Source organism: Symphalangus syndactylus, chromosome 14 (assembly GCF_028878055.3).
Source record: "Symphalangus syndactylus isolate Jambi chromosome 14, NHGRI_mSymSyn1-v2.1_pri, whole genome shotgun sequence".
NCBI lineage: Eukaryota > Metazoa > Chordata > Mammalia > Primates > Hylobatidae > Symphalangus > Symphalangus syndactylus.
Window position 1 is genome coordinate 84,772,945 of NC_072436.2, and position 144,179 is coordinate 84,917,123.

General features: G+C 38.3%; 1 protein-coding gene across 1 annotated transcript; it reads left to right on the forward strand.

The window, feature by feature from the left end:
- Positions 1–36,244: 36,244 nt before the first annotated feature.
- Positions 36,245–93,828, forward strand: EFEMP1 (EGF containing fibulin extracellular matrix protein 1). Its single transcript, XM_055242401.2, has 11 exons — positions 36,245–36,401; positions 37,664–37,751; positions 41,879–41,927; positions 42,092–42,478; positions 78,083–78,205; positions 81,966–82,085; positions 83,091–83,210; positions 84,750–84,869; positions 88,687–88,810; positions 88,896–89,091; positions 92,566–93,828. Exons 2-11 carry the CDS (start codon positions 37,671–37,673, stop codon positions 92,725–92,727), a joined length of 1,482 nt encoding a protein of 493 aa, XP_055098376.1. The 5' UTR covers positions 36,245–36,401; positions 37,664–37,670; the 3' UTR covers positions 92,728–93,828.
- The last annotated feature ends 50,351 nt before the right edge of the window (positions 93,829–144,179 follow it).

The following is a 144,179-nucleotide window of genomic DNA, read 5'->3' on the forward strand; positions in this document are numbered from 1 at the left end:
AGGCCTAAAGAATGAGGAAGCATGCAGCAGGCAGATGAGTGGAGAAGGGTGTTCCTGGTATGTGGTTGTCAGGTTGCCAGACCAACACCCAAGTGTCAATTTAACCCCAACTGTAGCTCCGCCAGTGCTGCAGGCTTATGTCAGAAACAGAAATGGAATAGGTTTTTGTAGGCCAGCCTGGGAATACTTCTTTCTGTTGGGAGATTAGTTCTAAAACCCTCAATAAAAGAGAGTTGGCCCTGGGCTTATGCCAACACACATGTACCCACTGCCACTACCACCACTCATCCCCTTGGGCAAACAAGAAAAGCAGTTCAGTGTCAGGAGGAACAATTCTTGCACTTTCACTTTCTTTCACTAACTGATCTTGTGAATGCAAGGTCATGAGTAAGGCCTTTTGGGGACTGAACATACAAGACAGATCCACACTCCAAGGAGCTTAACAACAGGCTATGCTAGGCTGGGAGCCGTGGCTCATGCTTGTAATCCCAGCACTTTGGGAGGCCGAGGCAGGTGGACCACAAGATCAGGAGTTCGAGACCAGCTTGGCCAAAATAGTGAAACCCCGTCTCTACTAAAAATCAAAAAATTAGCCAGATGTGGTGGCACATGCCTGTAGTCCCAGCTACTCAGGAGGCTGAGGTGGGAGAACTGCTTGAACCCAGGAGGCAGAGGTTGCAGTGAGCTGAGATCATGCCATCGCACTCCAGCTTGGGTGACAGAGTGAGACTCTGTCAAAAAAAAAACAAAACAGGCAACAGGCTATGCAGGCAAGACCTGTGCATATAAAATAACTGAGAGTCCAAGGCAGTAGCTGCCAAAATAATGACGCATTCTATAAGCACTATAGTCCTAGCCATCACTGCTTTCTGGAGAGAATAATTCAATTTAGTTCAACAAGTGTTCCACATTAAATGCCCACTAAAGGTCTGTTGATTATGTAAGAATGCATTCTGAATTTCACAAGGCAGGACCCACCAAGTTCCATAAATGTAAATAAGTTTTCCTCCCAAAAGTAACAGGTTAAGTCAACTCTGGAAAGACTATGGGGAGTTTAATTAATAGGAATTCTGGTTTACTCAATACAAGAAACACATCAAACTGAATAGGTATGAAGAAGAATTTCCCACCAATTGAAGCTGTCTGAATTAAAATGAACCGCCTTGGGAGGTAATAAGTTTCCCGTCAAGCTAGATAATTACTTGGCAGTGATTTGGTAGGGGTGATGCAAGCATTCAATGACCAGTAGGCTGCCTTCCAGTCCTGTGATTGTGTGAATTTCTGGAGCTCCCCCTTGATAACACAATAAACAAACCTGGGAACCCACACTGCAAGGTTGTCAATGTTGAAGATTAGCCATGGGTTAGGCTTATTCAGGGTACCAGAGCCCATTCTGAATGGTGGTGAGGAAACAGAGAATGGGAAGATCGAACTTCTACCAAGAACCTAACCAAACTCCCAGGGTACTAGTCAGTATCTGGGGAGAGCATCAGAATGCCAAAACTCATTAGTGCTCAAAAAAGGTCATAGTTATTAGACAAGGGCACTCCAAGATGAAGACCTAACTAAAGAACCAAAAAAACAGCCCCTTGAAGACAAGATGTGTAGGATTCTAGAGTATTTTGAAAGGCTCTTCCGATGCTGAGCCCTGAGGGGCCCTCATGAATGTTAGCACATCCAGATTTTTGGGAAACTCCAAGCAAAGCTGTTGTCAAAGATGTGCCCAAGAAGAGTACCTCCAAAAGTAAACAAGCAGGGGGGAGACAAGACAGTTATACAGGTCTCCTGAGTAAAGTATACAGGACTGAGACGGTGAATGCAGAAGAGGAGTAACAGCCTGAGGGGTCCTGGACAATCAAGAAACAGGTTGTTTAAAATCCTGGCATCTTGTAAATTTGTTTGAGTTCATTGTAGATTCTGGATGTTAGCCCTTTGTCAGATGAGTAGATTGCAAAACTTTTCTCCCATTCTGTAGGTTGCCTGTTCACTCTGATGGTAGTTTCTTTTGCTGTGCAGAAGCTCTTTAGTTTAATTAGATCCCATTTGTCAATTTTGACTTTTGTTGCCATTGCTTTTGGTGTTTTAGACATGAAGTCCTTGCCCATGCCTATGTCCTGAATAGTATTGCCTAGAAAAAAACAAACAACCCCACCAAAAAGTGGGCAAAGGATATGAACAGACACTTCTCAAAAGAAGACATTTATGCAGCCAAAAGACACATGAAAAAATGCTCATCATCACTGGCCAACAGAGAAATGCAAATCAAAACCACAATGAGATACCATCTCACACCAGTTAGAATGGCGATCATTAAAAAGTCAGGAAACAAAGAGTGCTGGAGAGGATGTGGAGAAATAGGAACACTTTTACACTGTTGGTGGGACCATAAACTAGTTCAACCATTGTGGAAGTCAGTGTAGAGATTCCTCAAGGATCTAGAACTAGAAATACCATTTCACCCAGCCATCCCATTACTGGGTATATACCCGAAGGACTATAAATCATGCTGCTATAAAGACACATGCACACGTATGTTTAGTGCGGCACTATTCACAATAGCAAAGACTTGGAACCAACCCAAATGTCCAACAATGATAGACTGGATTAAGAAAATGTGGCACATATCCACCATGGAATACTATGCAGCCATAAAAAATGATGAGTTCACGTCCTTTGTAGGGACATGGATGAAGCTGGAAACCATCATTCTCAGCAAACTATCGCAAGGACAAAAAACCAAACACCGCATGTTCTCACTCATAGGTGGGAACTGAACAATGAGAACATGTGGACACAGGAAGGGGAACATCACACACTGGGGCCTGTTGTGGGGTTGGGGGAGTGGGGAGGGATAGCATTAGGAGATATACCTAATGTTAAATGACGAGTTAATGAGTGCAGCACACCAACATGGCACATGTATACATATGTAACAAACCTGCACATTGTGCACATGTATCCTAAAACTTAAAGTATAATAAAAAAAAAAAATCCCGGCATCACGCAGTACTTCAAAGCAAATTGCAAACAATGTCATTTGCTGAGCCCCGGGTATCCTGTCTCTGAAACAATGCCACTGTGTAAGAAAAACAGCCCATGTTTGGATCCCTATTCAACCAATTCTGGGCTCTGTAACTGATACAGGTTTTAAACTCCCATGGGCTTCAAAAATCAGGGGACTGAATTAAAAATTTTTCACAAAGTCCCTGTAAGTCCCTTATAGATCCAACTCTAGGATCTATAATCCCCATACCCAAAAGAGAACATCTTATAGGAGAAGAAAACAGTTACCAGCAGGTCATTCCAAAACATGCTGGAAGAAACTAAATAAAGCAAAAAATCTTGATTTTTGATTTTGTATCTATGACTTCTCATTTTTTTCCATTTTGGGACTAAATTGTGGTTTAAGTAGTTAAGCCAAACGAATAGAAGCGAAACCAATATACTACACACCAGCAGCATTCTTATTTTTGTGGAGAAAGAAAACAAATATGTGCTATTTGATCGTGTAAGAAAGATAAATCTACAAAGCTTCCACAGACAAAGCCCATTAAATCAATAGGGGTTCTGCCCAGTGCCCAGGGAAACCCATCAAGAGGAGCCAAATTATTTCGTTTTTTTAAAAAAAAGGCTATCAACTTAACATTACAAATCATTTGCTGTTCTCAAGAGAATTGCCTAGTATTGCAAAACTTGATAATTACTGATTCATGACTGATTTAGGAAAAACATCGGCTTAAGTAATCAGGCCAGAGTACTGCTGCTGACCGCAAGGCTGGCAGGAAACCTAGCTTTTCTTTCATGAATGTTTAACATTTTACAAAATTTAGCTTTTAGCATATCACCAGTGGTTTGATTTTTCAAACACCTGGGAATGCAGAATATACCAGTTATGTATTATCAAGCACCTGTCTTTTCTCTAACTTTTCTTCAAGTATCACTAACCAGAAACACAGTGAATTATGAGAAAGTGATTCAGAAATCAGACTTGACACGGACTGTTTGCTATAAAATGGTAGATCTTAGACTCTTTGAAAGAACTCTACAGACACTATGAACTGACAGTACATTCTGTATAAAATAGCAGGAAGAATTTAATTAATGTTCTGAGCCAATTCTACACACCACAGGCTACACATGCCTACATGAGGGCAATACACAAATCTCTCATGTAAGCTTTGCTAAAGAGTCACTTCGTGTGGCCAGCAGATAACAAGTATATCAGAAAATGTTCATCTGTACATGCCCCTGGGAAGATATTTTCTATAAGGATACGTGAATATCGTATCTGCATAAAGAAAACTATTCTCTCTCTGTTGGAATTGTTTTTCTGCTTAAAATTAAGAAATTAAGAATGTTTTCTTATTCTGCAGAGGAATTACAGAGAAATGCTATCCTACAGATTCAGAAACTGCCTCTAATACCATAACAAATTTTCTTTTTCTTTTCTTTTTTTTTTTTTTTTTGAGATGGAGTCTCGCTCTGTCGCCCAGGCTGGAGTGCAGTAGGGCGATCTTGGCTCACGGCAAGCTCCGCCTCCCGGGTTCACGCCATTCTCCTGCCTCAGCCTCTCTGAGTAGCTGGGACTACAGGCGCCCGCCACCACGCCCGGCTAATTTTTTGTATTTTTAGTACAGACAGGGTTTCACCGTGTTAGCCAGGATGGTCTCGATCTCCTGACCTCGTGATCCACCTGCCTTGGCCTCCCAAAGTGCTGGGATTACAGGCATGAGCCACCGCGCCCGGCCACAAATTTTCTTTTCAGATCTTTTCTTTTTTCTTTAAGATTCTGCTTTCAAGTAAACATGCTTTTATTAGTAAAAGCCAGATTCTTGTCGACTTAGTTTCTACTAACAGTCATCTCTTTCTCTCTCTCTCTCTCTCTATATATATATATATTTTATAATGTTATATATTTTGTAATATATAGAGAGATATACATTACAAAAATATCCAAATTGTAGGTCTCTTCACTAAGAAGACCTACATCATCAATGTTCTTGCAGTAAAAAGTCAAATATTTAAAGAACAGAAAATTTAAGTAAGCATTTAAGGGCAGTGGTAAAACAAGTACTTACAAACCGCTGATGTGCAATTTGGTATAGAACCCCATATAAGCAAATTGACAATATATATTAAGGTGTAAAATGGTTATACCCCATATCCAAAAATTCCACTTTGAAGGAGATATTATTTTAAATTCAACTACAATAAGAAAAATTTTGCGCACAAAGATATTTACTGCAGCATTATTTTTAGTAGAAAAACAGAGAAACAGCATTTGTGTTGAACAGCAGGGAAATGATTAAGGAAATAGTTATATAATCTCTCAACAGATTACTATGTAGCCATGAGAAATACCTATGAACATTGGTAATAACATAAAAATGCTTATAATATTAAAAAACAGAAAATAAGCCAATATTATAGATACACATACATATATAAAAATGCTTGCTTATAAAAATAAAAGAAAACCCTTCATGTAAAAAAAAAAAGATGAAAGGAAATATTGAATGCTTTTTTCTCCTCTTTCTTCCTCTGTATTTTCTAAATTTTCTTCAATAAGCTCCTTAAGGAAACATTTTGAATAAAACAAGAGGAATTCCAAGCAGACATGGATTAGAATTGATGCTTAATATTCCTGACCAAAATTATATTAGGTCTGAGAGACGGCAAATGTGAAGAAATTTTTTGTGGCATTACTGTTTACTGAATTAATTCATAATTAATTCATTCAATGAATAGTTACATAAATTGTCTGAGGGAGAGAGGGAGGGAATCAATCATAGAAGTCATTGTTAACACAAGAAAATCCTCTAGTCCACATTATGCAGCAGCAGGAAGAATGAACCCTAGGGGGACTGAAATGTAATTTAAGAATTGAAATAATATAGCAACAGAGAAGTCATATGAAGAGAAACTTCGGACAAGGCAGAGAAGATCGGAAATGTTAGTACTGCAGAGATGCACTGAGGTCAAGGAAAACAATGCGAAACAAAAAGCCACAGGAGTTAACAAGTTAAAGACTACTTGGGAAACTAAAGCTAGAAATCAAGTCCTAGAGGGTGAGTGGTGAGGAACTGGAGGCAGTGGGTGCAGAGTAGACCCAGGGTCATTTGCTTTGTCCTTTGCAGAATAGGGGAGACAGGCGTGACTTTGGAAGCAAGAGGAGGGAAGAGACAGAAGATTGGAGATGTGGAAACAGCCCGAACCATCCTGTCCCCTGCATGCCCCCGACCATCAGAGGCTGCCCATGTACCATATATGGCTGTTCCTGACATGGAAGTGCACCTCAGCTGGCTCTAAACATCTTTGAGACTTTATCTCTAAACCATGACTTACCACAAGTTGTCTCTCCTAATCAAGCCAGTCTTGTGCTACTCCCCTCCTGCACTCACATGGCCTTCTCCACCTCTGGGAATGTTCCTTCTCTGCCCCTTTCTCACATTCTCATTTCCTGCTAGCCTTCACTGTCAGGTTCCAGGGCTCATCCATGGTCCTGGTATTAATCTTCTAGGGCTGCCATAACAAAATACCACAACCTGGGTGGCTTAAAACAACAGACATATTCTCTCACAATTCTGGAGGCTAAAAGTCTAAAATCAAGGTGTTTGCAGAGTCATGCTGTCTCTGAAGGCCATAAGGAGGGTCCTTCCTTGTCTCCTCTTACCTTTTTGGAGGTCCTGGAAATCCTTTGTGTTCCTTAGTTTATACATGCATTACTCAAATCTCTGCCTCTGTCTTCACATGGCTTTCTCCATTGTGTGTCTGTGTCTCTGTTTTCTCTTCTCACAAGGACACTAGGCACTGGATTAGGGCCCACCCTAATCCAGTATGACCTGATTTTAACTTAACTAATTACAACTGCAGAGACCCAATTCCAAATAAGGTGACAGGATATGAGGGTGATATGGCTGCAACATCTGTCACCCCATTGATCACCAGGGTTGATTTGGCTGATCTGGCTGGCTAGGCAGGTGTCCTCTTCCTCCCTCACTGCTCCATGTGCATCCCTCCCGAAGCTGTGCACTCGGGGGAAGAAGACGACCATCTGGATAGAGGAGGACCAGTCTTTGGTCAAGGATATACAAGTAGCTGCACTCCCCTGCTAGAACCTCCAAACAATCCCAAATAAGGTAAGAATCTTAGGTTCTGGGTAGACATGAAATCCCGGGGCGGTGGGGGGAGGGGACTTTTCAACTCAGTACAGTCCTCATCCAGCCCCAGAGAGTGGCCATTCCACTGTGGTCTCATCTGCTCCCAGTCCATCTACTCTCTGCTTGTTACTGTGAAATCTGTATCCCTGGCCTTAAGCTCAATGCCACTCTTTAGAGCTATGCTTCCCACTGCCCGCTGGACAAATCCACAGGCCCTTTAAACAAAACAGCCACTTCCAAAAGAGAGTCCAAATCCCATCATAGCTCCTGTGTTTTCTATTTTAATTCATAACAAATCTATCTGGCCTCCCAAGTTAAGAAGCTTAGCTTTATCTTCAACTTTCTCTTCTTCCTAATCCCTTCCCACCACATCTGATCAGAAAAATAGTCCCTGTGGATTCTATCTCACAAACCTCACTCAAATTTGACCTCTTCTTTCCACTTCCATTGCTAAGGCCTTAGTTTGCTCTCAACCTTTCCTTAGACTATATAAGCAACACAAAGGCTCAATTCAGTAAAATATAGCACACCTATGTGCTAGGTGCTGGGCATACCAAGAGGAATTCAACACAATCTTGCCCTTGTGTAGCCCTCAGCCGCTTATCTGGTCTCCCTGCCACTAGGCTTAAATGCATTTTCTTGTTAAAAAACAAATCTTGTAATGTCATGTTGTAGCTTCCGATTCTCTTTTCACTCTTTTTTTCCTACAAGGTGAAATGCAAATCATCCTATAGTCATGGAAGACGTTTCAGAGTCTGCTTCCCCCTGTGCCACACCCTTGGCGTGCAGCACTTCATCTCTGCCATGGTGGGCTTCTCGTTCTTTCCAGATTTATTCCTGGGAGCAGTGTTTTCTTTTATCCAAAGAGCCTTTTCTCCCTTCTGTGCCCTGGGAAGCTCCTACCTACCTTTAAAGTGCCGCCCAAATGACCTGTCCTTTCTTACCTCTTATCAGAATCCAACAGGGTTCCTCCACACTCCATGCCCCTACAAGACTTTGTGCAAATCCCTGTATAATCACATTTGCCACATTGTTGAAAATTATCTTTTTCACTGTCTGTCTCCATCACTAGACCAGGAGCTCACAGAGGACCAGTACCAGGCAGCACTCCTGTATCCCAGTCTGAATGAATGGAATTGTGAATGCACCCTGCTCTCTTTGTCTTAATCATACCCAAGGTACCAGGCCTGGCTCAGTCCCGAGCCCCTTCCCTGGACTTTCTCAGCCACTCACTCCAGGCTATGAGTGTCTCCCTTCTCTGAAATGACCACAGTACTTACTCTCTGTATCACCAGCTTGGTGCTTATAACATGGTACTTTGTGCAATTGAATGTCCCAGTCTTCCCTTTTGATGCACTTCAAAGTTTCTTTTCCAAACTTAGTCCAATAATTTGCACCATAGTAGATGCTCTATAAATATTTGCTAATTGGTTATTCAGTTTGGGGATGAGGGGCTGGAGTCCTAAAGAAAATGAGAAAGGGTGAGTCCCAGGACAGGTGGTAGTTTTGGCTATAGAATAGGTAGAGTATATTTTTTCCCATGAAACTAAAAGGAGGGGAAGAAAAACATAGGAAAATTACAGAGGAGAATACAAAAATCCTAATTAGGACAGCCTTGGTCTTATTTTTTAAATGAGCATGGACAAATAATATGCTGATTTAAGTATGCCACATAAATCTTAAATACAGCCAAATAAAAACAAATCAACATTTACCATCTACAGCTAGAGAAAGAGAAGGCAAGAGTGCAGGTAGTTTATATAAAATGGAACACATCATGTACACACTTTATGTAAACTTGCCTCTACATGCTTATTGGAAAGGATGTGAGTAAAAGAACTGTAAAGTGTAGGCAGTTCTGCTTTCTATTCCATTGAAGGGGCATTCACTTCCCATGTGCCCCTGGTAGTCTAAGCAGCTCCTGATGCTGATAAGGCCAAGCCCACTTCTTTAGTGATCTGTGTCTACAGCAAAGGAAACACTAACTGTACAGCACTTGCTGAGAGAGAGAGTGTTACTATTTAATGTAGCACATATTTGTGATGGGCTATACTAAAATTTATGAGCAGTTTAATAGGCTTTCAAGGATATTGACTTTGCATAATTTTCATATTGTATATTGACTTTAGTACCAAACCCCTAAGTAAGATGTGACTCCACTGTGTAAGTCAACTGGCCTATACTGATAGATAACCCGCATTAGGAACTCCTATAGTATTTGCTATTTATACTACTCATTTTGGCATTTAGTTGTATGTTTAATTGCTGGAAGTTCAGGTGTAAATATGATCATGTTATCTAGACTGTAAGTTCACATTATCTAGACTGTAAGTTGGTGACTGTAACCACATCTTAAGCTGTTATACCCCACAGTGTGTACGGCACAATGCCAAGGACCAAACAAAAGTTCTTAATTACTGAAAGGCCATTTTATCAATGTCACTTTCTCTCTAATCAAACTCTAAATCTAAAAAAATAACTAAACATGTTATATTCTCTGTTATGCTTTCTAGGGTCCATTTTTAAGGAAGAGGCCCTTGTTTAACTCAAAGTTACTTCTTAAATATTAAATAATTGACTGTTAACATATTCAATTAGGAAGGCATGAAGAGGTTCAGTACAAAGGGTAATTTAAAAAGTTATTGTCATCAGCATTTTTCTAGAAAGATAATAAAAATCACTTGGGAAACAAGCCTGCCTTTATTGGTGGCCTGGGAAGAAACATCAAATCAAGCTAAGACCCACCCACTCCTTTAGAGAAAATATAAAACAAAAGAGTAAAATCTCCATGGAATAATTAACAAAATACAGATATTTGAGAAGATGAATCAGGATTTCTTCAAGTTTAAATAAATTATCATGTATCATCTCTAATTTAAAAACAACATTTTTAAAGTAAAATGAGCCTTTCATTGCTGATTCCTAGCATGCTATTTCCTTAAATCCTTTCATTTCATTAATATAACTCAGTTCACAGTGTAGCGGGGACCAGATGAAGATTGAGCAATTACTGAATGTCATGGGATTATAAAGATAAGCTATTTGGATAATTTAAGCTAAAAAATTAACCCTCCTTTATCTCCAGGGTGGGTTTGGGAACTTTGGTTATTCACTGAATTTGGCCAGCCTACATTTTATATTACCAGAGAAAACATTCTAAATGTGCTTCCAACATTAGAAAATTATTTCTATTTTCAACATGTTCTGTGATGAAGAGATGTAAGATTAAATATCATCCCAGTTAAAAGTAAGTTTGCTGCCATTTTTACTATATTGGTCAGCTAGCTCTTTTTAACTCTTAAGTCAAAGTTTGGGGCATTAAAACAAATAAATTCACTGTTTTTTCAAGCATAAATGCTATGCAGTAAGCCTCAGAGAACAGAGGTTACTCACTCTGGTTATGTTTTACTTTCTGGCAAACACATACTCATGCTCAATTGAACTGCTTCCAAGTGATTTTTAAGTATTAAAGGTGAACACAGCCCTCATTTTTCAGGGATATTTTGGGCAGCTGTTGTAAAAAAACAAAAACCTGATGTTAAATTAAAAAGCTAAAAAGCTGTCCTTTGTAGGGACATGGATGAAACTGGAAATCATCATTCTCAGTAAACTATCGCAAGGACAAAAAACCAAACACCGCATGTTCTCACTCATAGGTGGGGATTGAACAATGAGAACACATGGACACAGGAAGGGGAACATCACACTCCGAGGACTGTTGTGGGGTGGGGGGGAGGGGGGAGGGACAGCATTAGGAGATATACCTAATGCTAAATGAGGAGTTAATGGGTGCAGCACACCAACATGGCACATGGATACATATGTAACAAACCTGCACATTGTGCACATGTACCCTAAAACTTAAAGTACAATAATAAAAAAAAAGAAAGTTCACTATTCAAACGCAAAAAAAATAAAAAATAAAAAATAAAAATAAATAAAAAGCTAAAAAGCACTAATCAAGAAATTACCCAAAGTTTAAGCTCACATAAAAACAAACTAAAATGAATGATGGGTAACATTGAACAGGAAAAACATTTAGAACTCTTGACAACGGGTTCAAATTTCCTGACCTGCTGGACAAACTCCCCTTTCCACATCTTTCCTAGATTCCATCAGATCCTGTTTTTCTCTCTATAATAAATTGTCATTTATCTAGAATGCAATCAACCAGAAAGTTAAAATAAACAGGGTGGTGTTTTCATATGCTCCCTTTTCCGTTAGTTTGCAGGTGTTTATTGAATGCCTACTATGTTCCCAACACTGTGTTGGACACTGGACGTATGAAAGATGTTGCAACTGTTGCTTAGAATTCTAGGATTCTCAGAATTCTTAGAATTCTCTTTAATGAGGGAAGAATAACAAGCAAACAAGCTTTCAGAAACTTAGTCCATAAAGCAACTTCTAATATGTCTGTAAAAGCAATCCTGTTTCCATCCAACCTCTAACTGCCTTGTTCACCTATAATTACCAGGCTAAGCAATAACAGTCAAAGCTCTCTGACTGTAAGTGGAAAATACTATAAAATCCAGAAGTGCCAAAAAGGGTCAAGTCTCTTCCATACACTTTTAGTTTCAAATGTATTTCTATTTTTTGACCTTTTTTTATGTGATTAATCATTCATGTGTTCTATTAATAAAACTAACCTGTTCTCCCACATTATACATAAATGAGGATTGAAGTCTCTTCCTATTCAATGCAAGGCCCAGCATGGAGTTTCAAAGGATCAACAAATAATTGCTGAATGATAGAGACTATGTCCATAACGCAAAACCCGTGTTATTCTTACATGGATCTGTGGCAATGTAAGCTACAAGTTTCAATTGGAAGGTAAATTTTACTTCTCAGTACAGTGAATTTCCAGTTTGCATGGAAATAATCCCACGGGTAAAGGGAAACTTGACAAAAAAGCCCAAGTTTAATCTATGAGGAAAGGCATAATAATATTCCATAGGGGTTATCCATGCACCTCTGTCCCCATCTTCATAGCCCTCATTCCTGGGAAAATAAGAAAGTCCAATTTTCCCCATCCAAATTAATACATATCTGTTTCTAGTTCTCTACTAGACCACCAATAATTACGTCACAATGGGTAAATTCAATATATACAAGATTCTGATTTTAGAAAAACAAAAAACATGGAGTCAGCAAAAAATCTTTTGCTCTCCAGAGTCTCCTATTTTAATGCTCCATTTTATAGTATCCTGGACATTTTTTAGCAAAAAATTTCTGTTAGAGACACTGGTGAATAAACCAAGGAATTAAAAGTCCACCCTCTTTCAAAAAGTACAAAGGAAACCAACATACTTTTAAAAAACACAAAATCATTCATTTTCACAATTGGTTTTCCATATTATGCATCTAACAAGTATGCTTGTAACTTCGACTGAAACACAATCCTTTTTATTACTAGTTATACCTTTAGCCATTATTATTTTATATTTCTATTTTTTAACAAATTACCTAGAAATTGGGACAAGTTAACTATCTGAGAAAAAAATAAAATTAGATTCCTACTTTTCATGTTTCATCAAGATTAACTCCAAATGAAATAAATATTTAAACATTTAAAACATAAAAGCATGCAACTACAATAAGAAAATATATTTGAATATTTGGATATTCTTGAAGTGGAGCAGGACCTCCCAAGCTTAACATCGAAAACAAAATTCATAAAAGAAAATATTGATACACCTGACTACCTCAAAATTTTAAATTTCTAGGTTTATAATTCCAACAATATGGTGCATCCCAAGGAATTTTTCTGTACAGGATACCTAAAAATTCTGAACAAAACATTTTTAAAAACCCTTTTAGAAGCATAGCTTAGATGGCAAGAAAATAAAGGAATTTTCAGAAGCAAAAATGATTTAAAAGCTAGAATCCAAAAAGGTAACCAAGCACTCAACAGCACCGTTGCCTGGAGGCATTTGCAGAAATTTGCGATTTCTTAGTTTGGCGATTTCGATTTTAATGAGGAATGGGAAACAGGACCAACCTAAAACAGATATTAAGATCAAGACATTTCCACAAAGCTGAAACAATGAAAGGAGATATTCTCAATGGAAAAGGTAAAGTAAGCAAACAAACGAAATAAAACTATCCCAGTGACTCACAAAGCAAGGGCTCTGGATTCTGGTTTCTGCATAAAGGAAAAAAAGAAGAGAATTCCTAAGAACTCATAGTCTCAGGCAAAGTTTCATTTTGGTTTGGTAACAGGACTCACATTATCTATGCAGAGGAAAAAAAAAGACTTTACAGACTAAAGTAGCTCTTGATTTCATTCCCCAGTTGGCTTGCAGAAGCAAATTTAAATTCTCTCTATAGAAGGTAACTTTAACCCAGGCCTCAGATTTCCCACAGATACAGTTCCAATGATTATGAGCTCACAAATATAAATCACAAAACAAATAAGGAAACAAGCCACTATGAACAAGGGTCAGCAGAATAATTATGCAATTCAATCAGACTCACAAAAATTGCTGGTATTGGAATTATCAGATATTATATTTAAAAATACATGAATTTAATGTGTTTACAGAAAAAATACTGAAAATGATGAAGAAACAAGGGACTATAAAAACAGACAGTGGTGAAAAAGACAAAACGTTAAAGTGGAAACTATTGTAATATTTGAAACCTAATTGTCAAGCTAATCTTCAAGTTAGAGCTGAAGAGAGAACCCATGAGTTAGTAGATAGATCTGAGTACCCATATGCAGCAACAAGAATCAAAGATTGACATATAAAAGAGAGGTCAAGAGATTGGAGAACAGAGTCAGAAGAGAGAGACATTTAATAGGACAGTCAAAGATAACAAAGCAAATGAGGAGATGCAAGAGAGTTGCTAGAATTGTGGAAAGGCATAAATCTTCAGATTCAGAATAATAACAATTCCAAGAAGGAAAAATGAAAATAAATCCGCACCTAGAGACATCATGAGAAATTACAGCATACCTGAGTTCAAGAGATCTTAAAAGAAGCCAGAGAGAAAAAAGAGATTATCTACAAATGAACAATTATTAATATAATTATTGCTGACATCCATTAGCAACCATGAAAGCCAGAAGATTGTGGAATAACACCTTCAACATGCCAAATAACAATAACTCTCAATTTGGAATCTTATACCCAACAAAAGTATCTTTCAAGATAAGCATGATGAAGACATTTTCAGACAAGCAAAAATGGAGTTTACCACCCACGTATCCTTTCTAAAGGAACTTCTAATGGAAACACTATAGAACAAAGAAAGATATGAAACTCAGAAAGAAATACCAAGAGAAAATATACTAAACATGTGGATGAAGCCAATAAACATTAACTGCAATGATAACAATGTCTAAATTGTGGGATTTTAGAAAGATAGAACAAATATAAAACAATAGTAAAGGAGATGGTTATCAAAGTTGAAGTGTTCTAAGGTCCTGAAGATAGTGATGTCCTTTGAACATTTTTTTTTTTTTTTTTTTTTTTTTTTTTTTTCTTTTTTTTTTTTGAGACGGAGTCTCGCTCTGACGCCCAGGCTGGAGTGCAGTGGCACGATCTCGGCTCACTGCAAGCTCCGCCTCCCGGGTTCATGCCATTCTCCTGCCTCAGCCTCCTGAGTAGCTGGGACTACAGGCGCCCGCCAACACGCCCGGTTAATTTTTTGTATTTTTAGTAGAGACGGGGTTTCACCGTGTTAGCCAGGCTGGTCTCGATCTCCTGACCTCATGATCCGCCCGCCTCGGCCTCCCAAAGTGCTGGGATTACAGGCTTGAGCCACCGTGCCCGGCCCCTTTGAACATTTTTAAGCTAAGTATGCACAATAAAATATTTAAGATAACCACAAAATTAATAGAAACAGTAGGTACAACTAAAAACTAGAAGAGGAAAAAGTAGAATGGAAGAAACAGCATAATAACAAACCAGTCTGGAAGAAGGAAAAAAAATAAGACAAAGAGAAAATGAAAATTAAGATGGTAGCGATGAATTCAAAAGCAACAATAATCACTATAAATGAAAATGACTGAACACTCTCCTTCAAAGAACATACCAGACACGAGGGATAAAAGACTACAAATTGGCCAGGCGCAGTGGCTCACACCTGTAATCCCAGCACTTTGGGATGCCAAGGCGGGCAGATCACAAGGTCCGGAGATCGAGACAATCCTGGCTAACACAGTGAAACCCCGTCTCTACAAAAAAAATACAAAAAGTTGGCCAGGCGTGGTGGCGGGTACCTATAGTTTCAGCTACTTGGGAGGCTGAGGCAGGAGAATGGCGTGAACCCAGGAGGCAGAGCTTGCAGTGAGCTGAGATAGTGCCACTGCACTCCAGTCTGAGCAAGATTCCATCTCAAAAAAAAAAAAAAAAAAAAAAAAAAAAAAAAGGACTACAAATTGAGTTCAGTGTATACTGCTCAGGTGATGGGTGCACTAAAATCTCACAAATCACCACTAAAGAACTTACTCATGTAACCAAATACCACCTGTTCCCCCCAAAACCTATGGAAATAAAACATTTTTTGAAAAAAGAACATATCAGAAAAATACTAACCAAAAGAAAACCAAAAGACTCGAGTCATTGCTATATAATGATAAGAGAGACAATTGGTTTTTATACAGGAAAAAATGAAATTGGATCAATACCTGTATCAGTTAACTATTGTTACAGAACAAACCACCTCAAACTCAGTGGTTTAAAGCAGCAATGGTTTATTATCACAGAAAACTCTACAAGTGACCTAGTATTCAGTTGAAATCAACTGGGCTCAGCTTAGGCTGTGTGGCTGGTGTAGCTCACCTCTTGGGCCTAGTGGACTAGCTCAGACATGTTCTTCTCTGAGCAATGGAAGAAGCAGAAACACACTAGGCCTCTTAAGGCCTGGGCTCAGAACTCATGTCTTTCTTCTCTTTCTCTTGGCCAAAAAAAGCCATGTGACTAAAGCCAAGAGCTGGAGAAGTATCATCTAACTTTACAGGAGAAGATTGAAACCACATGCCAGAGGATATGGTTACAGGGAGGGGTGACAAATTGGGATCAATAATACAACTACCACAGCATGTGAAACCATGTACAAAAATTGCAGATGTGTAACTGCAATTAAATAATATGAAATAAATAAATGTGAAAGACAAAATTTTACATCTTTCAGGAGTAAATAGAAGAATATCTTTATATCCTCAGGGTGGAAAAAGGCTTTAAACAAGAAATCAAAAGCACAACTCATGAAGTAAAGCTTGATAAATTAAAGAATGACATCAAAAGATATCAAAGGAAATGGAAAAAATAAGTCATAAACTGAGAGATGGCATTTTCTGTGGCGGGGGAGCGGTGTGTGTGTGTGAGACAGAACGAGAGAGAGAGAGAGACAGAGAGTCTTGCTCTGTTGCCCAGTCTCAAGTGAAGTGGGAGTGATCACAGCTCATTGCCGCTTCAACATCCCAGGCTCAAATGATTCTCTGACTTCAGCCTCTCGAGTAGCAGGGACCACACCCAGCTAGTTTTTAAATTTTTTGTAGAGATATTTTTATGTTGCCCAGACTGGTCTAAATCTCCTAGGCTCAAGTGATCCTCCTACTTTGGTCTCCCAAAATGCTGGGATTACAGGTATGAGCCACCACGCCTGGCCAGATGGCATTTTCACACATAAAACTGACTTAGGATTAGTATCCAGAATTTATGAAGAATACCTTGGAATCAGAAAAGAAAAGGAAAAAACAAACAACCCAATAACAAAGGGGTGGGTCCAAAGACATGAAAAGGCATTTCTGAGAGGACCAATAAATAGATGAAAAAGATGCTTGCCTAATCAGTAATCAGAGGAATGCAAAGTAAAACCACCATGAGCTAGCATTTTACAGCCACCACTGATTTTAAAGTCTGAAAATATCAAACATTAACAATAACGCAAAACAAGAAGGACTCTTAAACACTGCTGGTGTGAGTATAAAATGATACAAGCCCTTTGGAAAACAATTTGGCTATTTTTAAAGAAGAAAATATGGATATCTTATGAGCCAGCAATTCTAATCCAGGAATACATCTTTTGCACATATGTATAAGAAAGTTTATTGTCGCATTTTTGTAATAGAAAAAAACTGGAAACAACAGAATGAATAGTGATATGACCATAGAGTATAATAACATGCATGCATTAAAAGGATGCATCAATGTGGATGATACTGAAAGGGTAATGAATTTCCCAAAACAAAGGAAGTCGCAAAAGAATTTGTAAGATATGATTCTAGTTATATATAGTTCAAAAATGAATAAAATTAAATAATACATTGTTTAGGAATTATCTATATGTGGTTTCTAAAACTACAAAGACAATAAGAACAAAATTCAAAACATCTATTATCTCTGGAGAGAACAGGAAATGTGATATAATAGGAGTTCATACAGGCTTCAATGTTTTGAAAATGTACTATTCCTAACCTGGGATGTGAGTATAGGGTTACTTGTTTTATTATTATTCAAAGAGTATATGTATGTTATTTATATAGTCCTTTGTATAATTGATATATTTAATTTTAAGGTAAATGTTAAAAGTTTAAGCTGTATATAAAAATATTACAAACATTAAGACAAATGAAAAACTGAAAAATTTTTATGTAATGTCTAATAAACAAAGAGTTGTTACTTTTTAAAATTCTGCAAATAGATTCAATAGGAAAATAGGCTAAACACTGAAAAAGATAATCCTTAAAAATTACAGCTATACAAGTAAATATATGAAAAGGCATTCAGCCTAGTAACTAATGAAATAGAAATCAGAGCAACCATGTATATGAGTGAGTATGAGCGATGAGTATGAGTGAAAATGGCTCTTGCCATTTTCAACTGTGAGAATATCTTAAAAAGAAGAGTATGGAATGAATGATCACTCATACTCAGGAGGAGGGATTATCCACTGGTGTAGTATTTCTGGGGAACAATTTAGGGAGATAGCAAAAGTCTTAATATGTGCTTAATAAACTAGTAATTATGCTTCTAGAAATTCATTCTACGAAAACAATCAGTTAAATGCATAAAATTCGTGTATAAGAACAGTGATTAGAAAACTCTCTAACAATATAAAGTTGGAAACGAATCTTCAGTAATTAGGGATTGGCTAAATAAATTATGGCAATCTATACATCACATCACACAACCATTAAATGATAGCAAAGATACGTAATTGTAGAGAGGAAAATTAATTGACAATAAAGAAAAGCAATTGCAATATAATAGGCACAGTGTGATGCCATTGTTTTTTGTTTGTTTATTTTGTAGAGACAGGGCTCTATGTTGCCCAGGCTGGTCTTGAACTCTGGGCCTCAAGCAAACCTCCTGTCTTGGCCTCCCAAAGTGCTGAGATTACAAACGTGAGCCACCATGCCTGGCCTCCACTTTAAAAATATATATATTTATATGGATAAATAGATATTAAAGGATGTGTTTCAGAATTTTCGCACTTGTTACCTCTGGATGGTGAGATTTGAGATGATTTTAACTTACATCTTTTGGCTTGTCATCATCTTCTGCAATAATCACATATAAAGAATAACTTTTGTGATGTTAATTATAGTACTTAGGAAAATAATATTGTGTGTAAAAAGCACCAGAAAATACAACTTTTTAAAACTTCACACTTGTCTTTATGGTGAATCTGGCACTTTTCAAAGGGAAAACCTTGAGGCCCAAGAAGGATTGTGGAATTTCAGAATAACTACAGAACATAATGAAGGTTACCAGTGAAATGATTTTTAAATGCCCTAGTATCATATGGCCACAAATTTAATATAAAGAAGCCAAGAAGTCATAAAAATTAAAGCTCACTATCAGGAAACAATTAGAAAATCTGCAGAAATTTAGCAAATTAAGAAAAAGTTATCCAGAGTTCAATGATGGCATGTATTAAATATGAGCACCCTAAATATAGAATGAGGAATTATTCTAAGTTATAAATTGGTTATACATTGTGCTTCCATAATGGGAGTTTGATGTATCCCTTGATAAGACACTGTTAATAGTGTAATGAGAAGAAAAACAGAAGGAACCTAAGAGGCTAGGGAGATTAGTAATAGGACCTATGGACTTTCACTACCAGTTTATTGTTGGAATTTAGCCTAGATCAACAATGACTTAGAATTATAGCCTGCACTTCATTCCCAGCAGTTGCATGGTCCCCTGCCCAGAGAAAAAATATTCAATCCAAAGAGCTCCCTACCAAGGTGGTTCTTCTACCAGTACCCCACAAACACTGTAGAAATAAAAAGGTCACTCCTGACTTTTGCTCATTCTCTAAATAACTACACATATGTGAAAAGAGGAAATGAGAACGTGAAAAATTTGGTGTGGGTAGCATAAATTCCAAGTAATACAATCATCCAGTTTTAACTTTTCACACAAGTGTTGGTAACTTTTCATAAAACCATTCAATGAAAATGAAACAATTTTCATCCTAAACCATGCTGTAATTGGAAGACAAACCTGGTCAGTTCAAATAACTTTTTTTAGAGGTCATTTCAAATTTGATGCCCTACCATAAAAAGTCCAAGCTTTCTACTGCATTTAAAGCATGGCATAAACTCCCCAATCATTACCTCCCAATAAGTATTCCCACTCACATATTTTATATTTCCATAGCAAACATTTTCCCAATTAAAAGTTTTTTTTAAATCAGATAATGAACAATCATACTGCAACTTGCTAACAAACATTCCTTAAAGACCCAATTAGTTGAGTCCATTTGACTCATGCTGGTTTTTTATTCAGAGACTGAATTTATGTGGTTGAGACCTGTTCTTTCCTACAGATATGACTTTGAACGGTGATTGAATAATGCAAAGTACACATGGCTAGGATCCCAAAATCTGACAAACTGAGATTATTGCTTGTAGAAATTTAAATTCTAGCTGAGAGCATCTCACAGTTCCCGAGGGCCATCACAAACTGTTATTTATCCATGACTAAGGCAAAATTAGAAGGTAGGGGGTTAGGGGGCAGGGGTGGGAGGTTATTGGAGGGATAAATCTGTCAGCCATTTAGGGTAAATATAATATTCAGAACCCATTCTTTCAGCTATAAAAAGATTTGGTAAATTTCTAACAGAAGACTTTTTTCTGGTTATTTACCAAATGCAAAGACCTAAAAAAGTATCATAGAATAACATTATAGAGTGCCCTCAAAAATTCACTGGTTTCAGGCCGGGCGCGGTGGCTCACGCTTGTAATCCCAGCACTTTGGGAGGCCGAGGCGGGCGGATCACGAGGTCAGGAGATCGAGACCACAGTGTAAACCCCGTCTCTACTAAAAATACAAAAAATTAGCCGGGCGTGGTGGCGGGAGCCTGTAGTCCCAGCTACTCGGAGAGGCTGAGGCAGGAGAATGGCGTGAACCCGGGAGGCGGAGCCTGCAGTGAGCCGAGACTGCGCCACTGCACTCCAGCCTGGGCGACACAGCGAGACTCCGTCTCAAGAAAAAAAAAAAAAAAAAAAAATTCACTGGTTTCAAACCCATATCCTCCCAAACTTCTCAAAAAAACTGTATAATCAGAAAAGAAAAGGAAAAAAGACAAAATCAACTAAACCTACTTAAAAGAAAGATGTTACTAAAACTAAGCAGATTTTGCCTGACCCCGGATGTTGACTTTTTATTTTTTTCTAAAATTCGGAGCTCAAATTTGAAATGTAAAAATGAACTATGCTTGGAGTATTGAGTGCTCTTTAAAAATAAAATATTGCTGGGAGAAATTGGGAGGGGGTAGTTTAACAGTCTGGAAAAGGCCTGTAACAAAAACAAACCCTTTCCAGGCTTCTAGAAAGCATTCTGAAGACCAGGGACCAGCCTGAAAATACAATCACCACACAAGGATTCAATTAAACATACCCTTGGTTCTATAGAATAACACGACTCCATTTTGGCAATATAAACGCTTTGATGGCTAGGCAAAAAATGGGATGAGCTGTTCTTCAGCTACTCATGGATGGCTTTAGAATAAATGAGATTCCTACGCTGGTTATGCCTACCACAAGCCCTCCTCACACTGAGTATTTCAGTGACAAAATCAATCTTAGGCTGTTTGTGTGACAACAGGTAGCTGGGTCATATAAAAAACTACTCAAGGGGATTTTTATTGAATGTTTTGTGTTTCTTTTTTCCATTACCATAGTTAATTTGGCCCCATTTCTTTCATTTTATTTTGTCTGGACCCTTCCTTTCTTAACAAGTTCATTTCTTGGTAATCATTCAAATCTACTAACGAGATTCTGATTATGGACAACCAGTGGATTTTTGGGTTGTCTGATGCCCTCTTGGGTGGAAAACAACAAAACCCTTCTGGTATAAAAAAGTAATCTAAAATGTGCCAAGGTAATAAATTGTCATTCATATATGCCACAGATGGCTCACTCTTAAAGAGAAGTATGCCTGGAGTCCCTTTTCCTGTGTGGTCATGGATGTGCCCTGAGCCAGCCATGGCCTCTAACAGTTCCCTCTGACCAGAGGTACTTGACTTTAGGTCCAATCTCTGTGAAGTTAAGTTTCTTCAGGTATCAAACAGACAACGCTGACCATTTTAACAGTGTATATTGACCATTTGAATAATACTGTACACAGCAAAGTTAAACACTTTCTTAACAGGCAGGCTCAGAGTCAGTCTACAGGCCTCAGCTTCCTTGCCTGCATAATGCAGATAGTAGAAGGTCCCACCTCATAGCATTGCTGTGATTAACTGATGCCTAGCAAATAGTGAGCCTCAAAAATTGTGGCCTCTTCCCAGATAAAAAGCTATGCAACAATAAAATAAATTAGTTGTAGGAATTTCTTCCTTTGCTGGTTTTCAAGAATATTCTCTACTGGTTAGCACCTGTTGAAAACTTAAATATGTTTCTTCTTTCAGCAGTCTACATCTGTTTTCTTAATAAAGTTCAAAGTAGAAGCATTAAATAATTACATGAGATTCTCTAGGCATTGTCTGTTATAAAGAAATCAGGGCAGACCTAGGTTTTTATGGGTTTGAAGCATATGCAATTTGGAGGCCCTCTTTTTTTTTTTGAGATGGAGTCTCGCTCTGTCGCCCAGGCTGGAGTGCAGTAGCGCAATCTCCGCTCACTGCAAGCTTTGCCTCCCGGGTTCACGCCATTCTCCTGCCTCAGCCTCCCGAGTAGCTGGGACTACAGGCGCCTGCTACCACGCCTGGCTAATATTTTGTATTTTTAGTAGAGATGGGGTTTCACCGTGTTAGCCAGGATGGTCTCAATCTCCTAACTTCGTGATCCGCCTGCCTCGGCCTTCCAAAGTGCTGGGATTACAGGCATGAGCCACCGCGCCCAGCCTGGAGGCCCTCTTTAAGAAAAAGAATAAGAGATTATAAATACAAAATTAGGTGCAAGGCCTTAGAAATTAGAATTACAAAATTAGGCACATACAAGTAAGGGGCCCTGAAGTTTCATTAACTTCATAGTAAATCTACCCCAACAGCAGTTTTCACATTAGAAGCATCATCTATTAGTTGCAATTTTTAATGCTTATAACCTGAAAAAACATAATTTGTATTGAAAGGTAGGCAACATAGAACCTGCAGCACAGGTAGGCTGCTCTGCATAATATTATGAAAGTGGAATTGTTGTTAATCAAATAATTTTACATGTATAAAAGAGCCAAAGAAATTCTACAGCCAGTATCTTTTATAATGTCAAAAATTCTTGCATGAAATGAGCAGTCTCCTTTCAACAATTAGATTTCTATGACTTGTTTTGTTTATTGCTGTGACTATAATCTAGTTTTAAGTTCTCTCAATTAGTCACTATGAGACAGACCTTCATGGAAACTTATTTAATCTCATATGCATTATAATTCTTAAATAAAAGACATTAGCCTTGATCATAAAAAGATACTTGATTTTGGAAGAAGCATTTTTATCACCTAATTTTTTAAATAATAGTCTTGGAAAATAAAAGTGGCATACATTAAGAGAGAGATTTACATCTTCAGAAGCGGTCCATAAACTCTGACTCTGAGCTTATTTATTTCAGGTCAGCATCCTCCATTCTCATGCAGTTACAAAAACGATTAAAATTAACAAATGACAAGAAACTAATACAAACTATCGTGTTATGATGGTAGACCTATCATTTGTTATTATAGTCAACCTATAGTTCCATACCTAATTCTGAACATTTCATGACATACAAACCTTAAATATTTCATAAATCAAACAACTTCTGGACTTGACAACAACTAGTCTTTACTCCATCATGTTTTATTCACTCTTCAACCTGCTACACAGTCTGGTTTCCACTCCTAGTCCTCCACACACACAAACTGTTCTCTTCAAGGTCAACAGTGACCACTGTTTCTAAATCTAGTCTATACTTTACAACTGAAAAAAAAAAAAAAAATCTCCTTGAAACCCACAAGATCACCCTTTCCTGGATCTTCAACTTCATCCTCCGCTATTCCCTCACCTTGCACCTATATTTAAACAAAACCCAATACAGCACCTATACAGAACCATGCAGGCCAGATTGCCTAGTTTAACAAACAAGGGCCTTCATGACCAACCCTAGTTTATTTCTCCGGCCTTAATTCCCATTTTCCCTTCCTTAATCTCTACTCCATTTATGAGGAACTGCTTATGGATCTCCTGAAGGGTCTCTGTGTCTTCCTGAAGCCATTTCCTCCCTTGGCCTGATTGATGGTTAATATTGAGAGTCAACTTGATTGGATTGAAGGATGCAAAATATTGTTCCTGGGTGTGTTGGTGAGGGTATTGCCAAAGGAGATTGACATTTGAGTCAGTGGACTAGGAGAGGCAGACCCACCCTCAATCAGCTGCCAGCACCATCTAATCAGCTGCCATTATGGCTAGGATAAAAGCAGGCAGAGGAACATGGAAGGACTAGACTGGCTAAGTCTTCTGGCCTCCATCTTTCTCCTGTTCTAGATGCTTCCTGCCCTCAAACATTGGACTCCATGTTCTTCAGGTTTTGGACTCTTGGACCTACATCAGTGGTTTGCCAGGGGCTCTTGGGCCTTCAGCCACAGACTGAAGGCTGCACTGTCAGCTTCCATACTTTTGAGGTTTTGAGACTTGGACTGGCTTCCTTGCTATTCAGCTTGCAGGAGGCCTATTGTGGGACTTCACCTTGTGATCATGTGAGTCAGTGCTTCTTAATGAACTCCCTATCATGTATAGATCTATCCTATTAGTCTTGTCCCTCTAGAGAACTCTGACTAATACACCTAGATAACTTGTCCCCTAGGACTCCTCTTAGATGTTCCTCCTTATGGGAAGCAAGCATGCCCTGGACTCCCAGCGTTGAGTTGATTGCCTCTTCCTTGCACTCTCTGTGTTTGCCCCATCAAATTGAGTTATAATTGCCTGCTCAGATGTTTGATAACCCCTCCAGACTGTAATATCACTAAGAACAAGGTGGTAAACCCTGTGTTTTCCAAATATCTGTAGGAAAACTAAAGGATCAATAAATTTTTAAAAAACAGACAATTGTAAGTATAAGTAAATAACACAAATCCACACACAGAAATCATCCAGATGATTTTACATAGACATTTGACTAAGTTTTAATTTCTACCCATAAAATTCAATTACGACAACCAAAATATATTTAACAATTTCAAATAAAATGCATTAGCAGTTAGCCAGCACATAATCACCTAATTAATTCTGATTATCAAATTAAAAGTGGTATCTCTGCATAGCAGTAAAACCAATAGTTTAATCTACATGACTGCCCATAAATAGTTTGACTATTAGGTTTTCTTTTTCACAAAATGTACTGACTTGATAAGCTACTTGAAAGTCATACAGTCACTGGCTTTATAATGATTTTATAATCTAGGAACAGTCTATTAATCAGTTTCAAATCTATGACTCAGAGCTTTCTCATATAAACCTTATTTCCACAAATTGGAGGCTAGTCAGACTTAATGCATTACTGGTTACAAATAATATCGGAAATACATGTTCATTTTAGTTTGCAAAGGACTTTTGCATATGGGCGTGTCTTAAACATTCCATGTGTTTTAAAATCTCACCATTGTCCAAATGAAATAGAGATTCAAAAGAATAAGACACATTTGGAAATGTGTACTTTAGGAAACCTAATTGAAAAGACTAGGCCAGGCATGGCATGGTGGCCCACACCTGTAATCCCAGTACTTTGGGAGGCCGAGGTGGACGAATCACCTGAGTTCAGGAGTTCGAGACCAGCCTGACCAACATGGTGAAACCCCATCTCTACTGAAAATTCAAAAGTTAGCCAGGCATGCTGGCAGGCGCCTGTAGTCCCAGCTACTTGGGAGGCTAAGGCAGGAGAATCACTTGAACCGGGGAGGCGGAGGTTGCAGTGAGCCAATATTGTGCCACTGACTCCAGCCTGGGCAACAAGAGTGAAACTCCAACTAAAAAAAAAATCTAATTGGAAAGACTAAAACATATACAAATTAACACTACCACACTTCCAACATCCATTAAGCAAGCAGTCTCCTCAGGTTTTTCAATATTTCAAAGAAAATGGTACCAAACTGGAGTCACAAAAGGAAGATGATAAGCATTTGTTGAAGTTAATTAACAAGGGAATTGGATAAAGGAAGCAGTTTTATTGACAATATCCTTGTGTTGTGTGTTCTGTGAGATTCTTCAATGAAACCACAGCTTCTTAGACAAACCTAACTAGTCATTCAATAATTCATCCAATAAATTTTTGTTGAGAACCTATTTCATGGCAATGACACAGAAGTAGACAGGACAGAAACAGCCCTTGCATTCACGGAGTTTAGATTTAGATGTAATGAATATCTGACAGCAGCTTATTACTGCAAAAATCAAACAATCTCTTGACTCTTAGTCCAATAATGTGCCTTTATCATTTTACTCTGTTATTATAAACAGTTCCTCAGGGCTGGATAACTATCTTTCAAATGTATATTATGTGTCTTTTTTTTTTTTTTTTTTTTTTTGAGACAGAGTGTCACTCTCTCACCCAAGCTGGAGTACAGTGGTGCAATCATGGCTCACTGCAGCCTTGACGCTCAAGCAATCCTCCTGCTTCAGCCTCCCTAGTAGCTGGGACTACAGATACACACCATCATGCTGGGCTATTTTTATTTTTATTTTTTATAGGGACAGAAACTCACTATGTTACCCAGGCTGATCTCAAACTCCTGAGTTCAAGTAATCCTCCCACCTCAGCCTCCCAAAGTGCTGGGATTACAGTTGTGAACCACCACACGCAGCCTATGTGTCTTAAAGCCAGTATTTTAGACCCATTTCCAATTGGGAGAATAAACAGTCCTCAGTGCTCATGAGACTTCAATGGCTTTTCTCTCTTTCTCTTTCATTCCCAACTCTTTTTCTTCTCTGGTTCTTCCTCTAGTCTAGTGGCTAATAACACCACCATCCACCTGTTCTCCTGAGAAAGAAACCCAAGAGTCATCTGAACTTTCTTCCTCTCACTATCTTCATGTCCTGAACAGACTGCTTCCTTAACATACCCCAGCTCTGACATCTTCTCTCCATCCGTTACCTGAAAATTTCAGATAGGTTTCCAACTGCCTCTAATTTCACACCTCTTCTCAAGAATTCACCCACCACTCCCTCTACCAGCAATGTAATATTTATAACATTTAAGTCTGAGTTATCAATACCCTTTCTAAACTCTTTAATGGTGTCCATCAACCACAGACAAAGTCCAAGCCATTCCTCAGGACCCACTAGTTCACCCTTTCCTGGATCTTCAACTTCATCTTCCACCACCCCCTCTACCTTACACCTACATTGAAACAAAACCCAAGTGTTCATGGTTCCCATAAGAATGTTACAATGTCTTTGTGCTTTTGCACATGCTGTTTCCTCTTTCTAAAACATCCAACCCTAGAGGGTTTGTGTGGTAAAACCCTATCTTCCTGTGAAATCTATTCCTGAACGTGTTTGAAAGAAGACTAAGTGAGAGAAACTCTGCATCAAGCATCACTTGCTCTACTAGCCTTTGACTCCTCAAATAGAATTAAGCATTGTCCATCTCCCCTTCCATATTAGGATGGGCCAGAGGCTGGGCCTTCTTTGTATCCATCACACTCAGCTGAGGGCCTGGAGCAATGCAGATGCTCAAAAAGCCCTCAAGAATGAAGGGAGGGATGAATATTATATGAGATAAGAAGCAAGAAAACGGGATTCCTGACCCAGCTCTGCTATTAAATGTGAGAGTAGGTATGTGTCTGTCTGTCTGCCTATGTTTCAGAAATTCGATAAAATGGAGGAGTGGTATTAGAGCCTTCAGCTCTGAAGTCAAATCATAAAAAGAACACTAATGGCGTAGGAGGACAAAAAATTAAAGATCTAGTGCCCGTTTAATGTGGCTGGGCCTTTGATAAAAATGAGAACACTGGAATAAGAGGGGTCTGAAAAATGATCACAATGATGAAAAATGATCAGGAAGAAGAAAGCTACAGAATGTTTAGAAACATAAGCGCATTTTTAAATGTTGGCAAACCACGGAAAATAAACTTTAATCAAGGTGGTCATTTTTAGGCCTATTGTTATACTTGCTTAATATACTTCAGAAGAAAAAGAAGTACTATTTTGTCTAAAATATAGCTTATTCAAACATTATTTTTAATTTGGTAGTTATTAGTTATTAATTAGCTCTAGCCCAGGACTTCTGGATGTGTTTGAAAGAAGACTAAGTGATAGAAATTTACCACGTATGTTTAGTATAACCTCATCTTCTTCACTGATTTAGATAATTCCTTGGAGAGAAAAGAAAATAACTCCTTAATATAGCATAAATTTATATTCAACTAAGTCTTCACAATACACAGAGGAGGAAAAAAACAGTTATTCATACCATTTTCCAGATATTTAAACCAGCTATCTGGAATTTTAAGACTCAGATTTTTATTTATGAATCTGAGTGTGACCAGTTGAACCATAAGCCATTTTATATCATACATGGTATGTAATATGGTCTCTCCTAGCTAAACATTTAATTAAAAAAAATGAGGAGGATGAGGACAAATATGACACCATGAAGTATCTTTATGATTTATTTTCACAAACATTTGTGGAGTATCCACCAACTACCAGGTCATATGCTTTTGCTCAGCAATACAAAGATAAGACTATCAATTTCAGCTCCCAGACAGGTGAGGCATGGGCATTAGTAAGGGCTGGGGCCAATGTCCTGGAAGTTTGCAGCAGAGGCAGACATAAGGTTCACTAGCCCAAGGTCTGCAGAGCAGAGAATTGAGCAACAATAATGTAAAAGGTCATCTCTAGGAGAGATGCCAGAATTAAAGCCAGGCTGGCCAGGTGAATTGTCTTACAGAGGGGGTATAAGATGAGAAGAAGACTCCTAGTAGGAAGCAATGGGACAGAAATCAAAACAGACAACAGGATTCATAGTAGAGGGTCAGGTGGAGAAATTTCCCAAGGCAAAGTGCATTCTGCACGAAGCTTTGTCGAGCATATACTGTAATATGGGCTGCTAAGGAGGTAGACATAGTCCCTGCCTTCCAAAAGATCACAGCCTAGCAGAAGAGAGAGATAACACCCATTTCATTCATGTCTGCTCCACTCAACAGCTCCCTAAGGGCTGGAAACATTCCTCAGTCAAATGTGAGTTGGATGGATGGATGATGATAATGAAGATGAATTATGTCAAATCAACAAAGGAGGCTGTAAATAAAGAGACAGGGCAGGGAAGTGGGGAAGTGGAATGTTCCAAAAATGAGGAGTTAAGACTTGTGGTCCTACTCTTGGTTCTGCCACTTACTAGTGTTAACTTGGATAAGTCATCTAAGCTTTAAATTTCATGAGGGAGTTGGAGAAAATGGCTGCTAAGATCTCCTTTTTGTTCTCTTTCCTTTTTACCATAAAATGAAATTCACCAATTTTAAAATCATATTGAAAAGTTATTTCTGATCCCAGCATTTTTCCAACTGAATTGAACAAATTCAAGTGTTTTATAACTCTTGGCCCTTTTAAAAATTAACTATAATTGAAGCATCTTCTTGAACAGAGTTCTTTACAAAACACACACACACACACACACACACACACACACACACTTAAATCCAAGCAATTTCCTTGCAATATCTCTCTGCGGATATATAAACTTTTAACCTCTTACCTTGAATAGAGTTTCTACATTTGCCCTATTTAGTCAACAATAAAAGTCAAATATGCCATTTTTTATAAATTATCTGCTAGCAGCATATTATAAATTTCAAGCAGAAAAGTTTGTGGGTTATTTTTTAAGCCTTTCCACATTCTACAGTGAGAGAAGTTAGAAGTTAATGCTAGTTTATCAAAATAATTTATGCTTTAAAGTTCCTTGAAGAGCAGAGAGAAAATAATAACATCCATTGCATTTTTAGGCTTTGGTCTCAGCAGTTCCACTGGTATAGGATATGACATGCTAAGAGAAAAAAAATAATCAGTCTTACTAATGCTATATATTTTTTAATTCTAAATGTCAGCAAATACAAAATATCTATGATTTTGTTTAAACCATTGTTCTCTAAAAATTAATTTAAATATTTTCAAAGATATTTTAAAATCTGTTTTGTTATCTGTAATCAGCATCAAGATATAAGATTAACTATTCACAAAAAGACAGATGAAGAGCATTTCTGTACTTTTCATCCACTCAGTGAAGGAAAAAATAATTCAAGTAAGGTAAAATAAAGTTGGAAAGTAGAACAAAGAAAATTCTAAAAATCGACAAAATATTATGAAAATGTTCCAAATTGACAAAAGTGGAGTAATGATCCAGTTCTTTAAGTTACATATTGAAATAAAATTACTAATTTTCATGGGTATTATTTCTAATTTCATGCTCCATAATACAATCATCCTGAAACCCCATCAGCCTGGATTAGCCAAATGAAGTTTCTGGAATATCTAAGTTTGAAAGGAGAGAGGGGGAAACTTGTAGCTGAAAACAACCATCAAAAAAAAAAAAACAGCTTCACATCTGTGTTCGCATCTGAAGTTGCTCTGTAAGAGCTGATAACTTGTTAGAAAGCAATCTTTTTTGCAAGGCAGTGGATTTACATCATACATTTTTCTCTCTCCAAGGAAATTCTAATTACTGGTTCCAATCACTTCTGATTGATTTCCTTTTTATTCTTCCAAGGTATTCTCTGCTTTGTGATGAAATCAAGCCTTCAATAAAATTCCAAAAATTTTAGAACAATTTACAAGCTCCAGATGACTGAAAGTTTTCTCATGTCCATTTGGCATTCAGAAAGAGAGTTTCACCAAATATATTCTGAAGAAGAATACATCTGGCACTCACTAAAACAAAGAACTCACCAGTGACATACTTGAGGCAAATTAATGTTGCATAAATGCAAATTTGCCAATATTCTTTGAGGCCAAAGCTGCAATCCAACCTCCATGTGTTTCAATGAGTCCTCTTCTAATGCGCAGGCCACCAGTCACATGAGTGAATGTTTGGGGCATATTTTAGCAATCAACTTAATAACTACACATTATCTTCTATGTACAAATTTAAAATTGCTCATGTGTAATGTGGATTTTTTAAAGAAAAGACTTAGCATCTGTTGAAAGCTCGCTTAAGTTCATTCCTTCTCTTGGCCTGATGCAAACTCCAAATCATTGACAAAAAGACAACATAGAAACAAAGAATTTTAGCCCTAGAAAGAAAATTAAAAATCATCTCTTTCAAAGACTTGTTTCAGTCATATAAAGTATATCAGAAATCCAAATGTGTATTCATCATGGGAATATTTTCATGGATAATGTAAATTCTGCTATTCAAAAATATTGAATTTTTATGCATCAATAAGAAAGCAGTCCAAGAAAATAAATAATTTAATCAATATTATTCTTGCAAGAGTCCATTACAGGGCTATCAGCAGTCAATGATCCATTTTTATCAATTCAGTAAGAATACTAGTGTTTTTAAATGAATTCTTTCTGTAAGAAGGAGAGGGTTTTTTCCACCAATTATGGTTCCAGCCTTGGCTTCTCCTTCAGCAGTTTCCTAGGAGAATATACTTTTACAAATCAAGTGGGCCCAAATGTTGCCTCGTTTGGATACATGGCCAGAAACTGTGGACTAATTCTGTGATTCATATCTTGGTCTCTAGCATGCCAGGGATGCCCACTGTGGGTCCCTGTTGAACACAGTTATTCTACACCTTGATTAAACACTCTTAAGACTCAGCCACACTGATAGTACATGCTTGATTCAGACACACATTCCAAAGGATACAGAGACATAGAGCATAGTGCTGTGTGTGATCATCAACATCTGTGAATCTCTTCTAAAATTATGACTTTTTGTCACCAAATACATCTTCAAATCTTTCTCTCTCTATTTTATTTTATTTTATTGAAACAGTCTTGCTCCATCACCCAGGCTGGAGTGCAGTGACGCAATCTTGGCTCACTGCAACCTCCTGAGTAGCTGGAATTACAGGCGCACACCACCATGCCCAGCTAATTTTTCTATTTTTAGTAGAGACGGGGTTTTGCTGTGTTGACCAGGCTGGTTTTGAACTCCTGGCCTTAAGTGAACCACCTGCCTCAGCCTCCCAAAATGCTGGGATTACAGGCGTGAGCCACCGTGTCCAGCCCAAATCTTTAAAATTTCAGATTCCTCTGAGCTCAGAGCAATTTAGGGAGGTGAATTGACTGCAATCTCCACTTGCATTCTGCTCAATCCATGCATCCAGTTTGAATCCATAAAGTTGGACTCCATTAAATAAATCATCCCGCAGGGTGTGGTGGCTCACGCCTGTAATCCCAGCACTTTGGGATGCCGAGGCAGGTGGATCACAAGTTCAGGAGATCAAGACCATCCTGGCCAACATGGTGAAACTCCATCTCTACTAAAAACACAAAAATTAGCTGGGCGTCGTGGTGTGTGCCTGTATTCCCAGCAATTCAGGAAGCTGAGGCAGGAGAATTGCTTGAGCCTGGGAGATGGAGGTTGCAGTGAGCCAAGATCACGCCACTGCACTCAAGCCTGAGCGACAGAGTGAGACTCTATCTCAAAAAAAAAAAAAAAAAAATTTATCAAAATTTAAAATGTTTGCTCTCAAGAGACAGCATTAACAAATTGGAAAGACAAGACAAAGACTAGAAAGAATGTTCAAAAAATATAAATCTGAAAAGGACTTGCAGGAAGACTATTTTTAAAAACTCTTACATCTAATAGGACCAAAAAAAAATAAAGAAATGAACAAAAATTTGAAATAAAATATATTGATGGACAATAAGCATGCGAAAAGCAAAATTCAACATCACTGGACATCAGAGAAATGTAAAATAAAACCACGATGAAATACCACTTACACACCCACCAGAATGGCTAACATTGTAAATTACTGACAATACCAGGAGTTGGCAAGGATTTCAGGCAAATTGAATCTCACATATTGCTGGTAAGAACATAAAATAACACACTCATTTTATAAAACAGTTTGACACTTTCTTATAATGTTAAACATACCCCTACCATATGACTTAGCAATTTCACTCCTAAGCGTTTATCTAAAAGAAAACATATCCCAACAAAGACTTATATGTGAATGTCCATAACAGATTTATTCATAAACAATCCAAGTATCTATTAAGATGTAAACAAACAAATCAGGGTATATACACACAACGGAATACTACTCAGCAATAAAAAGGAATGTGCTTCTGATACACCTAATAACAAGGATGCATCTCAAACAACATCCTGAGTGAAGCAAGTCAGACCCAAAAGAATATTCACTCTATGATTCCATTGATATGAACTCCCACTGCAAAAAGGCTGCAGGGGAATAAGGTTGTAAACAAGGAGACCAATTAGGAGGATGTTGCAATAATATAGGTGGAAAATGGTGGTGGCTTAGACCAGAGTGGTTGCAAAAGAGGTGATGAGAAGTGGTTCCATTCTGGATATATCCAGATGATGAAGGTGAAGCCAACAAAATTTCCTGAAGGATAGAATGCAGGATGTCTCAGAAAGAGAGAAATCAAGGATGACTCCATGGTCCTGAATCTGAGAAAATAGAAAGATGAAAATGCTTTAACTGAGATGGTGAAGGTGGGTAGAGTAGGTTGGGGGATGATAACAACAGTTGTGTTCAGTTTGAAACATCCATTAGATGTCCAAATGAAGATAGCAAGTTGGCAGTTGAATATATATAGGAAAGTTCCAGGCTGGAGATATAAATTTGAGAGTTTTCACCCCATTTTTCTGGAAAAGTGGCTGAGAACAGGTAGAAAGAGTTTAAGAGAAACAGGAAAAACCATGTGCACAGATCTTCTTACTGTACAAAAAGTAAAGATCCATTTAAAAAAAATCTGGAGGTCATTAATGACTTGGGGGAAAAATTTTGATAGTAAAAATATTTGATACAATTACCAAAACACTGTATACTCAAGTAAAGTTTAGGGAGGGTTGTACACCTCCCCTCTGATCTTGTCCAATACTGTGTGGCTTGCTACCAAACTGGCAATGTCTAGGTAACCCACACTGGATACCCCAGAGATAAAGAGAGCAGCTTCCACCTGATAACCTCCCTCTCCTGCAGTCACTACCACCCTCCCACCTTTGGTCAGCAGGAAAGGAAAGGAGCTGTTCCTCTCCTCCTAAGCTCTGCCTCCTGCTCAAGGACAGAGTCAAAGTCTTTAACCCCTTCAGTTTGTAAGTTGTCTCATTCATGAAATTGTATTTGACCATTTGCTTCCTAGAAGACAGCTGCCTTGGAAGCAAGCTATTACTATGACTTTAGAGTTGGAGCCTTCAGAGGTAACTGCAATTTGTGTGGTATGATTTGATAAAGACAGAAAAAAAGATTTTTCTCGCCAGATTCCTGAAATTCCACTGAGTATGAAAGGTGAAAGTGAAATGCCTAACTTTGAATGCGCAGTATTGGAGATTTCATTAAGTCAATAAGTGAAGAAAAAAGCAGCTATAGATGAAAAAAGAAATCCATAAAAAGGGAGACTTTTTATTATATATTGACAAATATAGTTGTATATATTAATGGGGTACAAGGTGTTATGATTTTTAATACAATGTGGAATAATTAAACCAAGCTAATTAACATATCCATCACCTCAAATATTTGACATTTTTTGTGATGAGAACATTTGAAATTTACTCTCTTAGTGATAATGAAATATACAGCACTTAATTATCGGCTTTATTCATGACACCATGCAATTGATCTTTAAAAAAAATCATACTTATCCTATCTTTTTTTTTTAGATGGAGCCTCACTCTGTCACCTAGAGGAGTGATCTCAGCTCACTTGCAACCTCTGCCTCCTGGGGTTCAAGCGATCATCCTGCCTCAGCCTCCCAAGTAGCTGGGATTACAGGCATGCGTCTAATTTTTGTATTTTTAGTAGAGATGGGTTTTCGCCATGTTGGCCAGGCTGGTCTTGAACTCCCGACCTTAGGTGATCTGCCCACCTTGGCCGCCCAAAGTGCTGGGATTACAGGCATGAGCCACCACACCCGGCCCTTATTCATCCTATATAATTGAGGCTTACACTCTTTGTTATCTCTCCATTCCCTGCAACCCTAGCTTCTGGTAACCACCATTCTACTCTCTGCTTCTATGAGTTCAATTGTTTTAAGTTACATTCAGATACTTGAGAACATGTGGTATTTGTGTTTCTGTATTTGGCTTATTTCACTGGGCATAATGTTCTCCACTTCCATCCATGTTGTCATAAATGACAGAATTTCTTTTTTAAGGCTAAATAGTATTCACGCACACAGACACACAAAATGTAATACTATTCTCTTTTAAATTTTGTATGCCTAATAATTCACGGTTAAAGGACAAGATAATAACTATTTTTGAGTACCCCGCTGTGGAGACACGATCTCCTTTGATCCTTGCAGCAATGCGTAAAGGTAAGTGGCATTGTCTTCCTTTTTCTAATAGAACTGAAGATCAAAGAGAGTGTCTGACTTGCTTAGGGCTACATAGCCAAGTGGTGAAGCTAAACTCAGTCTAGGCTTACTTAACAGTACACTGACATTAAATGTCTAGAAGTAAATATCTAAAACAAACTGCAAGTCTTCTCTATTTACCATACAAATTATCCAAGTGAACTGCCATTTTTGCCTGGCTTGAAAGATACTTTTCAGAAGAATGGGCTTATATACACATGCACCCGCACACACGCGCATGCACACACACACACACACACACAATGGAATACTATTTAGCCTTAAAAAGGCATATATATAATAAAATATATGTGTGTGTATATTGTATACACACACACACACATATGCCACATATATGTCTCTTCAACATACTGATTTCAAATCTTCAACATACTGATTTCAAATCTCTTCAACATAGTGATTTCAAATCTTCCCAGTAAATACCCAGAAATGAGATTGCTGGATCATATGATAATTCTACTTTCAGTTTTTTGAGAAACCTCCATACAATTTTCTATCATGTTTGTACTAATTTACATTCCACCAACAGCGTACAAGCGTTCCCTTTTCTCCATTCTCGCCAACACTTGTTATCATAAAGGGAGGTTTGAGAGACCATAAAACAAACCCTACCTCACAATTTTGTTAGTGCAAGTTCTATTTGGCCTGTTCCCAACAGTTAGCACACAGTAGGTGGCAAATATTTGTTGAATGGATGAATTCTCATTTTTCTCCATTTGTGGAAACAGACACCTCCTGAAAAAAAAATCTGAAAGAAAAGGTAAAGGAAACAGTTCTATGAATGGGGTTAATTTACTCTCCTAGCATTCACTTACTGGGAAAAAAAAGTAACAGCAATTTCTAGAACCCTCTGGTCTCTGAGGGAGATGCTGTGTTACCCTCCTCAGAGAACAAGAAAACGCACTAGAGAGTGGGAGCATCCCCAAGGCTGAAGCACACCCAGGACATCACATGTCAACGTGTTCTCTCTGGCCTGGGGTCCCCGCGAGTCTGGGAAACGAGGGGCTGGCAAGGGAGGGCAGGCGGGGGCGGCAGAGAGGGCCCCTGGAGCAGGAGGCGCGGACTTCGCTGCGCTGCGCGCTCTACCGCCGGGCTCGCAGCGCTTGGTTCAGCGCTTGCGCCTCCCTCAGCTCTCTCCTCCGCCCCCCTTCGCCCTCCCCCTTTCCCTCCCTTTCTCCTCCTCCTCCTGCCGCCGCGGCCGCTGCCAGACTTCGCCAGATCAGACCCACGGGGCTGCCCTCCCCTGCGCACTCCCCTCGCTGCCCGGGCCCGGAGCGCAGCGCGGCCGCGCAGGTAGGAGCCCCCGACTGGGGGTCGCCCCGAGCGAACCCAGTGCTCACGGGGCCGCGCGCGGGAGAGTAAGTGAGGTGGGGTGAGCTGAGGGGTGCTGAATACCCGAGAACTGCCCTGGACTGTGCAGGGTGTCTCTGGCAGAGAGGGAGGTGGAGGTGTGCAGCCTCAGAATGCGATCTGTCAGCAAGTGCGAGTACTCGGGTGACATCTGTTGGGATGGGCATGTGTGTGCGCGCCGACAACCAACCGGCAGGGCTTTGCCCGTAAACGTGGTTTTGAAAGTTTAGGGGACCAGTGTGCGAGATTTAAGCCGCACCTGGATTCCACAGGAGCTGGTTAAAAGCTGGGACGCTGAGCAGCAACAGGGGACCGCGGTGTTAGCTTGCTGTTAAGAAAGGGGACCTCATCTCCCTGCCGCGCCAGGCCGCCCGCCCGAAACTGGTACCTCGGGCTGCAGTGCGATCCCTGGTTCCGGTCCTAGGCAGCCTGAAACCGAAGGTAGCATGCCGGGGACCCAGAGACTGATAAGACAAAAGAGAATCAGTCGCTTTGGGCTGCCCCTCCACACAACCTGGGACTTTTAAACAAAGCTGTGCGCAGAGAAAGGCGTGGAAATGCCACTTTGAGAGTTTGTACTGGGGGATGTGAGAAGCTCTGAGACATGTGAGAAGGTCTAGTATTCTACTAGAACTAGGAGATTGCTCTCTGAGTTTTGTTTTGTTTGTTTAAAAAATAAAAAGCTTGAGGCCAAGGCAATTCATATTGGCTCGCAGGTATTTTTGCTGTGCTGTGCAAGAAACTTTGCTAGCTCAAGGTGAGCATACTGGGAAAGCCTTAAAGTTCTAGAGAATAGAGTTTTGCAGCCCCACCTCCATCCCCGGGGGTGTGGGATTGGGGGGCAGGAAATGCACCGTCCCCTTTGAAATGGATTACTGTTTTTTCCTTTCGACCCCCTCTTTCTGCAGCCTGCTTTGTAGGTGCAGTATAAAATGCACGCTGAATGTCTTTTGTGTGTAAACAGCGTAGCAGGATGGAGTAACGTGAAATGCAATTCTACAGCAGTTTTTACGTCTTTGCTGCCTCGTTCGTTGGCTACCCAGAAGGTTCAGGAGGGGGAGGGGAGATGAGAAAGCAGATTGGAAGTTGAGTATGGTGGAGCCTCAGCCTCTCCCACTCTCCCTTCCTCGCTTGTGCTCACTGCTAAAGTGCTACTTTCCCCGCAGCAGATACTAAACATCAGTTTGTCCTGTATTTTCTTTGAGATTCACAATGTTGAAAGCCCTTTTCCTAACTATGCTGACTCTGGCGCTGGTCAAGTCACAGGACACCGAAGAAACCATCACGTACACGGTAAGGGGTGATGGAATTTTAAATAAGTACGGTTCAGCGGGATTCTGTGACAAAAAAAAGACTTTGCACACCCCTGCCAGTGTATTTGGGCTATACTCTGCGGAGGGTGATAAATTAAACAACACTTCATTCATGCTTCATATCTAAGATTCGTTGTAAATTGCCCCCTTGATCCTTTCAAAAGTTCATTGGGCTCACCACCTAAGATAGCAACCAACATGTAATCATTTGTGCAAGGCTAAAAATGGGATCCGTTTAAAAACTAAAACCAAAGAAAGTTACATGTTTCCAAAACATTCAACAAATTAATGGGTGTGAGGAACTGGAAAACCTGGATTCCTACCACATGCAGATAAAACCAATACGTGCAGAGAAAGACTCAAGTCAAGTAAGAACGTTAAACACCATAAAGACACATGGCCTTCTTTGTGTACATGACATACATTCTCATGTAAGTGGCCTTTACTGAATTTATAAAGGCTATATATTCATTCTTTTTGTATAACTTGATAATTCTAATAAATAAAGGCAGACACACTTTATGTGTTACCAGGATGCATATTGGCTAAAGTGGTTTTAAAACGTAATGTGTGCAAGTCCGTTTTGCATTTTATTAGCATCTCTGATATTTCCAAGTAATATTTGATTAGTTAGTTGCATGAGTGTAACCAATGTTTAATAAAATATTAAAAAGATATCTGACCCCTCCCACTGCTACAAATAGCTGTGGTGAGAACAGAGAAGGACAGTACTGACTTCACTTCTGGTGAGTTTGTTTGCACCTCTGTTTTGTGTTTTCTTGTCTTTAATCAGTGTTAGGCAAATGACATTTGTCCTGGATTGGAATATGAAAAACACATTTTTCTACTGCTCCCAGTTTAAAATTAAGTAATCCTACTCGAAAGAATGTGAAAAATTTTTGAAAAGAAAACTCTTAAAAATGAACTAATGTCAATTACTGATAATAAACATTATCTCACTTTTTGGTACCACATTATCCCTAGAATGTTAGTATTCATCTGGCAAATGTTCCTTTCTGTTGTTCAGATCCACTATAAATAAAATAGCTTAATACAAATATTTTGTTAACTTCATGTTAAATGCAGTTGCTTCCTCTGCTGAAGATAAATAAAGCAAGAAAAATGAAGGCATGTGCTGTTTATCTTAAAATGAAAATGTTTTGTTATTCAGACTAAACTTACTGCCTTCTCAGGGAGCTAAATTTAAATTCACTACCCACTTTTATAATCATCTCATAAAAGATTTTACTTCTTTTCCAGTTGCTTATCTTCTATGCCCTTCCCTTTGCTAATCACCTAAATCTTACTCATTTTTACCAGAGAAGGCTCCCTGTGGCTTAAACATGATAGTTTTAAGACCGCTAACTAGGGTTCATTATTATTGTAACACATTTTCCAGATATGATACCGTTTTGTGCTAAGATTGGGCTTATTCTCCTTTAAATTTTGTATACCTAATGATTCATGGTTAAAGGACAAGATAATAACTATTTTTGAGTATCCTGCTGTGGAGACACGATCTGCTTTGATCCTTGCGGCAATGTGTAATGTAAGGTAAGTGGCATCGTCTTCCTTCTACTAATGGTAGAACTGAAGATCAGAGAGAGTGTCTAACTTGCTTAAGGCTGCATAGCCAAGTGGTGAAGCTAAACTCAGTCTAGGTTTACCTAATAGTACACTGACATTAAATGTCTAGAAGTAAATACCTAAAACAAACTGCAAGTCTTCTCTATTTACCATACAAATTATTCAAGTGAACTGCCATTTTTGCCTGGCTTGAAAGATACTTTTCAGAAGAATGGCTCGTATCCACAAAATAGCCTCATAGTCCTCTTCCATATTAATGATGGTGTCCATTCAGCTATTTACTCAACAAGTATCTGCATAAGCAATTCTCATCACTATTAAAAGAATTTATTTGTGTACTAAGAAAATTCAGCCCCCTCTTGGAGAATTTACCCTGGGAAGACAGTGTTGAAAACTACAAAGTTCCTAAGCAAGGACAAATGATACTATTATACAGATTATACAAATTGCCAAGGAAATAGAAAAGCAAGGAGGTGATTAATGTTGGTGCCGGCATATTAGAGGAGACAGAACTCTGCTGGTTCTTGAAGGAAGTGATGACCTTGGTTGGATTGATCTGGAAAGACTGAAGAGGCACCTGAGTCAGAGAGTGGCGTAATCAAAAGCTAGAGCTGAAAGCACCTGAGACCAATCCAGGTGGTGATAAGGTCAGATCAGCTGGAACTGGGTGGTGGAAAGAACCCAGAGATGGTGATGATGAGAGATCTGCAGGTCACTGTGAGGTCTCAAAGAGAGGAGCAACATAACCAAGAACACAAGAAAGATCACGGGGTCTGTATGCAGCATGTAGAGATGTGGGGCCTTGCCTACTCATGGGCCAGCAAAAGGCTTACGTCTACGTGGTAGACATGGTAGAAATGGACACAAAGTCAGCAGAGATGGAAGGAAAGTAAGTGGAGCATTCAGCACTGATGTTAAAGTTGGAATCCTGGGTTTCGAAAAAGGTAGTGGTACCTTGAACACTGTTTGGGAAACAAGAAAAAAATTAGTCTGAGAGACAAAGTGAATTTAGTTCTCACTCCAGTAAGTTTCAGACATCAGTAAAATATCTAAATGGGATCTCTGGGCTTCCATTCAGCTATTTCCTTGTCAAGCATCCATTGTGTACATAAGCAGCTCTCAGTTATATTAAAAGAATTTAAGTTTATTTGTTTGTTTACTCCACTTTTGCTCAATCCTTCCTTAGGTTTCTTCCTTACAGTGACTTTCTCAAATGAGCGTCTGATCAGATTGTCTTCTGAGCTTAAAAATTCTTCAGAGGCCTCTTATTGCCTATAGCAACATTTCTCAAGAAGCAGTTCCTAGACAACCTGTATGGGAATCGCCTGGGATACTTGCTAAGAATTTAGATTCCAGGCCCCCTACCCAGACCTACAGAATCAAATCCTTTGGGTGGGCCCAGGAATCTTCATTTAAACAAGCACCCTGAGTGATCCTTAGATACAATAAAGCTTGAGATTCACTGACCTTCAGGTTAGAATTCAGGCTTCCATTCCTAAAGAAAGGCTTTCTTGTTTTGGCCCTGCCTACCTCTGTAACCTCATCCTCCACCTACCCAGAACTCCTTGCAGCTCCTTCCCTTTTCAACAGTTTTATGCCTTTGTCACAATAGCCTCTCTTCCTAGAATTCCCACATTCACCTGGAAAAATCCTGCTCATCCTGTAAAGCCTGATTCACTGTCACCTCCTCTGTCAAGTCTTCCCTTCTGCCCTGCCATGCTCACTCGTGCTCCCGGGCAGAGTCCATCACTCCTTCCCACATACACTTGTAGAAGGCACCTGCCATCTTGCTGCAGCTTTTCTACCTATCTGTCTCCTCTTCTGGTCTTTGAGCTGCTTGAGGACAGGGACAAAGTCTGCACCATCTTTGCATCCCCAGGCCCTAAAACTGCCCAGTTTCAGAAGGTGATCCATAGGCTGTTTGTTCAGTAGGTGAACTAGAGAGGAGATTGAAGCTGGGAACTGCTAGGAGGAACACCTCTGTTCCTTAGGAGCTGAAGCTAGGGAGCAGGTCAGGGTGTGAGATGGAGGTAAGAATGATAACGAAAGCTAGGGGCTTGAATGCTGTAAGAGGATTTAGAGAGAGAGAGAAGAGTCCAGGGCTGGTTGGGGGCGGGGGCGGGGGAGAGGGTGAGGAAAGAGAGAGAATTTGGTCTTTTTTTTTTTTTTTTTAAACATTTACAATGTGGGAAAAAAGGCAGATTAATAAAGAGCAGTCAGAGAAGTTGGAGAAGATTAGTCTCAAAACAGAAAAGAAGATGGTACTGGGCAACTGTACCAAAAAGAACAGAAGAGTTTAGGCAGCTGATGATTGAGAATGGACCCCCGAAGCTGTCCAATGCACAGACTTGTCTTTTAAAAAAAAAAGCGATAGAATGTTAAACCACCCATCTCATCATATATCTAGGACTTTAGCACAAGGATTGTTGCCATAAGAATGAAGCTTTTAGAGTGATTTCTTAGGGAATGGACACACCAATTAACTGTCTCCTGGCCCCACCTTTGATGTTTTCTTCGCAGCAATGCACTGACGGATATGAGTGGGATCCTGTGAGACAGCAATGCAAAGGTGAGCCAGCTTCAAAGACTTCCCATGTGATCATTGCCTTCTGTCTCCATCTCTTGTGTCACTCTTCCTGTCCTGTGTTATACCAAAAAGGCATGAGCATTATATTTACATGTTCGATTTTTCCTTCTTAGAAGATTCCTGACTTATTTTATTACTGACCACAGATATTGATGAATGTGACATTGTCCCAGACGCTTGTAAAGGTGGAATGAAATGCGTCAACCACTATGGAGGATACCTCTGCCTTCCGAAAACAGCCCAGATTATTGTCAATAATGAACAGCCTCAGCAGGAAACACCACCAGCAGAAGGAACCTCAGGGGCAACCACCGGGGTTGTAGCTGCCAGCAGCATGGCAAGCAGTGGAGTGTTGCCCGGGGGTGGTTTTGTGGCCAGTGCTGCTGCAGTCGCAGGCCCTGAAGTGCAGACTGGCCGAAATAACTTTGTCATCCGGCGGAACCCAGCTGACCCTCAGCGCATTCCCTCCAACCCTTCCCACCGTATCCAGTGTGCAGCAGGCTACGAGCAAAGTGAACACAATGTGTGCCAAGGTAGGAATAACTTATTTTCCTAACCATTGAAAGCTTTTGCCCAAGTGCACCTCGTGGTGAGGATGATGATAATTCACATTTATTAAGGACTTCTTGCGTGCCAGACATCATGCTAAGTGCTTTGTCTGCATTATATTTAATCATCACAATATTCCTAAAGGGTAGTTGCTGTAGGTGTCATCATTGCTTTACAAATGGGAAACTGTGGCTTAGAAAGTTCATCAGTGCTTCCCAACCCTAGCTGCCCATATTTAGAGTCACTTGGGAACCTTTAAAACTTCTCCATGGCCAAGCTACACCCCATCCCAGTTAAATCACAGTCTCTGAGGTGGGTTCCAGGCATCGGCTTTTTTTTTTTTTTCAGTTCCTCATGTGCGGCCAAGTTTGAGAACCAGAGGTCACACAGGTGCTAAGCGCAGAGCTGACCTTCCAACCCAGGAAGGCGGGTGCCAGAGTCACAGCTGGCAAAAGTCGCCATCAGGTTATTCATTGGGGATTTGAAATTATGCTGTCAAGCTACTCTGCAGATGTACCCCTTTGGTTTCTCAAGTTTCTTTTCATCGAATTCGCCACAGACTTATTTTCCTCATTCAGAAATAAAGAAATGGGGCTCCTGCTTCTCATTACCTTGGAGGGACTCTTCCCCCACTCACGTTTATGTCTTTTAAGCTCTCATTTGACTCCATTTCACTTATATCACTTGCACCATGGCATCATCTGTCTAGGTTTTTCTGTTTATTTTCACAGAGCATACAGATCACTGTGTATTCTAGAAACAGCTGTAGGCTTATATTAGCAAAGTGATAAGAATCTGGGGCTTTGAAGTCATGTAGGATATTAGCTAACTGAACTGTGCTATGAGATTGTTTCCCTTTCTTTTTAGCAAACCGTTTCAGAGCAGCCTGGTGTGGAGATTTTGTTACTGAAGTGGGGCCATAGGAGCCTCCAGACTCCTTTCTCCCTGCCAGAGGCTGATTAGGTAGACCCCATAGTGCAGAGCTCCATGTCACCACCACATACGTGTATGGCACACATGGGCCAATGGAAAGGGTCCAGGAGTTCTTACTTTCTAACTGGTCATGTGTGAGGAAGAGAGCACCTTCCTCCCTTAACACCAAGGGTTTCAATAGAGACCACTGAGCTGCTACATTAAATGAAAGATGCATTTTTTTGTGCCCTGGGATGCTGCCCCTTATTCACTTGTGTTTAGTTTTATCTTCTATGTAAAAGATACTCAAATTTAAATGGCTTAAAAATGAAGCAAGGGGCTGGGCATGGTGGCTCACACCTGTAATCCCAGCATTTTGGGAAGTTGAGGCGGGCAGACCACCTGAGGTCAGGAGTTCAAGACCAGCCTGGCCAACATGGCAAAACCCCATCTCTACTAAAAATACAAAAATTCTCTATGAATGGTGGCACATGCCTGTAGTCTCAGCTACTAGAGAGACTGAAGCAGGAGAATTGCTTGAACCTGGGAGGTGAAGGTTGCAGTGAGCCGAGATCATGCTATGGCACTCCAGCCTGGGCAACAGAGTGAGACTCTGTCTCAAAAAAAAAAAAAAAAAAAAAAATGAAGTAAGGAAACTTGTCATGCTCTGACTCTTATGTATTTCATATTTTCTTTGTAAGTTTTAAGTACCCCACGTCAAGACCTAACCCATGTTGTGATGGTGTCACTTTTCAGAGGGTGCTTCGTATTAGCATCTGTTTTGTGTTACTGTCATGAGTCAGAATTCCGGTATTGATGATGAATGCTTCAGCATCTGCTTGATATTCTGATACTGAATTTAAGGATTATGTTAAGGAGATAAAATGATGAGGTTATTCTTATACATGTATTTGGGTTAATACTGATAAAAAAAAAAAACCTTGAGTTTATTTAAGATAGACCAACTTTTAATTGTGTTATTTAGTTATATAACTAGACTGGAAAGTTTGGTGGTATTTTTCCCAAAATCAAAACATTTTGCTGAAAAATTCTTAAGTATCAACTTTTATATACTGAATTATTTTGAATACTTTAGGTGTATACTGTAATAGTACTTGGGAGAAAAAAAACCAGATAAATGAATGAGTCATTTCCCAAAGTAGTTTGTAGACCGTCATTGACATTTATGGTTGAATTCAAGAACAATGCCCAGAACTAAATGAAGAGGTCCTAGAATAAAATATATTCAAGACTTACAACATGCATTGGTTACGGTAGAAACTGTACTGTGATGAATGAAAATAAAATCCTATTTAACTTTTGTCGAAAATATTTAGACTACCTAACAAAGTAAGTTACGTTTCACATAGTAAAACATTTATAATTCTTACTTCTTTGGGAATTTTTTTTAGTTATAAGCAGACTATTAAGTGCCTTGCTGATGGAATATGCTAAATACATACCTGTTGACTGTGTGCACACAGGTTATTTCCAACCCAAATTGTTCTGTGTAATTCAGCCAGTTTCTAAAATTTGGGATTGGTGTCTATACCATTGAAAGCAGGGTTAAAAGTTTTTTGGAAGGCTTAAGGCTTAAGTTGGATTTCTTCCCACCTCACAATTTTGCAAAGTGCCCATAAATGTGGATTTACTTAATTGTTGATAAAAGGGGGTTATTTCATATGATAACAACAGGATAATCTGTCTAGGGAATTTGACTAACATAAGTCAAGTCACACTTGTGCCCGTTTCTTATTGAGCTAATCAAACATGCAGTCCAGCTTCTTCTAATTGCCTGCAGATGTATGACATTCTCATTCCAGGCCAGCAGCACAAAATAATGTTTTATAACCAATGTGGAAGTATGGGGACCTCTGTTTAGAACAATAATGTGCTCTAAGGACCTATATTATTGACATCATCATGGAGTTCGAGGAGTCTTCTGTTTTAATAAAGATCTCCACTCCCTTTTAAATGTTGCATATTTATGCCCAGTAATCCAGACACATTTCCTATGGTCTAATGGATAGAATAAATGAATCTTACAGATGAGTCTTATTTGCACAAAAATTATTTCTTTTTTCTATGTATATTTTTTAGCAGGTATAGTTTATCATTATATAACCTAAAACTGAGAACATTTTAAATGTAAGAACTGAAATCTGTACTGTGTTTCAGTCTTCAAATCAATTGTGCCTTTGAATGTACCATACCAGTCACAGATGGCTTCTAAATAATTTAAATAATACCACTAGATATTTTAAATGCACACTATTTTATAAATATATCCTTTAAATAGCTGTCCATTTAACTGTTTAATGAAAACATGATATGTTTCTCCTCTTCATGTATTTTGGGGGGGGTTTCAGTTTTGTACAAAAACAAGGAGTTTGAAATGCAACATAACATTCAAAGATCAGGTCATAGTGAGCAGGTTTTTTTCAGGTAATTTTTTGCTAAATGAGGATCATGCTGTGGGAGCCAGTAACGCTGAGAGTTTCCCATGACTGACATTATTCTTGGCATCTATAAAATGAAGATCATTTCAGTGTTACATACCTGGAACCATGTATAGATAGAGTTTTCGAAATTAATTGTTTCCATTAGATATCATCTGCCTCAAAGACAACAGATACTCCTCTATACCAAAAAGAAGTTGAATGAATGGGGAATATATTATAATCTGTTGATGGCTCACCTTCAGTTTTCTACACCTTTATTGCATAGTCTCTATATAATCTTTCTCCTTTTTTTTGAGACAGAGTGTCACACTGTCACCCAGGCTGGAGTGCAGTGGTGCTATCTTGGCTCACTGCAACTTCCGCCTTCTGGGTTTAAGCAATTCTTGTGCCTCAGCCTCCCGAGTAGCTGTGACTACAGGCGCACAGCACCACACCCTGCTAATTTTTGTATTTTCAGTAGAGATAGGGTTTCACCATGTTGGCCAGGCTGGTCTCGAACTCCTGACCTCAGGTGATCTGCCCACCTCAGCCTCCCAAAGTGCTGGGGTTACAGGCCTGAGCCACTGTGCCTGGCAATAGTCTCTGTATAATCTTTCTAAAGGAGATGGAGTTAGAAATCACTAGATAAGGTTGAGAAAGGATTTTTTAAAATCATATGTAACTTTCTAAGATTTCCATTCTTGTATTAAAAAAAAAAAGTCATTTGGGAACTGACAAGAAAGAGAAAGCATTGATTGCCCTAATTGAAGAAACTTGTTTGTTTAATTGAACTTTAAAAAAATTAAAACACAGGGCATTTTGCATAGCTGGTAATTAAGCCACTATTAAACCCTGTCAGGACTTAGAGGCATGACTACTAACTTGGTAAAGAAACTGTGCCATGAAGAAATGAATTCAGTACGAATGCCCAATAAAGTTGATTGTAAAACTGAATCGAGTACAGTACCTGGCTTACATTGTATAAAGTATCATTGAGAAACACGGAAAAAACATACCCTAGGGTTTCTACCATCTCTGTCTACCAGGACTGTCCGGTTTCAAAACCAAAAGCTCCATGTTCCTGGAAATGCCTTTGTCCCAGGCAAATAGGATGGTTGAGCCCCTAGCATACCCACATAGCCAAATCGTCTGCACCTCACAGACAAGAGTGAAGAAGTCCTAACGTTAGAGCCATTTTTTCGGGTTGAGGCATTGCTTGTCCAGTGAGACTATTTTTACAATTTGTTTTGTACTTTCAAAACACAAACTGCATTGATTTTGAAGTAGTTGGACAGAGTCTTTCTTTGCAGTTGTCGGGATCCCATTTGCCAGTGTGCCAATGAGCAAGTTTCTACATTGTTTTAGATGTTTTATGTGTAGGATTCCTGGACATTAGAACCTGCACACTTAGTTATGTGTCATATGTGTCATACCATGGGAAAGTTAGCAATCTTTTCACATTCCCACCTAGAAAAAATTTCACCACACTGCCAAATTAAATACTATGTTTCACCTATAAATTTTTCAGTTTGCTCAAATTTTTATTTTTTCCAACTTCCAGCTATATTTTCAATCATTTTATTTTGTCATTATTACATGTGATACAGGAGTGATTAGAACACTAAAAAATACGTATTTGCCTCCTGTAAAGTCTAAAGGAACAAATTACAGTGTACATAGGGTTCAAATTTAAAAACCTCTATAGTCTCAGGCATCATCCATTTACATTCTACATATTTCTTTATACACATAAGAGTAACTAAACTACTCTTTCGAAAAGGGAATAAGTTATTATCTGTACATCTACCTTTGCAAAGAGGAATTGAAGTAACATATACAGCTTCTCAGATGCTAGGGATATCTTTCTTTGACTTCTTTCATTTTAAACTTAAATGATCTTATATCCAGAAGAGAATTAGAAAATCATAGTGTAACCAAGTGGCTTAGATACCTGGCATTGTCATTACCAAACAGCTTTCAAATACTGCCCTTTTGTTGATTCTCATTAGTGTCATTAGGGTCGCTGGCTGCATGGGTTAGTTTTGTGAGGAAATGCCTAATTTTTCTTCCATATAATTATACAGCCCAGTGAAGACCTGTGATCTCAGAAAATAGATATTTTGCAAGAGGAAGACTATAATTGAGTAAATTATGATGTTAACCTTAAAAAAAGTACTTTAAGCTGTAAGAAAAATGGGCATTTAGCCTGCTTACAGTTCTTCATTGTTTTTAGTTGTTAATTACCTCAAGCACCTGAAAATTCTCTAAAGTTATATAAATGGATAAGAGTTGAGTTTACAGGGGAGACAGTTATTTCTCAAATAAGCCGATGCAGTGTATAGAAGTAATTGATTTACTCCTAAAAAGAAATCTAGCATTGTTTCATAATTTACTTTTCAATATGCTGCAGCCATTGAATTTCTAGTCAATTTATGTCATTTTTAATATGCATTTGTGAACAGTATTTATAGGTATCTGATTCATACACAGTCAGAAAGTGTTCTTAAAATTGCTTCGTAAAAATTGAATGACAACCGTTAGAGGTGGAAGGATAGAAGAGGTCGGTATGATCACTCTCCTGCAGCAAGACTGTGCTACACACCTCTCTAATTCAGTGGTTCTCAATGTGTAGTCCCTAGACCAGATGCATCAAGCATCATCAGGTAACTTATTAGAAATGCAAATTTCCCACGTCCCACCCCAGACTGACTGAATCAGAAACTCTGGGGCCAGGACCAGCAATCTGGTTCTGGGATTATACTGTTATAACAATATATTATATAACATATATTGTTATAATAAGACAATTAAATATATTGTTATAACAATATAACTACATATAGTTATATAACATATAACTAAATATTATTTTAACAATCCCATAATATTGACGCCTCCTCAAGTCTGAGAACCAATGCCTTAACTTAATCTTAACTTCTGCTATATAAATCAGAGGGCGGGGTCAGAATACTTCACATGGGATATGGGAAGCAGTGAAAAGAAAACATCAAAAATATACATTCTGCCTCTAGGGTAAGTTGCTATTTCTATTTTACTTTTCTCACTCTTCTTACTGTCATCGCCAGTACTCCGATTCCTAAACATGGGTGGCCATGAGTAAGACTGTATCCCTGAACCAAGGACATGATGTATACAATCTAAAGGAAAAAGGGACATATTAACAAGAAAACATGATACACATGTCTATAAAACCTACAAATATGCAATCATATAACTATTCTTAAATTGTCAGTAGGTGAGACTCTAATTTTTGTTCTGGCTATGGCAATGACTGGTGCTAAGTGATACCTATATCTTCTATAGCGCTCCTCCTTAAGTTCATGGCACAAACTTGTGAGATGAGGCAATGCTGTTTGGCGGTTCGGTTTGTGTAGAACCACAAAAGAGAAGGAGATTGACTCTAACTTTGACTGTAAAGCATCCTTCAGTCACCAAAGTGATATGAGATCCTTTCAATATCAGATGCACAGCTAACCATCTCTTTCCATTTAGACTCTGTGAATATCAGATATTTGAAGAATATTCACATAAGCATCTTCTTTCAATTTAAACTTTATAAGAAATTTACTTCCCATCAAAGACGAGGAGGTTATTTTTAAGACTAGTTAACACTTAATCTGTGGAATGAATTTCCTCCTCCCCATTGAAGCAAGAAGAAGGAGATTAGAGTAGAATTGCAAGCCCGGGTAACTTCAGGAAAGTGCACTGGTACCGGCTTATTATTTATTTCTCCGGCAGGAAGTCTCAAGCTATATTCCCTGAAATCAACAAGTTGCCCCTTTTGTAAGGATTGTCTTTGCACTTGTTGAATTGCTGGCACAATTTTATTCTTTGAAACCAAAGAGTAAACAAAAATTTTCCCAATGTGTTTGATTTTACATGAATGTACAAATAAGTAATTCACACTGCATCTGAAATTCATTAGCATGTTGCTTTTTCCAGGAGGTAATTGCAAATTGCACATTCAAAATAAAACTGATCAAGAAAACTGCATTTCAAATATTGGCAAAAGAAAATGCTGTCATTGCAAAAATTTAAAAAGAATTGCAGGTTTGTAGTTTAAACTGAAATTATTTGTAAACATTTAATAAAAATGAAATGAACAAATGACATGAAAGGAAGGCTGAATGCCGAGCTATTAGCATAACTACAGATTAAAAGAAGAAACAGCTAATCAATGTATATAAATGTGTACTAAATAGACTAAAAACCTTGAGATTTGCACTAAGTCAAATTCTGAAACTTCAGCTACCTTTCAAATGATTGTACATCTATCCCAGTCCAGGGTAACTAGGCAGTATTGCAAGTGAAATTGATCAAATGGAACACAAAACCATTCCATTAGAGTTCAGTGAATTCAGTCAAATTTGAGAACCACTTTCTGTTGTAGCTTAATAGAGTCAAAGTAGAAGGAAGGAATGCTCATAGTCTTTAGGGAATTTGTAATAATTGTCCCATGAGTTATCAAATAATAAAAGAAACAAACAACAGTTCAATAAAGTAACATGGGATATCACTAGAAGTACATGATGAATTGCCAAAAGTAGATGTAAAACTAGTATGTGACACAGGTAGCACCACAATTTACTAAAATACATATTTGGACAGAAAAAGAAAACATGTTCTCAGAAATGTGGTTAAGGACAAAAGTCTGTTTCCTCCCTGGAATGGGGCATTTGGGAGAGAATGATGAGGGGACATTGGGAAATCTGACAAGGAAATTAGCATCCAAACATCAGAGGAAGTAATCATACTGTAACTGCACAGAACAAGTGAGAAGCATTGTATCATGTCCACACTCCATCTGTCCTAGAATGATTTCCCAGGAGAGGTCCCCAGAAACAGTGTGCTTCTAATTGGAATGCCAGCATGATAAGGTGGGGAAGAAAACCAAATCAGAAAGAACAATTGATGAACCACTTTGCAGAGCAAACATCTATGGCTGGTTCCATCCTCAGTAACTCCACCAAAATGCTAATGAATTCATCTAGCTCTGTCTAAACATATTCCAGAACTGCATTCTGTTTTTCTTATTATTGAATAGGCAATAAGTAAATGTTGTTTGTATAAATGAATAGATTTTAATCATAGGAGAACTAAGACTTAAACCATCCTTGAAAATAAGCTATCGAGTACCATGTGTGTATAAGGTATATTTCCCAACTATAAATGTTATACAATATTAGTGTGGTCCATGAGTAATTATTGAAAGAGACTGTTCTGTCCCTTTAACATGGAGGTCTCAGATACCTTGTCCCCGTTTTAAGCTTATGCTACTTGAAAGAAGGATTCATAAAACCTATTCTTTATATCCTGGATTACTAGGTTTTCTGTAAATATTAGTGACTAAACAGGTTGGTGTTATTCCTAGAGCAAGACTAGTAATTGGGAACACTAGAATTTTTTTTTTTATTTTCCAATAAGCCAGGGAATGCATTTCTGTATCAAATACATCCTTTCTCAGAAATCCCATGGTGAATAATGAAAATACACTTTGGTTGGGAAAGTGTTAATATTTATGATACTTGAGGTCAGATAATCATAAGGCTGAAAAATACTTTTGTTTTTATAATTTTATTTTTAATTGAAAAACATACATATTTATGGGGTGCAATGTGATGTTTTGATATATGTATACACTATGGGACAATTAAGTCAAGCTAATTAACATAACCATTACTTCACTTGTTTTTTTGCAGCGTGAATATTTAAAATCTACTTGCTTAGCAGTTTTGAAATATACACCATATTATTATTAACTATAGTCACTATGCTGTGCAACGGATTTCAAAATCTTCCTGTTTAACTGAAACTTTGTACCCTTTGATTAACATCTCCCCATCTCCCCCTATTCCCACCCTCAGCCTCTGGTAACCACATTTTTCCCTCTACTTCTATGAGTTTGACTTCTTCAGATTGCACATTTAAGTGAGATCATGCTGTAATTGTCTTTCTGTAAGACTAGAAAACATTGATGTGAGCTCTCTGATACTGTGAAGAAACTCAAGGCTTTTGATGAACTTCTGTAAAATAAGATCAAGGAAGAAGGACTCTGAGCAGTCCATCTTACCTTGGACATTTCCCTGGCTAGAAATTATCGTTCTCAAATCTGTTTTTAGAATCCAAGAAAGTCACTTAGTTGGGTACAGATGATTTAAAAGAAGAGTTTTCTGATCTTGTCCCAAAGTAGAGAAGCTCAAGGGAGCTAGATAAGTGAGAAGAAAAAGTCATAGCTCTCAGGAACCCAGGAAGAAAGAACAGAGCTTACTGAGAGCCCATCGAGAACTGATAACTAGCTGAGACTTGAACTGTAGGTGAAATAAGAGTGAAGTAGGGAAGGGAATCCAAGACAGCCATAAAAACTGCATGTGCTTTTATGGGTGCCTAGTTAAAATGAGAATCATGACAGAAGCTGGAACTGCATGTAGTTAAATCGTTGTGGGGAAGGTGGTGAAATAAGTTTTCACTCTAAACAGCCTTATGTGTTGCAAAGAATCTAATCCTACTCCCTTGAGTGAAGCCACAGAACACAATCCAAAGTGGGAAACAACTCATGGGGTCCAACTCACTGCCCACCTTGCAGACCAAGTCTGCCACAACCCAAATTAGGGAAGAATTTTTATTCAATGATGGTGTTAGATTTCCCTTGTGAAATATTTTGCAGCAAAGCCCTCCTCTTGTACATACATTCACACCAGCATGCCATTAAATTAACATTTTTACTGTTTTCTGAAAACTTACATATCCCAATATTTTCTAATATACCAGAATTACAAAGGGCAGTATAAGTCTGTTTTTCAGAGTTTGCTGTTGAATCCTCAGGATCGTATTTTTACAATTTGTAAATGTGTGATATCAAAAGATCCCACTTCTAAAAAAGAAAAGAATATCCCAAGAGAAATAACTAAAAGACACTTTAGAAACCTGCTTACGTAGGCTAAATACCCCTTTTCTTGCCTAGTTTATTCTAGCTATTTACACCCACACATGTGCATACATACAGATACCTATTCAAGTACATGCCTATACACATGCATATGTACAAACATGTGCACACACCATTATTTTCAGTAGGAAGGTACCATGTACCAAAATGAAACTGATCAAAGTTGATGATGCTTCTGAAATGACTGAATGCAGAAAGAGGTTTCCTCTCATTATTCCTGTAACATTAACACTGGAAACTGCTTTCTGAATACATGTGTTTACCTATCACAAGAGAACAGGACACCCTGGACAGTTAACTACACTTTTTGCTGAACAAAGAATTGTGTTAGATGGATTAAATAGAAAGGGTTGACAAAAAAGAAGTGAAGGTGCTCAGGTATAAACTCTGAGGCTTTGTAATCATATACTTCTGCAGCAAGATGATCATTTCATTACTAATCTTTCTCAGAGATTTGCCTGGATTTCATCCTGACCCACTATTTTATATTGAACAACTTAATTTTTGGCAAAATTGACATTTTTAATGAACTATCATTTAAGATGGATTAAAAAATGACTTATCTGGGGCTGACACTGAATCTCCAAGCTTTTTCATTCTTCAGACGTTGGTAAATTATATAGTCAGGAAGTAGTCTGAAATAGAATTCCACTCAACAAGCAAGGCAGAAAATTCCAGTCATTCATGATGAATTAAACTTTACAGTAAAAGCTGTGGGCACCTTTTGTTAAAACAGTTCATGACCTGGAATATCAGAAGAATCTTAATCCAGGGAGCCAGAAAAAAAAGTCCTCCCATACAAGCTGGTAAAGATGAAGGGTTTTGGCCGGGCATGGTGGCTCACGCTTGTAATCCCAGCACTTTGGGAGGCCGAGGCAGGCAGATTACTTAAGGTCAGGAGTTCGAGACTAGCCTGGCCAACATGGTGAAACCCCATCCCTACTAAAAATACAAAAATTAGCTGGGCGTGATGGCACATGCCTGTAATCCCAGCTACTTGGGAGGCTGAGGCAGGAGAATTGTTTGAACCTGGGAAGCAGAGGTTACAGAGAGCTGACATCACACACTGCACTCTAGCCTGGGTGACAGAATGAGACTCCTTCTAAAAAAAAAAAAAAAAAGATGCAGGGCTTTGTTCTGAACTTCAATCATATGACCTCCTTCCTTCAGTTATTGTCGTGGGTCGGGGGGTAAGCTAATGGTAAAAAGAAACTAAATGGAAGAAGGAAATTTAATTGTGGTGCAATTTAAGCAGCTAATAATAGTTCTGTAAAACAGGAAAGATTAGTTAGTGAATAGCTCATTCAAAAAAATGTTAAATAGCAAAACTATTGTAAATTAGAGATCAACTCTAAGTAAACTGAAAAATATTTTCATTGATTTTTCAATTTAAGCAGAAAAATGGATTGTGTAAGCATGCCAGAGCAATAGTTTCCAATAAACCAAGGTATCACAGAAGGTTAATACACCAAATAGACTATTAGAATATCACTCTGTTAGAAAAAGAGCTTATACTATCTAATTTCATTGTAAAAACTTGGCCACAAACAGTATTAGGATTCTAATAGAGCTTTAAAGAATTATTGAAAAATCAGGCTGGGCGCGGTGGCTCACACCTGTAATCCCAGCACTTTGGGAGGCTGAGGCAGACAGATCACCTGAGGTCGGGAGTTCCAGACCAGCCTGACCAACATGACGAAACCCTGTCTCTACTAAAAATACAAAAATTAGCCAGGTGTGGTGGCGTGCGCCTGTAATCCCCAGCTACTCGGGAGGCTGAGACAGGATAATCGCTTGAACCCAGGAGGTGGAGGTTGCAGTGAGCCGAGATTGCACCATTGCACTCCAGCCTGGGCAACAAGAGCGAAACTCCATCACACACACACAAAAAAGAATTATTGGAAAATCTGTTTATAGTATCAAAGTCAGGAACAGGCAGACTTTACACATTACCAGAAGTATTATGAACTTATTATGAAATTTTCTTAGTAAAATACATAGTTTCTGGTTTCAGATTAAGGGAAAAGTTTATAGTGACAAGAGAAAATCAGGAAGACCTTACTAAAGAAGATTACAGTAATTATTTAATTAAAAAGGTGAATGGTATTTTGCGTTTTCTCCATAGCTTAAAAAAATTGAGTAAAAGTCCTGAGAAGTAGATAAAACTAACTTCAAGTAACAGACCTGTTTAGTTTTCAGTGTAAATCTTGATAGGCTGAGAAGATAGGAAAAGAAGAATCAGTGCAGATTCAAATTCATACCAAGCTTTTGCAGTTGGAGATCCTAAGTTTTGTAATTATTCTAATAGGTAACATATTATTGTTATGCGAAAGCTGTTGCTCAGCAAAAAAAAAAAAAAAATGCTACTATCCCTTAGAAGAGAAGAAATAATTTCTCTGTCACAGTTAGGTGAACCTCTGTATTTAGTCAAGGTTCTCCAGGAAAACAGACCCAATAGGATAAATGGAGAGAAAAAGAGGGAGAGAGATTTATTGTGAGAATTTCTCATGTGATTATGGAAGCCAAGAAGTCTCATCATCTGCTGTCTACAAGCTGGAAAACAAGGAAAGCCAGTGGTGTAATTTGGTCCAAGTCTAAAGGGCTAAAAAGGGTATGGGAGATGGGACCTGCTAGTGTAAGTCCCAGAGTCCAAAACATCTGAGAACCAGGAGTAGCTCCAATGCTCCTTTCTTAAGGGCAGGAGAAGATGGATGTCCCCTCTCAAGAAGAGAAAAAGAAAATTAATCCTTCCTCTGACTCTTTGTTCTATTTGGGCTTTCAATGGACTGGATTACGTCCACCCACTTTGGTGAGGGCCATCTGCTTTACTCAGTCTGTCAATTCAAATGCTATCTATTCTGGAAACACCATCACAGACACACTCAAATAATATTTTAACAGCTATCTAGGCATCCCTTAGCCCAGTCAAGTTGACACATAAAATTAACCATCACAAACTCTTAACCGCAAAGATCACAACTGGGTAACAGCAGTTGCTGAAAATTCATGACTTGGTGTTGCTTGCCTATTGGTCAATTTAAAAATATATATACTGCATGTTATTATCATGAAAAACTCAAGCTATTGATGGTACTTCCTGGATCTTCTGCAAATCTCAAGTTTCAGTGACACTCACCCTCTAGCACCACCTACCACCACCACACAGCACTCAAGTATGAAAATCAGTCTTCTAAGGAAAAAGCAAAAATTCAGGGAGTACCTGCTAGGGTTGGGGCCAGGACTATATTCAAACATACATTTGTGGAGAAAAAGCAAAAACGGAGCAAACAACTAAGCCATACCTTTATCCTCCAGGTGCCGCCTCTTACCCTGAAAGACAGGACCACCTGTAAGAGAAATGACAGGCAGAAAAAAAGTTGTAGAATGGAACTGGGAGGGAGAAAGAGAGCAATACAAGGGAGTTGAGGACAATGAGCAATCACAAGACTATACCAATCAAAAGTAGATTCTCCTAAAGTATCTCATAAGATATTGTAATTACCAACTGTCCACTCATATACATGTGTATGTATACATATATATGTATAAATGCATATATATTTGTATAAATGCATATGTTCCTCAAAAGACTGATGAAGGAAAATAGAAAAGGTGACACCTAATAAATCGGTTTTGCTGTTTTTATAAAATTGGCTAAAGAAGTCTTTAAATTTGGGATTCAATAGTTTAATGTTTTTTAGAATCTCCTATGTGCTATGCATTATAGATCAGAGCTTCTCAAACATTAATGAACATCACTTCCCTGGGCATCCTGTTAAAATGAAAATTCTGATTCTGGGTAGGTCTGGGTTAAGGCATGACATTGTACATTTCTAACAAGCTCCCTGGTTTTGTTGATGTATGCAGAACCTGTCTTCCAGTAGCTGACAGTATCCTTCCTACCAAGAAACTGATATATCTAATGGATTCTTCATCCTCTACTTTCTGCAGTAGCAAATGGGGTATAATTTGGATAGAGTCAAATTTGCATGTGGTTACTTTTCAAAACTACATTTTTCTCCTTTGGTTAGATACTCAGTTTCTCCAATACAAATTACATTGTAACAGCTATAGCTATAAATCACAGATATTTCCGTCTCTTACTAATTAATAGAATTTTCTCCTGTAGTGGAATGTTTTTATGCTTGAATGCTCAAGAGGATTCCAGAAAGTAGTCTTTGGCAGCAAAGGGTGGTGGAAACCCCATGAAACTAAGCAAGAGACAAAAGTTCCCATTTGGGTCTTCCCCTAAATGACTTGCTGACTTTATTAAATCAGTTCATCTTGCTGGATCTCAGTTTTCTCAGTTATTAAAATTAAGAGTTGTCCTTTCAGCTCTTACTTGAAATTATTTACAAAGCAACAGGAAAGAGACAGAGAGAAAATGAGTGCACTTTGTCTAGGCTGTAAGCCTTGTGGATGTATGGTGATGATATGGTTCTTGATTGATATATGCCTGGCATTTAAGCTGTTTCCATTGATAAGAGTTCATCTTTGCCTTTTGGATGGCATTTTTATCAAGAAGACATACCGAGGCAAGTCAAAATCCACCTTGGGAAGAATGCAGGTGCATTCTGTGATTATAATAGCAATAATGACGCAGAAGCAAAAAATCAGCTGGTTCTAATCACCTGAATCTTTATTAACAAAACAGTTCACACCTACTACTAGTTGTTTGCTAAAAGTCTGCACCAAATCACTGAAGCTTTAAAAGCTAGATCACTGCAGTCTTTTCCCCAGGCACTGACATGGGTAATTACGGTATTGTGGTTCATGCCACAGCCCCAGACTTCATTTCAATCCTAGTTTGGAAAGGAGTTATTTTTATTTTGGTGCACAGTAAATAAATTTTTTGCAGATATTAATATAAACCCATTTAAAATGTAAAAGTGCCAGCACTAAATATGATCAGCCCTTTATTATGTTCTTGATTCTTGAATTAAGGTTTCCCATCTTCATTGGAGACGAGTGCCTTTCAGCAAAGAACTGTTTAAAGTCTATGAATTAGTTCATTTCACCTTTTGGAATTTCTTTCAGCCTCCAACTCAAACCATGCTTACAACCAAAGCAATGAGTCTTGCCTGAGTTTATGTATTATTTTCCATCACATATGAACCATAAGGAAGTCTATATGCTAGTTAATCTGTTGCTGCATAACAAATTACTCCAATGCTTAGTGACTTAAAACAACAAACATTTATTACCTCACCTTTTCTCTGGGTTAGGAATCAAGTTGTAGCTTAGCTGGGTCCTCTGACTTTGGGTCTCTGACAAGGCTGCAGCTCATTCAAAGCTTGACTGGAAAGGATCCACTCCCTAGCTCAAATACTAGTGGTTGCTGGCAGGATTGACTTCCTGCCTCCATTTCTTATAAATTCTTCCACCTTCAATTCCTTGCCACATACACTTCTCCATAGAGCATCTCACAACATGGCAGCTTTCTTAGCAAGTGAGGGGGCAAGAGAAGGTTCCAGCAAGAGAGAGGATGCTAATAAGACCAAAGTCAGAGTCTTTAGTAACCTAATCATAGGAGTGACAACCCATCAATTTTGCCATATACTGTTCGTTGGAAACAAGCCCCTGGTGTGAATGCCAAGATGTTGGCATCATTGAGAGCCATGTCAGAAGCTGCCCACCACAATCTAGAATTAAAATTCTCCCTGAGTTGACTCCGACCATTTAGAGTTAAATTTAGAATTTTAAATGATTTCAAAAAGCAAAATAGGAAATCAGAGCAAAATATACCCCCTCCCCAGCAGTGCAAGAGGCTGTATGACTCATGTAGATAGGCAGCCCAATGGGTGTGGTCAGTAGCACAGGCAAAGAAAAACCTGGCTGTTTCTAGAAGCTCCTTTTGAGTAAACGTAGCCTTTTCTTCACTGACCTGAGTCTTCTAAAATGCTATCAATCCTCCTCAAAAACACTCATAAATGATTCCATCTCCTTTGATTTTAAAACTTGTTTAAAGTCTTTTACTCCACTCAACAAGTAATTTTCATGAAACAAAAACTTTAAGGGCAAGCATAAAAACTCTTTATTGCTGATTAACATGTACTCACATGCTTGTTACATAAAACACATTTAATAAACAGTGCTCTTGCTTTATGTTACTTTTTGTCCTAAGCATTCCGATATTTGTGTTTGTTAGGGAATCATGGATATCATGTTCTCCATCTCTTTCCTAGAAATCCCTGTTCTGTTCTGCTCACATTTTTCTTCCCACAGTCTATTCAAAAACCTGCTCCTAGAATCATCAACTTTATGTTTAAATATGTTTACATCGTTTCTTTTGCCCCAAAAGTCTACTAGGAGACATGCACTGAACATATCCTAAGATTACAATAAATAGGTTGTGTAAGAGTTAAAACTTCAGAAGCAACAAAATCCAACATGAATTTTCTTGGGGTCCCAAGGAATAGGTATCTCAATAAGAGGCAGGTTAGTGGCTTATTTTTCAACAAAGTGGCACTAATGAAGTAGGATAGCACTCTGAGGAAAAGAGGAAAGATATATGAGTAAAAATTGGTGAAGGTAGAAACCAATTTAACAATAATAGCAGGACCTATAATGTGAGATGGTGGCATGAAGGGACAGCTGCCAGCCACATCCAGTCTCCCCATGAAGAATATTCTAGTAGCCAGATTGTCAATTAACCCGAGAGAGAAAAATAGAGAAAAGGCTAATATAGCTATTAGAAAGTACAACTAAAATCCAAAGGAAAGTTTTGGGTTTTTTTGGTAAAGAAGATAGAAATAGACCAAACATTCTTAAACTGCATTCATAATACAGCTCTGTATGGAGCACAGTACATTTTCTCCTTAGTTTACTCTCCCCCAGATTATTTTCCAGATTTCTCCAGGTGTTTCTCATGCCAATAATAAAAACTTCTGTGAGCCAGTTGAGTGGGTTGTGGGATAAATGGGTGCCTCGCAGCCAGGTAGAGGCCAACCCAGAGCATCCCCGGAAGGCTGGTCTAGTCCACGAAGAAGGCAGTGAGAGTTGGTGGGGGGGATCATGGGGGCAGTCAGATCTGATTCCCTTTACGGTGAAGCCCAGAGGGGAAAAAAGCATTCTGCTCATAAGATTTCCTCATATTCAGCCATCCCTTTGCTAATATATTCTCTTGACATAAGTAGCCCCACTAAATTCCTCTTTCCTCATCACTAACTCTAAAATGACAGTTTAAGGATTATCCTTTCTGCCACTTACCATGAAACTCAGCTCCAAGCCAGTTTGTTGTAGGTTTCTGAACTTAACCACATAGCTCACAACTGAGTGTCTAATCAATCATTCTATGACTGAATCCATCTGGAACAAATTTGAAGAAGTGGCCATGTAGGTTTCTTTAGGGGAAAAAAAAAAATTCAACTGAAACCAGAATAGATTTTTTCAAAAGTTCAGAAGAAAAAAAAATTATAAAACTTAGCAATGACTTCCCCCCGAGAAATTGTTCATGCTCTCCGAATAAGACTTATTCTGTCCTGCCCCATTCTGCATTGCATTTAATCCTTCAGAGAGGTGACCTGTGAATGTGTTGCAGCAGAGTCCACTTTCCTGAGAATGAGCTCATGGTCACTCCTTGGGTAGAAGGGAAGAGGGATATGGTGTGGCCAGGTGGTCACCATAACCTCATGTTGCTCTTAAATTCCCAAACACACAGGGCTCAACTGAGAGATTATGGAACCAAAAGAGCCCGTTTCTGGTCAATTCTTGCTAGACCACTGGTTTTTGCCCCATAGGCATTGAAGGATAATTTAAATAATGCAGCCAAGTAGATTTAAGTACTAGATGGTTTTTAGAACTCCATCTTTTCTTTCCTTGCTAGACCCAAATTGTTAATGTAAGTTTAGGATGTATTTCTCCATATATACCCTTAAGTCTGCACCATCCATGCATTTGTTCAATTTTTAGTGATTTATTCATCAGTTCATGCATCAATGCATTCAGTTAACACGTGTTCAAACTATAGTAGAAGCCTAGGCACACCACCTTTCTTACAAGGACTTTCCAGTCTGTCTGAAGATGTAACATAAGGTCAGACTTTTAAAAATTAAATGTTACAAATAATTCAGCTCAATGATTCAAGTCAACAGACCCTAGTTGAGAGCCTCAGTCCCCACATCATCAGTGGTAAGTGGTGATTACTGAAAAATTCTGGAGAAGTCAGAGGAGGCATTGGTGCTGCCACCAGGTAGCCAGTTAGGGATTTCTGAGAGAATGGATGTGATGCAGTTAATGAAGGATGAACCAGAGGTGAACAAACCTGAGAAGAACAGGACAGGCTTTGGTGGGTGGACGCCCTAGATGCAGCGTAATGGTGACGGTATTGTCCTTGTGTATCAAACTCTCCTTTTATGCCTCTTGCTAGCATAGTTACCGTATGTACAGTACTTGAAAGTAATGCAATTCTTTTTTGAAAAACTCACTCCCTTTTCCATAAATCGTACTGAGGTCAGCCCTCACCACCACTGTTCCCCACCCCAGTCCCAGTGTCACTGTTTGGGTTGAGGCAAGGGGGGTATTGTGGGTGCAGCAGGAAACAAGATTGGAAAATTCCATTGGAAGACAGTTGAGGTAGGACCCAGAATTCTTGGTTAAGCCATTTAGATTTATTACTGTCACAATTAGTGACAGATTTTGAGCAAAGAGTGACGTAATGAAAACCCTATCTCCAGACAGGTGCTGGACAAGGAGGAAAAAAATACATATACACATGTGGTTAAATGTGTTAAATCATCCTAAGGGGACTGAGGTGGGGGGCATTGGTGGTGAGGGCCTATGTCAGTCTGATTTATGGAAAAGGGAGTGAGTTTTTAAAGAAAGAATTGCATTACTTTCAAGTACTGTACATAAAGTATGCTAGTAAGAGGCATAAAAAGAGAGTGTGCTACATAAGGACTATTTTCTGGATCATCATAATTAGTTTAAAATTATTTCTAATAGATAATTCATTATTTTGCCACAGAGCAGCTTCTGCTATGTGAAACAGTGGTTCTAAACAAGTTTGACTCTAAGTAGGCTGAACAGTTTGTTTCGAATATTATTGAGCAATATATTTATTCATAGGTATTACAAAGATAAGAATCAATTACAAATTAACAAGATGGTGTAATTTCACACCCCACACTTCATGAAATAACCAATTTGGAGTTAAATAGGCCCTTCAATGGTCTACTGAACAATCAGCCTTTCTGCCTCATGCCCACATTAATTAAACTGTAAAATGTTCATTAATCATAATGTATGACTGAAGGAATATGGAGCAAGTCTCTAACTATAAACTATGTCTAAACAGTCTGTTAACAGCAATTACTCTTATTTTAGCATGTTTAAGGCAGTCATCCTGCAAAATACAATGAATTCAACCTAAGCAGAATCATTGTAACAAGGTTTTCGCAATATTGGAAATTATGGCGGGAGGCAATTATCCGTAGGCCCATTCTATCCCACAATCCCCCTACCATCCATTCTGCAAATAAGCATGAACTAAAAAGTAATCTGGCTGTAGATAGAGGAAAGCAACAAGTTTTCCTGATACATCTAGGGGAAACATTTTCCAGTTAAAAGTTACTTTTATTTAAAAATAAGAATTTAAAAGGGGTACAGAAAGAGGTTTGGGAGTAGGGGTAAGGCTGGACTGCCGAGCTAATAAAGCAAGAATTTAAGAACATAAGAATAGATGGTTTCGTTTATGGATTAATCCAAAAGAATTTTAACTGGATTTCGATCTCACTTCACTAAGTCTTGACTTTTTTTCTTGGGAGACCCCACAGCTAGCTGCAAAGGTAAAACACCTGGTTTATCTATTTATTGACCTATTTAAGTTTCCATTCTGAAACACTTCATTAACAATAGTCATACCTGTACTTTTCCTTCTCAATGGTGGGGGTCTGCTGGAGATGATGTGTTCATTATCTGGAATTTACTTTTTTTATTTTCTATCAGATTTAGGAATAATAAGATCGGGGAAAAATTAATATTGCTTTGTTAGTTACAGTTGGGGAGATAGCACAAAACCCCAGACTAGGTATCCTGCAGCTGGATCCCTAAACATCATTTCAAAGTGTGAGACTATTCAACAAGCCTGAATTAAGTAACTAGTAAATGCAAAGCATAGTGGGTGCTGAGAATACAAAGATAAAAGCTTATGGGGCCTACCCTCAAAGAGCTCTCAGTCTATGAGGAAGCAGACAGTAATTACAGTGTGATATTTTAAGTCCCATTTTGGTGACTTCCTAGAGAAGGTGACACCAGGCCTCCGTCTTGGGAAGTTGTGGCAATTAGACTTTAGAGAAGTGGGGAAAGGAGAAGGAATGTTCCAGGCAGAGGGAGCAGCATTTGCTAAGGTCATGAGAAGATGGGAAAAGGGAAGAGCAAGTTGTTCTGCATAACTTTAGTGTGCAGTACATGAAGATAGACAAGAGTCAAATCATGAAGGGCCTTGCCGGTGGTTTAAAGTTTGCGTTTCATCCTGAAGGTGGAAAGGAGTGATGTAATCAGCTTCCGTTTATACAAAATGAAAGATGCCGTGTATCAGTCTGAAACTTGCATATTCAAATCCACATGAAATCTGCCCTCTTTGCTCACAAAGGAATTAAATGCATCATTTACTTTTAAAATTTATTTCTGAGTTCTCATTTGTTAACCTGTCTGGATAATTATATTGTGACTAATTACAACTGATTTTATTCTCTATTTATAATAGTTCTACAGTGGCAAATTAAATATAGATTTCATTCAAGAAATAACACAGGTCTGTCTGTATGCTTAAATTTTTATCAAACATAAGGAGTAGGGAAAATATTTTAGCTCGAGGAAAAGCTACAGAAGTCAAACTAGCCTTAAAAATTGAGTCAACATTTAGTGCATCGTTTCAGGCTGTTTCTGGTTTTTCTCCACATAGAATATAACTGCAACTCTTAAAGGATTTTTACTGTTTGAGGTTTGCTCCATTTTAGAGTTTGTGCTACCACTTATTGGAACACTGGTTTGAAAACAAAATTGTAATTCAGCCTTTGCAGAAGTTGCAAGAAAGTTTTACACATTCACGTTTTTTGTCACAACATCTCCTAATCTTGTAAGACAAAATGTTGTAATGATGATATAATTGTGTAAATACTATGGCAGCATCAAATGTTATTTATCTGAACTGTTTTGCCAGTTTATAATATAAACATGCTAGAATGTATACATCCAGCCTAATGGATATCTCAATTGCTACCTTCAACAGGTTGAGGCTATAAAATTATGTAGGCCACTGATACGTGCCTGGGGTTATCCAGTTGTTAGTTTCCCAGTGGAGAATGCCAGACTTTGGTGGTCAGAGCAAAACTCGTTTAGGACCCTGAGCCAGCCAGTCAAGGTGCTTCATCCTTAAGGGAGCCTTAATTAAGGATGAGGTGAGGAGCAGCCATTGCCCTAAGTCAGTAGAGTTTCCAGAGATAGTGAGTTTGCTGCAATTCTCTTTCTTAAAAAAGATAATTTGTGGACACAGCTGTCCTAAAGGTCACCTGAACAAGCTACTTTCTGTGGTGACCTGGAGTTGAGCTGGACCCCCAAGGGGGAGTCTTTACTGGTAAGATAGGGAATTTAGAGGGAGGCTTACGGACAAAGGCAGACAAGTGGCAAGAATGTGTTGCACTTGGCAGTAGGTGGCCTGGCTGATGTAGAGGGCCATGTAAGATGGCACTGATGAGATCGAGCCCAAGGAAAAGACAATTTTATGTATGGAACCACCTGTTACGTGGCAGTGAAGGTTCAGACCAATCATACAGGACCATCTGCATTTTGTTAACACCTGTGTGCACAGTCACAGGCAGGTCTTGGAGCCCTGGGAGCCTGGAAGCAGCCCAGCATCACTAGAAAGGTGAAGATGGCAGGGACAGCCCTGCCAATCCTGCAAGGAGTGCACTAGAGAGCCTCAGCACTGGGCCAGGGAAGCAGCCCAAGAAGCAGTGTCCAGGGCCCACAGACCAATAGAAGGCAGTCCTCACACCATTTCAGAGGTGGCAGTAGTCAGAGTTCTCAAGTTGGAAGAATGGTCTCGGGCAAATGCAAAATTCAGTATTTAAGTAGGAAGGGGTCAGAAATGTGAGATGATGATTGATAGGCTAGGATGACAACAGAGAAGGAGTCAGCCTAGCCACGTGATTCATCACCCTATTACCATAAGCATGGTGCTTTTCCTTGGGCCTTAAGTTCTTTCATTTTTCCTATTTGTTAATACTCTCTCTTACAAGAGTAACAAGAAACAGTCATGTATGTACATATAATTTACCTTCAGCTATAATGAAGGCATTTGAAGAAGGTCATTTTGTATTCAAAGAAACTAAAATTAACTTTCCAAAAGAATACTTTTCTAATATGCCATGGTTTTACTATATTACTAGCACAGCATTTAAAAAACAAATATGGGCCCAAAATTAAACTCTCCTATCTGATATGACTGAATGAATGTTTCATTAAATACAAGTGGTGTAGATCACCATTCTGCTTAGTGAAGACTCTGCCAACCTGCTTATTTGAAAAGTCAGGCATACAACATTTTCATCTTAAAGTCTAACTCTAAGCTTTGTTCTTAAGAACAAATGACCAGAAATCCTTGTCCTGGCTTTATATGCATGTAACTCTATGACATTTGAAAATATTCCCTGTTTTTTCATAGTTCTGATTGATAATTTTATTACTGTCTTGAAAGATGGTGACCACAATGTCCTTAACATTCTCAAAAAAATAAATAAAAGTTGCTGCTGAAATTTACATTTTTCATATCTTTTTCATAGCTAGAACTTGTTCACACAATAGTTCTCTCTCAGAGTTACATGTAGGTTCTAATTAGAGCTCTAGTTAATGTTATGTGTGCTAGGTAGTCTTTATAAATATTAATACTTCATTGCCATGAAGCGATCCTGTAGCCATCAACAGTCCTGTCCTCTGACAGGACCGATTTTATGAATCAAATATTATGAAGTGCAGAAGATGCTAGATTTGTTTTGTTTTGACAGATTTTGTTTTGTTTGAATGTTTGCAATTTTCCTAATGAGAAATAACTTTTAGCAAGAAAGGCTGTGTTTGCCTGTTCTTGTATCCATTCATCTGGAATATGCCAAAGGAGGGGAAGGTCATACCATAGATGCTCCTGCTGATTGGGTGTTAGTCATAAAGACCATATTGAAAACATGACACTAAGCAACAAAACAAAGGTAGGATATTTAATAATGTGAAAGTATATAGGAAATTACATTAAAAGCCCCAACTTCCTGCAGTTTTCTTGCTTCCTTCCATCTGTATATAGCAGAAGTACCACCCTGATCCCACTACCAATTTAAGTCTTCACACTGTTAAGTATAATTTATTGAGCACCTACTGTGGACCAGGTACATCCATTTTGAGTGTGTATTGTTTCAATTAGTCCTCACAGTATCATTATGAACTGAACATTCCTCTACTTGATAGATGTGGCAGTGAGATTTGGAAGAGTAGAAAAGTTAAATAACTTTCCCAGTACACATAACTAAAATGTGATGTTGCTTGGATTTGAACTGAGACCTATTTGACTCTAAAACCTGTGATCTTACCCACTTTTCTGTCTCAAGCATATTTCTGTCATTGTGTTGTATAAGAGAAAGAGTTATTCTGTGATTCTCAGACTTTCTAAAAAGATCAACAAGTCCTCCCCTGAACTCCTAATTCTTGGTATAATAAATTATATATAAACATTAATTCTTGGTATAATAAGGCTAGTAAAAAAAAGCTAGCATAAGCAACTACAGAAAGATACAATCTCAAATAAAATAACTTAGAACTTAAAAATACTAGCTGTTAGAGAATAGTATGATTCCTCTAATTCTGAAAATCATGAAAACAGATTCGTAACTGAAGGTCGCTGACAGGGTACCTCCTTACACCTATCTGGCAGCCTCACAGTCATCCACATTAACCACATATGTGCCTGAAGCCAAAGGTTTTCACTTAAAAGTTTCTATAAACAAATTATTACATTTCTAGGGGAAAAAATAATCCTAGGATAATTTTAAAATTAACAATCTGAATTGCTCAATTTTTCCATTTTCTTTCAAAATGAAAACTTGGAATATGATAGACTCCATGGATGTGCTCCATAGAGTAACCATTTTAAGTATATATAACAGATCTAAGAATGTAGAGTTTGATTTTTTTCATCTGTTTATTCATGCCAAGAAATTGTCTTTAAGATTGACTTAGTTTGGCATCAACCTTTAATACATCAACTGCATAACTGGCTTGGGTCCACCTGCCTTTGTACTCCGCAGACACACAAACTATGTATAGGGCATGTTTCTCCACCGGATTTTTTTTCAGAATTTGCACTGCCAAACAGACATTAAGCTACTCTAAATTCTTGACAAGTATGTAACTTTATAGGTACACAGTAGTGTATTTAAACATTGAAGAGAACTTTCTATTCATCCCACTCTGCTAACAGAGCCATTTAATCCTATCCAGAAAGATGAGTCCATTTTCAGACTCTCCTTTCATCCTACAAATTAGAGGGAGAGAGAAGTCACCACTGAAAATTGAAAAAGGACGCAAGAAGAAATGGAGATCCATGACCATGGCCCCAAGAAAGCAAGAGCCTGTTACTCAGGTTTCCCAAGATCCAAGTTAGAGAGGGGACAAGAGATTAGAGCTAGAAAACAAATACTTTTAAAAACAGCATTTTGGAATTTATCAAAGGAGGCTTTAATTTCAGATTCATAAAACTGAAACAGATCTCAGAGAATATATTTTCTGAGAAACTTATCTCTGTCCCCAATGGAAATGTAAAGTAAAATGCCTCAGACTCATTTTAAAGTCCAAAGACTATTTTGTATGCTAGCTTTGAGAAGCCTTTAGAATTGCAACACTCACAGGGTCAGAAGTTTTTTTGAACAGATTTTCTTTTGTCCCTTATGGCCTTTAGGCACTCCTTGAGCTAATATTCAGGAGTTATTTGAATGCTGTTGCTTCACAACACTGAAAGTGTTTTAACATAGAGGGAGGAAAATCCCACAGCCTATGTCAACATAATTTATCAACAAATTAAGTCCAAGAATGCATGATAATTTATGGATAACTTGGAGGAAATGGTAACTATGGTATCAATTTGGAACAAAACCAAGAAGTCAAATCTCACTTGGTTTAATGTTATCTGAAGGATTTGGGCACAAGTTTAACATTTTGATCACGGAATAATCTTATGCCTTAACATGATGAAGACTGAGTCCTCCTTCCTGAAAAATCCTTAATACAGGACAAGGAATAATGAGTCTAAAATTTCGTAACTGTTTTCCTGCTCAAGGAAGAGAGAAGGAATACATAACCACTTACAATGAAATCTTTTCTTGCTACACTTCGTCATGAGGCAAGTATTTCAGATGTTGGGAGATAGACTGTAAAGGTGTAAAAGTTAACTTCACAGCTATACAAAGCTATATGTATGTGCACCATGTGTCAAATGAGAGAAAGTATAGATACTCAATGTTGTTGAATCCTCACAATTTTCTATATTAGAGTGGATGCAGCATCTGTTCTTCAATTTTTAATCATCAATGTTGTCAAGCTTAGAGAAAAGTTAACTGTATAGTACAATTAACATGGAACACCCACCGTTCAGATTCAAAAATTATTAAAACTCTGTCGTATTTGCATGTAGCATGTTAACACTGTTTTTAAACACAGATGACTAGTCAAATCCCCCACCTCCTGCTGGGATCCACATTGAATCGTTTGTGTATTTCCAGTGACAGGAAACTCATTATCTCCTAATACATCAAAACAAATAATAACCACATTTTCTCTTACACTGAGCAAAAATCTGCCTTTCTTGCATTTCTAGCCATTTATTCTACTTCTGCTTTTTGGAAATAAATGGTCAAGATCTTTTCCTCTTCCCAGGGAGAAGAGCAGAAAAAATAACTATTGAGTACTAGGCTTAGTACCTGAGTGACAAAATAATCTGTACAACAACCCCCAGTGACACAAATTTACCTATATAACAAACTGCACATGTACCCCTGAACCTAAAATAAAAGTTAAAATAAAAAGATCTTTTCCTCCTTCCCTAAGCTCCCTTTCATAACACTGAAGATGATCTCAGATATAGATCTCATCTGTATTTTCTTCTCTTGTAAATTGAGTACAAAGAAAAAGATAAGGATGATGTGAGGAGGTTGGGTAGGGCTATGGGCCTTCTTATGGGCTGGCATTTTTTTCCACAAATTTTGATCTGTAATATTTTCATTTTCATTCAGTTTGAGATTTCTCAAATTTCAATTTTGCTATCTTTAAACCATGGGTTGTTGTGAAGTATGTCTAATTTTCCAAAAGAAGGGCTTTTTCTAGTTTTGTTGTTGCTGTTCTTGTTGTTTCTATCTTATTTGCATTGTAGTTGGAGAACATAATCTGTATATGCAAACCTTTGAAATTTATTTAGACTTACTTTAATGCCAGCATATAGCCATTTTCTTTTAAAGTTCCCTCAGTACTTAAAAAGGCTATGTATTCTGTACTGTGCTCTATACATGTCAATTAGTTCAAAGGTTTTAATCACATTTTCTATTCATTTCTGAAAATGTACTTATTCTTTCAATTACTAGGAGAAGTGTATTAAAATCTTACTGTAACTGTGCTTGTCAATTTTTCCTTTTAGTTTCATTCATTTTTTTATTTGTCTATACTGAGGCTATATGATTAAGTGCATTTAAATCTAGAATTTCTACATATTCCTGGTAAACTGAAACTTTTATCATTATGTAGTATTTTTTTACTCTCTAATCATCTTTTTTTCCATAAAGTCAACCTCTTCTAATACTAATATTGCAAAGCCAACTTTGTTTTGGTTAGTGTTCGCATAAACATTTTCCATCTTTTTAATTTTAATCTGTGTCCTTATATTTAAATTATGTCTCTTGAAACAGTATATTTGGGTTTTGTTTTTTAATCAATTTGACAATTTTTGGTCTTTAGTGAGCACATTTAGTCCATTTCCATTTACTATAACCACTGATATGTTTAGGTTTAAAACTACCTACCATTCTATTTGCCTTTCATTTGTCCCTGCACATTTTAGTTTCCTTTTCTTTGCTTTCTTGCCTTCTTTCTAAATTGATGGAGTATTTTGTATTATTCTATTTTACCCTCTATTAGCTTTACAGTTTTATTTTTTTTTACCATTCCTTTATTGTTTTTCCTACGGATCATTTGAACATGCATCCATGACTTACCAAAATTTAAGATAAATTAGTACTTTTAACTCTTCCTGCGTGATTCAAGGACCTTAAAATATTTAAACTCTATTCCTCTTCCTGCCAAACTATATATGCTATTAGTCTCATGTATTTTAATTCTAAATATTTTATAAATCCCAAAATACTTTACTATTATTGTTTTAGGCAGTCAGTATTTATTTAGATTTATCCACATCTTTATTCTTTTCACTGTGCTGGAATTTTGAATCAAAAAGAGAACAGAAAAAAGAATTTAGTGCAACTAAGGGCCCTGAGGCATATGGAGAAACATTGCGCAGAAAGATCATAAGTAAGATATAATGAAATGGGCAGGAAAATACACACAAGAAAGTAACATTCTCTGAAGGCAAGAGGCACAAAGATATTCCTTATTGAAAAAGCTTTAGGCAGTTAATGAGTTGGAGAAGTACTGCCAAGTTACGCTCACCAAATTTAGTAGTATGCCTCAATTTAGTGGGCACAAAAGCTGCTTATTGTTGAATGAACAACAAGCATAATGTAATTGGTTTCATACAATTAGGAGGTCAGCAAGCCATGCTTGTTATAATTGGCACTGCCATAGCCAGGGGCTTATGCGACCTCAAGTGATGATTTGCCTGAAGGAATAAGCCAGGAATGTGTGTGCTTTGGGCTCCAGAGACTTGACTAATCTGGCTGCAAGGCCTCAGGGAGGGAGGCCAAGAATCAAATCACAGTGCTCAGGCAGGGCTTGGTAGACTCAGTTGAATGTAGTCAGTCTCCATTCAGTTCATCACTCACCAGTGTTTGATCCCGAGCCGGGGAAGTGGGAGATAGAGGAGAGGAGAGATCAAGTGGCTGGGAACCAGGAAAACACAATTGAAATGTCAGTGCAAAGGCATCCCATAATAGGGCGGGATCTTAATTCCTCCCAAGGCCATCCACTTTGAAGCAGGTCTCCAGCCTGTGTGGAATGGGCTTAAACCTTCACACAAAGGGTCTTTAATTTCTGGTACTGAGCCACTCTGGAGCAAAGACTGATGGTGCTGTTTGTTTCCAAATACAGGTTTACCTCCACAAGGTAGCAGATTGATGATTGGTTGTTAATATCCCAAATATCAGGGTTATCTTTTCCCAAACATTTTCTAAATTAATAATTAAGTTTAAGAAGGCCTGTAATCCCAGCACTTTGGGAGGCCAAGGCGGGTGGATCACAAGGTCAGGCGTTCCAGACCAGCCTGGTCAACATAGTGAAACCCCGCCTCTACTAAAAATACAAAAAATTAGCCAGGCGTGGTGGTGGGCACCTGTAATCCCAGCTACTCAGGAGGCTGAGTCAGGAGAATCGCTGGAATCTGGGAGGTGGAGGTTTCAGTGAGCCAAGATTGCACCACTAAATGCTAGCCCGGGCGACAGTGCGAGACTCCATCTCAAAAAAAAAAAAGTTTAAGAAGGAAAAAAAAAAAAGAGTTACCTGGGTATGACATACTCACAAAGATACCAGAAAATACTCCTAACAATTAACAATCATCTATCAGTAGAAAATGTTGTTTCCTTGAGATTCTGAAAGCATAAGCTTCATGTTGCCAGTAGGCAAAAATAGCTGAAGAATGAGAAGTAAAGCCTTTGTTTCTTTGCTTTTCTTCTGTTTCAGCCTATGACCCACTGGTTCATCTGGTTTATGTGTAGTACAGATGAGTCACAGATTGGTCGTTCACATGGATTGGTTGGTTTTCTTTCCCATGTTCATGAACTATGTGCCTAACCTCATCCAATCATCTGGCAAATGAACGCTTTTGTCCACAGAGGAAGCTACGTGAGGGGGGTCCATTTGCAATGCAAATCCGTCATCATTGCTAGAAAAGCAATTTGAAGTAGCATAATTTTTTTCCTATGAGAATAGCATATTGTAAAGTTCTGATAGAACACAATGCAATGCCAAGGGCTTCTAGGACACTTGATTCGCCACGCTCTAAAACAAAGAAATGAACTATCAGGGAGGCTGATAATTTGTTGATTTTGGTGATATTTTTGTTTATCATTTAAAGCACACCAAATTATTAACAATCTGTTTTGCCAGAACTGATAAGAATCTAGAACTATAAATCTACTGCTGGCCATCGATTAAGACAGTTGTCTCTTGTTACTTAATATTAGTATTTATTTTCTCCACTAGAACTGCTTAGCTTGAGTGAATTCTAGCTGATAATTTCAGAAGGGTGAAAAGCTAACTAGAACTGGGCATTTGGCCCAGATAAATCTGATTCCAGTACTCTGAAAGAAACAGCAAGGGAACTAGAAAGCCTTTGACAAAAAAATGTTGATAATTGGCTAAAAACTGGGGAGGGAAACAGAAAACTTGGAAAGCTATAAATGTTATTTTAAGTAGAAGAAAGACGCAAGGGAGGAATCAAGGTGCTGTGACATTAACAACCCTATCTTTAAGGCTAAAAAAATTAAAAACACCTATAATTTCACTTAAAACTACTCTCCAGAACTCGTAGGAAACAAGTCTTCTCAAGACCTAAATTGCAGAAACAAAATGGAAATCTTGGGTTTGAATCTCTGCTCTGTGTGACCCTGGGCAAGTTCCCTCAACTGAGTCTACATTTCAGTGACATCCTTTTTTTTCTTCATTTGTAAATTGTGGATGAAGTAACTACCTCTTCCACAGGGCTGTTATTAGGATTAAATAAGAAGCTTTGTAATTCTGCCTTCCCAATCAAATAATAGATCTTTTTATATTGCTAAGAACTTACCTATTTTTATACCAATTAATTTTAGAATGTTACCAAGTTTGTATATGAATCATATAAAATATTATACACTTTTTTCTAAATCAGATTTCAATCTACATAATTTATTTTATTAATTACTCAGGTTATTATCAATAGCAATTACTGGATGAGTAAAACAGTAGTAAACTTCAGTGCCCTCAGCTCTTGCTGAAGTAGTTCTTACCTTCCAGGATTATATTGAAAAACAAAATACTCCAAATACCTCTAAGACTTTCACTCAATGAGTCCCTTTTATTTAAAAAGTTTCAGAGAGTAGGTAAAAAGAGTACTTTGGTAGGAACTAGTTTATCACCCTGTCCCTGGAAAGGATTGGGAGCAATCATTTTGAGCAGGTGGGTTTCTAAATCATTAAGAATGTTGGGAGGAAGGAGGCCAATGGTAAAGAAGCTCCTCCTTCTAACAAATATGAATTCTTGACCTTGACCTTTATTCTACTTCACTCCATTTATGAGATTAAATCAGTTTGATTGAGGAAGCTGGTATAATAAGGTTTTAAATCCACACAGATCAAGAAATATCACCAACTTGAATTTAACCACTATCTTTTCTTTAACCACAAGAGTTCACAGGATAGCACCATTAAATAATATTTGCAAAGCATGCACAGTGTCCCACCCAGAACTAGTAAAGATACGGTTGTTTTACTCCAGGAGTTTACAGTCTGGAAACAAAAAAAGTGTATTGTGAAGAATCTGAATACTTTTAAAAATCTGTGTGTTATTGTTGAGGATAGACTGTCTATTTTAGAGATGGAGAAACAAAGAGAAAAAAATTGATACCATGACCCTAGATCACACAGGGAGTGACAGACTCAAAATAATTTCAGTCTTCTTTGTCCTATTACTAGTGCATTCTCATCACTAGTCTACAGTGGCTTATTCAAAAGTAGTTCTAAATTATTTCTTGAACCAAAAGCAGCACAAATTATAAAAGTCTAAATGGTACTCAACAGCATTCAAGGTGCAGATAATTTTTGCCCATGAAAACATGCTGAAGGGACTCCATGTTGTGGTAAGTTATCAAATTATGGAAAGAACATTGCAAAGATTAAAATGTTGCATAAGAGAGAGAAAGCAGCATGAGTCAGGGGTTTGGGAAATATGAGTCAGACTGAAGGGAAGGAGCCAAAAACATAGAGAATGAGGGCCTAAGCAGGGACTTAATGGACACCACAGAGATGTGGACAAAGTTGCCTCCATTAACTTTGAGAGAAAATCAAATGTGCAGTTCCCTAGACTTGAGGGTCCGTGTGACAGAGGCTAGAAGTGAGAGCTGAGCAAAGATTAGCCTGCGTTGTTTAAAGCAACTAATGGTGCCAAAGTCAGCAAGAGAGGGACCTACGATAGTATAAATCACTAGCAGGGAGCACGTGGGCACATTTTTGAAAAATGAGGGAATCACCAAATATTGCCATTAGCTATTGTTAATGTATTAGAATGATGAAATGGTTTGTGATATTTTAGGAAGCACATTCTATTATTTTGTTTTTTGGTAATGTTAACATTAGGCTGTGTCTACGTAGTTCAGAGAGACTCCTTATGTTGTTCAATCCAGACTCTCTGATCTTGCCCTTAAGGCCTTGAATTTTGCTCATGACAGAGGTACCATTTCATGATCCTCTTCAACCAGGCACTGTACCAGGCTCCTCACACAGAGCCCCTGCAGCTGTGCTGACTCTATCTGTCTGCCATTCTTCTCATGGAAACCAGTTTCGTCTTATCAGCATTTTCTAATGTGAGCTGCTTTCTGCCTAGAAACAGCTTCCTTTTCCTGGCACATACCTGGTCTTCTTCAAAATGCAGTGGAGAACCCACCTCTTCTGGCGAATCTGCTTTATACCTCACAGCCTCTGCACTCCTGGACTCAATTGCTCAACATCATTTTTCTTTTACTAACATCTTACTGATTTTGCTGTGTTTCTCAGATATTACCTGTTACTCTGCTTCATACATTTTTAGCTCCATTAGGTAAAACACTGATCCTACTTTTCCGAAACTTTACGTACCAATTCTCAGCAAATGGTAATAACTCATTTATCCATTTATTGAACAAATATTTGTTGAAAATCCACCATGTTTCATGCACTACCCTAGGCACTGGGAATGCAGGAGGGAAAGTAAGACATAGATCCCCCACCCCCACCCAAAGAGCTTGGGTCCAGGTCCCAGGAAATTTATTAACTGACTGCCTGAAAAATCAAGTGAGCTTAACTGTCAAGGATAAATTACAATCATGCAAAAACAACAAAAAGTTTCTCCCCACAGTAATTTGTCCCAGATTATCAGGAAAATCATGGCTGACCTGAGTAGTTTCCCTTATAAATAAAGCATTGCTTTTGCTAATGCAGATATTCTCCCATACAAATGTAGGAAACTGATTTTTCTTACACACCATGGAGATACCTACAAAAGGCTGTGTTTGCACTATGGGAAGTCAGGAGCAAGTAGAGGGCAGTGGACTGTCATCAACACCCCTGGGAGAGCCAGCTTTTCCAGAGCATCTGCACACGGATGGGTATTCTGCTTTGAGTTTCTGACATCATTGTCCATTTTAGTAATTTTTGTATCATAATGAGCTTTCTGGTATTTATGACAAATGGAAATGCATAGAAGTAGAAAATCAAAACATAATAGAATTTAACAATGTATAATAATTTTATATGACTTTGTATAGATGTATAACTAAGTAATTCGAGGATCTCAAAGTATAATTTTCAAAATAATAAAATTGTGTTATTTAAATAAACTAATAAGTTGACATTAATATAATTGAAAATAGGTCAAAGAAATTCAGTCTGTTTATAGCCTTTAGCATTAGATAAACCACCAACAGCAAAGGAGAGGATAAATATTCTAAACCACAGCCAGAGAAGCCATAAATGGAAACCTAGTTAGTAGCTGCCTCCTGGTCACAGAGGTCACTTTTTTGACGATTTTATGAGTCCCGGTAAGTAAAACGTGTAATCACCAGTCAGTCCTAGGTGAGGCAAGTCTTGCAGCTTTGTTTGGGTTTTGGTGGAGAAAGGGAAGGAAAGTAGTGGCAGTGACCACAGTGGTATTTTATTTGTTTTTTTTTTTGTTGTTTGTTTTTATTAAATTAATTTAACTCACCTAATATTTTTATTAAATAACCCACTCAGAAGGTAAGCAGACCTCATTCTTAAGAAGGAGTAGCACAGGTTTTTGTATTTAAAATCTACTTAATGATATATTAATTCCACTGGAAATGTTAGCCTATTTATCAGACACTGAGAAATGAGCGACAAGAAAGTAGGAAGGAAGTCATAGGGCATCAGTTGTAGGGATGCAGCGGGGTGGAGACAGTTTGCAGATAGGTGTCAAAAAGAAAAGCATCAGTCACTGCTGAGGCCTCCCTTAGAAAATGCAGCAGCCAGCCCAAGGCCTTGATCTTCTGCCAGAGGAAACTTGCCACATCTGAATCTAACATTGCCGTATCTCTCAGGACTGTTATCACTGCAAATGCTGGCAAATGTTCTTGACATAAAACAATAGATATTCTGCTGTCATTTCTGCATTAACGAGTCATAAAACTCTGAAGAAACCCCAGTAGAAAGGTTTTCATCAAGTGCATCTGAGAAAATAATAAAAGACATAAAAAACAGCAGATAATTTCAAAGCAAGATTGTTGCACCATCGCATAGTACCTAAAAAGGACAGTTTGTAGTCACTGACTTGAAAATAATACTAGTAGTAATTATAATAAATTTCAAAACAAAACAAAATAACAAAAACCTTAGCCAAAACTTTAAAACCAAGTTCAAAGAATTACGTAAGTGGATGCTTTATAGATTATTATCCAATAAATAGCCATATATTACTCAAGTATTTTTCATCTCCCCTCCCTCTTTCTTATTGAAAGAATCTCTCTTATCATTTCCACACCCAGCTAAGTGAAGCTGATTTCTGAGGACAACCCTTTTACAATCTCAACTTCATATATTATTATACTGCATAGTGTAAATGTGGCAGTCCTCCTTGAAAATACAGAAAAGTGAAAGGCAAACCAACCTCAGGGGCTACTCTCTGAGATTCTTAGAGGGAAGACAGAAATGGAGTAAATTTTTTATTATTGATTCTTTCTCTACTTTTTCGTCCAACACACTACCATGAGTCTGCCACAGTGATGATCTAAGACCCCTGAAATCTGCCTCGGGGGTCTTAGATCATCACTGTGGTAGACCCAGGGTAGTATTTGGGTTTTTATACAAAAATTGTCATCTAGGAATCACAACTTTTATGATATTTGTTAATGAAGCTTAGAGTGGTTGTTGAAGAATGATGAAATTATATGATCCTTTCTTGTGTACTACTTAACTTCATGATATAGGAGAGCCGAATGAATATAAAAGTGATACAGATAAGGCAAAATTAGATTTTACTTATAAATTACTGTAAATGTGAATGTACACACACAAATTTATATCACCTTTTGATCCCAAAGAAATTTCTTATAACTAGTTTATTATGCTATCACTGAGCATTTTTTACTTTTCTAGAACTGTAACCTGCATACTCATTAAGGCACATTTAGTAAATTATTCCAAGAAGTACACTGCTTTGAGAAAATAGGATTTTTAAACTACACAGGCTAGAGGAATATGATCAAATTGAATCCTTTGCATTCTGAAATTTGCAATGAAAGATTTATATATACATGTTACCCTGCTGTTTGCAAAAACAAACAGCTACAGGGAACGTATAATATTAAAGGTTGATTACACCCAATTGGTCAGATTTTTAGAAATTTGTCAATGGAAATTATCTCAAATACAATATATTGGATGGAAAAGCAAGTATCATACAATCTATTAAAATTTTTAACATACAAAACAATACCATATGTTCTAATGGATGCATCCCTGTCTAATGAAAGTACAAAAACATCTCAGGGAAGGATTCATTCCTACCGAGACAGTGGTAGGTGATGGGTCAAGGGATGAGGATGGTGTGAGGCTTTAGTTATATCTGAAATGTTTCTTAACAAAACAAAGTGAGCCGAGACCAACATGGCAAAATGTTAGCATTTGTTAAATCTGAGCAGTACTCACTGGTATTTGCAAAATTATTTTCTGAACACTTGAAATAATTTATAATTTTAAACATTTCCAATGTAAGAACATTATAAACTTTTAAGAATAAAGATTTAGCTTAAGAAGTGGCAAAATGGAAGAAATATCAACATCTTCACAACTGACAATTCTTTCTGTGTTGCGTGTCTCTGACAGACATAGACGAGTGCACGGCAGGGACGCACAACTGTAGAGCAGACCAAGTGTGCATCAATTTACGAGGATCCTTTGCATGTCAGTGCCCTCCTGGATATCAGAAGCGAGGGGAGCAGTGCGTAGGTAAGTACCATAGTGCAGTGAGCACGGTCCTGTCTTGAGTACCTTAACTGTTTCAACCTCAAGCATTCCAATCAAAGCATTCATGTTTCTTTGGAGAGTGGTAGCCAATAATTCCTTATTCTTTTATAGACTACCAATCCATTTTCCACAATAACAAGAAACAACCTTAAAGGTTGAGCTATTCTGGATAACAAAGTGTTGGTTAAATGTTAGACGAAGCAAGAGCTGAAATTTGGGGTATGAATGGGACAATAAAAACAATAAAAAAAAATTAAATTTGCTGTTTTGGGGGCCATCGCGCTAACACACTGGTACTGTGGGCTTCATTCACCATTCACTGCTGCAGAGCATAGGATAGCACAGCACATAGAGCAAATGGTGGAGTTGCATTCCAAGCACCAACACCAGCTCACTTTGAGACCTTAAGCAAGTTACTTAAGTCCTGTGTCTCACTATGTTCACTTGTACTGTGGAGATAATACTAGTCCCTACCTCCAGAGCTCATGTAGGGAATGCTTAGAATAGTGCCTGTCCCTGTGCAGTAAAGCTGTTTGCTATCATTGTATTCTGAGTCAACAGATGGGTATTAAAGGCTCTTTACACTGCAAGCCTTTGTAGGGTACCATGAGTGCAAAGCCAAGTTCAGCATGTGCCTCTGCTGGAGGGCCTAAGAGCGTGAGCTCCCTGACAGCAAGACCAGGTCATCTTGTGGCACTGTGGTCTCCCCAGTCCCTGAAGCATGCCCACCATGTGATGGAGGCTCTATGCGTGTGTTTTGAGTGAATGGAAGATCAAAGTATGAGGAAGCCAACTGGCAGATAGTGAAGTAAAATACAGTACTCTGGGCTCAATCATGAGGCCCAGCACTAGGCATGAAACTCTGACTGTCCATTTATTTACATACCCCCTCTTACCACAGATCAGTGAAGAAGGCTTATTTCCTCTTAGGAACAGAGGGTGAGGATGTGGGGACAGACAACCAGCATCAGTTTTCGCCTGAGAATGTGAGCTGTTGATGCTCACATGTCAACACTGAGTTCTATGTGGGCCCCAGCCCAGTTCTGCCTGCCATAGGGCTGTGCCTAGATGCTGGGGTTAGTGCCCAGCCTCTGAGGAAGGCCCAGGGTTTGCTATAAATGAAGCTGTGATTTAAAAGAAGAGTGTTTAGAAAAAACTCCAGAGATAACAAAGTTTGGCCATTGTATTAGACAGAAAATAAACATTTGAGGGCATAAAAAGTACAGAAAAAAGAACTAATCCAACTTAGTATGGGGTGAATCAAAGAGAATGGAACATATGGTCACAGCCCTTTTAATGTGGTAGGAGGAAATATTCCTAAACTCAGATCTAATCATGTGTCTTCCCTTCCTGCTTCCCTCACCGAGAGAATCAAGTCTACATTCCTCGACAGAGCATGAAAGGTCTTGCTCAATCTGATCATTGTCCAGTTCTGTTGCATAAACACCTCTCCCCCACCACAAAATATTACACCCCAGCTTTATTCCACCGGTTCCCCATACACATCACACAGTGTTACTTACACTTTGGTGCCTCTATACAAGCTCTTTACAGCACCAAAAACATTCCCTCTTGGCAAACTCTTATTTCACTATCAAATCCTAGCTTAGGATCACTTCCTCTGGGAAGCCTGTTATGATTTACCCAAATATAATTAGTTGCTCCTCCCCTGTGCCAGTACTTCTCAAATTATGATGAAGGATACTTTTTTGTAAATTTCCAATCTATGGCAGACCAATACTTCTGTAAAGTACAATAAAAATAATGTTGCAGTAATGTCAAATTGCTATTTCTAAACATGTACTCTCAGTTTCTGTATTTATTCATTGCAGACTGGTCCAAATAGCCCATGAACCAGCAGCAGTCAACAGTCCACACTTCAAGTAGCATGGTGCTCCCTGTGTCCCATACACTCCTTTCTATTGTTGATTTTCTCATTCCATGGAATAATGTGTTTCATGCCTGTCTTTCATACCAGACAGGGCAGAACATATGTATACTGATTATCATTATAAACTTGGGGTACCAAACACAGTGCTAGCAAATATCGATGGTTCAATGAATGTTTATTAGTTAAGAAGACATGCATCATTTATTCACCAAATAGTTATTGAGGGCTTACTATGTAACAAGCATTGTTCTAGGCACTGGGATAGTAGTAAACAAATTTTTACAAATTCATAGCCCTCATGGAGCTATTAGAAAGTATAATACCATTCATACAAATTAGCTATCAATACTAGACCTGATGATAGTACTGAGAACTAGGAAGCACTGTGCTAAAATTGCTCTTAATTAGTGTGAAGTTTCGATTTATTCGAATAATGTTTATTGAACACCTACTACGCCAGGCCCTATTCCAGATCTAACAATGAACAGACAAAAAACCCTCTACCTCCACCTCAAGGGGAGAAGACAGGTCTTATTTGCCATGCATTATAGTGAGGGAACACACAAGAAGCAAATAAACACGTAACACAATGTTGAGTACTGTTAAGGACTACAAAGAAGTCTAAAGCAAGGTAAGGGAATAAATAGGGCAGAAGAACCCATTTTATATTGGTGGGAAGGGTGGCCACCCTGAGGAGGTGACATTTGAATGGACACCTGAACAAAGTAAGGGGAAAAGCCATGTGAATATCTTCTTACTATTTATTTCAATATTCAAGTTAAATCAAATATATCTTGCAGCTTATTAGCTCCCATTTATGTTTACTTGCTTTGTGTCAGGAACTTTGCCTACATTATGTCATGTAACCCTCCCAGTAATTCTACTTACAGAAGAGGAAATGGAACCTCGAAAGGTTAAGACCAAGCTAGTAATTGCCAGAACAAAGATTCAAACTCAGGTTATCCTGAGGCCACTTGAGCACACTACTTCCCATAATTTTAGTTATGAAAGTACCAAAAGAGCCCAGCATAAATCTTTGTTTTGTTTTGTTTTGTTTTACCACAAGGCAGTGTCACTATATAGCATTACATTGTATATGCATAATGGTTGTTTTAAATTACACATGCCATGCTGAAGTTGTCACAAAGTGTAGAATCATGAATTAATGAAATTTTATTATGCTTCTAAGATGTTAGTCCTACTTAGCAAGTTCTCAGTTGAGCATTTTATAGTTGAAAATATTTATATGAGAAGGACACAGGCTGGAACACTTCATCAAAGTGTCAAAAGAGCACTCTCAAGAGGTAACTTATTTAGCATCCTATTCTTCCACAGTGTTCTTTTATTTCATACACAAAAACGTCCTAAGATACACATGGCAAGCCTTGCTATCCACATCTTGCAGAAGAAAAATCAAGATACTGAAGGCGTAAGTGACTTAGCCAAGGTCACCAGTTGAGCACAGCCCACAACTCTTTCTTCTTTGTTTTGTGCTGCACCAGCCATTTTAGTAGTTCTTTTTTGCTTCTGTAATTATATATAAGCTTTTAGCTCCCCAAACTGACTTCTTATGTATATACGCAATAGTCTCAATTATTTTGTTTTCTTTAAATCTCAATCCACCCACCAAGTTTATTTACCACTGAATGGCATGAACATTGAGTCTTTGTTCTTAATGTCTTAACTCAGAATACAAAGTATATTTAAAATATATATACCCTAATTTTAACAAAATAGGAAATTATTACTTTTAAAAAGAGATTTTCTCTACATAGGTTTTCTAGATAATGCTTTTCAGAGAATGCTAATTCAATAATTTGGTTCTCTTTGTGTGTGTGCCTGATAACCTAGACATAGATGAATGTACCATCCCTCCATATTGCCACCAAAGATGCGTGAATACACCAGGCTCATTTTATTGCCAGTGCAGTCCTGGGTTTCAGTTGGCAGCAAACAACTATACTTGCGTAGGTAAGCCTTTTGAGAACTTGCTGATTTCTGTCTTCACAAAAGGAAACCCCATGCCATGTTGCAGTATTTCCAGTTTTCTATGTTGTTGAGTAAATAGTTTCCATCGACTTCCCTTCAGCAATCATAAAGCTTAAAAGATAATAACCAATCTGTGTCTTAAAACACATCAAGATGTGAATGGAAAACTTTTTAACGTTGGTTTCAGTTCTCCTCTGTGGATATATCAACAAATTTAAAACTACAAATCAATTGATATACATACACCAATTAGTCAACAGTGTGTGATATAATGCTGAAAGTGCCAAAGGGGTTACTACAAGTTCAAGTATATAAACTTTCCACTGAAAGTGCATCTGATTTTTACATGCCTCTTCTCCCCTTTCAGAATGCAGTGTCACGGCACACAATTAACAGACTGGCATGACATGGAAAAAATCTAGTGTAGGCAAAATGCCTTTTCACAATATTTTCAGTGCTTTAGAGCATTGCAAAACTCCGTATGGGTCTCAAAGGCTTATGTTATAATTGTAATGGAATTTAACAGAACCCATTTAAAAAGTAATAAATAGCACAGATAAATCTTCAGTACAGCATGCTGAGAGACCATATCAGTATAAATGTCTTATATCAATTATTTATAGAATTGGCATTTTGTATCTGAACAACAACAAAAGAAAATACATACTGGAATGTATATTTATTAGAAGCATTAAATTCCTTTGGAACGATTCATCAAACATCAAACTAACTGTCATTCCTATAAAAAATATTTTGGTATTTCCAAAAGAAGTATATGACAGACGTTTGAAGTTGTTCCACCAAATATGAAACCTAAATGGATGTTCTCCAGTGAGCTTCTGCAGGGCAAATAATTCAGCTAGGGATTTACTCACTTATCAGCAGATGACGTAGGTACAAAAGAGCAAGGATATGTTTAAAGTCTATATATATATGTATGTATATATATACATATACATACATATATATAAAAAAACTTTTTTTCAGATATAAATGAATGTGATGCCAGCAATCAATGTGCTCAGCAGTGCTACAACATTCTTGGTTCATTCATCTGTCAGTGCAATCAAGGATATGAGCTAAGCAGTGACAGGCTCAACTGTGAAGGTAAAGCTCTTCCCAGATAGTATGGAATAAAGTCCAATTCCTGTGACTGCTGTTGTTTTATCTGGTTATGTACCCGTTTATGAAAACAAATGCTTACCCATGGGAATTCTGCTCTAAAATCCAGTTAATGGAGTTCAGTTGTTACATTGCCTTTTTAGTGTGTTACCAAGAAAAAGGAAAAGAAATAAAATAACTGAAATATTAGGTACAGGCTGGCTCTAATAATTAGAAAGCATGCTCTAGTATGTTGCTTCTCAGTGTGTTATCCAGTGACGAGGTATGTCAGCACCTCCTGGGAGCTTATGAGAAATGCAGAATCTCAGGCTGCAACCCAGACCTCCTGAGTCTGAATCTACATTCAACAAAAACTCCAGGTGACTGGTGTGCACATTTAAGTTTCAGAATAGCCAAGTGCATGTCAAAACATTAAAATAAAAATCAAGAGATCTAGTTTCTGGTTCTATTCCTGCTACTGTGTGACTTGGGCACATTTCTTGAGTTGCCTGGGTTTCACTTTCCACATGAACAAGAGGAGGTCCATTTAACTAGATTCATGACCTTCAGAGTCCATTGCATGTGCACATTTCATTGTATAATTCAAAAGGCATTAGACATCCTGAGGGGGATGCCATGGACACTTGATGTCCCTGACCTCCTCACGGTTCACTCAGCTTTACACAAAGCTCATACCCCACTGAGAGAGGCCTCACATCATGCCATTACACTCAAAACTGAAAGAGGCTACCTCAGGACAGCTGCCTCTGCCCTTCTGAGTAAACTGTAGGGACATCACTATTCAGAAATGCAAAGCATTCTTCCCCTGAAGGCCAGATCCTGCCAAGCTGTCATTCTGGAAGCTTGCACAGGTTAGGGGACTTGGCGTTCAAAGCTCAAATGAACTTGGCGTCAAAGTCATCCAATTTCTGAGAAGACAAACATGAACTCTGCATCCTGGATGGGTCTGCAGAGTCCAAAATGAAGGCCGTCAACCACAAGCCAATTCATTCAGTAGTGTAGTTAGGTCCAGGATTAGCCAAATTGTCAGCAATGATTCAGTAAGTCATGATAAGAAAAACTTTTTGTGCTGTGAAGTCATAGAGGGAAATAAGCTGATATTGTTAGAATTTGCCTTTCAGCTGCTTATAAAGTTTTGTATTTCTATTTCAGAATTTGCAATATTTTTACTCGCTTTAGCTCACCTCAAAAGTATATTACTTCCCCCAGACTGTTGAGCAGAAAAAAAAATAATATATGTGTGTGTGTGTGCGCACATATATATATATATATATATATATGAAACCCAGGCAACTTAAGAAATGTGCCCAAGTCACACAGTAGCAGGAATAGGACTAGAAGCCAGATCTCTTTATATATAGATAGATAGATATAATTTTTCCTCCTTAAAATATAAATAATTTTAATTATATATAATTTTAATATAAATATTTGTAATCTTATAATTTATATACATATATATGTCCAAAGTAGTGGTGCACAAACTTTTCAACTCTGTGTCCCTTCTCTTGTCTGATTCAACAGACATTGATGAATGCAGAACCTCAAGCTACCTGTGTCAATATCAATGTGTCAATGAACCTGGGAAATTCTCATGTATGTGCCCCCAGGGATACCAAGTGGTGAGAAGTAGAACATGTCAAGGTAAGTTTATTTATTTTTTTCATATGTTAGGTATTTAGTTTTAACCAGACAAGAGGATGTTATAGGATTCTCCCATAGACTTTCATTTTTCCCACTTTGAATATACAATTTAAGCTCTTTTTTCCCCTGTTCATCATAAAATATATACATCTCATAAAGAGGTGATTCTATGCTAATGCTGACTTTCCTTGGAATTCACAGTAATCATTTTTCATCCTTAAAAGATAAATAATTTTAATAAAATACTGGTATTTCTTCTATGTAACCTACATAATCTCTTTGAGATACATCTTCAAATCATCCACTGGAAAAGATTCAGTTATTAAAAAGTTTCACCTGTGAGTCTGAGTTCAGAGCATAAGCTCAATATGTGAGTTAAACATACCTCCATCCAGTCTTCATTCTCTAAAACTAACGAGGATTATAAATTGCGTAAGAATGTAGGTGCTGAGAAAAGTCAGCCTAATATGTCGTAAAATATACTTGAATATTTCAGAGAAAACTACTAGCCCCAAAATAGCTAATGACCTTGGATCCAGTTTCAAAATAAACATTCAGATGATCTTCACACCTATACATAAGTGGAAGAGGCAGCTCCCTACAATGGTATGATTTCAGAGTCTCTCAGGAAGATCTTTAAAAAAAGGACCCTACCTCCAATGTTGCATGTAGTTGAAAATTTTCTTAACAGGGAAAGGACTGTCAGATAAAACCAAAAATGTTGAAAATCCTGGAAAAGCTAGTACAAACACTTAAATTTACACAAAGCAACAAAAGAATGAAAAAAATGACCAAACTTGAGGACAGAAAACCTGTTTGAATCCCAGCTCCACTGTATTCGGTCTGCATAATCTTGAACAAATTATCAAACTACTCTGAGCCTCAGCTTCCTCATTTGGAAAAGGGAGTTGTGGGAATTTAGTGGAATAACATACATAAAAATAATTTGTAAACTATAAAGCTTGTACAGGTCAAGGTGTTTTTATGAAATTTACTTACCAATGTAAGTGACCAGTAGTAAATCTTCTGTAGAGAGTCCTTTTTAATCAGGGTTGGAGTGAAGGCACACAAGGACAATAAAGATCCTATTAAGAAAAGAAAGATCAAGGAAAGGAGACACTGGGGATTCTCCATCTATATCATGATGTTACAGGAAAATATTAACTAAGAGGAAATCCATTACCTGGGGTTTTGTAATAGGCACACAATTTTTCGACTAGACTCCAACCACTGAGTATAAGCATAATCAGAATGTAGTTCATTGCACAACGAACATCTTTATAACCCTTTCCAGGTTAATAGAGACTTTATAAATGTTAATTGTGGGAAAACATTGCATTCCAATGGTTTTACTTACTGAACCGTAATTGAGACTTTCAACATGCATATTACATGCAAGAAAATGTCAGCTAGTGGAATGTCTTAACAAATTTCTCTGGAGTCCTTCAAATAAATATCTATGTGTTTCTGATCAAAAATTGATTTGATGCTCAGCAAAAGACAGAAGCAGATTAATGCACGGTGGGATCTGACCTGCCTAGCCTATCTATCTGGAAACATTTATATCTATTGTAATTAAAGGTGGAAAATGCACCAAAATTGCAAGTGGGGGATTCATAAATGTTATATGTTGAAGATATGCAGCTTCAGAATGTTTGGTTAAGCCAAAACATTTTTTGTGAAAAAGACTTAGCATTCTTCTAAAGTATAAAGCAATTGCTTTCTCCTACGGAAATCATTTCTTCTGAGCCTTGTCCACAGGAATAAAATGAAATTGAAAGTTTTGGATTCTTAACTTTCTCTAAAAGACTTATTTTGTGGATGAAATAGCTGTTCTCATTTCACAGGCCTATACAAATGAAAACTGTGTGTGTGTGTGTGTGTGTGTGTGTGGAGAGAGACAGAGAGACAAAGAATACACATACACATAGACACACACTCATCAAATATTTTGAGAGTATTAATTTCTGAAAAATCTTCCAGAATGATTAAGGTGATGATTATGCTAGGCTCTACATTACTGGAAGTAATAAATGAAATTATAAGGTTGTCTTTTGCTTCTGTTGGACTCCATATAAGTATTAGTTTTCCCTGACTTAAACAGCATCTTTATTTTTCAAAAAAGTGGAAAATAATGAAAGGATAAGTCAGTTGTGATTTCATCCGAAGAATCTAAGTTTTCTTTCTTCCGCCATAGCCAGTCCAAGAAGACACTTTTTCTAACTGTCTCTTGGGGACTACCTAGCTTTCCCAGTCTGTTCGTGAGTTCCAGATAACTTTAGCCAGTTTGGAAGCTAAAATACTTTTTTTCCTCCAAAGTCAAGGCATGAATTATTTAGAGTATATGAACTTGAATGAGCCACTAAACCCTTATTTTTCATCCATATCAAGTGGAAATATCTTTCTCACCTACCTCCACACAGTTTGTGTGAAGAGCAACTTAGTTCAATCTAATATTTCTTAAAAGCCAGGCGCTCTATTGCATTAATGCTAGGTGATGAAAGGATTAAAAGATGGGTTCAATAACCCTTGCCCTCAAGGAGTATACAAGCTAATAGAAGGGTTAAGCTAGACATGCAGATTTCAATAATGCAAAGCAGAAAGCAATAAAGGCCCTTAAAAAAGAACACCGAGTATGAGAATTCAAAAGAGATCATATCCCAGCACCTAGCCCATGCTTGGCTTACAGCAAGGATTCAGTAAATTACTTATGGAATGAGTAAATTCGTGAATAAAAATATCTCATTGTGGAGAAGGAATGATTCAGAAAAAGTTTACATTGAATAAAATATAAATCACTATTCAAATGTAAAGGGAGACAGACATAGAGATGTAGATATTAATTTTATTTTTATTGTTGTTGTTGTTATAAATGTAATGGCTCTCTAGTAAAACTGTTCTCTCAGATGTCATCTGGAGGCTTCTGATTCCCAAATTTAAAGTCAATCTTTGTCCAGCCTGAGGTAAACACAGCCCTTCTTCCCAGGACTCTCTCTCCCTCTGACTTCTTTGGCATTGCCTTTTCCAGGGTTGTCTCCCTCCACTGACAGCCTCTTCCTAAACTTCCTCTTTTTCCTTACAGTCCTAAAATTGCTATGCTCTATGAGGTGGAACACTTCATAGTTTCACTTCTTGTGCTGTGCTTCCTCTGGACAGTGTGATCCACTCTCAGCATGCTTCAGCTTACTGAAACCACATTTCTAGCCTTTTCCTTTCTCCCAAGTTCCTGAAAGATATGATAAGCTGCCTTCCATAGTTTATGCTTCCTGATTTCTTGGCTTGGAAAGCCTTCCCTGCCCCAGCCGTGAAAACTCCATCTAACCACCACCCTTCAAGGCCACACTGAGATTCCTCTTCCTTCCTTCAGCCTTCCCTAATCCCCCTGGCAATATTACCCAACTCTGCTCCACATCCCCCAGTATACTTATCTATCTCTTACTTAATTCCATTTTACTTTCTAAGTAACCATATACACATTCCCTTAATTATAATGTCCCTGAGGACAAGAACTGGTGTTTTTTTAACTTTTATATAGGCGGAGTCAATGGTTAACATTGGGGTTTGAATTCAACAGATGAATAATAGGTGCTTGATAAAATATCATGAAATGACACATATTAATCTGCCTAGAATGTCTCAGCTCTATCTGTCCTGAATTCAATGCAATGAACACCCAGTCTTTGTCTAAAAGCAGGTTGAACACAGTCCAGATGCTCTCACACCTCCTTCCTTGCAAACAGAATCTGCCAGTTATATGATTTAATTAGATCAGTTCATTAGTTTAGTTAGTAAACTCTTTGACCCTACATCTCTACAGATATAAATGAGTGTGAGACCACAAATGAATGCCGGGAGGATGAAATTTGTTGGAATTATCATGGCGGCTTCCGTTGTTATCCACGAAATCCTTGTCAAGATCCCTACATTCTAACACCAGAGAAGTAAGAAAAATCAGAACTTTTGAAAATGAGGATTTTTCTGGTCTTACCAAGCCAAACTGCTGACTACTTTTGTTTGTCTCTGCAGCCGATGTGTTTGCCCAGTCTCTAATGCCATGTGCCGAGAACTGCCCCAGTCAATAGTCTACAAATACATGAGCATCCGATCTGATAGGTCTGTGCCATCAGACATCTTCCAGATACAGGCCACAACTATTTATGCCAACACTATCAATACTTTTCGGATTAAATCTGGAAATGAAAATGGAGAGTTCTACCTACGAGTAAGTATCCTGAAGGTAGCCTTAACTATTGAGAAAGATGGGAGTTTGTTGTTGTTGTTGTTGTTGTTGTTGTGTGGTATCCACATGTGGAAGGAAAGCAAACATTTAAAGAGTCTTATGTGTAGGCATTGTGTAAGGCCTTCCAGGTACATTATTTCATTTATTCCTCTTGGTAACACTGACAGATAGATATTAATATTCATCTCCATTTTTTACAGAGGAGAAAAGTGAGATGCAGAAAGATTAAGTAGCATCCCTGAAATCACTCAAATATTAAGTTTGGCAGACTCTGATAGAGTTGTGTGTTACCACTAAAATACAAGCCTCCCATCCCCCCGCCTCTGTCCCCCTACACACACCCCCCAAGTAGGTATCACTAATCATTGATGGTTAATTAATTATACATAGACATACACGTAATTCAAATCCAAAATAATTCCTGGAGCCCCTAAAGAGTTTTTCAGACATCATGAATTTATCATTGTTACATTCACAAGACAGTTTGCATTCACACCGAAACTAAAACCTGTAAGTATGTGAGAAGTGACCCCACCTCCCCACACAGTATGTGTTAGTAGTTGTACCATTCTTGCCAACTTCTGGGCTGACAGTATGGAGTCATCTCCCTATCTTTCATTGCCTGTGTGAAATCTACTTTCAGAATTCTGCCATTTCCCTCTTCACACTGTCTCCTGGGTTATCTTTGCTTCCTCACATCCCTATCTCTCTTCCTATAAACTGGCTCCTGTCACTTCCATGATCCCTTCAGTGGCTTCTGAGCTGGTGTCCCTGACTCCAAAGCCTCAGCCTTCCAGTCTCCCTACAAAATCTCAGCAAGTTCATTTTAGGTTAAAATTTGGACATACTTTAAATACGGCTCACCACTTCATGTGAAAATGATGGCACCCTACCAAGCAGTTTGCAGAGTTACGGTAACTGTTTCATGCTAATGATGTTATTCATCCAGTTACAATTTTCTCAAAACTCCTTTGGGCACTCTTTATTTTTAATCAAATTTTAAAGCCAATATTTCATTTTGAGAATATGAATTAAATTGGGAAATTCATCCTTGTGGTACAGTTTACAGATTTTTAATGTTTACCCATTTATCCTGTTTTTGATATATTAATTTCCCATATAGCTCCAGAGTTATGTGATACTATTTCTTTGCCAGTATATTAGAAAATGATTAATTTCTCATGACCAACTTCTGAAAAGAAAGACCCAATGCAAAATGCAATCTATTACAATTATTTTTCGAATAAAAAAGAATATAGTTCTTTAACATTTGATATTTTAAATTTGACATATTCTTGATATTTGTAAGAAATTTCCACTGAATGAATTTTACACAATTCAGATACTACCAATTAACTAATTCTAGCCTAAACAAATAACATTATTTTTAAATAACAAAATCTTTAAAAATAATTTTCTATTTTGAACTTTCAGCCATAATGTAAGAAAATAAAATTTTCTAGCAGAATAATCAAAGAGTGTAACAAAGTTCCAACATGTTTTTTCTTTGCAATTAAACATGGCACTTTTACAGTTATTTATTATTCATATCAGTGCATTTACTGACTTGATATTTTCAAATCAAAATACAATGTTTTTCTCCAGTGAAATCCTTATTCTTATGACTGATAGAAAACATTGCCAATTTTGATAGTTCCAGAGTTAAATTATTTGAAAGAAAAATATTTAAAATAATAAAAATAGACGTTTCAAGACTATTTCTTATCACATAATTCAAAAAGTACTTGGATCAAATCCTACAGAGTTTCTCCACCAAAATTCTACTTGTGCAGAGGGCATTGAAATGCATGAAACTCAACAGCAGGTTACTTAACTTAATTAGGTTAATTAATTAGGTTAATTAAGCACCTACTACATGCTCAGCTCTATGCTAGGTGTCATGAGGAATTAAAAGGACATGTAATGCACATTTTCTGATTTCAAGGAGCTTTAAATATTATTGTGTAGAAAAAGTTAACATCTATGAAAATAGAAGGGGGCAATTTTGTGCTTAATTCCATGGTCCAAATACATCAAAAAATCAATGTGGGCTGTCAAAGAAGGTTTCTTGATAGTCATGAGTCAGCCTGATTCTTGAAAGGATATGTGGAATATAAAATTTTATTTATATTCCTTTTGGGAAAATACGGAGAAAGCCATCTTCCCTGGAAAAGAGAACATACTGTAAAGAAAGCACATGAAATTGAAGGTTGAATATCCAACATCCCTCACACTGCCCCAGTGTCTCTGCTCCCTTACTGAGCCTTACTATTATTCTTCATAGCCCTATCACTACCTAGTCTAGTATTCACTGAACTATGTCATCCACTAGAATATGAGCATAATGAGAGCAGAGACTACACCTGTCGGTTCACTATTCTATCCTCAGCACATAGAATGGTACCTGGCACATAGCAGATGCTAAAATAAAATTTAAATCAATAAATTAATTCAATCAACACCTTCAAGGTGTTATTATTACCTACAACTATTGTTTACAAGAGGTATGCGCCATGGAAGATCCTGGAGACACAACAATGAATAAAGCCAAGCCAGTTCCTGCCCCCGTGGAGCTTGTAGTCAAGACATTGAACAAGTGATCAGAAAGACGCTGACTGCTGCAGCAGAGGGTTGCAAGCTGCTCATGAGTATATAACAAGTAGACCTAACCAAAGCATTCTCTCCCTTGGTTTAATGTCCACCCATTGAGGTGATTGCTAAATCCTAATCCATGACTCTATCCCTTGGCATTCAAACTCACACATCCACTTACCTGCCTCTCCAACCTCATCTCCCTCCACTCACAGGAACCCATCACATTCTTCATCAAAATGAAACTGCACCCAGTCCTTCTGAACTTATTACTTTCCAAAACTTTCATTTATCCCTGGTGACTCTCATCAGGCACTCAAAAGCTTTCCCTCAGTGCTTCAGGGCTCTTCCTTTTCTTCCCTTTATACATACACCTTTATGTATCTTCATTCGTACCCTGCATAACCCCATATATCTTAGCATTTACCATATTCTGTTGAAAAACTGTTTCCATCTCTCTTTACTTACTAGAATGTAAACAGATGCACAATGTTGAGAAAATGAAAAGTGACAACTTTGTTTACAAGTTCAGAAATTATCAGATTCTCACTTAAGCTCTAGTCTCTGTAAAGTCCACAACTACTCAATAAAAGTGAAGAAAAATGTTAACAGAGAGGGAGGAATCAAAAACAAAGAACTATTAAAAAAAAAAAAAGCAAGTCCTTGAAACTTGGAGTTAATGACTGTATTAGACAAGGGATAAGAGCCAAGAAGAGTTGAAACCAAGAAGGGACCAAGTAGTGGCTCTTTTATACCACCGTCAAAATTCTCCCCCTAATTCTTATAGGAGGAATACTAACAAAGCATAGAAACTCCAATCCAAGAAAATTATTCTCTTCCTTTCTCTATTTTCTTTTATTTTAGCAAACAAGTCCTGTAAGTGCAATGCTTGTGCTCGTGAAGCCATTATCAGGACCAAGAGAACATATCGTGGACCTGGAGATGCTGACAGTCAGCAGTATAGGGACCTTCCGCACAAGCTCTGTGTTAAGATTGACAATAATAGTGGGGCCATTTTCATTTTAGTCTTTTATAAGAGTCAACCACAGGCATTTAAGTCAGCCAAAGAATATTGTTACCTTAAAGCACTATTTTATTTATAGATATATCTAGTGCATCTACATCTCTATACTGTACACTCACCCATAATTCAAACAATTACACCATGGTATAAAGTGGGCATTTAATATGTAAAGATTCAAAGTTTGTCTTTATTACTGTATGTAAATTAGACATTAATCCACTAAACTGGTCTTCTTCAAGAGAGCTAAGTATACACTATCTGGTGAAACTTGGATTCTTTCCTATAAAAGTGGGACCAAGCAATGATGATCTTCTGTGGTGCTTAAGGAAACTTACTAGAGCTCCACTAACAGTCTCATAAGGAGGCAGCCATCATAACCATTGAATAGCATGCAAGGGTAAGAATGAGTTTTTAACTGCTTTGTAAGAAAATGGAAAAGGTCAATAAAGATATATTTCTTTAGAAAATGGGGATCTGCCATATTTGTGTTGGTTTTTATTTTCATATCCAGCCTAAAGGTGGTCATTATATAGTAATAAATCATTGTTGTACAATATGCTGGTTTCTGTAGGGTATTTTTAATTTTGTCAGAAATTTTAGATTGTGAATATTTTGTAAAAAACAGTAAGCAAAATTTTCCAGAATTCCCAAAATGAACCAGATATCCCCTAGAAAATTATACTATTGAGAAATCTATGGGGAGGATATGAGAAAATAAATTCCTTCTAAACCACATTGGAACTGACCTGAAGAAGCAAACTCGGAAAATATAATAACATCCCTGAATTCAGGACTTCCACAAGATGTAGAACAAAATGAATAAAAGGTATTTCACTGGAGAAGTTTTAACTTCTAAGTAAAATTTAAATCCTAACATTTCACTAATTTATAACTAAAATTTCTCATCTTCGTCCTTGATGCTCACAGAGGAAGAAAATGATGATGGTTTTTATTCCTGGCTCCAGAATGACAGTGAACTTCAGCAAATTACCCTCCTACCCAATTCTATGGAATATTTTATACATTTCCTTGTTTAAAATGTCACTGCTTCACTTTGATGTATCCTATTTTTAAATAAAAATAAATATTCTTTTAGAAGGTCACTCAATCTTTGGAGGTTTTTCAGTGTAGTCAGTAGCCCCCAATATAATTTTTATATCTGGGATAAACATCAGTTATAGGTGCCAGCGCAAGAACTACCATTAGATTTTTTTTTTTTTAATAAATAAACTGGGAGATGAGGAAGCAAAAAGACAGTTAAAATCATGCCACAAAACAGCCAACTTTTTCTTAAATCTAGTTTCACAGCATATATGAATAACCTCTGTCACCAGGTAATCTTGCTGCTAACACAAATATCTCTCAAAGAGTTGACTAATGTGCAGAAATTGCCAAAAAGAAAGTTCACCAAAAGCTCAAGGAACAAAACACAAACTCCTTCTGTGAGAGTAGGGGATGGGCTCTTAAAGGTTAAAGGGGCACAGAAACAGTGGAGAGAGAACAGATCTGACCAAGGGACAGCACAGAAGCAGAGTCAACAACCAGCCACAACACAGCAAGACGGTTGAGTTCATTCCTCTTACCCTGTCTACATGATTACTTACAGTCAAGATAAATTACGGCTTGATCTAAATGTTTCCATTTTTAATCAATCTAGTGATTTTCCTACATACAAAAACAGCTCTCAAGTGACAGCTGGGAATAGCAACAGTTAAAGAAAAAAAGCCTAAGACCTTCTTCCAACACATTTTTCCCTCTTAAACAAGAAGACCGGTCTTGTCTATAGCTCCCCAGGGAATTGTAGAAGAAACTGGAATCTCTGAAATGTTTATGCTAAACCCTGGCCCTCAATTTCTACCTCCAAATATATATATATATATATATATTCTGGGCCTACGGAAGCCATTAACTGCAGACAAGATGTTTGCCCTAGTCCTACCCACAAATCATAGACACATGGAAGAGGGTTGATACTGAAGTTTCACTGAGGCAATTTCTTTGTTCTGTTGTGATAAAATTTACCATCTTAGACATTTTAAAATGTACAGTTCAGTGGCATGGAGTACACTCAGAGTGTTGAGCAAATATCGTCACTATCTAGTTCAGGGGCCCCCAACCACTCCCCCAACAACCGGGCTGCAGACTGGTACCTGTCCATGGCCTGTTAGCAACCAGGCCGCACAGCAGGAGGTGAGTGGTGGACGAGCATTACCACCTGAGCTCTGCCTTCTGGCAGATCATCCCAGCATTAGATTCTCATAGGAGCATGAACCCTATTGTGCGTGCAAGGGATCTAGGTTGTGTGCTCCTTATGAGAATCTAATGCCTAGTAATCTGAGGTCTGAGGTGGAACAGTTTCATCCCAAAACCATCCCCTCACCCCCCACTATCCCCACCCATGGAAAAATTGTCTTCCACCAAACCTGGTGCCAAAAAGGCTGGAGACCACTGATCTAGTTCCATAACATTTCATCACTCAAAAATAAACCCCATACCTTTTAACAGTCACTCCCATTTCCCCTTCCCATAAGCCCCTCTGGGAGTCAACATTAATCTACGTTCTATGGATTTGCCTATTCTGGACGTTTTATATAAATAAGATCATACAATAATATGTGGCCTTTTGTGTCTGGCTTCTTTCACTCAGCATAATGTTTTCAAGGTTTAGCCATGTTATACTTCATTTCTTTTTCCAACTGAATAATATTCCATTGCATAGATCTATCACATTTTGTTTATTCATCAGTTAATGAACATCAGCTGATAAGCTGTTTATACCTTTGATTATTCTTTTTCAATCTTGGATGTCAAAAAGAAACTGTTTCCTAGACTATTCACCCACTAGTTTCACAGCCTAAATTCACCCATTTTTAGTTTGGCTTTTGACTAAAAAGAATAGCAAGTTTAAAAAAATTGTTTTAATTCATGGAAGCAAAAACCTGGAAAAAGCTTTGAGAAGCTAATACATGAGTTCCTTTGTAGGTGCAATCATCCTCAGTAAACGTAAATATATCATGCTCTCTTAATTTGAAATTGAAAATACATATCATGTCTAAAAACAAATCAAAGCAGTAAGACAAAATTCTGCTGTTTTCAAACTACACATGATTCTTTCCTTCCCTCCATGAAAATCACTGATTTAAGCCTGCTCCCATAGATGAAAATTATGGAAATAATTTATTGTCACAGTCATTTATTATTGTAATTTTCTCAGCATTTATTGAGAAAATTCTAAAGTAATTCCTTCCAATGTCTAATAGTGTGATGGTATAGAAGAACCAAGAGTCTATCTAGTCTTGGTTCTAAAGTAACCAGCCAAGAGATCTTGGGGAAGTCACTTAGCTTCTCAGTACCTTGGTTTCATCTATAAAGTGGGATATTGAAACAAGGTGTTCCTCCAGCTTTGAAAACCAGGTGTGGTGGCTCCCACCTGTAATCCCATCACTTTGGGAGGCCGATGCGGGTGGATCACTTGAGCCAGGAGTTCAAGACCAGCATGGACAACATAACGAAACCCCATCTCTGCAAAAACATACAAATATTACCGAGGTGTGGTGGCATGTTCCTGTAGTCCTAGCTACTTGGGAGGCTGAGGTGGGTGGATTACTTGAACCCAGGAGGTAGAGGTTGCAGTGAGCTGTGAGTGCACCACTGCACTCCAGCCTGGTTAATAGAGCAAGACCCTGTCTCAGGAAAAAAAATTATATATATATAGAGAGAGAGAGAGAGAATTTTTTATTTTTTATATATATATACAATTTTTTATTTTATATATATATATATCCCAGGAATACGCCACTGAAAGAAGATTTAGCTCTATTTGCCAAATCTTTGAAAGCATCTGAGTCTTCTTTGTACGCAGTGACTACTGGAAAGCATTAGTCATTGGTGGAAGAAAAAAATGAATAGTGCCCACCCAAAAAAACGGATCTTCACTTTATGGGGTCATTATTACCGCTGAGGACATAAGAAATAATCCAATTTAACTATGTTTTTTAAATTGCAATTCAAACAACAATTACTTTTAGTATTCACTCTTATGCATGTTTTTGCTCCTTTCCACTGAAACTAATTGCAATCTGATTACTCATGTTAAACTGGAAGTCATTTTACCTTATTTCACCAGTGGAAAAAATGGCCAGTCATGAGTTCCCACACTTCCAAACATGCTTTCAGGGAAATGCCTATGTTTTTGCTCAGTGAGCCTCAGTAATGAGGACTGACGTAGATGTTTCCAACACTTCACTGTTCGTTCTAATACCTGTGGCCTGGTCTCTGAGACTTCCATGCTCTCTGACTGGACACAGTTATTTTTTTACAGTGGCTAGGAAAGACCTCTTGGTTGTTAAGCTCTCTAAAAGAGAATAATTTAACTTCAGCTGCCAAATTTCCCTCTTAAGTAGTTTCTTTAACAACTGGCAATCTCCATCTCCTCCAAATATAAAATATCTCCTATTTCATGCCCTTATTTTTAATAATAATAGGATTCTAGAACTTAGATACCATCCTGTAAAAAATCTCTTATTTTTAAGACTTGCACAACATCGCAGTTTGTTGAGCAAGAGTGCTATGCCTAGAATGCAGTTCTTATGACTTAGATTAGGGCTCTTTTCTTTGGCCATACTCCAAATTTCAACACCAACAAGCAATCTCTTTCCTTTTAAACCCCTTCTTGAACAGTGTCCACTCCACAATGGGCCAGCCTTTCTGGCTGCATGACTTTTTTTCACCGCTGCTTTCACATGCAATCGGATTGAAATAACATAGATACCACCAACCTGATTCTTATAACTTTCTTGAACTGTAGTTTATTGTTCTCTTTAACTCCAGACAGGCAGAAGTAATTGTGTTACCTAAAATACTCCTGAATTCTGGAAACTGAAATGCAAACACCAGTCATGTAGACCTCACTATACTTGAGAGGACAGCAGCTTCCAGAAGAAAAGAGTCTATTAGTAGAGATCCAAATGGATCTCTTCTAATAACGGGGAGCTTTGAGAGCAATAGTGATTGATATGGTTTGGATGTTTCTCCCCTCCAAATCTCATGTTGCAATGTTACCTCCAAAGTTGGAGGTGGGGCCTGGTGGAAAGTGTTTGGGTCATGGGGTGGATCCCTCATGACTGGCTTGGTGCCCTCCCTTCAGTAACACGTTTACATGAGACCTGGTTATTTAAAGGAGTCTGGCTCCTCCTCCTTTCCCTTGCTCCTGTTCTGGCCATGTGATATACCTGCTTCCCTCCTTCGCTTTCTACCATGATTGTAAGCTTCCGGAGGTCTTCACCAGAAGCAGATGGTGGTATCACATTACCTATACAGCCTGCAGAATCATGAACCAATTAAACCTCTTTTCTTCATAAATTACCCAGTTCAGGTATTTATTTATAGCAATGCAAGGATGGCCTAACACAGTGGTGAAGACAGAATGAGTCTAATGCTCCCCTGGTCCAGGAGCTGGACAAAAAAGCATACAGCGTCCTTCCTGCTGTAAGGATTATTATAAAGCCAATGGTAAAGAACATTGCCGTTCCTTGACACTGGTTAACATTCATTACATTCATTAGGTGATTTTCGAAGGTGCAAATATGTACAAGAAACATCATCACCTAACGGCTTCTGTTTTAGAGGCCTAGAGTAAGACAAGATATCACACTATTAACACCTCAGTCCTCAATGGGGCTTTAGGTTTTTTCACATGTGAAAATGGCAAAAACACATAGGTATTTTTTAAATTATAATTTAAAAATATAAGTATTGAAGAGTAGAAATCAGCTAGAAACCAATCCCCATATCTAGTACATGTAGTAATTTCTACCACTCTTCATTTACAAGGGAGATGCTTTAGTGAATTCAAATGATGGAAATGGAAAGATTGTTCAATACCCTAAGGCCACCTGAACACAGCCCAGTGGGATTATTATATTTGGGGAAGCTTCACAAATAAAAGTTTATTGTTGAATCTTGTTTCCATGACTTCAAGCAGTTGCTTGTTTTGAATAGCTATGTATGCTTCTAACTTTCTAACTCTTCTTTTAAAATATAGAACAGCTGCTGGTCTGCTCGTATGTTATGCATAAGAAGCCCACAAGGGACAAGGCCCTCTATTAATATGTCGAATTATTTTTAACACAGTTATATTTCTATCCCAAATTATCATCTCTAAAAGATGGCAAGCTTCCATCTTCCCAGCTGGGGGGAGCACCTGCAAAATTCAAACCCAAATTGTGACACATCTGGTACCCAAAAACCAATCTTGTTTCATCTGGCCAGCAGACTAAAATATCAAGATCGTTGAACAGAAACAAGGCAAAAAGTTAACTGCCTCTTATATGCAGTCAACGCAGATGTCTAGTTAAGCTGTTTATATAGTAAGCGCATGTGTATGTTAACGGAGCACAGACCCCTTTAATAAGCCAGAGTTGGAGTATAAATGCAAGAGAATTTTAAAGACCTGAATGCAATAATTCAGTTTTTTATCTTGCCATAGAAACTAGTTTCTGCAAAATCTCAGCATGATATTTAAACAGATGCATATAACACAAACAAATGATTTTGTTGAGTTATTTGAGTATCTCCAAATTGTTTATTTCCTTTAAAAACCTCATTTTATGTTTTTGTATTTTAATATTTATATTATGTTTCTTTCAGTGGTAAATTACTTGCATATGGGTTAAACAAGGTGTCTTGGTTTGTGTTGCCCCAGATGCAGATTCTGACATAAAAACTGAGTTCTGGTAGGTTGAGAGGTTCTCTTGGGAAGCAAACTTGAGCAAGTGGGGAAAGTGAGCCAGGGAAGAAAGAGATGCCAATGAATTCGTGAGTAAATGAGTGGATCACCTCTGTGAGCAACTGTAGCTCAATTCCTCTGATAAATCACATGGAACTCACCTGAGAAATATTCCACTAGAGGCCACATGGGCTGCAGCATTTATCTACCAACTCCCGTCCCTGTGGTAAGTGTTGCCCATACACACTGCCTGCAGGAGGGTGTGCTTCCTCATATTGGAGAAAGCCCTCAGGCAGAGGGTAAGAAAGACAGGGGTTTGACAGAGGATGCTGTTGGCAAACTAGACACTTCTGCACCATGCAGTAAACTCATATGGCTAAGGAGATCTGGGGCAGACATCAACATTTGCTGACTGACGCCAGTGCAATGCTTGATGATTCTGACAAATGGAGCTTCTGTTACTTACTGGCTTGATGGCTTCATATCACATAAATCTCTTCCTTGACCTTTTTCTGTTCATTCTCCCATCTTTTCTTCGTTTTCCTCTCTCATTCTCTTCTTCTGCTCAGGCACTAACCATGTCCAAGGCTAATGGACATGGTTCAGCCAATGACACCAAATTAGATTCAAAGACACATATAATACTATGCAAAGTGGTATTGTATAGTTAATACCATAAGCCTATCTGATTCTAGAGCTCATCACAAGTCCAATTGCAGAGTACTAAATAGAATGAGTAGCCCTTCAAAAGTGAATCTTCAGGGAAGCTAATGAAGCTAAAGCTTCAAGGCTCCTCCCTTGCACCAGCCCCTTCCAAGGTCCTGAAAGGGACCCTATGTTCACATAGTTAAATATTTTTGTAAAATTTATATAATACATTTTAGCTGTATTGGTTAGAATTACTCTTTCATCTTGGGCTCCCCCCATCACACTTCACATGTCACGTGGCTCTGAAGTGGGTCAAAGTATGTTTGGGATCCAGCCTGGGAAAGTTGAGTTAGGAGAGTGTATTTAGTTTGGATTTAGTAGGATATATTTATATAGTTAACATTCATTTCTATGTATGGTTAATTTGAGCTCCTGTCTGGGGTAGGAATAGCCTCTAGAAATATTCCCACCACCCTCTGTGTTGACCATAGCTGACAGCATGCCCAAAAGTTCAGGGCCAGGAGTCCCATCACAGTATAACATTCTACAGCATCCAACAACGGATGTAAATAGCAGAGGAAAAACAAGTTTTGAAATATGCAGAGCTATAAATTAATCTATGGAAAATTCTTCCATTCACCAGACATGTAAAATAATAAGCAGAGGATGTGGTTTTAATCAATGCCTAGTCATGAATATACCTAATTATGCAGCATATACAATTACAAATGCACCATACCATGAAAATATTTTCATATATTTCTCTGGGAACTCACCAGAAATTATTCTGACAATAAAAAGCGAGTTGTAACCAAAAAGATGTTCAGATAATACCAAAAGTGATCATTTTTGAGAAGAAGAAATAAATTTCAAATAGAAGTAATAAAAAGACTCTTGAGTTGATTGATAAGTTAATGGAGAGGACTATGAATCATATGAACACACTGGGGAAGAACATAAATGTCCTGCTACTTTGATCTAGAACACTAATATCAGTGAAGGTAACAGAAAACTGGTAATTATACACCACAACAGGACATCAGCAACTCACTGGCTAATTAGTGTGACCATTTCAAAGGATATTTAAGATTAGTCTCTGCACAAGAACACTTGGAATGATCTGAACTCATATAGATCTGATATGACAGAAATCCGATAGAGGTTCCCAAATCTGAGAGCAATATTAAAAATTTGCATGATATTGTAATAATGACTTGTGAAATCAAAGAAACTTTAATAAACTACCAATTTAAAAAAAATCTTAACCAAGCTAGAGGAAAACCTGGTTTATTTTACTATTCTTTCTACAGAAAATAATACAAAATTGCATTTATTGGCAACCAGAATATGCATCAAAAAATGTAGGGAAAAAAAAGCATTACAAAGGAGTGTTAGGCAGTTAATTAATAAAAAATGTTATTTTCCCAGACTTTGAGATTTTTGCTGTATTTATCGGCTTTTAAATTTTATAATTTATTGTAATTTCTTACATCATTCTAAATAAAAATTTACTTTTGTGTCTAATTTTGCACTTACAATTTTATATTTTTTTCCTTTAAAGTGAGCCCCCAAATACATATAAGCTTCATTCAAAACCTGGATACATCCCTGGAATAAGAGCACAAAGCAGTTCTGCCACTAGCTTAAATGGTGCTTTTGTGCAAATTAGAAAGGACACATATTCTGGGCCTTGCAATATTTGACTAGGCAGAAAAAAGGTACATATTGTAGGTACAGGAAGTGGCCCTTTATTTCAAACTTTCCCCACTGCCAATAGCAACATTTACTCTTGTTAATAGCAATTGTAGATTTAAGAGTTACTGATGTCTGACTCAAGCTTAAGAGTTGAAAAATATATTTCAACCTTTGGTCTCCACAGATGAGTTTTTCTCATGGTGCTTCAACATTCTATTTCCCCTGCTTGTCTCTCAGCAGTGATTATCTGCCTTGATTTCCCTTTAAGATATATTGACCAGCCATTAATAAAAAGGCAAAGACCTCAAAGAGGTCAATCTGTGACTATCAAAATCCCTAATCATACCCCAGCTCCTGGATCTTGCCTTATAATTCTAGTATCATTCTCTTCATTAAACATTTCACTGGGCATCTGCCATATGCCAGGCACTATGTTAAGTACTAAGGAAGCAAAGATAAAAATGGCATGGTCTCTGACCTCAAAAAACTTACAATATGGTGGGGAAAATAAACAATGTTTTGGGTTCAATTTTTTTTAAAGTCATTATTTCTCGAGCATCTATTATTCATAAGCTGCTTTCAACCCCTTATCTGACTCCTCACATTCACCCTGTGAAGAAGGGATTATTAGTTTCATTTTACTGGTGAAGAAATGGATTCAGTGATTTGTTTAGGCCCAAATATCAAGCAGGGGCAGAACCAAGACTGGAAACAAGATCCATCTTTCTCCAGAGACTGAATATGTTCTTAGGGGAGCATAGCTGAGGGCAGTTAACCCTGATCAGAACAGGTCAGTGAAAGCATGCCTGTGCTGATCTTAAAGGTAGAATACGGTTTCTTCAAGCAAGGAAAGGGTGTTTCAGCAGAAAGGAATTGATGCACAAAGGCAAGGAAGCAAAACACAGCAAGCAACATGTGAAGAAACCTTGTAAACCTCGTTGTTCCAAACACTCAACCAAGATCCTGACTCCTAATAATGAATCATGTGGTGAAAAATCTCACTCCATCCATCAGTTTATTTCCCTAACCTTTTTTCTCTCTTTCCTTACTCCTCTTCATAAACATGGATACAATGGCTGTTTAAACACCATATCTACTTTCAAGGAATATACAGTTTATTGGAGAGACAAACTAATCAATCAAATAATCTTACAGATGAATGTAATTTTAGAAATTACATGTAAATATACTTTGCACATTGCAACTGTGACACGTGCTACAAAAAAAGGAATGCGGTGCTACAGGAGCCTATAAGGAGAAACTCAAATGACCTACTCAAGCCTCCCTGGAAAAGTGTCTCTTGAACTGAGATCTTAAAGATGAGTAGGAGTTAACTACATAAAATAGGTAGGGAAAAACATTCAGAAAGGGATCTGCTCATGCAAACACCCTTTGGAGGGACGGAACATTTTCTGGGACCCAGTCCAATCAACCAAAATACCAGTGTAGCTGGAGCCACAGAAAGGCTGGAGAGATAAGCAGATACCATTGAAGAAGTTGTGTCTTTACTCTTATATCAATGGGAAGGTATTTAAATATTTTAGGCAGGTAAGTAACAATCAGATTCACACTTTGGAAAAATTCCGTTTAGCCTGGAGATAGGTTGGAAGTGGGCTCAGATGGAGACAGGTTAGAAAGCTATTGCAGCAGCCAGGGGAAAGATGATAAGTTAACTTGGGCAGGAGTGTTGCTAGAGAGCATGAGAAGTTAACAGATTATACTGTATATAGGAGATGAAAACTAGGACTTAACAATGGATTGGAAGCAGAAAGTGAGGCAGAGGAACATGTTGAGAATGAGTATAGGTTTCTGGCTCCCATAATCTGATAGGCAGGCAATTGTTTCCAAGTAGAGATTCATGGATCTATCTGAGCTTCTCCCATGTTGGAGCTCTATCGCCTTCAACAGCTGACTTCCAAGGTCACTGTGCTCATCCCACATCAGGAGGTGGGTGGGAAAAAGCATGAAGGATAGAATCTGAGAACTTGTTAGGGGGAAGGTGTGGAAGGTGCTTACATCACTCTGCTCTTCTTCCTTTGGCTGCAAGGAAGGCCGGGAAACAGAGTCTGGCTATCTGTCCAGGAAGAAGAGCAAACCGGTTTGGTCACTAGTTAGCAGTCTCTGCCTCAATAGGCAAGCTAGAAAATGAGCATATTCTTTATTCCCGTCATGGAAGTGTTCCACGGGGACAGAGAACAGTTTTCTACCTTTCAGATTTATGTTTACTTTCACTTATTTCTCCTTATCCCTATAGCTCTTTTCTTTACAAAAGTAACTAGAGTTCCACACTTGCATATATTCATTTTTAATGGGGGCAAATCACCTTTCCAATACTATTTATTCATTTAGTAGATATTTAGTTGTCTGCTGTCTTAGCCTAGTTGTTTACTTCATGTCTAAGGATGGCAGGAACAAAGACAACTAATATTTTATTCTTAAAAAGGGGGGAGGGGAGGGGTAATTAGAACTGGGTTTTTAATTTATAAGAAAAATGTATGCACAAATATCATTTCGTTAGTGTTATTTCTAATGACCAGATAAACAAAAACAGTTTAAATGTACAATAACGAGAAATGGCTAAGTTAAAATTACGGTACACCTGTATGTAGACTATTGTGCAGTGATTAAAGTCATATTTATAAAGAGAATTTTTAGAGTGGGGAACGTTTACAATACAGTGTTAAGTGGAAAATAGCAGGAAGTGCTATCTCAATTACATAAATAGGTATATGTAAAGAAGATAGCTAGAAGAGAAGATTTTGAATGTTCCCAACACAAAGAAATGATAAATGTTTCAGGTGATATATACATGCTAATTAGCTTGATTTAATCATTACACATTGTACACATACATCAAAATATCACTCTGTACCCCATAAATATGTACAAGTGTTATGTGTTAATTAAAAATAATAATTTAATTTTTAAAAAAAGAAGAATGCACAACCAAATGTTAACTGTAGTTATTAGGTTGGTGCAAAGTAATTGCAATTTTTGCCATTAAAGGTACTGAGGTAGGCTTATATTTCTGAGGTAGGTTTAAAGGAACAGTATATTCCCCCTCTGTACTTTCCTATGTCAGAAAGTATTTTGCAATAAATTTCAGATCAGATTTAAAAGTTCTTTTTAAAAATTCAAAGAAATTCAAGGAAGCCATAGGAGATTGAAAATATGACAGAAAATCACAGCCGGGTCATATGTACGCTTCCCAGGCAAAATGGGCATTAAACTAAATTGGAGGTTCAGTCCCAAATCTTCCATACCAGAATCTTCCATATGAGTGCTTGTTCAATACTATTGTAGTATGGATTCCACCAGTCCCATTAACTGAGGACTTTAACATCATAGTATCATGCATGGAGTCCATGGACAGATCCATCAATTCTGACCTGGCAGGGAGGGCAAACTAAAAAACAGAACTCAGGCCAGAGGGTCAGGCTTGGTGATAGTTTTAGATCTGTGTCCCCATCCAAATCTCATGTTGAATTGTAATTCCCAGTGTTGGAGGTGGGCCTGGTGGGAGGCGATTGTATCATGGGGGCAATTTTTCTTGGTTTAACACTATCCCCCTTGGTGTTGTCATAAGCGTGAGTTATTGCAAGATCTGGTTGTTTAAAAGTGTGTGGCACCTCCCCACTTTCTGTCTTCCCCATCCTGCTCCAGCCATGTAGGACGTGCCTGCTTCCCCTTCGCCTTCTACCATGATGGAAAGTTTCCTAAGTCCGCCTCCCCAGAAGCCACACAGCCTGTGTAACCATGAACCAATTAAACCTCTTTTCTTTATGCATTACCCAGTCTCAGGTATTTCCACGCAGCAGTGCAATAACGGACTGATACACTTGGGTAGATGAGGTGGGGTAAAAAAGCCAAACTCCTGGTTAAGGAGAATCAAGGAGAAAGGACAGAGATTGGCTACAATAGAACAGTCAAGAAGTACCAGACACCAAACAAGCAGATCCAAGAGGCAAAAGCTGTGGGAGCACACTGAATTCAGAAGTGTTAAGTGAGATTCAGGAGCAAGGATTCAGGTGCTGGGCAGTTCACATTAATTTCCTAGGATGAGATTTAGGCTAGTGCCTAACTTAAATATCTAAGGCCCACTTTTTCTTGCCTTCAAACTTCATACAGAAATGGCTTAGTGTCCAAATATCTGAGGAGGCATTTTCCAAGAAAGGTATTTCTAATGCCTAGATATTTAAATAGTAATAATAATAGCAAACATTTATTGAGCACCTATTATGTAGTGGCCTCACACTGTGCTAAAGGCTTTCTGTGCTTTACAGATACTATCTCATTTTATTACATGAGCACTTCCTTCCCATTTTAAAGATAAAAATACTTGGTCTCAAAGAAATAAAAAACTGCCTAAGTCACAAAACTAGAAAGGGGTGGAGCCAGGTTTGAACCCAGGTCAGTTTGACTCCATAACCTGCAGTCTTAACCATGTCATTAATGATCAATGGCTAACTCTTTGTGATCATTGATGTTTTCTCAGTTTCTTTTTAAAAAATTTTGACGTGAAAGTTGTCAGAATCAACATAGAGTCACTTATGTTAAAAAATAATAATAAATCTGACAAATACAGCCAAGGAAGTTCATGAAGAGAGATCTCATTCATAAGTGCCTAATAAAAACTATCACAAAAGACTGTGAAAACTGCAAAATTGCACACAAAAAAAACTTCAAGGTCATTTGCCCAGCAAGTGCTTGTGCAATTTGCATTGGTGTCACCCTTGTTATTGATCTTCATAGCCAAGGATACTTATCTCAAAATAATTATGTAATCCTCCTCATTTTTCTTTTAAAAGTATTTGTCTTCCTTTACTTCCTGAATGTGCACATAGTTTATTATGGCATGTGTGTTTCCATTGTGATACCCTATTCTCAAACAAATATCATTTTCTTTTGGAGAGCCCCTCTCTGTTCTTTACTTAGATTGACATAAATGGTGTCAGAAATGGGACCTGGAGGAAAATTACTACTAGAAGGAATAGATGATTCTTGAAATGTGTATGGAGTACTCACATGAGCCCTTTGAGCTCTCTGCTTCCATGGCTCACTTTTTCTGCCCTGATGGTCTTCTCTTAGGCAAATCCTCCCTCTTTCTGATAGAAGATCTTAACTTCATTTGGGATCTCATTTGGATAAGGCTGCTTTAATAAAGGACTTTACATCCATCCTGGGATGATGAAAGACATTTTGTATTTTCTGGCAAGTCTTTTCTGGTATAAAGACAAGCATCTTTCTGGTTTGAGTACTCTGGTTTCTACAGAATTTACACCCTGTCTGTAAGGCATGTCTCTTCTGCTGAATTTACTCTTGGTTCTTCCTGTCTGCCTAATTTAATATTTTGTTTTATTCACATACCTAGGTTAAAATTTTTGTGAACACTCTTACCTTAGTTTCTTTTGGTTTGGTTACATGCATCTGTAAATGATTTGTCTCTTTTTCCCTTGCCTGTTTCTGAAAATCTTCTTGGAGCAAAATAAACATTCTAAATGGTAGATGCAGGATGGCTAAATAAAAGCAACTAGAGTGATTGCCATCATCTTGGTCCAAACTCCTGACATTCTCTAACAGAATATATAGGATTTTATTTGCTCTTGAGAGATTAGTAAGAAATAGAATGGTATTCTTAAATATTAAGGCATGCCAAGTTTTCTGGAACTCCAGCTGGCTACATATATTGCTCATTCTCATGCACATTTTTAAACTGATGGACAAATTACATTAAGAAAAATTGAGAGCGCAAATGATTAATGTTCAAATTATGGCTTTAAAACCCTGCAACTACAGAGTTAACATGTACAGCCTTCTGAGTTCTTGTCTACTCTACTTTTTTTCTGCCTACTGTGAATATGCTGACTTTTTTGCTGGTATTGAGATAAAACTCACTGTTTATGGCATTTCAGCAAAGAGAAAGAGGGAAACAAGTCTTAAATAGCTTTCAAACCAGTTACCAACTATTATAGCTCCATAGTAATCAACACCCAGACCTAAGAGTCACCACCCCCCACTTTTTCTTTTTTTTTTTGAGACAGGGTATGGCTCTGTCACCTAGGCTAGAGTGCAGTAGCCAGATCATAGCTCACTGCAACTTCTAATTCCTGGACTAAAGGGATCCTCCTACCTGAATCTCCTGAGTAGCTGGGACTACACGTCCATGCCACTGTTCCTGGCTAATTTTTTAATTATTTTTGGTAAAGACAAGGTCTCACTTTGTTGCCCAGGCTAGTCTTGAACCTCTGGGCTCAAGCAATCCTCCCACCTCAGCCTGCCAAAGTGCTGGGATTACAGAAATGAGCCACTGCACCTGATCCATCCCTTTTAATGTAAATTTAGGTTTGCCCAGCTAACAATTTTTTAGGGGGATGGAAGAGTTAATTGAAGAATTGACAGTCAAAGAACTAGATAAATGCTTATACAAATTAGGCTCTTGGATAAAGCAGGTCAAAATCTTGAGCTCACAGCAATAATATAAGGTATCTCTGTCCAGCATAAAAATTGCTTTTGTCTACCATGCATGAATCAAAAAGAAAAAGGCAGAAAAAAAAACCCTTTTAAAATACTTATTTACCTGCATTGATTAGTCAAGAAAAACAGACTGGCAAACAAAAAATAGATTCAAGGCTACTTGAGAATTTTGGTTTTTTATACAATTCAGCCAGTCTCAGCTAAAATGTAAACATTGAAAACTTAACCCTAAACTCATCTGAAACTAAAAAAAAGTTGGGGGGCCAGCTTTTAAAACCAAACTGGTGTGGTAACTGCTTTAGTAAGGATTTTAGTCCATAGCTTTCATTACATTATCTATTGGAACAAATAAAGTTTAGCCATGTAAACAAGTCTTCTTTTATCAGAAATATAATTTAGATCCAACTATCTTTTATAAACCAGTGAATTTGTACATATTACTAAAATTCTAAAATGAAACCGATATCTTTATGTGCATATATATATATATATGTTTATGTGTGTTTATACATATGTACACGCATTATATGTTGTGTCTACATGGTGAAATAGGGCATAGTTGGCCAAAAATTCCCTAAGGAATTCTACTCAGATTGGCTTAAATGAGCACTCATATAAAATAATACTAATTAACAAATGCATTTTAGTTAATGTGACTTAAGCAAATCTTTCATAAATAAGCTGGTTTTAAAATTATTGGCAAAATCAAAATAGAAATGTCTTCAGAATTGTCAGCATACATTTTTTTCCTGGGTTTACTGATCAGATGGTTTTATATATTTGTCCTTGCTAGATGTTTTAAGGTATCAAAATTTGACACAAAGTTTATAAAATTATAAGCCCAGCCTAAAACAGAATGATCTTTGCTTGTGCAATTTTTTGATAAGTAACACTAATTTAATATTGTTGGCTTAATAAAAATGACTGTAGCTACCGAGTTGTCAACAAAATACCAATGTATTTAACTTTAAAGTTCTTACTTGGGTGAATATCTGATATTAACAGGCTATAAAAATGGTTAACAGGGATAACTATAAATGATGACTAGCTTTGTCCAATATTTCACTTTTCACACATAATCTAGGTAAATTTTTAAAAAACAAATAAGTTAGATAATGTAAAAGAGAGAAATGTTTATCAATAAACTTTTCATGTAATTTGAGATTTTAAAGTTACACTGAATTTAGCAATAGATATCCACTAAATGTCTGGGATGAAATTTCCAAAGAAAACCAAAGCTAAAACATAAATTTCAGGCCGGGCGCGGTGGCTCACGCTTGTAATCCCAGCACTTTGGGAGGCCGAGGCGGGCGGATCACGAGGTCAGGAGATCGAGACCACGGTGAAACCCCGTCTCTAGTAAAAATACAAAAAAATTAGCCGGGCGTGGTGGCGGGCGCCTGTAGTCCCAGCTACTCGGAGAGGCTGAGGCAGGAGAATTGCCTGAACCCGGGAGGCGGAGCTTGCAGTGAGCCGAGATTGCGCCACTGCACTCCAGCCTGGGCCACAGAGCGAGACTCCATCTCAAAAAATAATAATAATAAAAAATAAAAAAATAAAAAAACATAAATTCCTCCAGCCTGGGCAACATAGTGAGACTTCATCTCTACAAAAAAAGAAAAAAATTTAAGTACCTGAGCATGGTGATACATGCCTATAATTCCATCTGCATGGGAGACTGAGGCAAGAGGATTGTTTGAACCCAAGACTTTGAGGCTGCAGTGAGCTATGATCAGGTCACTACTCTCCAACTTCAGCAGTAAGAGTGAGACTGTCTAAAAAAAAATTTTTTTTAAACCCTTAAATTGCTGAATATAAATATAAGGGTTTTTATAGAAAGACTAAATATATTTGCATTTATTAATACACATAAAAATTATGTTGTAATTATAAAATGGTTCTCATCTATAAAATACTGATATGTGACAAAGAGTTCAAAATTACTCAGGACCTTAAAGTATGTAAGATTACTAAGAGCTAAAATTCTAATTAACATATATATAATTCTGTATACAAAGTGTACCAAAAAAATATGGGATGAGAAAAGTTACAAGAAAATAATTAAAAAATGTGTTCTTATTAGAAAGAAGTAATTTTGTCTAATTCAGAGGTTATTTAAAGGTTGTTTCAAAATATAGAAACAAGATCTAAAGAAACCAGTAAGTAAGAGTGAGAGATATGAAGAAAGTTATGGAGTTTAAGATGTATTTTTAGCAAGGAAGCTTTTTAAAAAGAGAACAATTTTGTATGAGGAAGAATCTTGTGTGATAAATTTTTGTCCTAAAGTAAAATGGTTACTTATGAAAGAGGAAGTACAGGACAAAGCAGAAAGTCTAAACATGTCACATAAGGTCTCAGTAGGTCATAATAAAGTTTATGAAGGATGAATTATGAATTTATGAAATAATTTTGTATATGATCTAATTGGCTATAATCAGAAAGGAATTATTTATGTCTTTCCAAAGGTTGCATTTGATATTAAAAATACACTAATACAAAACTAAAACTCTGGTCCTCTGTGTTAGAACAACAACTTTTTTTTTGAGATGGAGTCTCACTCTGTCGTCCAGGCTGTAGTGCAGTGGTGAGATCTCAGCTCACTGCAACCTACGCCTTCCAGGTTCAAGGGATTCTCCTGCCTCAGCCTCCCGAGAACAACAACTTTTCTTAAAGTATTGATCTGCTCATAGTAAAGCTGCAAGAAGTTTTGATTTTAAAATCTAAAATCTGTTTCTTTTACAGCCATCTTCTAAACTGCAGACAGTTTCCATTTCTGCCACATTTCTTTCCTGAGCTCAATTTTTTATTTTCCTTGTTTCAGGCTGGGAATGCTGTTCTCTTTATTTAGAATGGTACTTTCATTTATTCAGGTATAATTTTCCTCATATGCTTCTCCAATTCATATCTCAGAAGTTCAACTTTTGCTGTATCTCAAAGCACGTGGTTTACAGGTTATGCATCATTGCCTTCAGCTCTTTCTCCACTTGAGAAGGCCCAGGATGATAACTTTCTCCTTCAACCTTTCATTAGCTGGTGGAACATCTTTTTTTCCCACTTGTAACTCTACTGTTATCACCTGACACTAACATGCTTGTCTTGAAGGCCCAGAAAAGCAATGTTTTGCTCCAGTATAACTTGATTCTGGACTCTTGGCATTTGTTGATGTGTCTGAATTTTCCATGTAAACAGTAAATGTCCTGTGCTGTTACAAAGAACCATATATTCCCCTGCTCAAAGTACTAGTTTTCTTGTTTACATTCCTTTATAATAAAGTATACACATATGACCTTGGACATACTTCTTCCTGTGTCTGATTAAATTCAAATACTCTTTTTTTAAAATCAAGTTCATCTTCCAGTTTATCTAAATAAGCTTCCTCCAAGAAAAAGCAATTACATTGCAGGGGATTTTTCTTTACCTTTTTTGTAACTGGCCTAAAAAATAAAAGAATTTATATTTCATTAGGATAATTTCCTGTGTCCTCTTTATTAGGTTTTTTATTACTTAGAAAAACTGAGATTTGAAATGGTTAAGGTTTTGCATACACCTAATTTTCTGTGCTGTTTTCAAAGACTTTTGTTATCACTGTTTAAATAAATGACTTATTTCACCATGACCTGTGATCCTCTTTTGAGCAGGTATTTTTGACCTTTTAATATTTTTGTCAGGCTTACCCAGGATCACAATTATAAATCAAGCCTTTTTGATCTAGAATTCACTTTGGGATTTTCCAGTTGAGCCCCTGGAGAGGATATATCTCTTATCTTGTAGAGATAGTAAATGAGTAGTATTATTTGGTAAATTATATAGGAAACATTGTCAAATAATAGGTGACTCTATATCCTCTTTCAGTTACATTTATAGGTACATTATTGAAAAAAGTTATTTGGAAAATTATATAAATTCATAGAAATATAATATGTTAGTGATAATTTTGGTTATGTTAAATTTTCTTAAAAGTTATATTTGTGTTGATGTCACTGATGTGAATATTCTAAAGATTATATGGAATTTATAAAAGTCTTGATGTAACTCAGTCATGATTCTGGTTGTTAATCTTAAAATATGTAATAGAAATAACTAAGTTTCCTTGCTAATTGTGAACTCTCATCAGTTTTAACCATAACTATTCTAAGTTTTTGTCATCCACAGTTATTGTTTTGATTTTTCTCTAAAAGCATCTGCAATCAACTATAATTGCTTTTCTTTTTTTTTTTTTTTTTTTTGAGACAGAGTCTCACTCTGTCACCCAGGCTGCAGTGATCTGCAGAGCCACAATCTTGGCTCACTGCAACCTCCACCTCCCAGGTCAAGTGATTCTCCTGCCTCAGCCTCCCATGTAGCTGGGATTACAGGCACCCGCCACCGTCCCCGGCTAATGTTTGTATTGTTCATAGAGACACAGGGTTTCACCATGTTGGCCAGGCTGGTCTAGAACTCCTGACCTCAGGTGATCCACCCACCTATACCTCCCAAAGTGCTGAGATTACAGGCATGAGCCACCACAACTGGCCTATAATTGCTTTCCATGAAAAAGATTCTAACAGTATGTTTAAGATAACTTTAAGATCAACAGACTAATAAAATTTTAAGAACTATAATAAAGAGATTGAAGAATTCATGAAACTGCTAATCAAGATCAAACAGAACAAAAATTAATTACACAAGATTAAGTAACTAATGAAAATAATGTTTTTATTACTGTTACTAGAAACATTACTGGTTCTATACATAAATGTGTTGTTTTCCAGATTTAAGGAAATTTTCTCTCTTAAGCTATCTATAGTTTACAGCAATTTGGTAAAATATAATTTTGTGAACAAGAATGAAAGCATTTGCTTTTGCTCCTTACTTGATTCCTCCAAAATTCAGAAACTATTTGTAAGTATTCTGATGGCAATATGGTTACTTGCGTAAGTCTAATAAAAAGCTGCTCTCTCTTTATAGCAGGATACAATTGGAAACATTGGTTATATTGCCAAGATTTTAGTGTCATATTTGAGAATGTGCATAGAATACCTGGCTTCCCAGCCTTACAGTGAGTACATTTAAAAATGTCACTCTCTGACAGGCCCAGGAACCTGAAGACTGTAGATAAAATCTAAAGTCTGCCTTGGCTTGGCTGCCTAGCCTCAAGAGGCTTGTAAATCTGAAGTTTCTACGTGATCAATGTAAAGAGAAGAAGTTATGTTTCTAAAGAAAAGCTACAATACACCTGTTATTAGACTGTAGCCCTGTGCATTGTTTTCAAGTTCTTGTTATCTGCCTATAGACTAGACTATCTTCTCTTTTTAAACTTTGTGTCTGGTACTTGTTAAATTTTTGCAGAAATATAACTCCTAAATGCTGTCCCAGTACTTTGAGATGATGGGAAAAGACTACAGAACAAGGTTAAACTTAATAATGAACTCCAAGTAGGCTTAGCCTAAGAGCCTCTCCCTTCAAATCTCCTTTGTTGATCAAATGTGGCTAAAAGAGTTTTAACACTGACTGCTAGCTGCCATTCAGTCTCTCCAATATGGGACCAGACCAGAAACCCAGGACAGGCCCATCCTGGCACAAAGGGCCATCAAAATTTAACTACAGGATGATTAATCAATAATGTGTTTGGAGAGAGATCTTGATCAAAAGTGGGAAATGGGCCAGGTGCAGTGCTCACACTTAAAATCTCAATGCTTTGGGAGGCCAAGGCAGGAGGATTGCTTGAGGCCAGGAGTTCAAGACCAGCCTGGGCAACATAGAAAGATCCCATCTGTACACTATAGGTGTGTTGACACACACTATAGTCCTAGCCACTCAGGAGGCAGAGGTGGGAGAATCACTTGAGCCCAAGAGTTCGAGGCTACAGTGAGCTATGACTTTCCAGTCCAGATGACAGAGCAAGACTGTCTCAAAAAAAAAAAAAAAAAAAAAAATGGCAGCAGTGGGTGAAAATATGAGAGTTGTTAGAATCAAAATATAGTCACCCGTGTTAAAAAAAAAAAAAACCTTGACAAATAAGGCCAGGAATAAATATGAAGAGGGCAGTTCTCATTCATAAATGAATGATAAAAACTATCACAAAAGATTTTGCAAAAACTGCAGACTTGCACACACAAAAATACTTCTTCAAGGACATTTCCCCAGCAAGTGCCTGTCTAACTTTGGGCTGCTGTCATCATTGTTGTTGATCCTTGTAGCCAAGGATAATTATTTCAAAACAATTATGTAATTTTCCTTATTTTTCCTTTAAAAACTTATGTCTTCCTTTACCTACCTGAGTATGCACATAGTTTATCATGTAAACAGGTAAAGCAAAGATTGCCTCATCAAAGCTAAATAAAGACTGTGCAATTCCCATTGCAATGCTCTATTCCCAAATAAATATAATTTTCTTTTAGAGGGCCTCTCTCGTGGCCCTCTAAAAGCAATAAACCAAAAGTAGGGCTGGCAGACATCATAAGTAAGTAAACTGCATTAAGGTCTTTGGTCTCTGTTAAAGTAATTGTACTAATAAAAGACTATTTATGAAAGTTAACTTACAAAATACAGAAGTCTTCTCAGCACCCCTAACATCACATGATGCAGACTGGAGATGACTCTTCTTCCCCATCTCTAGACAAGGCAAATAAAGAAAAAACTAACTTTACACTAGGAAGTGCATGCCTCTAGTCCCAGCTACTCGAAAGGCTGAGGCAGGAGGATCGCTTGATCCCATGGTTTAAGGCTGCAGTGAGCTATGATCGTACCACTGACCCTATGGAAGAAGAAGGAGAAGGAGAAGGAGGGGAAGAGGAAGGAGGAGGGAAAAGGAAGGGAGGGAGGGAGGGAGGGAGGGAGGGAGGAAGGAAGGAAGGAAGGAAGGAAGGAAGGAAGGAAGGAAGGAAAGAAAGAAAGAAAAAGAAAGAAGAAGAAAGAAAGAGAAAGAAAGAAGGAAAAGACTAGGAATATCTAGGCAGCTATTAAAATTAGTCTGTTTTCATGAAGGATCTAAATGGAATAGGTAAGGCATTAAGCAGTTACAATGTCTAATTTAAATTGAAAACACAATACACATACCTGTAAGATTCTTTTTTAGGTCACTGAAATGCACTTCCTTTAGACCAAACATCTAACGGACACTGTTAAATATAAAGTTTAAACATAAAAAGCCCTTATAATGCAGTAAACATTTATGTGGGCTGAAGAATATATTCAATTGTGTAGGACTGAAGAATTGATAAAACAGTAAGTACTCCTTTGTATGCTTATTAGAGATTAATGTAGAGCTGTTGAATATCAGTTGCAACTTAATAACATGCTCAGATTTTTGCATTTTTTTAAATTGCTCAAGATTTGGCACATTTTTTTCTGTTGAGTGAAAGCCCATGCGTGCAATTACCTGTGAGGAAAGCTATAGACACGCTAGGGCCACTTTGCCTTAACAGAAGTAGTTGTACATTATGAATTGCATATTCTCCATCTCTGGTCCTAAATCTAGCAGGCCATTCCAAAAGCTTCCATGGGGGCTTCAGCATATATAATTTACTTCCTGTTCCCAAAAAAAATAGTTCCTTAAAAAGCAATTCTCTTCTTGTTCCCAAAAACCATTTCAAACACTCTGTGATGAAATTATGCAAAGGAAACAAAACAAGTGATCCTCTGGATGTTACAAAATGGCAGTCAGGAAGTCTAATAGCAGCCTATAACCACTTGGGAGGAGGATAAAATTAAACATCTGCTCAAAGACACAAAAGAAATTTTGTTGACATTGTTTTTTTAATGGTCCAAGCGTCGATGTGAAGATTCCATTTTGAAGTCACTGAAGTTATATCAAGATACATTTTTTATTCAATGAGAGTGCTCAGAGGTGGGTGGGGCAAGTTTCCATGTCAAACAAATAAAAGTAGATGATAAATAAAAAGAAGAAATGAAACATGATGTAATACAAAGCCATTTAGCTCTGCCAGATGCTTCTGTAGCAAACAAGGAATCCCAGCAAGTCAAATGCATGTCCTGTTATCTTCCCATAGCTTCAATAATGAATTATTTGGTGTGAAAGCAAGCTTGGGCCCCAGCTCTTGACAGTTTTATAGTCCTTGGTCAAAGTTTTCAACAGCGTTTGGGGCAGGCGTGACTAGGCAGCTAGATTACACATACTGAATTTCCACTTACAGATACACAATGTTTACTTTTCAGGGTGAGCCAGTAAACCAGCTCACCAATTAGGCCACACATTCTTCGTGCCTCATGAAAGCTAAGCAAAGACTGTGGATGTAAAAGCCTCAGAAACACATGCAGCTGGAATTTCCTCCAATGTGCCGTCATACAATCTCCATGAAAAAGACTCAGTGACCAGTAGCCTTCTGTATCACAAGCACGAGTGTCTCTCGAGTGGAGAGTTCTAGTTCTGTGGGTTCTGGAGACCCACATCCAGGCAGATGAAAGGATCAAACTTCAGAAACAGAGGCAAAGTTTTACCAAAAAATCACCTAAACTCCTTTATGCGCCCTGTCACTTAGCCTATCATTCAAGTTTCTCCGCAATCAATTGTTCACCTTTTTAAACCAAAATTTCCTTAAATGAATACTGTGTTCCAATCAAACTGATCTTCTCATGGTCTTCTAAATATGTAGTATGTATTTCTGCCTCTCTGTCTCTGCTCAAACCATTGGCTCCACTCAGAATGTCATCATCCTGCCCTCTCTATCTCTTCTTCCTCATCATAAATCGAACACCTGCATCTAGACCCCATTCAAATGCAACCTCCTCCATGAACACTTCTTGGCTACAGTGATTTCTGTCTTCTCTGGCCTCTTGTAGCATTAACTGCTTTTACACAAATTTGATGCTAATACTGCTACATGAACATCTTCATATCATCATAGAACTTTTTATGTATGTGTATTTTGCCCTCCCAAAAAACTGCCCAGCCACCTGTAAGCCACTTCTACTTGGGTGGCAGTCATACTGCAAATTCAACAAATCTACACCAAACCTATATCCTTCTTAAATATCTACTGCCAGAACCATTATTCATACATTTCAGCTAGGCTCAAAACTATGAAATCACCTTTGATTTTTCCATATTCCTCATATTCAATTAGTCACCAGGGCCTGGGAATTTTAGCATTATCATATCTCTTGCAACCACCACTTTTTCCATTTCGGCTGCCAACACCCCTGTTCAGGCCTTTATTTCTTCATCTGGACTATTTCAATAGTCTCCCAATGGCCTCTCTATCTGCAGTTTATCCACCACCTCCAATCCAATCTGAGCATACAACTAGACTAATCTTCCCAAATACAGCTCTGACTCACATGATTTCTCTGTGTAAACATCTCCAATGGCATCCCAAGGCCTACCAAATAAAGCAAAACTTCCTCAATCTGGCCTGAAGTAGGCCCAGTGTAGCGGATGTGGTAATGCCACCCAGATCCTCCTCTACCAGGATAATCATTCCCCTAGATACCAGCAATGTTGGCTTCTGCCAGGTCATAGTTGAATCCCTTGCCAGAAACCACCCTTGGCAAAAGGAGCAGTTTGTCCTGAGTTTGCCCCCTCCCCAGAGGTAGCCCACATTCAATGACTGATTGCTGTGAAGATACACAGCCCCAGCCCCCTTTTCTCAATTCAGAACTTTATAAGGTTATGCCAGCTTCTAATTACCACATGGGATCAGCTGAGAGCCCTGTTGCAATTTCATTTCAGTTCAAATTCACCCTCTGCCATATCCTGCCCTCCCCCACTCCCTCACTCTCTCACAGGAGTTAATCCCAAGAGCACTCCCCAATAAATTGCCTGCACTGGAATCTTCATCTCACTGTTTGTGCAAAGGAAACCCAGTGTAAGACACCAAACCACCTTTCTTTCATATCTTCCACTCTTGTCTTTTGTATATCCTCCACTCCAGTCAGTCTGGGTGATCTGCCATTCCTTTAAGCCAGCTCATGCATTACCACTCACTCATTCATCCAAAAAGTGTCTACCAATTATCCAGAATGTCCCAGACTCTATAAGGAGTATTGGCCTAAATGAACATAGACAAGTAAACAGGACAGTAGGATACAGTACGAGCAGTGATTTCCCAGCTGAGACCAGAGAAAGGGCAAGGGAAAAGAGTGTGCTAGATAGGGAAGAGTGTGCATGGAGTCTGAGAGACAGGAAAACCTGCCTGGTATGTGAGTGAACTGCAGGTGCACTTCAAAATGTCTGAAGCTCAGGGAGCTTGAGGAGTGGTGGCAAGAGATGAGGCAAGAGAGGTCAGCAGGTCCAGAATGAGAAAGACAAGAAGGCTTATTAGGGACCTGGACACTATCCTTAGAGCAAAGGGGAGATATTAGAGGGCTGTAAGGAAAGAAAACACAATGATCATATTTGTGCCTTAGAAAGATTTCTTTGGCTACAACATAGAGAAAGAATTACCTGGAGTAAAAGTTGAAGGGAAATGGCTACTGCAGTCATCCAAGCAAAAGATGATGGGGAGCTGACCCAAAAAGGTAGCAACAGAGATGGAAAGACCTGGACAGATACAGAAATATAAAACAAAATAAAATATAAAAGATCTAGTGGTTCTTTACATGGAAGGTGTTGGGGAGGGAGGAGGCAAGATTATACCGTGGTTCTGAATTGAATAACTGGGTGTACATTATTCACTAAGATAGGAAACTGAGGAAGATGCAGATTTGGGGAGAAAGATAATGGGTTTGGTTTTAGACATGCAGAACTTAAGGCATTTAAGTAAGAGCTGTGTATATGAATGTGCACAGCAGGAAGTTAGCTATATAGGTCTGAACTTCAAGAGGGCAGCCTGGCTACAGACATAGGCAAGGCATCATCAGTATATATACACACTCATAGAAACCTGGAGATGAGATTGAACAAGAGCCATCAGAAAAGCAGAAGTAAACACAGCAGAATGTGGTATCTGAAGCCAAGAGAATACTTCAAGATGAAGCAAGTGGTCAACACCATCAACTATTGCTCAGGCCAAATAGAATAAGGACTAAAAAGAGAGTCCACTGATTAGAAAAGCCACTGTGCCTTTGCTCAAACTATTCCCCTGGTTTGGAATGTCCTTTCCCACAACCAGAGACCAAAGAAACATTTTCCATCTTTCAAGGATCTGCTCAAGTTACCTCACATTTGCATATGGCAGTTTAGTGAACATCATCACGTTACCTCTTTTACTGACAGTAAGATCTGGAGGGTTAAGACCATCTCTTATGCATCTTGGCATCCTCTTCAGCTCATTAAAATGTAGATGCTGTAGGTTCAGAAAAGGAGCCAAATGTGCAGGAAAAGGTTCATCAAACAACGGAATCTAAGGGTTGGAAGAGCTGATCCACAGGGCAGAACCATTGCCTGTCCCAGTCAGCAAGAGGGCACACATAGGACAAGCCCCTGCCCATGTGGGAAAAGTGATGAAGAAATTTCCTTTACTGTTTAGACAGGAACTCTAAATAGTCTTTATCCTTATATGCAAACTTAGTAAATGAAATGGTAAACAAGACTTTCCTGGCTTTTCATTGTGACATTGATTTTGTGGACCAGTTTAGTGCTAGATCTGGAATAAAATACCCACATCTTCCAAAGCCTGGCTGACATCACTTACCCAAAAGGGAGGCCATGAATAGCCACTGATAGCAGGTATTCATCTTCTGAGTTTTTTGTTTTGTTTTGTTTTGTTTTCTGGAGCATAAACATCTAAAAAGAAAAGGCTTTTTGAACTAGGTGCAACTGCCAACTTCATTTACCCCCTCATATTTAATGAGCCTATTTTGTTTTATGGGTACTTCAAAAGCGCTGACAGAGAGGAGGCGGCTATGAATAGAAAACATGAAGCAACCTGCTGAGCCCTCATTGTGAGGTCGACAGCTTGCTTTGTCACACCCTCGCAGACCTACGTTTTCATGATTCCTTTTTCAAACACTTATCGAAATCCAAACCAGAAGAGAATTCTTAATCTCCTCCAAAGTGTCAACATGAAAGAGAATATTTTAAGGCAGCCTGAGGGAGATGCGGTCACCAACACAGTAACAACAATCAAGGTGGTAGTAATGCGGTACATTTTTTTGGAGGCATTCAGCCCAGTCCTCCAAAATTTGCTGCACAGCTGCAGGGATAGGAATTATTCTGCCCTTCCCCCATTCCTGCCTAAGCAACATTCCTGTTGAGTTGTCAAGAGGCCCTGGCATTTAGAACATTGGCAAATATTTACTCAACACGAGTAGAGTACTTTAAATACGGTGAGTCCTCAATGGTGGAGACACTCGACACTGCTAACAAATAGCCCTTTGAGCAGTAGCTTTTTATAAATGTAGGGAGGATAGAGTAGAGGAGATAAAAATTAATAAGGGTAGAAATTCCCAGAAGCTTCAATCTGGAATATGATGCCTAAAGGAATTTCAAGTTAGTAAGTTTGTAAATAATCTATTAACACTAAGTACTGCAGGATTCTGGGTGGCCGCCTCTTCTCATCACCTCATTTTGCCATTTTGGCACTGCTTTCATACTAATGTTGTGTATAATATTGCACACTTCAATTCTGGGTGTCTTTACCCCTTATATTGTGGGTTACTGACAACCTGAGCAGGTTAAAAACAAATGATCCACTTCACACTGATCTATCCCATAGGTGCTCAAGGATGAATAGCATCATAAAAGTGGAACAAGCTGTATAAGGAGAGCATTTCAGGCAGGAGAAAGAGTCAGCTAAATCTGACACCCAGGAAGGAAATTAGGATTTAGTCCAATGCCAGCATTTTACATCTTTTTTTTTAAACTTAACAAGCTGAGACATGAGTTTTACCAAGATCACATAATTATAAGCATCTTCTCAGAATTAGTTTTACTCTCTGTGTTTCCTCTGTTTTTAATACCTATGATATTAGAACTCAATCACAATATAAAATTGCATGCTACACTTTACAATCTTGTTTTAAAAAACATTTGTTTTAGGTTCAGAGGTACATATGCAGGTTTATTATATAGGTAAATTGTGTGTCACTGGGGTTTGGTGTACAGATTATTTCATTATCCACGTAATAAGCATAGTGCCCAATAGGTAGTTTTTTTTTATCCTCTCCCTCCTTCCACCCTCCCTCCTCAAGTAGGCCCCAGTTTCTGTAACATGCAGTATTTGATATTCTGTTTCTGCATTAGCTTGCTTAGGATAATAGCCCCCAGCTCCATCCATGTTGCTGCAAAGACATGATCTCATTCTTTTTTATGGCTGCATAGTATTCCATGGTGTACCACATTTTCTTTATCCAGTCTACCATTTGATGGGCATTTAGGTTGATTTCATGGCCTTGCTATTGTAAATAGTGCTGCCATGAACATACGTGTGCATGTGTCTTTATGGTAGAATAATTTACATTCCTTTGGGTATATACCCAATAATGGGATTGCTGGGATGAATGGTAATTCTATTTTAAGTTCCTTGAAAAATCACCACACTGCTTTCCACAATGGCTGAACTACTTTACATTTCCACCAGCAGTGTATAAGCATTCTTTCTCTGCAATCTCTCTACCATATTATTTTTTTACTTTTTAATAGTAGCCATTCTAGGCCAAGCGTGGTAGCTCACACCTTTAACCCCAACACTTTGGAAGGCTGAAGTGGGTGGATCACTTGAGCCCAGGAGTTCAAGAGCAGCCTGGGCAACATGGCAAAACCCTGCTTCTACAAGAAATACTAAAATTATCCAGGTATGGTGGGCATGCACCTGTAGTCCCAGCTACTTGGGAGACCGAGGTGAGAGGATTACTTGAGTCCAAGAGGAGGAGGTTGCAGTGAGCCAAGACTGTACTGCTGGAGTGCAGTGGTACAATAAAAAACAATAATAATAATAGCTGGGTCCATTCCAAGATGGCCAAATAGGAACAGCTCTGGTCTGTAGCTCCCAGCGTGATCGATGCAGAAGACGGGTGATTTCTGCATTTCCAACTGAGGTACCTGGTTCATCTCATTGGAGCTGGTTTGACAGTGAGTGCAGCCCACAGAGGGCAAGCCAAAGCAGGGCAGGGTGTCGCTTCACCCAGGAAGTGCAAGGGGTTGGGGGGATTTCTCTTTCCTAGCCAAGGGAAGCTGTGACAGACTGTACCTGGAAAAACGGGACACTTCCAGCCAAATATTATGCTTTTCCCACAGTCTTAGCAACTGGCAGAGCAGGAGATTCTCTCCCATGCCTGGTTTGGTGGGTCCCACACCCACAGAGCCTTGCTCACTGCTAGTGCAGCAGTCTGAGATTGACCTGCGAGGCTGCAGCCTGGCAGGGGGAGGGGCATCTGCCATTGCTGAGGCTTGAGTAGGTAAACAAAGCGGCCGGGAAGCTCAAACTGGGAGGAGCCCACCACAGCTCAGCAAGGCTTACTCCTCTATAGACTCCACCTCTATGGGCAGGACATAACTGAACAAAAGGCAGCAGAAACTTCTGCAGACTTAAACGTCCCTGCCTGACAGCTCTGAAGAGAGCAGTGGTCTCCCAGCATGGGGTTTGAGCTCTGAGAATAGACAGACTGCCTCCTCAAGTGGGTCCCTGACTCCCATATAGCCTAACTGGGAGACACCTCCCAGTAGGGGAGGACAAACACCTCATAAAGGTGGGTGTCCCTCTGGGACAAAGCTTCCAGAGGAAGGGTCAGGCAGCAATATTTGCTGTTCTGCAATACTTGCTGTTCTGCAGCCTCCACTGGTGATATCCAGGCAAACAGGGTCTGGAGTGGACCTCCAGCAAACTCCAACAGACCTGCAGCTGAGGGTCCTGACTGTTAGAAGGAAAACTAACAAACAGAAAGGAATAGCATCAACATCAACCAAAAGGACATACACACCAAAACCTCATCTGTAGGTCGCCAACATCAAAGATCAAAGGTAGATAAAACCCCAAAGATGGGGAGAAACCAGAGCAGAAAAGCTGAAAATTGTAAAAACTAGAGCACCTCTTCTCCTCCAAAGGATCGCAGCTCCTTGCCAGCAATGGAACAAAGCTGGACGGAGAATGATTTTGAGGAGTCGACAGAAGTAGGCTTCAGAAACTCGGTAATAACAAACTTCTCCAAGCTAAAGGAGCATGTTCTAACCCATCACAAGGAAGCTAAAAACCTTGAAAAAAGGTTATACAAATGGCTAACTACAATAAACAGTGTAGAGAAGACCTTAAATGGCCTGATGGAGCTGAAAACCATGGCATGAGAACTTCGTGATGCATGCACAAGCTTCAATAGCCAATTCGATCAAGTGAAAGAAAGGATATCAGTGATTGAAGATCAAGTTAATGAAATAAAGCAGGAAGACAAGATTAGAGAAAAAAGAGTAAAAAAAACGAACAATGCCTATTTGATTGGTGTACCAGAAAGTGACAGGGAGAATGGAACCAAGTTGGAAAACACTCTTCAGGATATTATCCAGGAGAACTTCCGCAGCCTAGCAAGGCAGGCCAACATTCAAATTTGGGAAATACAGAGAACACCACAAAGATACTCCTTGAGAAGAGCACCATCAAGACACATAATTGTCAGATTCACCAAGGTTGAAATGAACGAAAAAAAGTTAAGGGCAGCCAGAGAGAAAGGTTGGGTTACTCACAAAGGGAAGCTCATCAGACTAACAGCAGATCTGTCAGCAGAAACCCTACAATCCAGAAGAGAGTGGGAGTCAATATTCAACATTCTTAAAGAAAAGAATTTTCAACCCAGAATTTCATATCCAGCCAAACTAAGCCACATAAATGAAGGAGAAATAAAATCCTTTACAGACAAGCAAATGCTGAGAGATTTTGTCACTACCAAGCCTACCCTACAAGAGCTCCTGAAGGAAGGCTAAACATGGAAAGGAACAACCGGTACCAGCCCCTACAAAAACATGCCAAATTGTAAAGACCATTGATGCTATGAAGAAACTGCATCAATTAATGGGCAAAATAACCAGCTATCATCATAATGACAGAATCAAATTCACACATAACAATATTAACATTAAATGTAAATGGACTAAACACCCCAATTAAAAGACACAGACTGGCAAATTGGATAGAGACAAGACCCATCAGTGTGCTGTATTCAGGAGAACCATCTCACGTGCAGAGACACACATAGGCTCAAAATAAAGGGATGGAGGAAGATCTACTAAGCAAATGGAAAACAAAAAAAGCAGCGGTTGCAATCCTAGTCTCTGATAAAACAGACTTTAAACCCACAAAGATCAAAAGAGACAAAGAAGGCCATTACATAATGGTAAAGGGATCAATTCAACAAGAAGAGCTAACTATCCTAAATATATATGCACCCCATACAGGAGCACCCAGATTCATAAAGCAAGTCCTTAGAGACCTACAAAGAGACTTAGGCTCCCGCACAATAATAATGGGAGACTTTAACACTTCACTGTCAATATTAGACAGATCAATGAGACAGAAGGTTAAAAAGGATATCCAGGACTTGAACTCAGCTCTACACCAAGTGGACCTAATAGACATCTACAGAACTCTCCACCCAAAATCAACAGAATATACATTCTCCTCAGCACCACATCACACTTATTCTAAAATTGACCACATAATTGGAAGTAAAGCACTCCTCTGCAAATGTAAAAGAACAGAAATCACAACACACTGTCTCTCAGACCACAGTGCAATCAAATTAGAACTCAGGATTAAGAAACTCACTCAAAACCACACAACTACATGGAAACTGAACAACCTGCTCCTGAATGACTACTGGGTAAATAACAAAATGAAGGCAGAGATAAAGATGTTCTTTGAAACCAATGAGAACAAAGACACAACATACCAGAATCTCTGGGACATATTTAAAGCAACGTGTAGAGGGAAATTTATAGCACTAAATGCCCATAAGTAAAAGCAGGAAAGATCTAAAATTGACACCCTAACATCACAATTAAAAGAACTAGAGAAAAAAGAGCAAACACATTCAAAAGCTAGCAGAAGGCAAGAAATAACTAAGATCAGAGCAGAACTGAAGGAGATAGAGACACAAAAAACCCTTCAAAAAATCAATGAATCCAGGAGCTGGTTTTTTGAAAAGATCAACAAAATTGATAGACCACTAGCAAGACTAATAAAGAAGAAAAGAGAGAAGAATCAAATAGATGCAATAAAAAATGATATAGGGGATATCACCACCAATCCCACAGAAATACAAACTACCATCAGAGAATATTTTAAACACCTCTATGCAAATAAACTAGAAAATCTAGAAGAAATGCATAAATTCCGGTACACATACACCATCCCAAGACTAAACCAGGAAGAAGTTGAATCTCTGAATAGACCAATACCAGGCTCTGAAATTGAGGCAATAATTAATAGCCTACCAACCAAAAAAAGTCCAGGACCAGTTGGATTCACAGCAAAATTCTACCAGAGGTACAAAGAGGAGCTGGTACCATTCTTTCTGAAACTATTCCAATCAATAGAAAAAGAGGGAATCCTTCCTAACTCATTTTATGAGGCCAGCATCATCCTGATACCAAAGCCTAGCAAAGACACAATAAAAAAAGAGAATTTTAGACCAATATCCCTGATGAACATCTATGCGACAATCCTCAATAAAATATTGGCAAACCAAATCCAGCAGCACATCGAAAAGCTTATCCACCATGATCAAGTCAGCTTCATCCCTGGGATGCAAGGCTGGTTCAACATATGCAAATCAATAAACGTAATCCATCACATAAACAGAACCAATGACAAAAACCACATGATTATCTCAATAGATGCAGAAAAGGCCTTCGACAAAATTCAACAGCCTTCATGCTAAAAACTCTCAATAAACTAGGTATTGATGGAATGTATCTCAAAATAATAAGAACTATTTATGACAAACCCACAGCCAATATCACACTGAATGGGCAAAAACTGGAAGCATTCCCTTTGAAAACTGGCACAAGACAAGGATGCCCTCTCTCACCACTCCTATTCAACATAGTGTTGGAAGTTCTGGCCAGGGCAGTCAGACAAGAGAAAGAAATAAAGGGTATTCAGTTAGGAAAACAGGAAGTCAAATTGTCCCTGTTTGCAGATGACATGATTGTATATTTAGAAAACCCCATCATCTCAGCCCAAAATCTCCTTAAGCTGATAAGCAACTTCAGCAAAGTCTCAGGATACAAAACCAATGTGCAAAAATCACTAGCATTCCTCTACACCAATAACAGACAAACAGCCAAATCATGAGTGAACTCCCATTCACAATTGCTACAAAGAGAATAAAATGCCTAGGAATCCAACTTACCAGGGATGTGAAGGACCTCTTCAAGGAGAACTACAAACCACTGCTCAACAAAATGAAAGAGGACACAAACAAAAGGAAGAACATTCCATGCTCACAGATAGGAAGAGTTAATATTGTGAAAATGGCCATACTGCTCAAGGTAATTTATAGATTCAATGCCATCCCCATCAAGCTACCAGTGACTTTCTTCACAGAATTGGAAAAATCTACTTTAAAGTTAATATGGAATCAAAAAAGAGCCTGCATAGCCAAGACAATCCTAAGCAAAAAGAACAAAGATGGAGGCAATCATGCTACCTGACTTCAAACTATACTACAAGGCTACAGTAACCAAAACAGCATGGTACTGGTACCAAAACAGAGATACAGACCAATGGAACAGAACAGAGCCCTCAGAAATAATACCACATCTACAACCATATGATCTTTGACAAACCTGACAAAAACAAGAAATGGGGAAAGGATTCCCTATTTAATAAATGGTGCTGGGAAAACTGGCTAGCCATATGTAGAAAGCTGAAACTGGATCCCTTCCTTACACCTTATACAAAAATTAATTCAAGATGGATTAAAGACTTACATGTTAGACCTAAAACCATAAAAACTCTAGAAGAAAACCTAGGCAATACCATTCAGGACATAGGCGTGGGCAAGGACTTCATGACTAAAACACCAAAAGCAACGGCAACAAAAGCCAAAATAGACAAATGGGATCTAATTAAACTAAAGAGCTTCTGCACAGCAAAAGAAACTACCATCAGGGTGAACAGGCAACTTACAGAATGGGAGAAAATTTTTGCAATCTACCCATCTGACAAGGGCTAACATCCAGAATCTACAAAGAACTTAAACAAATTTACAAGAAAAAAACAAACAAACTCATCAAAAAGTGGGCAAAGGATATGAACAGATACTTCTCAAAAGAAGACATTTATGCAGCCAACAGACATACGAAAAAATGCTCATCGTCTCTGGTCATCAGAAAAATACAAATCAAAACCACAATGAGATACCATCTCATGCTAGTTAGAATGGCAATCATTAAAAAGTCAGGAAACAACAGATGCTGGAAAGGATGTGGAGAAATAGGAACACTTTTACACTGTTGGTGAGAGTATAAATTAGTTCAACCATTGTGGAAGACAGTGTGGTGATTCCTCAACGATCTAGAACTAGAAATACCATTTGACCCAGCCATCCCATTACTGGGTATATACCCAAAGGATTATAAATCATGCTACTATAAAGACACATGCACACGTATCTTTATTGCGGCACTATTCACAATAGCAAAGACTTGAAACCAACCCAAATGTCCATCAATGATAGACTGGATTAAGAAAATGTGGCACATATACACCATGGAATACTATATAAAAATGGATGAGTTCATGTCTTTTGCAGGGACGTGAATGAAGCTGGAAACCATCATTTTCAGCAAACTATCACAAGGACAGAAAACCAAACACCGCATGTTCTCACTCATAGGTGGGAATTGAACAATGAAAACACTTGGACACAGAGTGGGGAACATCACACCAGGGCCTGTCAGAGGATGGGGGTCAGGAGAAGGATAGCATTAGGAGAAATACCTAATGTAAATGACGAGTTGATGGGTGCAGCAAACCAATATGGCACATGTATACCTATGTAATAAACCTGCACGTTGTGCACATGTACCCTAGAACTGAAAGTATAATTAAAATAAGAATAAGAATAAGAATAATAGCCATTCTGACTGGTATGAGATGGTATCTCATTGTGGTTTTGATTTGCAATTCTCTAATGATTTATAATGTTGAGTATGTTTCCATATGCTTGTTGGCTGTGTGCATGTCTTCTTTTGAAAAGTATCTGTTCACGTCCTTTGCCCACTTTTTAATTAAGTTGTTTGTTTTTGCCTGTTGACTTAAGTTCCTTATAAATGCTTGTTACTAGATCATTGTCAGATGCATAGTTTGCAAATATTTTCTCCCATTGTGTAGGCTGTCTGTTTACTCTGTTGATAGTTTCTTTTGCTGTGCAGAAGCTCTTTGATTTAATTAGGTCTCATTTGTCAATTTTTGTTTTGTTGCTATTGCTTTTGCCATCTTCATCATGAAATCTTTGCCAGGGCCTATGTCCAGAATAGTATTTCCTACGTTATCTTCCAGGGTTTTTACACTTTCAGGTTTTACATTTAAGTCTTTAATCCATCTTGAATTGATTTTTGTATATGGTGTAAGGACAGTGTCTAGTTTCAATTTTCTGCATATGATTAGCCAGTAATCCCAACACCATTTATTGAAGGAGTCCTGTCCCCAGTGCTTGTTTTTGTCAACTTTGTCAAAGATCAGATGGTTGTAGGACTGCGGCATTATTTCTGGACTTTCTATGTTGTTCCATTGGTCTATATGTCTGTTTTTGTACCAGTATCATGCAGCTTTGGTTACTGTAGCCTTTATTGTTTGGAGTCAGGTAACAAGGTAACATAATGCCTCCAGCTTTGTTATTTTTCTTTAGGATTGCTCTGGCTATTCAGGCTCTTTTGTGGTTCTCTATGAATTTTAAAATAGTTTTTTGTAATTCTGTGAGGAATATCATTGGTAGTTTGATAGGAATAGCATTGAATCTGTAAATTGTTTTGGGCAGTATGGCCATTTTAACAATATGGATTCTTCCTATCCATGAGTATAGAATGTTTCCCCATTTGTTTGTGTCATCTCTGATTTCTTTGAGCAGTGTTTTGTAATTCGCATTGTAGAGATCTTGTACCTCCCTGGTTAGCTATATTCCTAGGTATTTTACTCTTCCTGTGGTTATTGTGAATGGGACTGCATTCTTGATTTGGCTCTCAGCTTAGATGTTGTTGGTGTATAGAAATGCTACTGACTTTTGTACATTAATTCCGTGTCCTGAAACTTTGCTGAAGTTGTTATGGGATCTAGGAGTTTGGGGGCAGAGATTTTGGGGGTTTCTAGGTAAGAATAATGTAATCTGCAAGGAAATTGGCCTGAAGTTTTATTGTCCATTGTTGTGTCTCTGCCAGGTTTTGGTATAAGGGTGATGCTGGACTCATAGAATGAGCTAGGGAGGAGTCTCTTCTCCTCAATTTTTTGAAATAGTTTCAGTAGGAACAGTATCAGCTCTTCTTTATACATCTGGTAGAATTCAGCTGTGAATCCATCTGGCCCTGGGCTTTTTCTGGCCAGTAGGCTTTTTATTACTGATTCAATTTCAGAACTCATTATTGGTCTGTTGAGGGATTCAATTTCTTCCTTGTTCAATCTTGGGAGGTTATATGTTTCCAGGAATTTATCCATTTCTTCTAGGTTTTTTCTAGTTTGTGTTCATAGAAGTGTTCACAGCAGTCTCTGAGAGTTCTTTGTATTTCTGTGGGGTCAGTGATAAAGTCCCCTTTGTCATTTCTGATTACGTTTACTTGGATCTTCTCATTTTTTTCCTTTACTCATCTAGCCAGCAGGTTATCAATCTTAGTTATTCCTTCAATGAATAAACTACTGCATTTGCTGATCTTTTGTATGGTTTTTCATTTCTCAATTTCCTTCAGTTCAGCTCTAATTTTGATTATTTCTGGTCTTCTGCTAGTTTTGGGGTTAGTTTGCTCTTGTTTCTCTAGTTCCTCTAGATGTGATGTTAGGTTGTTAGTTTGAGATCTTTCTAACTTTTTTAAGTGAGCCTTTAGCACTATAAACTTGCCTCCTAATACTCCCTTAGCTGTGTCCTAGAGATTGTGGTATGTAATATCTTTGTTCTCATTAGTTTCAAAGAATTTCTTGATTTCTGCCTTAACTTCATTTTTTACTCAAAAGTCATTCAGGAGCAGGTTAATTTTCATATACTTGTATAGTTTTGAGTGATTTCTTAGTATCGATTTATATTTTAATTGTTCCATGATCTGAGAATGTATTTCATATTTCAGGTTTTTTTAATTTGCTGAGGACTGTTTTATGGCCAATTGTGCGGTTAATTTTAGAGTATGTGCCATGTGCACATGAGAGGAAGAATGTATAGTCTGTTGTTTTTGGATAAAAGGCCCATTTGGTCAAGTGTCAAGGTCAGGTCCCAAATATCTTCATTAGTTTCTGCCTCAATGATCTGTCTAATACCATCGTGGGGTGTTGAATTCTCCCACTATTATTGTGGGGGTACCTAAGTCTCTTTGTAGGTCTCTAAAAACTTGCTTCATGAATCTGGGTGCTCCTGTATAGGGGGAAAATATATTTAGGATAGTTATATCTTCTTGTTCAATTGAACATTTTACCACTATATAATACTCTTCTTTGTCTTTTCAAATCATTATTGGCTTAAAGTCTGATTTGTCTGAAATTAGAATAAGCAACCCGATTTTTTTGTTTCCCATTTGCTTGATAGATTTTTCTCCATCCCTTTACTTTGAGCCTATGGGTGTCATTGCATGTGAAATGGGTCTCTTGAAGACATCATAGAGCCAAGTCTTGCTTCTTTATCCAACTTGCAACTCTGTGCCTTTTAATTGGGGTACTTAGCGTGTTTACATTAAAGGTTAATATTGATATGTGCAGATTCGATCCTGTCATCATGTTGTTAGCTGGTTATTATGCAGACTTGATTGTGTGGTTGCTTTACAGTGTTAACGGTCTATATACTTAAGTGTGTTTTTGTGGTGGCTGGTAATAGTCTCTTGTTTCCATATTTAGCATTCCCTTAAGTACCTTTTGTAAGGCAGGCAGGTCTGGTGGTAACGAATTCCCTTAGCATTTGGTTTTCTGAAAAGGACCTTATTTTTTCTTCACTTACGAAGCTTAGTTTGACTGGATGTGGAATTCTTGGTTGAAGTTTCTTTTCTTTAAGAATGTTGAATACAGGCCCACAATCTCTTCTGGCTTACAGAGTTTCTAGTGAAAATTCTGCTGTTATCTTAATGGGTTTCCCTTTGTATTAATAGGTGACCTGCCCTGTCTCTCTAGCTGCTTTTAACATTTTTTCTTTCATGTCAACCTTAGAGAATCTGATTATATGTCTTGGGAATGATCATCTTGTATATCTCACAGGGGTTCTCTGCATTTCCTGAATTTAAATGTTGGTCCTTCTAACAAGGTTGAAAAAATTTTTGTAAACAATATCCTCAAATATGTTTTCAGAGTTGCATATTTTTTCTCCCTCTCTTTCAGGGACACCAATGAGTCATAAGTTTGAAATGGTCATTGCAAAATTATAACTGAGACAGTGAAAGAGATCTGACCTAACCGAATCCATCTTGCCTCTAACCTCCAAGATGTCCTTGTTCATTCCTAAGCATAGGCCAAACTAACTTTGGGAGGAACTTAGTTTATAGTTCAGCTTTGAAACAAAGATGATAATGCCCTTTCCCCAAACAAATCCCCTTCCTACCTGGGGAATAGACTGTCTTTGCAGGACTAACAAATAAGCCACACGATTAGAAATTAAGGTTTAGGAGTCATGCAGCTGGAGGCTGCAAGATTCTAAACCTCTCCAAATTGCTCCTGGGGATAACACCACTATTATAAAACCTAAGATCAGTGCTTGAGATATTTTGCAGACCCTGTACTCGATGGATCAGCTGGGTCCACCTAGATCAATAAACTGGCCCATCTGGTCTGACTCAGGAACTGACTCAGCACAAGAGGACAGCTTCACCTCCCTGTGATTTCATCTCCAACCTGACCAATCAATGGCCCCACCCCCACCCACCAAATTAACCTTAAAAACTCCAATCCCCAAATTCTCAGGGAGACTGATTTGACTAATAATAAAACTCTGGTCTCCCGCACAGCCGGCTCTGCATGAATGACTCTTTATTGCAACTCCCTTGTCTTGATAAATCAGCTCTGTTTAGGCAGCAGACAAGGTGAAACTGTTGGGTGGTTACAGGTTTAGTCTCTTCACATAATCTCATATTTCTTGGAGGTTTTGTTCATTCTTTTTTATTCTTTTTTCTTTATTTCTGTCTGACTGAGTTAATTTGAAGACCCAGTCTTTGAGCGCTGAGATTTTTTCCTCAGCTTGATCTATTCTGCCGTAAATACTTATGATTGCATTACGAAATTCTTGTAGTGTGTTTCTCACCTCTATCAGATCAGTTCTTTCTTATAATGGCAATTTTGTCTTTCAGCTCCTGTGTCATTTTATTGTAATCCTTAGATTACTTGGATTGAGTTTTGACTTTCTCCTGAATTTCAGTGATCTTCATTCCTATCCATATTCTGAATTCTATGTCCGTCATTCTAGCCATTTCAGCCTGGTTAAGAACCCTTGCTAGGGAACCAGGGCAGTCATTTGAAGGAAAAAAGACACTCTAGGCTTTTTGAGTTTCCAGAGTTCTTGCACTGATTCTTTCTCATCTGTGTGAGCTGATGTTCCTTAACTGTAGTGTAATTTGAAAATATAATCAGTTGACTTCATTTCTAAATGTTTTCAGCATGCCAAAGCTTTGTGCAGGGTCTTTATTTTTAGCTGAATTCTTGTCCTTGGTTTCATGAGGGGTTGTATTAGCAAAGTATTTTTGGTGTTGAACTTTGGACTGCGATCCCGTAGATGGCGGTTAACGTAATGTCCAGTAGGTAGGCTCTTGCTCAGTCACATGGCTCTTCTGCATCTCCTCATGTTTGCAGCTGTGCTTTCTCTCAGTTCTCTTAGAGTGTGGGCTCCTCTTCCACTCAAGTGCTGGCTGCAGATCTTGGCTTGGCACTCCTGGGCTGCACACTGCAGCCCTCGAGCCAGCTCAGGTTTTACGTTCCCTCCCCAGCTCGGAGGCAGCAAGGGAAGGGACCTTGGCAGTGGTGTGGCAGAGAGCCTTTCACTTGTCTTTTGGGGATCCATCCCAAAGAAATGCAGAGCCACTACCAATTGGTGCAATCAGTCCAGGGTGGGGCAGCCATGTTGTGGGCCCAAGCCAGGAGGCCTTACCTGGTGATGAGCAAGAGGGTGCAGGGGGCTCATAAGGGAGGCGGACTGGCTTCTCCTTAGGGCAGCTGTGGCTTGCTGGAGGTGTAGGTAAAGCACTTAGGGTCTTTGTTCCTTCCTCAGTCCAAGGGCAGCAGGAGCAGTACCACTGCAGTGGCAGTGGCAGAGGGGCTTTCAGTTGCCTCTGGGAGCTCCACTCCAGAGAAAGGCAGAGCTGCTGCCAATGGGAATGTTCAGTCAGGGGGTGGGGTGTCTGTGTAGCTGGCCCAAGGTTGGGGGCAACTAGTGAAAAGCAGGCGGTTGGGGGGTTCACAGGGAGCGCAGACTGGGCTCCCCTCCATATGGCAACTTTGGCATGCTGGTGCCACAAGTAAATCCCTCAGGCTCTTTGTTCCTTCCCCAGTCCTAGGGCAGCAAAGGCAGAACCGCTGCAGTGGCAATGGGGCTGTGGGGCTGTCGGTTGCCTCGGGGAGCTCCACCCCAGGGAAACACAGGGCCACTACCAGTGGGAATGCTCAGCTGGGGGTGAGGTAGCTGCTCTGTGGTCCCGAGCTGGGGGGCCCTGCCTGGTGAAGGGTGGGAGATACGGGCTCACAGAGAAGAGAGACTGGGCTCCTCTCTGTATGGTGGCTGCAGCATGCTGGAGGTTCCAGCGAAGCAACCAGGTCCTTTGTTTCTTTCCCAGCCTGAGGGCAATAAGGGCATTACCATTGCAGCTGCAGTGACCGAGGGACTGTGGATCATGTCTGGGATTTCCTCCCCAGAGAAACGCAGAGCTGCCACCAACGGAAGTGTTCAAGCAGGGGCAGGGTGGCTGTGCTGGGGTCCCAGGTCAAGAGATCCTGCCCAGTGAGGAGTAGCAGGGGCAGGGACCCGCATGGAAAACTGTCTGGCTCCTTTTCCGTAAGGCAGCTGCACTGTGCTGGAGCCCCGCGTCAGTCCCTAATCACTGCACTCCTCAGCCTGAGCGCAACAGGAGCAAGGGCTGTGGAGCAGCGAAAATGGCGACCCACCTGCTACCTCTGGGAGCTCCATCTCAGGGAAGTGCAGAACTGCCACCAGCCCAATGGTCCAAGCAAGGGGTGGCTGGGATCCCAGGTCAAGAGGCCCTGCCCAGTGAGAAGGAGCAGGGCTGGGGACCCACGTGGAAAACAATCTGGCCGCTTTATTGTAAGGCAGCTGTGCTGTACTGGGGGTCCCTGTGAGTGCCTAATCACCGTGCTCTCTCCAGAGCCTAAGGGCAACAGGAGGGACTGCTGTGGACTAGCGAAAATGGCGGCCTGCCTGCTACCTCTGGGTGCTCCGTCCCAGGGAAGCAGAGCAGCTAGTGGCCTGAGAGATCAGCTGGCGCTGGGTGGCTATGCTAAGGTCCCAGGCCAGAGGACCTTGTCTGAGGAGGTGCAGTGAAGGTGAGGCCTGCAGTTTGTCCACTGCACAGCCCCGTGGGTTTGGTCTCTATCTTGTTGATGTGGGAAGGAACCTGACCTTCCCTGTTGCCGGAACTGCAGCCGCTGGTGTTGGGGTGCCCTGGGATCCAAGGCCACCAGCACTGTGCATGTGCCGGAGTGGCGGCTCCACCCAGACTCCACCTAGCTCTCCGTGTCAGTCTGCAGGCCCCGGTTGGGAGAGGTCATGGGTGTTCTCCTGAGCCCAGTGTTGCAAAAGTCCCCTGGCAGAAGTGTGGGTCCCCAAGCATTCTCACTCACCATTTCCCCATGTTGGGGGGCCTCTCCTGGCTCCGTACCACTCCCGGTGGGAGGCTGTCCTGTCTCACTCGTCTGTGTTCTCCGTGGGTGGTGGTGTTTCCTCGCTGAATCCCAAAGTGTCCACCTGGATGATCTAGTTAAAGAGCTAAATTAGCCGGGCGTGGTGGCGGGCGTCTGTAGTCCCAGCTGCTCCGGAGGCTGAGGCAGGAGAATGGCGTGAACCCGGGAGGCGGAGCTTGCAGTGAGCTGAGATCGTGCCACTGCACTCCAGCCTGGGCGACAGAGTGAGACTCCGTCTCAAAAACAAACAACAAAAAAAGAGCTAGTGTCTGCTTACCACTTTCTTCTGTTTGTGAGAGTGGCGCACACTAGCTGTTTCTAGTCAGCCGTCTTTTTTTTTTTTTTTTTTTGACACGGTCTCGCTCTGTCGCAGAAGCTGGAGTGCAGTGGCGAGATCTCGAGTTACTGCAGCCTCAACCTCCCGGGCTCAAGTGATCCTCCCGCCTCAGCCTCGGGAGTAGCTAGGACGACAGGCACGCAACACCAAGCCTGGCTATTTTTTTTTTTTTTTTTTTTTTTTTCTTGTAGAGATGGGGTTTCCTTATGTTGCCCAGGCTACTCTCGAACTCCTGGGATCAAGCACTTGTCCCGTCGGGCCTCCTAAAGTGCTGCTGGGATTGGCACGAGCCACCACCCCTGGCCTAGTCAGCCATCTTAAGAAGAGGGATCCACGATATATTTTCCATTTTCTAATCTTAATCACGCCAAACACACACACAGCCCACAGCTGACTCAGAGGCCTTTAGGAAGAACATGGACATAAAGATTAAATAATTTAGGCAGGAAAGAACATTCTCAAGACACCAACTATATGTTAAAATGAAGAGAAAGTTATTTGGATTAAGCCAGAGCATTCTCTCCTATAGCTAGCAGTAATAATACTAAGTAGAAATTTTTAGATGCATTATGACATCTGATCCTGATTAAAATCCTGTGAAGTAGGACTGTTATCCCCATTTTAGAAATGACGAAGCCAAAGCTTGAAGAGGTTAAGTAATTTCCCAAGGTCTTGGAGGTCCTGTAGCTGATAAATGAGAATGCAAGGATTTGAATCTAATCAGTCAGGCTCCAGTAGCTTCCTCTTCACTACTAGGCTGCACTGCCTAGGTTTAGGCTTAACATACACAAGTAAACAACATGCATGAAAGTGATTTGCAAATCAGTTTCCCAAAACTTAAAAAAGTTTCATTCTACATACAGAATTTGGAAATTTCCTTATTTTATAGTATGTCATAAAATTCCTGACCTAAAACAGTAGAATAATTTCAACTCACAATTCTCAAGCTGCCTTTTCTATTGATGTGCTGCATTTTGTTTCAATTGCTAATTTGTATAACTAATTAATATGATTGCTCCCAGCTTAAGAACTATAGCTCTGCGCTTATTTTAACATTTTTCAAGAACTTGGATTTTTTTCTTTACAAAATTGCTTTTTTTTAACTAAACATTTAGCATCTGTATCTTTTGGTCATCATTCATAACTTGTTCTATTTCTCATAATTTATTAGTGGAAATTGTGCTTAGTTTCAGAACAACTCATGCAGATTGGAAATGGGTTTACTTTCTGTTAAGGGTAAATGAAAGATTTTGATAGTGACCACTTATTTTATCAATGGGAAATTAACTATCACTCTAGGTGAGCCCTTTGAAATGGAATCTGAACTTTTTTAATGGACGAAATAGGAAATGACTTCTTTGTCAAATACTTATCTTGTACTTTTAAGCTGATCAGAATCCTCCAAATTATGAATCACTGTCAAAAATTGTAAGTTCACTTTCGAATTACAAAATAATTTAATTCAATGGAATTTATTAGATGACTATAATGTGACTAACTAGTAAATAGCAGTCCCAAACAAGTATCTACATTATGTACAAGCAGAAATAAGAGAGTTACTTATTGATTAAATGTTAAAGATCAGCCTCTTTTTAGCTCTTTCTTTCCAGGTCGGCTATGGGTCCCGACTAGTTAATTTTTTACTAGTTTTCCAAATAAGATAAAATAAAAACTTGACTTAAAGAAAAAGAAGTAAACTAGGCATGCCATTTAGCAAAGTACTTGTGATGAAGAGGACCTCATATTAGATGCTGATAAGATATACCTAAAAATTCAAAAATAGGTCCCAAATAATTTTACCACACTGTTTGAGTGTTGTCAATTTTACTCTGCATTTTTTATTGCCTTAAAATTGTATATAGCTGAAGTATACAATGTGATATTTTTATATACATTATGAAATAATCACCATAATCAAGCTAATTAACATATCCATTCCCTCATATAGTTACCTTTGTGTGTGTGTTGGGAGTGAGGGGCTGAAAAACATCTACTGTCTTGGAAGTTCAGGTGTATAATACAGTATTTTTAACTATAGTCACATTGCTGTGCATTAGATCTCCAGTACTTATTCATCTTACAAAACTAAAACTTTATACCCTTCAATCAACATCTCTCCATTTCTCCCTCCCCCGATCCCTTGGCAACCACCATTCTACTCTGCTTCTGTGAGTTTGACTATTTTAGATATCAGATATAAATGAAATCATGCAGTATTTGCCTTTCTATGTCCAGATTATTTCACTTAGCATAATGTCTTCCAGGTTACTCCACATTATTGTAAATGGCAGATTTTCTTCTTTTCTAAGGCTCCAGAATATTCCATTGTGTGTAATATATACATTTTATTTATCCATTCATCTCTCAGTGACATTTAAGTTGTTTCCATTTCTCCGCTATTGTGAATAATGCTGTAAAGAATATGGGAAAATATGCAAATATCTCTTCAAGATACTGATTTCAGTTCCTTTGGATATATACCCAGAAGTGAAATGGCTGGATCATATGGTAATTCTATGTTTAATTTTTTTAAGGACCCTCCATACTATTTTTCATAATGGCTGTGCCAATTTACATTCTCACTAACAGTGTACAAGGGCTCCCTTTTCTCCACGTCCTTGCCAACACTTGTTATAGTTTGTCTTTTTGATAGTAGCCACTCTACCAGGTGTGGGGTGTTACCATATGGTTTTGATTTGCATTTCTCTGTTGACTAGTGATGTTGAGCATCTTTTTATATAGCCATTGGCCATTTCATTGTCTTCTCTTTGAGAAACATCTGTTCAAGTCCTTCCCATTTTTTAAATCAGGGTATTTGTTTTCTTGCTATTGATTTGTAAGAGTTATTCTTTATACATTCTGGAAATTAATCAGTTATCAGATATATAGTTTGCAAATATTTTCTCCTATTGTCTAGATTATCTTTTCACTCTATTGGTTTTTTTCTTTGCTGTGAAGAAACTTTTGTTCGATGCAATCCTACGTGTCTACTTGTGCTTTTGTTGCTTGTGCTTTTGATGTAATATCCAAAAAATCATTGCCCAGACCAATGTCAAGAAGCTTTTTCACTATGTTGCCTTGCAGTAGTTTTGTGGTTTCAGGTCTTACATTTAAGTCACTAATCCATTGTGAGTTCATTTTGTATATGATATGAGATAAGGGTCCAATTTCATTCTTCTACCTGTGGATATCCAATTTTCCCAACACCATTTATTAAAGATATGATCCTTTCCCTATTGTGTGTTCTTGGCACCATTATTGAAGATCAGTTGACTATAATGTGTAGATTTAGTTCTGGTCCCTCCATTCTATTTCACTGGTCTATGTCTGTTTTTATGCCAGTACTATACTGTTTTGATTACTATCAGTTTATAATATATTTTGAAATCAGGAAGTGTGATGCCTTCAGCTTTGTTCTTTTTGTTCAAGATTCCTATTGTTTTTCAGGGTTTTTGTGGTTCCATACAAGTTTAAGATTTTTTTCTATTTCTATGAAGATTTTAAGTGAGGTTGCATTGACTCTATAGATTACTTTAGATAGTATGGACATTTTAACAATATTATTCCAATCCATAAACACTGGATGTCTTTTCATTTATCTGTGTTTTATTTCACTTCTTTAGTTTTATAATTTTCAGTCTAAAAGTGTTTCACTTCTTTTTTTAGTTTATTCCTATGTATTTCATTCTTTTGCTGCTATTGTGAATAGAATTGATTTCTCAGTTTATTTTGTATGCAATTCGTGGTTTGTGTATAGAAATAGAATGGAGTTTTGTCTGTTGACTGTAACTTGCAACTTTACAGAATTCACTTATAGTTCAAATAGTTTTCTAAGTCCTTACAATTTTCTACAGATAGAGATGATTTGACTTTTTCCTTTCCAATTTGGATGCCTTTTATTTTTTCTTGTCTAATTGTTCTGGTTTGAACTTCTAGTACTATGGTGACTAGAAGTGGCAAGAGTGCACTCTGCACTATTTTGATCACCTTTTTATGGTGAGAGATATACTGAAGTAAATTTCACTAAATCATTATAATTCTTTGACCAAGTTTCTGCATACATACTTCCAGTATTTCAAATATTTCCAATTTTCTTTTTATTTTCTGATACTATTTTTTATCAGGTCCATTCTCTTGGGGGTAAATTTTACAACAGATTTTATTCATTTATGAGGTTTTCATCTATATCTAGTTTTCCTGATTCTATTGATTTTAGCTTTGGCCATTTTGCTTTCTTTTTGTGACTGCTTTTTCATACCAAGTAAGAATTTTGCCATCTAAGTTTTGTTAAGAATATTTTATTCATCTGTTAAATTTAGTAAAAAATACATTTTATCTGTGATGTTTTAATTATTATAATTATTTCTTATTCATTACGTGTTTCTGTAATATTCATTATTGATTAGAAATAACTGTTGATTCATGATAATATTGTGAGAAATTTCTCTCAACTAGTCCAGGATTGACCTGTCATTAACGGTTAGCCAGTTGGTTGGTTTGAATACTTCTAATCACTCTTGTATCCTGTGAACTGCCTATGTTACTGACTGAATTATTTTGGCCAAGTTGCTTAACCTAACTACCTGACTGTGACTGAGTTTTCTTATCTATAAAATCAGGTCAGTAATAGTATATGCCTTATCAAAAGTATTACAAGAAAAAAATACATGTAGAGCACCTAGAAAAGAATCTGGTATGTAGTAAGTACTTAATAAATAATAGCTATTATAATTCTTAAGATTGTTATTAGTGGTAGAGAAAAGAGTAGATGGAGGCGTCAAAATGTCCTCAATGTAAATATGATGGAGTCAAAATGACAAAATCAAAACAGCAAGATCAAAAATTGAGATCAAAATATCCGGTTTCAGTTACACATGATATCTCATTTGCAAGACCCCCTTGAAAGAGAAAAAGAAGAAACTCTCATTATTATCTTCTCTGTCATAACTTAGCAACCATTTCAGTTTTAGGAATAACTCTATACTAAGTTCATTAAGCTAAAAATATAATGCAACACTGTAATTCATAGCAAAAACTGCTACCTCTGCATACTTTTTTTCCTATAATAATTGCTCAAGGTTCCTAAACATTTCAATAATAATGTCTACTTGTTTAGCAGTCTGCCCTTCTCAATATGTTTTCACACCTATAGCCCCGGTTGAGCCTCACACCCACCCTGGAAAGTTGATGAGGGCATTAGAGAGATATGATAACTGGACTTTGGGGAAATCAAAGATTTGTCCAAGGTGCACAATTACCTAGGAAGTAAGCCAAAAATGGAAGTTAGCTCTTAAAAAATACATCTCAGTTTCAAATGTTTGAGGTCCTCTAATAATTCTCATGATGTTTCCTATGATGTCAAAGTAAAATATTTTTGACATGTAAATCTGATCACCTCTCCTAGCCTACCTCCAAAAGTATTTTGATGGCTTCTCATTGTTGTTAGGATTTAAGACCAAAATAATCTGTAACATGGCCTTTGTGCCCCTGGATGACCTGGCCCTGCTGCCCTTCTTCTTATTGTCCCCTGTGGCTGGCTCATCCTCACTCTATTCCAGCTGCACTGGCCTGTTCTCTCCATCCCTCCTATCCCAGAGCTTCAGCACTTGGCCACTGCTTCTCAGGAACTGCTCACCCCAACCTGCAACCTCCAAGTAAGTCCTCTTCTTCCTTCACTTTTCTTCTCTCATCTCATGACCATGTCAAACTCACATATTATATGCTCAAATAGCTCCATGTACTTCCCATTTTTAGCCCTTATGACTGACAGAATTTTTCATGTATATTTGTGGTCGTGTGGTTACTGTTTTCCCCACTAGACTACATATTCCAGGAAGGTGGGAGCACCATACCTGGCTTTGCTCACCATTGTTCGGCACTATTTAACAATGTGCCTGGAACAGAGTATGTGTGCTATGGAACAAACAAGTACATGAATCACCTCAACAAAATAAGTAGATTCAAATTGTTGCTTATCACTTGTGGTATATAACTCTGCAGTCTCCCTTTCCAGTAGCTCCCATTTTGGCATGGTTTCATAGAGGCACCAGCTCTGTCACCCTGAATGAAGTCTCACCACAGGAATCCCAGGGAGGGCATGCCTTGCTGTAGATATTGATGACCTCTAATTTCCCAGGAAGGCTTAAAGTTATCATATTGGTAGGAAAAGCCAAGGTGTGCCAGAGAAGGGCCTTTTAGTTGCATTCAGAGTTAATCCCACCACAGTTACTCTCCCTTCTGAGAGTTAATCTCCTCTCAGATAATATAAGGATTTCTGACCATCTGATAGTATTGATCTTTTGGTCTCTCTAAAAACAGCTAAATCTCCTTATGGCTTGGGAATTTTTTTGTCTGTTTGTTTTTTAGTTCAGTGGAACTTATGAGGTTCAACTATAATATTTGAGTTGGAGAATCTAAATGCACAAAAAGAGCTTACCTGATCCACCAATCTGAAAAGTATTTCTTCGTGGAATCATGGTATCCTAAGGGAAGAATGGACGTAAGAGAGATCCTAATCCACCCCCTTTCACACCTGCAAGTCCAAGTCATTCCATGTCTCACTAGAGTTCCCTTGAGCTGGGGCAATCTGTTCCATATACTTTAGGGGGACTTGGAGCAAAACTTCATGACAGTTCTGTGATAAAAGAGCAAAAGAAGGTTGTGTCTTTCCCCAAAGGTCTAGAGAAATTAGAAGAGAGGGTAGAGAAAAGGGAGGATATGTGGAAACAGGAGTTGAGGAATGGATAATAGGAAAAAGAACAACTAGGGAAAACAATAAAAATGGAAAAAAAAACTTTTAAAAATTCTGGAAACATGTGCAAATTGAGATAGCCCAGGATATGAGTCAGAGGTGGCTGGCTTTAAAAAAAAAAAAAGACAACCAAAGAAAAATAAGGAAAATGGCTTTGCTGTTTTTGTTGTTGTTATTCTCTTACAAGTGTAAGTTTATAGTTATTAAGCAAAACAAAAATTAGAATTGTTACAAGGTATTGTACATGTAGGGGAAAATTTTTGAGGTAAAATATGAGAGTCTAACAATAAATGTAAATCGTATTTTAAAAACTGAAGATGCAAAATAAACATATCTTACATTTGTTTTTAAAGAAATCACATTGAGCAGCTAAGAAGATCCCTTCCAAAATGTTTCAGTTTCCTTCTCTTCACTGGCTTCCTCACAGTGTGTTCACCCACACACCCTGATGTTACTGGCACATAAATCAAATCTTTCATAAAAATCAGAAATAAAAAGTATATGAGCACAGGAGGTTCCTGATATTGGCAAGCCTCCAATCCACACATACTCCTGGGCCTGATCCACGAACATACTTTAAGAAGTCAGTTTGTTCTTAATTCAATAATAAGGAAGGTGTTACCAGCCCTAATTTATATGTATTAATGTACTCTCCATAAGTAGCAAAATTTCTCTAACAAATTATTATAGAATTGTCATATGGGATATTGCTGCAAGGTGTATAAATGCTTCCTAACTACCAATTTGCAAGCAGGCAGTGACTGAGGCATCAGAAGATTTGGAAAATCTGGCTGTATGTGTTTGTGACCAACAGTAACATAAGAGCCTACGAAAGGATGTACCATTGCATTGGGTGTGACATCAGAAGAGTGAAAAGTCATCTCTTACGAGAAACTTGCATGCAATACAGACCACTCCATACTTCAGGAAGATCTAACGATGACCAACCATAAAGCAAATAAGGATTCTCTCAAAAAACAAACAAACAAATAAAATCTTTGAAGGGGACAAGACACAAATCATATAGAATAATCTTAGCTGAAAAAATGTCCAAAAGGAGTAACTCCCTTCTGCCAGAGGCTGACTCCCAGGGAGGGGCTCCCAGAGCAGTCTTCAAGTCTGTTGACTTGTTTTTTCAAGCTGTTAATGTAACTCGCAGCTACATTGGTTTGTTTTGTTGTTGTGACATGGTCTCCATAGATGTGCATTGAAATTGTGCCCAGCTGCACCAAAGCCAAGAACCATGCAATCTGGAGGTTGTGCAAGCAAGATTACAAGGCTCCAAGGTATCCAGTGCCTGTGCTGCTCATCTCTTCTGCTTACCTCGAAGCTTTGCATATTCAGCCCAGGGAACTGAATGCTGCATTGGGACCAGATACAAATGCTGCAGGAAAGTGACCACATTTGCAGAGAAGGAATATGGCTGCTTTATCTTCCAATCAGGGCTTCGTTTGCAAGTCTAGTAAATAGTCACTGCTAACTGGGGTGAGTTTAGTAATGGGATTTTTTGAGTTACCCCTCTTCCTTTCTGTACATAGCCCAACTTGCTCATCTTTATTTCTCACAGGAGTCCATTATCCTCATGTTTTCTTCTTCCCCTGTCCTTCTCAAGAAATATCTTGATCAGCTCATTCATATCAGACTTAACAAATACAAATACAGGACATCCAGTTAAATTTGAATTGCAGATGAAGAACAAATAACATTTTAGTGTAAGTATGTTCCATGCCACATTTGGGACATACTTATACTATAATTTATACTAAAATTTGTCATTGCTTATTTGAAACTCAAATATAACTGGTTCTCCTGTATTTTATGTGGTTGCCCTGCACTAACGAATAAATGACTTGTGGTATTTTTACCTCTCCTAAGGATATTGACTGAATCTTAACTTAGCGTCAAAGTCCCCATACCGTAAGCTAAATTAA

Bases quoted from the DNA above. Each gene is read 5' to 3' on its own strand.
- EFEMP1 (XM_055242401.2), top strand. From the start codon at position 37,671: ATGTTGAAAGCCCTTTTCCTAACTATGCTGACTCTGGCGCTGGTCAAG. The intron at 37,752-41,878 runs GTAAGGGGTGAT...TTTTCTTCGCAG, and splicing joins AAGAAACCATCACGTACACG to CAATGCACTGACGGATATGA. The intron at 82,086-83,090 runs GTAAGCCTTTTG...ACTTTTTTTCAG, and splicing joins AAACAACTATACTTGCGTAG to ATATAAATGAATGTGATGCC.